General features: G+C 44.5%; 2 protein-coding genes and 3 long non-coding RNA genes across 6 annotated transcripts; 3 read left to right on the top strand and 2 right to left on the bottom strand.

Annotated features, from left to right (window-relative positions):
* The first annotated feature begins 27,092 nt into the window (after positions 1–27,092).
* LOC308473552 (cytosolic 5'-nucleotidase 1B-like) lies at positions 27,093–34,531 on the top strand. Its single transcript, XM_080999287.1, has 6 exons — positions 27,093–27,488; positions 28,051–28,218; positions 29,838–29,967; positions 31,237–31,359; positions 32,031–32,215; positions 33,353–34,531. Exons 1-6 carry the CDS (start codon positions 27,339–27,341, stop codon positions 33,713–33,715), a joined length of 1,119 nt encoding a protein of 372 aa, XP_080855413.1. The 5' UTR covers positions 27,093–27,338; the 3' UTR covers positions 33,716–34,531.
* A 4,328-nt stretch (positions 34,532–38,859) lies between these two features.
* Positions 38,860–44,178, top strand: LOC308473561 (retinol dehydrogenase 14-like). The gene is made up of 2 exons (XM_080999300.1): positions 38,860–39,279; positions 41,970–44,178. The coding sequence occupies exons 1-2, from the start codon at positions 38,875–38,877 to the stop codon at positions 42,585–42,587; spliced, it is 1,023 nt and encodes a 340-aa protein (XP_080855426.1). The 5' UTR covers positions 38,860–38,874; the 3' UTR covers positions 42,588–44,178.
* Positions 44,179–51,211: 7,033 nt separating this feature from the next.
* LOC308473672 lies at positions 51,212–114,870 on the top strand. The gene is made up of 3 exons (XR_013984175.1): positions 51,212–52,572; positions 109,654–110,533; positions 114,331–114,870. It is a non-coding gene; the product is annotated as an uncharacterized lncRNA (long non-coding RNA).
* Positions 114,871–124,218: 9,348 nt separating this feature from the next.
* Positions 124,219–128,161, bottom strand: LOC308473749. Its single transcript, XR_013984279.1, has 3 exons — positions 127,908–128,161; positions 125,956–126,120; positions 124,219–124,503 (listed from the first exon to the last, which is right to left on the bottom strand). It is a non-coding gene; the product is annotated as an uncharacterized lncRNA (long non-coding RNA).
* An 11-nt stretch (positions 128,162–128,172) lies between these two features.
* LOC308473718 lies at positions 128,173–143,947 on the bottom strand. 2 transcript variants are annotated; one of them, XR_013984240.1, is made up of 4 exons: positions 143,915–143,947; positions 135,108–135,196; positions 133,830–134,078; positions 128,173–128,478 (listed from the first exon to the last, which is right to left on the bottom strand). It is a non-coding gene; the product is annotated as an uncharacterized lncRNA (long non-coding RNA). The 2 variants fall into 2 exon arrangements; XR_013984241.1 differs by lacking the exon at positions 128,173–128,478 and having other exon boundaries at positions 133,300–134,078.
* Between the last annotated feature and the right edge of the window lie 232 nt (positions 143,948–144,179).

Here is a 144,179-nt window from a genome sequence, read left to right as displayed (position 1 = left end):
AAAGGAAGGGATGGAAAATAAGCACTAATGGATTAATGGTCCATGATAAATGCTTTATTATAAAAGCTAGTGAGTGATTAGATAATTCTTGCTTCCAAAAGTAGGATTTAAATATTTCTGTCTGGCATGCAACCAGAATAAATAAATCACTCGACTATCTAGTTTATAGGAACACATGTATGCGTATGTATATGAACAGGGTAGAAAGGTCCTTTTCTTCTTTTATACAGTAGGTGTTAGGAAAGCTGACAGCCACTGCGCTACAACAACTTGCTGTTGGGAGCTGCTCTGGTGTGCAGAAAAAGGAGAGAAGTGATTATACAAATTCTGCTCATCCAGACTGTCAGTTGGCCTGACTGATCCTGCCTGCTTTCTCTGCTAAACTGAAACAAGCAGCAACTTCGGAGTACTTAATATAGGGTTACCAGACATCCCTGGTTCCCGGGGACAGTCCCTGGATTTGCAAATCTTGTTGTTGTTTAGTCGTTTAGTCGTGTCTGACTCTTCGTGACCCCATGGACCAGAGCACGCCGGGCACTTCTGTCTTCCACTGCCTCCTACAGTTTGGTCAAAATCATGGGGGTAGCTTCGAGAACACTGTCCAACCATCTCGTCCTCTGTCGTCCCCTTCTCCTTATGCCCTCCATCTATCCCAACATCAGAGTCTTCTCTTCTCATGTGGTGGCCAAAGTATTAGAGTCTCCTCCAACACCATAATTCAAAAGCATCAATTCTTCGGCGATCAGCCTTCTTTATGGTCCAGCTCCCACTTCCATACATCACTACTGGGAAAACCATAGCTTTAACTATACGGACCTTTGTCATCAAGGTGATGTCTCTGCTCTTTAAGATGCTGTCTAGGTTTGCTAGCCCCATGTAATTTGATAGCATTCACACCAGCCAACCTTTTCTCCTCACGCTTCCACGAAAACTTGCAGATTCGAATGCAAATCCTCGTGCTGACGCGGACGTTGCATTTTCCGCTCGCGCCATCGCTCAACATTCCAAGCATGTCTTCCAAGCCTGCCCTCTGAAATGTAAGATGAAGAAATAAGATCATAGGGACTTCTTGGAAAGGAAACCCTTCATAGCATGGTGAGATGTTTTGTGTGGCTTTGGGGGTGGGGGGTTTAGTAGCAGTGGAACTTGGCATCCTCAGCAAATATATTCACCACCCACTATATATATGGGGGGCAGGGACCCAAAGTCCTTCGAATCAAAAGGGAAGAAACAGAGCGGTCTTGTACGAAGCAATTTCATCTAATGTTTCACCTCGCTTTTAACTGCAGTCAGAAAAAGCAACAACTTTACAACACCACCTGCTGCTCTGCTGGTTTTGACCTGACCCCTTTCTGCTTCTCTTGTTATTATAAACAGCCAGCCCTTTAAGTGAGAGCTGTTTAAAGGATAGGAGTCCCTAAGTGTTCCTTCCTGGATCCCAGATGCAGGGGGGAGACTGATAGGCTTTTTGATCTTTCTTTTTATGAGCGTCTGATGAATTGCCTCTGGCACCTGGCAACTGAAATTTCACTATCTGGAAACGTCCCCTTATGTCAAACAATGTGGCAAATCTCAGAGTATGAGTTACAAACCCCGAGCCAATTTTTTTTTTTTAAGCACAAAACAAAAGTAAGTGCAAGGTACTTTCCAACATTACGCAAGAATTTTTTTTAAAAGGGGGGGCAGCGTACTGCAAATTCAGCAAATTAGCAGAGGTCCTGATTCTGAGATTTGGGCTGGATCCAGACACGTCAAAGAAGCGATTCAGTTAAAGGCGTTGCAAACTCATACAGGGAAATCCGGTAGGGAAAGGTGGGACTCTACAGCGCCGCCTGGTGTCACAGTGTTATATCTTTACGCATCTAGCTGAGTCCCTAGTTCTCTTCCTCCATTTGTCATGCCCTTACTGATGCACATGAGGAACTCAAGGGTGATGTTTGCTTATAACGAATCTATGCTACAATCCTATGCCCATTTACCTGGCAATAAACCCCACTGAGCTCGGTGGACTTGAAAATCCATTATATAGGCTGGATGAATAGGATCAGGGCTCATTTAAGCCAGAGCTCACTGGAACTCAGTTCCAGCACCTCTCAGATGGGTGCCATTGCCATGATACGAGAACAAGTTCATAGCGAGTTCCAGCATCTCTTTTTCTAGAAAAACAGCACTGGAAACCCACATTCATACGAATCACATGTGCAATTTGCATTCCGCTCTGACAACACGAATATTCGCATGCAATCTAAGTTCAGTTCTGCTGCTACTTCCTTCTCTTCAGAATCATCTCAACCCAACAGCATAGAGTCTCATCCTTGCCTTATGTGCTGACACTTTTTAAAATGCTTGAGAAATTGGAATATTTGTGAGCATTCCATAATGTTCTCACAGCTGAGCCAATGGGCATTTTAATCAACTGATCTCTCACAGTCATTTGCTACAGAAGAGGTATCAAAGCTTGCCTTTAGCTCAGTTCCCCCCACCCTTTTTGGTTGGTTTTATCCGGAGGGAGGGGAGAGAGAGAGAGAGAGAGAGTTGGGAAATTCACTGTTTTTCTGCTAGCGTCTGTGTTCATTCACTGTTTTAATTTGATACCTCATTTATCACTCTGCAGTGCTAGCAAGCATTCTAAGATGCTTTTCAAGGCCAACTTTGACTCTGCAAATAGATATATTTATTTATTTATTACATTTTAATCCTGCCCCTTAGACATCGGCAACATCTGCCTATTGACATAACGATAGCAGAAAGCAATATTTTTAAGGCTGCTGAAATCCGTGTGATAATAGGCTTTGCCTTTGAATCATAGTGAACAATAAGGGGTAAACATTCTCTCATACACACACACACACACACACACACACACATATATATATATATATATATATATATATATATATATATATATATAATGTAGTGATGATACAATGTTATCCTTTTACTGTCACATCATTTGTTTTGCGAACGCTGAATAGCAACGATAATGTTCTGCAATTTTGTTTTGTTTTTTCTCTCAGTTGAACTATAGCCAAGAGCTATAACCATTATTTACAACAAAGTCAGTGCTTGTCAGCAGTTCCCACACTATGGTGTGGCCCGTGTAAAGGAATTAACTGCGGTTATCTTTGAAACCGTAATGGTTGGCCAGAGTTTGCTTTTTAATGGTGACCACAGTATTTTTATGAGATGCACATGTCTGGGTGGGTGTTTCATAAACACTTTAAATGGGCCATCGATCTCCGTCTGACCCAGATACTCTGTTTTCACCTTCCAGCATGACCTGGGCTATCCTAGCGACATTAACCACCCGTTTCCCTGATGCTTGGGAAAAGTCTGCAATACAGTGGTACCTCGGGTTACATACGCTTCAGGTTACAGACTCCGCTAACCCAGAAATATTACCTCAGGTTAAGAACTTTGCTTCAGGATGAGAACAGAAATTGTGCTCCAGCAGCACGGCGGCACCAGGAGGCCTCATTAGCTAAAGTGGTGCTTCAGGTTCAGAACAGTTTCAGGTTAAGAACCGACCTCCGGAATGAATTAAGTGCTTAACCCGAGGTACCACTCTACTGCATGCAGCAGGCATTGAGCACCACTGTGCCGATGGTTTTGAAATGCTGCCGTATTTTTGCATTACAACTTTTGACCCCATTGAGTTCTGTCTCGGTTGCATTTCCAGCAGTCATTTCTCAGGCTTAAGGCCCCATCCCTGCAAACCTTTTTCAAGCGTAATGAAGTGCTGTTATTTAAACTCCATTGACTTCCACAGGCCTGTTGCCTGATGAGAACAGGGCTGTGTTTTCTTTAAGAGCAAGGCCAGATTGCAATCAAGCGGGTTCCCTCCTGAGGATCCTTACACATTTATCACCCTCTTCCTTGGCCCGAGATAATGCTAAGATCTGGCACAAAACAAAAACAAAAAACTCCGTCTTCTTCCAAGTTTTAGGAAAGGCATATTTATTATTTTCACACAGCGTTGGCAATGGAGAGGACCACTGGGTTCCCCTGCGCTCCTCATTTTCGAGACATATTAAAAATTGCTGGGCTGAGGTGTACTTGGATCGCATTGCTTCAGTGTTTAACTAAAGCACATAGATAACACTCCGTGTCATAGCAGCGCTAGGCAGATGAGAAGGAGGCCCATCGGCCCAAGACCACACAACGGAGGACTCTAGATAGCCATCTCTGTAGGGAGAAGTACTGGGATCACAACTGAGAACCCCACCTGCCCGCTGACCCCAAACAAAACAAAACCTTTCCCAGAAACAACAGCGGCAATATTTTCCCACCCTTCCCTAATCTTCCAAGAAAAGGCAGGCTATGCTGAGGCACTAGAGAAATAGTTGGACATGATCGTATGACATGAGAAGGCAACATGTTGTTGTTGTTTAGTCATTTAGTCGTGTCCGACTCTTCGTGACCCCATGGACCAGAGCACGCCAGGCACTCCTGTTTTCCGCTGCCTCCTGCAGTTTGGTCAAACTCATGCTGGTAGCTTCGAGAACACTGTCCAACCATCTCGTCCTCTGTCATCCCCTTCTCCTTGTGCCCTCGATCTTTCCCAACATCAGGGTCTTTTCCAGGGAGTCTTCTCTTCTCATGTGGTGGCCAAAGTATTAGAGCCTCAGCTTCAGGATCTGTTCTTCCAGTGAGCACTCAGGGCTGATTTCCTTCAGAATGGAGAGGTTTGATCTTCTTGCAGTCCATGGGACTCTCAAGAGTCTCCTCCAACACCATAATTCAAAAGCATCAATTCTTTGGCGATCAGCCTTCTTTATGGTCCAGCTCTCACTTCCATACATCACTACTGGGAAAACCATAGCTTTAACTATACGGACCTTTGTTGGCAAGCTGATGTCTCTGCTTTTTAAGATGCTGCCTAGGTTTATCATTGCTTTTCTCCCAAGAAGCAGGCGTCTTTTAATTTCTTGACTGCTGTCACCATCTGCAGTGATCACGGAGCCCAAGAAAGTAAAATCTCTCACTGCCTCCATTTCTTCCCCTTCTATTTGCCAGGAGGTGATGGGCCCAGTGGCCATGATCTTCGTTTTTTTGATGTTGAGCTTCAGACCATATTTTGTGCTCTCCTCTTTCCCCCTCATTAAAAGGTTCTTTAATTCCTCCTCAGAAGGCAACATGGGATGAAGCAAATGGGATAAAGTATCAGGATGCTGTGGCAAAGAAGCCCAACATGTAAGAACATAAGGAGAGTTCTTCTGGATCAGGCCAAAGGTCCATCTAGTAGTCCAGTGTCTTGTTTTCTCAGTGGCCGACCAGTTGCCTATGGGAAGTTGGGACCAGAGGGCAACAGCACTCTCCCACTTTGTGATTCTCAGCAACTGCATACCCTCCAACATTTCTCTGGTGAAAATAGGCCCATCCTATTCCATAATAATAGTAATGATAGTTTTACCATTTATACCTCTGACTGGGTTGCCCAGCCACTTCCAACATATATGAAAACAGAATAAAACATTGAACATTAAAAAAAAAAACTGCCTTCAGACGGCTTGGGGGGGTCGCATAACTCCATACCCTCCAACATTTCTCTGAAGAAAATAGCGACATCCTACCATACCCTCCAACATTTCTCTGAGGAAAATAGGGACGCCCTAAAGAAAAGCGGTACATTCAGGGATCAAAACAAAAATCAGGAGAGCTTCTGTAAATCTGGGCCTGTACCTGGAAAATAGGAACACTTGAAGGCTCTGCAGGCTGTGTACACACAATACGTTTAAAGCACACACACCCCACACAAAGAATCCTGGGAAATGTAGTTTTCCTTAACAAACTACAGCTCCCAAGATTCTTGAGGGCAGAGAAAACATGCTTTATCTGTGCTTCAATTGTGTGTGTATTCAGCCTTGTGTTTCGCGCTATACTGCCTCTGACAGTGGCGATACAGAACATGTAGCCCCTGTCTTCTGACTTCTCCTCCAGGAATTTGTCTAATCCTTTTTTAAAGCCATCCAAGATGGTGTCTGTCAGTTCCATAGCTTATGTGCTGTGTGACAAAGTGCTACTTTTTATTTTATTTTTATTTTTTGGTCCTGAATCTTCTAACATCCAGCTATGTTGGAGGGCCACCCTGAGTTATCCTATTTTTATTTTTATAAGATATTTATTGAAATTTTCAAAGTGTTACAAAATAGAATAAAAGCGGTAGAAAATACAAAATAAAGATAATTAACAAAGTAGAAAAAGAAAAAAAACAAACCCCTTCCAACCGTATGAATACAAATTCAAAGATAAGAAAAAGTGACCAAAAAAAAAAATACAAAAATACATCACACACGATTAAAAAACATTTAAAAACAAATTCATTATTCTCAAATCCTCAACTGTGATTACCTTCTTTCTTTGACCTCCTCCTCCTCCCTTTCTTTGTATCCTAGTTATTAATTATCCCAGCAAATCCTTTCCATATTTCATAATATTCTGTCATTACATTACCCTAAACTGTTTTAATCTTATCTTTCTATAATAAAATAAACCTTAAAGCTTGAAACTTAAATCTTATCCTTACCAACTTCTCATAACCATAATATTCTTTCATAATTCTTTAAACATCTTTACTAAAGCCAAGTAATTTCATTCCAACATTTTTCTAACATTCATCAATTTTATAAAACAGTTCTAATGGTAGAAAAAAGAAATACAAACGAATCCAATCTTCATCCAACGTCCCTTCCTCCTGGTTCCGGGTTTTGTCAGTCCTTATTATCCCATCAATCTAGCCCATTAACCTGGCAGCCTTATATCCGAGGCCCTCAAGTCTCTTCCATGTCCCTTCCGCAGCTCTTCTTCATATTTGTAACTGTATTTTCCCTTGTCTCCTGCTCGTGGTAACTCCAGCTTGGCAATATTTTTAACCCTTCTTGATAGATCAGCCCCTTTTCCATATTCAACACTGAATTCCATATGGTATTTAAAAGCATGTTTCAAAGACCCTCCAAAATTAAGAGCCCCCACAATCCCAAACATCTCACGGCCCATTGCCAGATTTGAAAAGTCCAAACATCCCAGCATAGGGGGGTCAATCCAGCCCCCCATTTCCAAGCCAAACCAAACTTTTTCTTTCCAAATCTGGCTTTTTCCAAGTTCATTTGTCAAATCCGAAAACTCATATTCCTGTTGGGCCTGTTCTGTCAGGACACACTCCTGATTTAATTCCTGAGTGGGCTGCACATATTTTCCCACTGTCTGTTCAAAATTTCCCACTGCCTGTTCAAAATTTCTAGTCGAAGTCGCCATCCAATTCACCTTTTCATGTAATTGTTCCAGTAGGGCATTTGTTTTATAGAAAGCACACAACAAAGCTTCTGAATACATTGTCCTGCAAGGTCAAATGCCTGTTCCCACGATTGTTATCTGTAACAGCTGCCGGCTCCCTGGAGTTAGTTACAGTTACACAGTCTCCCACTAGGGGGAAAACTTCTATTTGTTCTTCCAACAAAGTTTCCCTTTTTGAGATACTTTGTCAATATTTGTTGCTTAAAGATGCGAAGGGAAGCAGTGGAATCGCTATGTTTCTCTTCTTTTAGCTATCTGTCAAAAACGCTTGTCTCTGGTCAATGAACTTCAAACGTCAGTCCTGACACCCTTCTCCAGGATCAGGATGGAGGAAAGTTACTTTACTTTAAACTCACTTTAAACAGTCCAGAAAAGATCCCCCTCCTTCTCCTGCTGTCGAAGGGGGGTTCCACAATTTTAAATGATGAAATCCAATCCTTTAAAGGCGATTTTCTAAGCTCTGGTTTACGTTTTCTTTGCTTTATTCTGTCTACAGAAGAACGGAAGGCTGACTTCCTGTTTAGACCTTCCCGTTCCGTACCAAATTAAAATAGGTTTTTAAAATCCAATTCCTTTCTGCTCGCAAGTCCTTATCTAATGTCCAGTTGTTCAAAGTCTAAGTACTCACGGGTGCTTATTTTAGAGTCCAAATTGTCCCAGAAAAAAGGCAGCGCTCTCCGGCAACGGCTGTGCGGCTTCGCTCCACGGAAATAGCAGTTGACTCACAGCACCGCGCCACTTCCCCCTCTTCACTTCGGAGCCCGTTAGTGGGTTCCTTAGAGAGTTGGGGGGCGCTAAAGGTGCCCGCCGAGTCCCATGGTCACAGGCTTCATCTGCCTGTGATTTTTAATTCCGTAGCGGAGAAGACCCGTTTCCCGCGGAGCTAGTCCCTCCTGTTCAGAGGGAGTCCGCCATTGCCAGTGGCGCCACCCCAGAAGTCCTCCCTGAGTTATCCTAAACTGTATTAACAGAAGCATCACATCCTAGACTTGGGCATGGGTCAGCCTGGTATTTGAGTTGTAACCGGGGGCAGCCTATCCCATTTCACCGCCTGAGGCGAAAGGGGAAGCTGCCTGCCCCACTGCCGTCGAAGCCTCACTCCCTGGGGGTCACACAAGGTCAGTGGCTCCTGGTGAGGTCTCAGAAGTCAGAAACTTATCCTCACTTGTTCGGCAACAGAAGGGCCAATCCATGGGATTATGCCACCCAAGGCGGCTGCCTCAGTCCACCTCATAGGTGGGCTGGCCCTGAGTTGTACATGATATGAGAAAGATGTTTTCTAACGTATACAACTCTTGCCCTTGGGCTTATTTTGAAAAATATCTACCATAAAGAACAGGAAAGGAGACAGGTGGGGAGAGCTTTACTTTTGATTTGAAGGAATACTAAAGGAGTTACACTAAGTGAATACAAATTAGGGAGTGAGTTTCAGATCCCTTAGAGCAGTAATCTTCAACCTATTCAGACCTGGGCTCTGCTGTTGCTCCATTTGTGGATTCAGCACTTACTGTTTTTAACTATATATTTGCACAGTGGGACTACTGTTGCCACAGCACACTTTTGGTCAAGCTACAATCCATCAGTAACATATACCGTATTTTTTGCTCTATAAGACTCACTTTTTCCCTCCTAGAAGGTAAGGGAAAATGTGTGTGCATCTTATGGAGCGAATGCAGGCTACACAGCTATCCCAGAAGCCAGAACAGCAAGAGGGATTGCTTTCACTGCAATCCCTCTTGCTGTTCTGGCTTCTGAGATTCAGAATATTTTTTTTCTTGTTTTCCTCCTCCAAAAACTAGGTGCGTCTTATAGAGCAAAAAATACGGTACTTTTTAAAAGCATAGTGTGTGGGGAGGCCATGTGAACTGAGAAGGAAGTCCCATCAGGTTGTATTCAACCCTGTCAATTATGCTTGCATAATGAAAGTTCCTCCATCTCTTTTCTCCTCTTCGGACCCCTCTGCACATCATTGGAGTAGATTTTTCTGGGAGGAGAGGGAGAAGAAGTCCCATTCAGTAGAGTTTACTCCCAGGTAAGTGGGTATAGATTGTACCCTAAATATACTCCAATTCTGAAGAGAAAGGGCACACATATGTTGAAATAGGTTGGGTTGAAAAGGCGAGTAAGATTTCAGTTTTTTGCGGGGAGTCTTTGTTCTCATACAATATGGAGAAGCTTCAGCCCATGTTATTCCTCTCTCTTCTGCTGTTCAGTACAAAAGCAGCGCACGGAAACAAACGCATTTAGATCAGAGTGCCAATAATGAATTCTTTGTGCAATAGTCTCTTTCAGGGTATTTTAAACATTAATAAATCCATCTGTAGAATTGCGGTTTAGGTCTTATCTACCATAAGCGATGCCCCAAATATACTGAACTCCTGAGAAAATATTTTCAGTCTGAATCTCACATAGCACATCCTCTGGAACTGTTAAGTCCCTCCTGGGATATCCTAATTATGGTCTTTAGGAGTTCCCAAAATGAACATTGCCTGGAACAAGACTTTTTGTTGAACTGGAATTCATCCAGAACATTTTTGGCACATGTATTTCTATATCTTATATTGTTTAACAAGTATTTTTCAGAAACTGGACATCAACAAAACACCAAATATTTAAGACGGTTATGCTACTGGTGGTAATTATTTCTATTTTGTTTATATGTTAGGATACAAGTTGAATGCACAACACCTGGTTTTTGTGGATATTCACCATTATCTCCCAGTCATGTCCCATATCACACAGTCTGTCCATGGACTCAGCTACTGTCTGGGTCTGGACTGAGGAGGAATGGTGGAGACCACCCTGCCCCCCTTCTCCTGAACCTTCCTGAGAACAGGAGGACAGTATAGATTTAGAAGAGTGGTTTGCAGAAGGACATAGTTCAAAGGCTGCAGAGGGGAGAAGCTTGGAAATATTGGGAGACCAGCAGGAAGAAGTACCAGGGGAGAAATAGCTGACAGACTCAAAGCCCTTGGAAGGCATTCCTGACCCACCCCTCTCTCCCAGGACCTGGCACGCATTGAGAGTAGTAGAACAGAAAGCTCAGAGGCAGAAGGCTCAGATCAGCCGACACAAGGATGAAGTAGAATAGGAAAGACGGAGGGCGTGGGACTTTACTTGGAGCAATGCCATTATTTAGAGAAGACTGCATTCCTTCGTCTCTCTCTGTGAATATTAAATAAATGACTTGGTAAAAATTCTTCTTGTTAATCTGCTCCTTGGCTGCTACTGTGAGAGAGATCAGATTCCCTGAAGCCTGACAGCTACAATAGTCAAAATATAGCATTATAAATGTGCTCTAACACCATGACACCAGATGGCGCTGTAGAGCTGAAATCGCAACTCAATGATATTTTCAATTGTGAGCAGTTTTTTTGCAGAATGTTTTCAGAGTGTTTTTTTTAAAAAAAACTGTGTAGAACTAGCCCATAAAGAGATACCGGGTGGTATTCAAATAAATCATGGCACTAGTTCAAGGATTTCCCCCTTCCACTTCCACTGTGTGCACCCAGCACCACCCACAAATCTGTTCTGGAGGGTTGGGAAAAACCCAGAGCAGTTTGGGAGGGGGGGGCGGACGCAGGGGAAGGATTGGGGCAGAAAATCCTGTTGTCGAAGGAGAAATCCGTGTGCTGACAGAACATTCGTTTTAGTGCTACAGTGACTACAACACAAGGTGTGTACATTTCCCAGTCAATATCCAAGATGTGTTAGGGAATGTGCACGTCTTGGCAGCATTCTGTAAATTCTCCAGGCAATTTGGCTATGGGGTGCTATTAGCAGAAGACAACACAAGACTCCTGTTAGTGCAATGGGTATTTTTAATCCATTCCCCCTCCCAAATCTGCTCTAGTGGGTTAGGGAAACATCAGAAGCATAGCTGTCAACTTTTACCTTTTTTAAAGGGAAATTCCCTTATTCCGAATAGGATTCCTCGCAAGAAAAGGGAAAAGTTGACAGCTATGATCAGAAGTGTGTGCAGAGAGAGGAAGGGGATATCATTCAATCGGGCAAGCAGAAATCCTTGATCTCCTTAGCTCAACACTGAATTCCACCCAATATGTACATGCAAGAGGTCTTAGGGAAAGAGCATCTCTCTATAGGGATTTTTATGTTTGGGGGGAAATACATGCATAATCTCAAACAGACATTGGGGTACGTGCATCCATTGGCAGAGCACATAGCACTTAGGACTTAGGTCCAGCCAATATTGAAATTTCTTCAAATCCAGAACTGATTAGTTTGTATCAATAATAATAATAATAACAATAATAATAATAATTTATTTATACCCCTGCCCATCTGACTGGGTTTCCCCAGCCACTCTGGGTGGCTTCCAACAGAATATTAAAAGGTAAAGGACCAGTCGTGAACGACTCTGTGGTTGCAGCGCTCATCTTGCTTTAATGGCCGAGAGAGCCGGCATTTGTCCGCAGACAGTTTTTCCGGGTCATGTGGCCAGCATGACTAAGCCACTTCTGGTGAACCAGAGCAGCACACGGAAACGCCGTTTACCTTCCCACTGGAGCGGTACCTATTTATCCACTTGCACTTTGACCTGCTTTCTAACTGCTAGGTTGGCAGGAGCAGGGACCGAGCAACGGGAGCTCACCCCATCACGGGGATTCGAACCGCCGACCTTCTGATCAGCAAGCCCTAGGCTGAGTGGTTATATTAAAAACACGATAAAACATCAGGCATTAAAAACTTCCCTAAACGGGGTTGCCTTCAGATGCCTTCTAAAAGTCAGATAGTTGTTTATTTCCTTAACATCCGATGGGAGGGAGTTCCACAGGGCGGGAGCCACTACCAAGAAGACCCTCTGCCTGGTTCCCTGTAACCTCACTTCTTGCATGGAGGGAACTGCCAGAAGGCCCTTGGGCCTGGACCTCAGTGTCCAGGCTGAACGATGGGAGTGGAGATGCTCCTTCAGGTATACTGGGCCAAGGCCGTTTAGGCCTTTAAGGTCAGCACCAATACTTTGAATTGTGCTTGGAAACATACTGGGAGCCAATGTAGGTCTTTCAGGACCGGTGCTATATGGTTTCGGTGGCCGCTCCCAGTCACCAGTCTAGCTGCCACATTCTGATGGTTTACTGACACATCCACCCAAACTGATGTTTAATGGTTTAATGACACAATGTGAAATCACAAGAAGTGTGCTGTATATTGATATAATACAAGCACCAATCATAGTTTCCCCTCCAATGCAAGCATGTATGGGGTTGCCATATGTCCAGAATTTCCCGGACATAGTGGGTATTCGCCCGTCAGAAACAGTGTCCATGCAAAAATCGCTGAAATGTCCAGGGAAATTTGGAGGTATGGCAACCCCTGTCAGAAGTGTAGATTTTGCTGAAATTCCTTAAAAGCTGCTCAACAACTTTTGTGTCTAGATTTTCACTTTTTGAAATACGGCAACCCTAATTATGTATTGATTATCTAGTGTTCCAGGCAGCTTTCACTAGCATTTAAAAAGCATTTAAAAACCTGTGGTAAAAAACAAAGCAAGAGTAAAAACCAATAGAGCAGCAGAGACAATTGGGACAAAATACCCCCCAGAACAACATACAGTTTTAAATTTAAATATATCAAATTAAAGTAACTACTGCCCTTTTAGCTTCAAAAATACATTTTCCCCAAGCCGAGGAGTAATAGGCAACAAAGTAAATCCTCATAATGTTTAAAGACTAGGGGGCCAAATAAAAAAAGGAATGCTCTTGCCTGATGTATGATTCTTAAGCTGTAATCCTATTGCAAACTTATTTGAGAGCGATTCTCCTTGAACTCAGGGATGCGGGTGGCGCTGTGGGTTAAACCACAGAGCCTAGGACTTGCCAATCAGAAGGTCGGCGATTCAAATCCCCGCGACGGGGTGAGCTCCAGCTGCTCGGTCCCTGCTCCTGCCAACCTAGCAGTTCGAAAGCACATCAAAGTGCAAGTAGAGAAATAGGTACCACTGTGGGAGGAAGGTAAACGGCATTTCTGTGTGCTGCTCTGGTTCGCCAGAAGCGGCTTAGTCATGCTGGCCACATGACCCGGAAACTGTACGCCGGCTCCCTCGGCCAATAAAACGAGATGAGCATTGCAACCCCAGTCGGCCACAACTGGACCTAATGGTCAGGAGTCCCTTTACCTTTACCTTTGCTCCTTGAACTCAGCTGGACAACCTTGATTCCATATATCAGTGTTTCTCAACCTTGCGTCTCCAGCTGTTGTTGTACTACAATTCCCTTCATCCCTGACTGCTGGTCCCGCTAGCTAGGGATGATGGGAATTGTGGTCCAACAACAGCTGGAGACCCAAGGTTGAAGCACACTGCCATATATGAATTTTAATGAGAGATTTGAGAGGCTCGCAGCCCATCCATGAAGTTCTTGCCTTATGGCCTTAATTGCGAGGGGGGTCTCTCCCTCCTCTTCAGCATTCTCTTCTCACAAAACCATACATATGTTTTTTCGGCTCATATGATCTTTTCTTACTTGAAGCTGCTCTGCTATCAAGGGCCTAGACACACAACAGGCACAAAAATGTACCTCGAGATATTTACCGCTTCTGTATTCTCGGATACTGCAGCATTCTTTCTGCCTTCTCTCTCGCTCCTCCTGCTTCAAGACAGATGTTGCACACCTGTGGCACAGCAGAACTCAGTGCAAGGCTTGCGTTCCCCTCTTTTTAAGACAGGCTAGTCGGAGGGACGCGGGTGGCGCTGTGGTCTAAACCACTGAGCCTCTTGGGCTTGCCAATCGGAAGGTCGGTGGTTCAAATCCCCACAATGGGGTGAGTTCCCTTTGCTCTGTCCCAGTTCCTGCCAACCTAGCAGTTCGAAACTAGGTAAAAGTGCAAGTAGATAAATAGGTACCGCTCTGGTGGGAAGGTAAACAGCATTTCCGTGCGCTGCTCTGGTTTCGCCAGAAGCGGCTTAGTCATGCTGGCCACATGACCCGGAACAACTGTCTGCAGACAAACGTTGGCTCCCTTGGCCAGGAAAGCGAGATGAGCGCCACAAGCCCAGAGTCATTCACAACTGGACTTAACTGTCAGGGGTCCTTTACTTTTACCTTTTAGTCTTAAAAACACCGAAAACTAGAACAAGTGCAAAGGGATCAGGGAAGAAGCAGTATCGCCCCGTGTCTTGAATCTACATGATCCCTAATAGGAAAAGAAGCTGCCAAGAATATTTTTAACCTCAGAGCCCCTATATTATTATGTGCTTTTCATGGTGACCACAGGCCTCACCCCCCAAAAAGTGCATGTGCTTGTGATAGAGAAAGAGCAAAATGTTTCGTGTTTCCTATTAGATTTCTGTGAATGGGACTATCCTTTTGGGTTGCCCTCAAGATATACCCGGGTCGATTCTTGAACCTGACTGTCAAAGAGTGAGCCAGCAGTAAATCACAGTGTACAAAGTTGGCGTTAACTCTTTGTTAGCTGTGCCTGGGACATGACTAAAGGAACTACAACTTGTAGAAACAAATGAACAATAAGATATTATATTATTAATGATTGTAAACCATTATTAGTAGCAGGATTCCTGTTGTTGTTGTTGTTGTTGTTGTTGTTGTTGTTGTGTGTAATGGCTGCTTGCTAAACACAATAAACCAACGTAACTGACAATCCTATTAGCAACAATCAGTGCTTTTTTTCTTTTAAAATGTTTAAGCGTACTCTCATTTTGACTTATGAAAATCACCATTTTATAGCTCAAATCGGGGGAAATAAATACAGTAAATGGACAAAAGGCCGCCATCGGGGGTAGCAATGGAACTGACAATTCACTGTGCTAGAGAAGAAACTTTTTGTTTGTTTGTTTCTTCTCCTGTTAGATTCACAAAATGTTTAGGGGCATGCGTACCCTTGCGTCCCCCCAGAAAAAAGCACTGACGACAATACTTTCATTTCACAATGCAAAGGATGAAAAAAGATGGCAGCCTTCTACACTGAGTTCCAAACCAGTATTCAGCATGAGCAAAGGACTCCATTGCTCCATTTCCATGACATGCAGCTTTCTAACACCCCTGAGGCAAATAAGGACTGCAGGATAATAAATCTCGCTGTGGCTTTCTTTAAAGTGACCTGAGGACTATTGGTGACTTGTCAAGGTTGAAAGAAGGCACATAGGTCGTGTCCAGTATCAAAGGACAATAAGCATGAAGGGAAAAGTGGCATTTTACAGGAAAAAGAAAAATAACATTAATGAATAAGCAGGCATTCTGAGGCCTTTTTTTGTCCAGTGATATTTAACAGGCTGACCATGTCTTCTGCGTGATTAATTAGCCGGCTAAACATGATGACCCTCATTATGTTTCTGACAAGTGAGATGATTAAATCCTATTTTCTTTTTTTGAGGGGTGTTAACAACTTTGTGCGTGCATGCACACACACACACAAAATCAAATTGCTGGTGTCAAATTATAAATGTATATTTTAGTTGGCTATTAACATATCTGGGGCCAGATCTCTGGGAACAAATCAGGCAGGGGGGTTGACTGAGCTTTTGCTGGTCTCACCTCCAAGCTGAACTTCTAATGAAAAGTTGCCACACACACACACACACACACACACACACACACATTGTGGATTTCTCTTCACATTTGTTTCAAGCCTTTGGCATGCATAAGTCGGTGGGAGCAAGGAAGGTTTCCTTGCATATGAAAGGTCCCATTTCAAATCCTTCACATGATCATGGGGAAGTGGCAAAATCAGTTCTCAACCCGATGTAATACTTCTGGGTTAGCGGAGTTTGTAACCCGAAGTGTTTGTAACCCAAAGTATTTGTAACCCAAAGTGTTTGTAACCCAAGGTACCACTGTATAGTAAATAAGTTAGGACAGTTGTTTTGAACAATTGTGTATGTTTTTCAGACTAGGCTGTAAGTTGCCTAGAGTCTGACCTGTGCTAGGCTAATAAATTAAGCAAACAAACAAACAAAAAAAGCATTTCGGTATCTTTCTTCTCTGAGTGGCCAAGTTTAAGCTATCACCAAAGTAGGCAGTAGCAAGATGAATAGATCAAAGTTAGAATTCGTTTTAAAACAAATTCTCTCTTTTGCTCCACTCATTCTGCAATTGCTTCCTCTGGGCAATACTTTACGCTCAGTTACCGAGAGAGGAAATTTTCTTGTAAAGTTCCAAAAAAGCTCCCCATTTTGTCTGTGTAAAGCACTTGATAATTTGCAATGCATTTAGCCATTAATCATTTTAAAGAGCTTTTAAATGAGCAGGGAGTCCTTTGAGCCCCTTTGCATGTACAGGCATTGGATCAGGGACCTTATTACAAATTGCTTTTGTCTGGCCTCATAATGCAAAATCAACTCGCGAATGGGAGAAATATATCACTGCTGAGTTTTATTACAAGGCAGAACTATTACAAACACATCATGGGAAATATTTTTGAGCCATTCTATTAATAACAGCGGGGCCTGATTTCTTGGTTTAAACTTACCCCCTTTTCACATTTTCTGTGATATTTTCCAGATATAAACTGTTATGATGAAGAGTCACTCAAAAGAGGGAGAAAGCTGCAATTATGCTCTTTTCCCCCACCCCAAAAGAAGGGAGAACAGAGAGATTGTTTTACATACATCAGTGAAGGACGTACTAATAAAGATTGGTCTGGAACATTTCTTTTTATGACGATTGACTTATCAGCAATAGCCATTGTAGCAAATCTGGAAATTACATAATTGCCAGAAACTGTAGATATTTTACTTGGCAAAGCCTCTAGGTGTCTCTGATTTATTATTGTAAGAATTTGCCTTTCCGGAGATGAAGACATGTTTAATGAAAGAACAGTAGAATGCATATGATAGAAGCAGAGAGTCCGGCTTTCAAAGGTGCTCTTCCATGACACTGTCACTATCCTGATAATGCAAATAAACTAACATGAAGTTGTTCAAGATGGCAAAGTATGCAGGGCTCACTTCCAAAGGAAAATAGTGACATCAACCACTGTCCTAGCACTAATCACTTCTTGATCATTGAGGAATCTGGCCAGGAGATATTTACTAAAGTATGTTGTGCACTAGTTTGGCACATTACATTCCGTTTCCTGACTTTTAAAATGGATTAAATCTCTTCCTTTTAACATTGTATACTAAAACGAATTTATAAATTGCCAAAACCTCAACATGGATGCCTTTTTGACATATTGAAATGGAGTTGGGTGATTTATGCTTTTCTAAACAAATACTAGCAGCCATTACTGGAAGGGAAAGTTGATTTTAATATTTTCTTTTTCATCCCCTGCTACAGTAACACACCAGAAGCAAAGCATGCTTAAAGAAATAAACGTGCAACTATAAATTGCAGCCCCAGCAATTAAAAACTTGCATTCACAAATTAAAATGGCCTTCCTCCCATTTAACAATGAATTCATTTGTTAAACCCATTAGGGCTTTCTTGGCAGTAACTGTGCCACTCAGAAATAAGTCCCATTGTGTTGTGTGGGACTTACTTTCTGGTAGAGAGGGTTGGTGGGAAACTGCTTCAACCCAAAAGATGAATTTCTTCATGGACCACCTTCATGGACCATAGCCAAAAGTGGGTGTGGCCAAAGCCAATGGATGTGTCTCTCACCTTTCTAAAGTAGGATACATTCCAGTCGCACAAAAGCCAGTGGTTTAAAAAAACAAAATAAAACGGTTATTCAAAAGTTACAATACAGCATTTTCAATGAATAGACCCCCTCCACAGACACCTCTGTGATGATGATGGATTAAAATATCCTGTACTTCTTCAATAAAAGAGAAAAAGGGAGACCAGATTGTATCAAAGGTATCTTTTTGGAAGATGCCCTTGATAAGTCGGTGATGGTATGTGAGGCGTTCCGACCGAGCAATACTCCAGATGTTATTATCCCAAGTCTCTATTGGTATATTAGAGGTTTGCTTCCATCGCTGGGCAATAACTAGTCTAGGTGCTGTGGAAAGGAAGGAAATTAATTCTTTAGATTTAAGGGTGGCGTTTATGGTCAAAACTAGTGATAATAAGGCAAGTGCTGAATTAGGAGGGATAGATTGTTTGGTGATTTTGGAGGTCAGGTGAGAAACATTTCCCCGAAATGCATGGACCAGCAGTTTCCACACACAAACGCATCTCCATCATCCACCCAGGCAAGCGAAAGGGACTGCCACATTTCAAGGACACATTCTAGCCACGCTAAAGTTCTTGAGGAGGGTGCCAAGTGGAGTCTGTGAGGGACGCGGCCAGGGGCAAGTCCCAGACAGAGAGGTCTGGAGGCCTGTATTTGGTTTGTAGGCTACAGGTCTTCCATCCAGTCTTGGCCAGAGGGGTGGGTCAGGGTTACTTACCTGGCTGTGCTAACATAAGTTGCTGTCGGTATCTGGTGGGCCAAGCAAGGCTCTGGGGAAATCGGTGAGAGAGCAGTGACCAAGGCAATTTAAATACTCTGCCTGCCCACCCGCACACCAACCTCAGCCCCTTCTCAGTTATGAGCAGCAACCTCAACTTTGGGAAGTCAAGTAAGCAAAATCGCCCCACAACACTGACTGCTACTATTCTCCCCTCCTGTTCATAGGCACTGACTCCTAGAGTCTGAGGCAGTTTTGCCCCCCCCCCAAATATATTTTTGGAGGAGCCACCTCAGTTTCAGAGGGTGCTTGGCTCCGCCCACTGGCTTCTCGTGACATCATGCACATGGCGTCAGGACATTGCGCAACGTTGTATCGGGACCCCCTTCCCTCTAGAGAAGCTGGTGCCTCTGCTCCTGCCCATTCTAGACTGGTCTACTCAGAGGAAGGTCCTATTGGTTGAGGGAATGCTTATTTTCAGATCAATGAGTATAGGATTGCAACCTTAGCCTCATCAAACTCAGTGGGAATTTTCCTAAGTAAAAATGCATATCATTGGACTGTAACTCTTACAGTCCTAGTTGCCATACATACAATAAAAATAATAAAATGAGAGATCAGGGTAGGATGTTATTAATGGCAGAGCAACTGGGACTAGAATTCCTTTCTTAGAAGACAGGGGATTTGCTGGTAGATTCCATGTGTCCCGTCTGAGGCAAACCATCCTTCTGAAAGTTGCAAAACGAAAGCAAAGGGTGTTAAAAGGTTAAAAATCAGAACTATTTACATGACTTAAAATGTGAGCGTGACAGCATCTGCAGACTGGGAATATTGTATAGACTCATGTTTGACATGGACCATATGAAACCCATAGAATCGAATAAAGATGCCTGGAATATTACATGAGCTGAACTGTGGGTTTTGACATATTTGAAGTACCAGGTTGTTGAGGAATTAAATGGAAAGGAATGCGTTTTGCAATTCGTTTTCATCAAAGGAGATTTGCTTTGGCAAATTGTTCACGAGAAGGTTCCCCTTTCTGATAAAGAGTTTTCCCCTTGGCTCAAGGCTGGAGAGAGTTTCCTGAAAATATAAGTACTATCTTCTCTTTAATACCTCCTTACATTTCCCATGCTTATCAGTTTCGAAGGTCAACTGGACTCAGCTGTTAGAATCCATGCAGCTGCTGCCTCCCACTTCAGCAGCCTTGGAGCAGTTAGAAAAGAAAGGAAGATATACACATTGGCCAACTAAGTGGGACCAGAGATTGGAGATTTGTTGGCACGTACCATCAGAATCAGGCCAAACACTGGCAGTTTGGCAGTTCTTGAACATCTTTACAGAGACATCATTATCCTGCTGGAACACACATACCACCAGATTAAAATGTGATGCAAGATGCAGTTTCCACAGTACAATAGGGTTTTCTCTTTAGTGATTGCAGTCTAACAGGGTTTCAATAGGTACCACAGTTGTGCATCCCCCCAGATGGTGGTGTTTTAAAGGCTGATTAGACAAATGAATGGAGGAAGATGGTTATCGTCATGGCTAACAACAGTTGATAGACTCTCTTTGCTGCCAAGAATAGTGAGAGAGGGCTGTTGCCTTCAAGGCTTGCTTGTGATCTTTCCACAGGCATCTTCTTGGCAACTGTAAAAAAAAAAAAAAAAGATAGTACCTAGATCAGGGATGAACCCTTCAGATGTTGTTGAGCTCCAGCTCTCATCAGCCCCCTGGCAGCATGGCCAGTGGTCAGGGATGATGGGAGTTATAGTCCAATACCATCTGGAGGACCGCAGATCCCTCATCCCTGATCTAGATGGATTGCTTGATGGTTCCATCCAGTAGGACCTGTCTTCTGCTCTTGTAATTATGCAGGAGTAAATCCCAGAGAACGCAACAAGGCTTGCTTCCAAGTCACTATGCCTAGGGTTGTACTTGCACAGCAGCCTTTTGCAAATTAGGACTCAACATTTACCAGAGTGCTAGGCTACACACCTGCATAGACCTAAGAAATTTAAGTTGGAGAAAGAGACAGCGCTGCCAAACTCCACACTTGGAAGGAATTGTGTATTCCCAAAGAGAGTCGGCAAATGGTTATCTAAAAGAATTGTTCAAAGTGTGACATGAGGAAACTAATCTATATTAAGTGGTCTGTGAGTAGTAACTGACCTTCAGAATATTAATGTCCCACACATTAGGAAAGAATTTCAGCATGGATTAAATGCATTTAGAACTGCAATAAATTCACATTTTTTGTACTGAGCAAAAAGTGTCCCCTGGTTTTATACACTGTGTAAAGCACTGAAATATGCACACATGTTTTTATATTTATTAACATAACTTCCTCCCCCTCTATTTTATAAAGTGCAGATATAATCCTGGCCTCCCCCAGTAATGGTTTTATTCTGTCATCTATTTACTCTTCAAAACAAATAATCACCCGCACTCAATCATAACCATTTTATTTGGCTGATGTCACTTACTTAAAATTATATATGTTTATGTTGGATAGTGAATGTCACATCTGTGTGTGCTAATTTCTTAAAGGATGTTTAGGTATGTGGATAATTCAGTGTCAATGAAAAGTTGGACCATGCAGTTCACACTGTAAGTGCTTGAAACCACTGAAGTGAGAGTTATTAAATGTTGAGAGGATATACTAGGAATAAAAACAGTAATGGTTAAACTAAAATGACAACTATCTATTTCTCGCTTCCTCGTCTCATTTGGCAGGAACAAAACTGGAAGCTCCATGGTATATATATCTCAAAGGTAAATTGAAAGAGAGAAATAACTCAAATGCCACCACATCCTATAGAATCTACCATGGAGTCATCATGGCAGCTACAGGCAAATGTGATAACAGAGGAATTGAGCTACCTGGCTACACCTCAGACTCAGCCATATTGCTCAAATAGGAGAAAGGGTGACATCGCAGTAGTGAAGTTCAAGTTTCAAACCACTGGGCAAAGATAATTTGCACGCACTCCTTCCCTGATCAGATGCTACTGTAAGTAGGGTTGTTACAGGACACGGGTGGCATTGTGGTCTAAACCACTGAGCCTCTTGGGCTTGCTGATCGGAAGGTCAGTGGTTCAAATCCCCATGACAGAGTCAGCTTCCGTTGCTCTGTCCCAGCTTCTGCCAATCTAGCAGTTAGAAAGCATGCCAATGCAAGTAGATAAAGAAGCGGGAAGGTAAACGGTGTTTCCATGTGCTCTCATTTCCATCAGTGTTCCGTTGCACCAGAAGCGGTTTACTCATGCTGGCCACAGGACATGGAAAGCTGTCTGTTGACAAACGCCGGTTCCCTCAGCCTGAAGCGAGATGAGCGCCGCAACCCCAGTTACCTTTGACTGGACTTAACCGTCCTGGGGTCTTTATAGGGCAAAAGGGATAGTCAAATTCCTTCTTTCCCTCCTTCCTTCCAACAGGATAATGTTGGCATCCAGCTCTCAGATTGCTTGGGATGGACCCAGGGTAAGAGGCAGCTGAGGGAAATGCAAGAAGGCAGGGACCTTCAGTTCTCGCAGATGCCTCATTGGGGCAAGATCTACCAGGATGAGTTGTTGTGCTCACTAGCCCTCAGCTGTTTTGTTTCTTTGAATTGTAGGCTCCAGTGTGGGAATGTTCAGGGATGCAGGAGAGGATACAGTGGTAGCTCGGGTTACATACACTTCAGGTTACAGACTCCGCTACCCCAGAAACAGTACCTCGGGTTAAGAAATTTGCTTCAGGATGAGAACAGAAATCATGCAGCAGCGGCGTAACGGGAGCAGGAGGCCCCATTAGCTAAAGTGGTGCTTCAGGTTAAGAACAGTTTCAGGTTAAGAACAGACCTCCAGAACGAATTAAGTTCTTAACCCGAGGTACCACTGTATATTGTTTGATTATATCCTTTCCAACTTGTGTTAACAAGTTCTACAATTTAGCAGAGTAACATTCCCCTTTTTAAACTTGCACAGTGGATGTGTTTGCTCAGGCTTGCTAAAGCCTCTATAATAAGTTTTGTTGATAATTTCCCCTTTAGTCCCTCATAAAAAGATAGACATGACACAGTCTTCTATAAAAGTATCAAAAGAGTTTACTCACTCACATTCTGTTCACAAATGGATCCCAGAAGGCAGACTTAAGTTAGAAAAGAAATATACCTGGAAACTATCCCATAAGGAGATAGTCCCTTTGTCCTCTCTTGGCTGGAAGCATCTTAGGCTAAGCAGATGTTGCTTCTTCAACAAATGTGGTCAGAGAGAGAGAGATGGCTGACCAGTCCTGCTCTATTGTTACCTGGGCAGGTGAGGTCAAGCCCACCTCTAGTCACATGCAGAGGAAGTCTGTCCCAGCCTATGAGAAACAGGAAGTTCTGACTGGCTGGTCCAGACATCCCCTTTTATGTCCACTCTAGGGATGTTGTACTTGACTGCTCTTGTGTTTCACATCCCACATCCGGTTTCCGCCCAACTTTGGGGGGGCCCATTGCGCATGTGACAACACACGCACGGAACACATGTGTGATGTCACATGCTGGGAGGAGGCCGTGAGGCCCATCACAGCCATAGGGATGCCCAATGGGGCCCACTGCAGCCATGGGGGTGCCACGTCACACCTACATGGAAACTAAAGTTTGCAAGTGACAAAACACCGTGGTTTAAATGTTCAGGAACATTATATCCCTGCAACAAATATGTAGGGAGGACGTGTAGACTGTCTGCAATAAATCAACAACAACTGTGGCCTCATTGCACTAATTATCTGGAAAGGCCTGTGCAGTGAATAAAAGGCTGCATACAACTAAAACGGTGGATTGATTTATCAAATCAGTTATTGTGGCCAGCCTGAAATCACTAACTGCATTAAGACTGAGAATAATGAGGGGAAATGAACCACTCTTGTAATCAGAGAAGGTAGCTGGATTGGAGAGAATACATCACGTTAAAAACACTCAGGAAATGCCCCTCTCCTGCTCATGAATTAGTCTGAAAAGGTTTGAAAGGCCAACATAAAAAATAAATCTTAATTTTCCACCACAGATGGTGGTACTAATCTTGCAGAAATCCTGCCCCAGTTTGAAAAAGACTGTGTGCTAAGACTATCAAGAGAGAATAAAATGAATAGAAAGTATTAAAGCCTATCCTGAGTGCAACACACTTTTCAAAAACCTACAGTACAATCCCTAAGCACATTTGTTTGGAAGTAAGTCCCACTGAATTCAATGGAACCTACCAAATAGTAAGTCTGCACACGATTACAGCATATATCATGACATTTCTCTGGTTATGCTCAGCATGGATGGGTCGGCATTGAAACTAAAACATGGGTGTGATTTTTCGGAAGCTCAAAATGCAAATTCATAATTTACAAGGAAAGAGATTTTGCCACTTACACACTGGTGCTCACCAGAGTTAATTTCTTAGAAGTGTAGCAGGTCTCCACTTCCATTGTCCAGCTTAGACACTGAGGTCCAGCTCCGAGGGCCTACTGGTGGTTCCCTCACTGTGAGAGTTGAAACTACAGAGAACTAGGCAGAGGGCCTTCTAGGTAGTGGCGCCATCCCTGTGGAACACCCTCTCATCAGATGTCAAACAGATAAACAACTACACTGGTGCCTTGCAAGACGAAATTAATTCGTTCCGCGAGTTTTTTCGTCTAGCGAATTTTTCGTCTTGCGAAGCATGAAATCCCATAGGAATGCATTGAAATTCAATTAATGCGTTCCTATGGTCAAAAAAAGTCCAAACAAAGCCAAATTTGGTACAACAAGAGTTTATTAAGTGCTCTTTAAAGTCACACATACTGTAAAGAGCATTTCAAAAATTGAAGGAACAATAAATTAAGTTTCTAAACATGACAGAAAAACATTTAAAAATCAACAAAGTGTACAGTACATTTTCTAAGACTCTGGGGGACAACTCGAAGAAGGTTCCCCTTCCACTCTTTGCTTCTTGCTGAAGAACCCCCTCCTCAACTGTTCCCCCAGCCACCCACCACACAGAAATTCAAATCCAGAATTTTTTTTAAAAAACAGCAGAGTGGCCCAATGGTCACAGAAAATCATAAAAATGCAGGGAAAAACCACACAAGCTTCCAGATTCTTGCAAACCCCTCCTCAACTGTTCCCCCAGCCACCCACCACACAGAAATTCAAATCCAGAATTTTTTTTAAAAAACAGCAGAGTGGCCCAATGGTCACAGAAAATCATAAAAATGCAGGGAAAAACCACACAAGCTTCCAGATTCTTGCAAACCCCTCCTCAACTGTTCCCCCAGCCACCCACCACACAGAAATTCAAATCCAGAATTTTTTTAAAAAAACAGCAGAGTGGCCCAATGGTCACAGAAAATCATAAAAATGCAGAAAAAAAACACACAAGCTTCCAGATTCTTGCAAACCCCTCCCCAACACCAAGTCCTTGAATTCCAAACACCCCAACCCAAAATCCAAAAACCCCCCAAAAAGTTTTAAGTTTAACTTACCAAATGGCTGCAAAAGAAGTTTTGGAAAAGCTTCAAAAATCACCAAAGTCTTCAAAAACCTCAAAAAAGGCTACCACACCGCGTTCTATGAGTTGCTCCTCGAAGTCAAGTCGCAACTGTATTAACGGTGTTAAGAAAAAGGAAACAAACTTGCAAGACGTTTTCGTTTTTCGTCTTGCGAAGCAAGCCCATAGGGAAATTCATCTTGCAAAGCAGCTCAAAAAACGCAAAACCCTTTCGTCTAGCGAGTTTTTCGTCTTGCGAGGCATTCGTCTTGCGGGGCACCACTGTATTTGACTTTTAGAAGACATCTGGAGGCAGCCCTGTTCAGGAAAGTTTTTAATGGCAGCATATAAATAACAAAATGATGATGACATATCGTTGTAAACATACTGTAGGCTTGTGCAAAGGAGCTGCAGCCATTCAGAGCCTACTGACAAATGCAGTTTCTACAAAGATTTGCCACCACTTCACATTTCATGACGTGTGCACAGCAAACATGTAAAAGTATGGATCAATTCTTAGGTCCAGTCAAAGGTTTCTTCTTTGAGTAAAGGTAAAGGGACCCCTGACCATTAGGTCCAGTCACGGATAACTCTGGGGTTGCGGCGCTCATCTCGCTTTATTGGCCGAGGGAGCCGGCCAGGTCATGTGGCCAAAATGACTTAGCCGCTTCTGGAGAACCATAGAATCATAGAATCATAGAGTTAGAAGAGACCACAAGGGCCATCGAGTCCAACCCCCTGCCAAGCAGGAAACACCATCAGAGCACTCCTGGCATATGGTTGTCAAGCCTCTGCTTAAAGACCTCCAAAGAAGGAGACTCCACCACACTCCTTGGCAGCAAATTCCACTGTCGAACAGCTCTTACTGTCAGGAAGTTCTTCCTAATGTTTAGGTGGAATCTTCTTTTTTGTAGTTTGGATCCATTGCTCCGTGTCCGCTTCTCTGGAGCAGCAGAAAACAACCTTTCTCCCTCCTCTATGTGACATCCTTTTATATATTTGAACATGGCTATCATATCACCCCTTAACCTCCTTTTCTCCAGGCTAAACATGCCCAGCTCCCTTAGCCGTTCCTCATAAGGCATTGTTTCCAGGCCTTTGACCATTTTGGTTGCCCTCCTCTGGACACCAGAGCAGCGCATAGAAACACCATGTCCCTCTTCTTCTTTGAGTCAAATTCACGAATCAGATAAGCCAAACTCTTTATTGATCATTAGCAAAAATCCCATAATTACGACAGATGATTATATGCATGGCAGGAGGTTTTGCATTCTGCAAGGTTTTGCTGTGGGGATGGTTAGTATGGGATGTGGATGGGTGTAGGCAGGGGATGAATGAATGAATGAATATGAGTGACAAGAGATTCCAATGAAACGTCAGGAAAAACTTTCTGACAGTAAGAGCTGTTCGGCAGTGGAACAGTCTCCCTCGGGAAGTGGTGGGCTCTTCTTCCTTGGAGGTTTTAAATCAGAGCTTGTATGGCCATCTGTCATGATGCTTTAGCTGAGTTTTTTGCATTTCATGGGGTTGGACTAGATGGCCCTTGGGGACCCCTTCCAACCCAACAATTCTACAATTCTAATATTGTCCCGCCCTCCCAGCAGATGTCATTTTGTGATTTTTAAAAGACACCCAAAGGCAGCCCTGTGTACAGGGAAGTTTTTAGTAGTGTGATGTTGCTTTGTGTTTTTACTATTTATTTTTTGTTGGGAGAAGCCCAGAGTGGCTGGGGCAAACCGGTCAGATGGGTGGCATATAAGCAATAAATTATTATTATATCATTATTATTACTGTGCGTGATCTCCAGCCGGATCCTAGTCGTGGGATGCGAGTCCCCCTTAACACAACCCTGAGGAGATAGGCGCGCCTAAACGTCCACTGCAACCCAGGAAAGGCGCGCCTCTTTGCGCGCACGATCGCCGCCCGACCGGTTCGACGGCGCTTCCTCCTCTCGCCTGAGCGAAAAGGCACCGGCGCTCCGAGGCGCAGCCCGGCTTCCTCCTCCCGTCTTCCCCGCCCTGTGCCTGGGGGCAAAGGGTGTGGCGGAGAGAGGCGCGGACGGGCGTGCCGAGAAGACGGGAAACGACGGGGCCTGAGGCAGGGCTGGGCATGCCCTTTCTTTCCCCCTCGAGCCGGAGCAGTTGCCGGCGCGTCCGAGGGGTGCCTGGCGCTCTGCGAAGCTTCCCTCCCTTTGCGGGTGCCCTTTCGGCCGGCTGCGCGCCGTCGAGCCCCAGCCAGCGACTCCAGGCCGAATGATGAGCGGCTGCAACCCGGACAAAGACGAGCAGCGCGGCTGCAAAATGGAGCTGCTCTCCGAGGAGGAAGTGGCCGTCGCCGAGCAAGACTGGGAAGCGGCCAAGGCTGCCTACGAAAGCCTCGCCTCCACTAAGAGACCCCGGCCCGTGAGTTGGAAAAAAAAAAGTGCAGTGCAAGGCCACGGGGTTTGTTGCTGGTTTTTTTACTCGGGAGTAAGAGATCCCGCCCTCTGCGGTCCAAGGAAGCGCACAAAGGGTAACAGCAGCTTCAACTTGCTTCCTAGGAGAGGCTGCGCAATGGCGCAAGCGAGTCCTTCCTTCCCCCAACCACTAAATGGCTGTCCCTTTCTTCCTTGTACCGCTGCTCCTCGCCCCAAGTGGTTACACGCCCCTCGCTGGTTTTCTCTGTAAAACAATTCAGACTGGCCTCCATCTCTCTTTCTCATGCGCCCCCCCGTACCCTTCCTGCGCTCCCCATCTCTCACACACATACGCACACACCATGGGCGTAGCGGGGGGGGGAGGGAACAGCTGCCCCCCTAAATCAAGTAAATATATAAAAATAACTAACGGAGGTTCTGCCTCCCCACTTAAAGCCTGCCCCCCTCCTAACTTAAATCCTAGCTGCATCCATGGCACACACACACTCTTCCCCCATAGGGCTATCTCCTCAATAATGTTATCATCATCATTATTTTCCCTCCTGCAGCCCAAACCCCAAAACGCCATCACCATCGCTGTTTCCTCCCGGGCTCTCTTTGATATGGTGGAAGAGAGGAAAATCTACGAAGAGCAAGGCGTGGAAAAGTATGTGGAGTATCAGCAGGCGAACGAGAACGTCACCCTGAAGCCCGGCCCAGCTTTTGCCTTGGTGAAGGTAAACCAGCTTCCTCTTAAGCAATCCAGTTCCGTAGGGGCTATATATATATATATATATTATCATTTTCTGCATCCCAGAGCTGCAATTCTCCCTCCCTGCCACCCGGTTTTCCTCTCCTTTCCCTGCCTCTGCCCAAAAGCAATAATCCGGCTGCATGTTACATAATCCTGCTGCCAGATAAACACACAGACTTTCAGAGTTAGAGCAAATAGAAAAGATGGCTTCCTGATTTCTCTGGTGTGGTTCCTTGAAAATACACTCACAAAAATGATGTTTGGGGGTTCCAGGCCATTTTTTACTGAGGGGCTGGGAGTGCAAAATGAGTGCACCAAAAACCGAGAGTGAAACTTGAGGGAGATAATTGATTCCCATTGTGCCTCATAATCCTAAGCGAGACCAAGTGAAAAGTAGAGATGATCCAGTTTACAATAGTTCATTCTGTTGAGACTGGGATAAAGATCTGTGTTTTCAAAGTAGCTTAGCGCGCAATGGGCAAAAGCAACATGGAAGATTTGGAGCTCTGCTAGAGCATCGGCTCTGCATGTAGCCAACGTCTGTCTCCAGCCTCTCAGAAGAGCTGGAAATGTCTCCCATCTGAAACACCTAAGAGCAGCTGCATGGCCCATGTAGACACTATGCAGCTAGAGGGACAAATGGTCTCATACCATTATCAGGCAACTTCCTATATTCTGAGACCCTACCTGCCCACAGACTGTCTCCCCAGAGTGGTGCATGCTCTGGCTATCTTCCGCTTGGTCTACTGCAATGCGCTCTACGTGGGGCTACCTTTGAAGGTGACCTGGAAACTACAACTAATCCAGAATGCGGCAGATAGACTGGTGACTGGGAGTGGCTGCCAAGACCATATAACACCAGTCCTGAAAGACCTACAGTACATTTCTGAGCACCATTCAGAGTGTTGGTTCTGACCTTTAAAGCCCTAAACGACCTGACCTCGGCCCAGTATACCTGAAGGAGCATCTCCACCCCCATCGTTCAGCCCGGACACTGAGGTCCAGCTTTTTAGGATTTAATGTTTTATCACTTTATTATTATTATTCTATTGGAAGCCACCCAGAATGGCTGGAAAAACCCAGCCTGATGCGTGGGGTATAAGTAATAAATCATCATCATCATTCCTAACTCTTTTGAAAGCAAGACTGGCAGCATTCTCTGCAGTGTGTAAACACTTCCGTTTTCTTCATTGCTTTCATTTTTGTATGCAGTGGTGTCTACTACATTCTGCTCAGTAGTTGGAAAGGATTTCCTTTCTCTTCTCCCCACCCACCCCTGAAAAAACGGATGCCAAGCTGAACAGCCTTGGGTATATACAGCTCTAGGATAGCTAACCTTACAATCAATCGATAATCGTAGGTACCCAAATTGAAAAATGTAAAATGCACTTTCTCCATAACTGTTAGAAGGTGGGGTTTGGGTTTGTTCCTTTTGCACCAAAATTTAGCAGGCCCGCTTATTAATAGAGCACATTATGGAAGTTCAGCTGGCAAGTGCATTCTTTTTCTAGACGGCTTCCCACATGTCCCGGTCAGAAGATCTGATGAAAACAGCTAAAATTGAGCCAACGCATGAACTCCTCTATGTTTGCCCATCCACAGGCAGTTGAGCTGGTGAACGCCCGACTCCGTGAGCTGTATCCAGATGATGAAGAGCTGTTTGATATTGTGCTTATGACTAATAACCACGCTCAAGTCGGGGTGAGACTTATCAACAGCATTAACCATTACGGTGAGTCTAGAGGTCTTAGTTCCTGCCCATCTGGCTGTGTTTCTGCTACTTCCCCATCACTGTGTCATGTGTCTCACTGTTGTGCCTCCTCAGCACAATTCGAGAGAAGGCTGGGTTTCCTCCTGCACCTCTGTGCAGAATCCTGTGGGATTTCTGGAACCCAACAGAGGCTAGGGTAGCCCTAGATTAAAGATATATCTGAAAGAATTACTTGAGTTATGCCTGGCAAGATTTACTTGCCAGATATAAGACGCTGTCATAACTGGCTCCAAATGTCCCACAGATTAATGTTGTTGGACATCTGGCAACCTGGCTGAAAAGTTTCACCCTCGCTCCATATCTCCTCCTCTCCAAGATGATTTGGTGCTTTCCCATCTTGTCACATCTGCTGTGTCCCCACCCCTGGCCTTGAAAAATGGGCTGGATTTGGGGAGCGATGCAACTGAAAGCTGCGAAGGAAGGACTGCGAAGCTAGGGGAGGAGCACAGAGGACATGGATGGAATTGAAAGTGGCAAGGAGGAATTGAGCGACATAAAAATCACAAGGGGGGGGGCTGTAGAGTTGGGACGAACTGGCTAGGGCTGGGTTGGGGGACCTGTGGCCCCTTCCAGATGTTAGTGGAATACAAGTCCCATCAACCCTGTCTATTGGCTGTGATTGCTGGGGCCAGTCCCTGCACTGGGGTGACTAGGTAATTGGATTTTGACTGGCCTTTCTGAGGGTTTTGTGTGCAGCATCTGATTTTCACTTACATGTGACTTTCACTAATCCAAAGTTTAGGGGGTGGTGGAATAGATCAGGCTAAGGAACATTGTGGTAGGAGTTGTTGTCAGGTAGGGTACCACAATCCCTGCCTGACCACCATAATGATGTAGCTGTCTGTTCCCAAATTTATTGTTTGGGGAGAAGCCAAATGTATTCAAATGTCCTCCGTGGCTGAGACCAAATCAAATACTTGTCCCGTGTAATTATTAAATTGTAAGTAACTATGTAGCAGGTTGCAACCAAATTCCAGGAGGCCAAGTCCATAACTGTGATGCTGCTCTCCTGTATGATGGTGTGGCAGATCTCTTTCAGATTCTCATGTAGAGACCAGAGAAATTAACATCGGATTGGAAGCATCTCTCACCTCTCCCATTTAAACCAGCTCCCTACACGCCTCCCAAAGGAGAACACAGCTGCCCACGTGATCGTATTGCAAGAAAACCTGTGTGTCTTGTGCATCAAATGATTCTTAAAAATAAAATAAAAATTCTTATCCATTCCAGGCCTGCTAATTGAAAGGTTCTGCATGACTGGAGGGAAGTCTCCCATCGGGTACCTAAAAGCATACCTTACGAATCTGTACCTTTCTGCTGACTCTGAAAAAGTTCAAGAAGCCATAGAAGAAGGTGTGGACAGTTTCTTTCCTTGCTTCAATCATACACTAGCCCAAGGGTCACCAGCCTTTTTGGACCAGCGGGAACATCCTGAATTTTGAGCCCCAGGATATGCAGCGTGGTAGAATGCAGTTGCCTTACACTTAGTACAGATTTCAAGTATATCAGTACAAGAATGTGCTTCTGGGGTGTCATCCAAAGTATTCTACAGACGTCTGTAGAAATGAAGAAACATAATAGTAAGATGGTCCATTTCATCGGGCCAATGCCATTGGGTTTAAGAAAATGGAAGTTTTCCAGTTACATATGAGTCCTAATTATAAATGATGAAAGTATGGCCTCCTAGTGAGCAAACTCAGTTGACATAAAAATGAATGCAGTCTGAATTTGTGTCCAGCCTGGGACTTGCTCCTAAGCAATTGTGCAAACGGTGATTGCAGCCTTGCAGCACAATTGGATGCATTTTTGCATTCAGTGGGGGTTATTTCCTAGTGTGTTTAGGACTGCAGCCTTAGTTACTCTAGAAAGGCAGTGGTTTAGCCAGAAAATGTTTACTACAACAAGCACATGAGCCCCTATGTTTACCACCAAGGTGTGATCCTTTATAATGCTCTTATAACAATGGCCTTTAACTTACACGAGATACAGATACAAACCTAACGACTTCTGAAATATTTCCACAGGAATTGCTGCAGCCACATTGTTCACTGGGAATAAAAACGTCCCTTACGATGACAAGCAACTCCGAGTAGCCTTTGATGGAGACGCCGTTCTGTTTTCTGACGAGTCTGAAATAATTGTGAAAGAACATGGCCTGGATAGGTTTTTTGAGCATGAGCAACTAAATGAGAACAAGCCTCTGGCACAGGTATGGTGGTCAGCGTTTGCTATAATTTTACCCCCTAAGTTATTGGAAGCCTTAACAAGCATTGGAAAGGTCTGTGGAAGAATCTTAGATTGGAAACAGATTCTGTTTTAGAAGAACAACAATAAATCTTTAACGTCCTGTCCTGATAAGGTTGGGTACCCTGGTAAGGTAAAGGTAAAGGGACCCCTGACTATTAGGTCCAGTCGTGACCGACTCTGGGGTTGCAGCGCTCATCTCGCTTTATTGGCTGAGGGAGCCGGTGTACAGCTTCCGGGTCATGTGGCCAGCATGACTAAGCCGCTTCTGGCGAACCAGAGCAGCGCACGGAAACGCTGTTTACCTTCCTGCTGGAGTGGTACCTATTTATCTACTTGCACTTTGATGTGCTTTCGAACTTCTAGGTTGGCAGGAGCAGGAACCGAGCAACGGGAGCTCACCCCGTTGCGGGGATTCGAACCGCTGACCTTCTGATCAGCAAGTCCTAGGCTCAGTGGTTTAACCCACAGCACCACCTGCATCCTGGGTACCCTGGTAGAACCATCCAAATGTTTAGTCTCCAAAAGAAAGACAAGGATGGCAGCCAACATTCTCTTACGTTTAATGGAAACTGCAGCTGGTAGTTTAAACCTACTGCTTCTTGAGCCCAGGTCCAGGGTTTCCCAAACTTCAGTCTCCAGCTGTTTTTGGACTACAATTTCCATCATCCCTGACCAGTGGTCCTGCTAGCTAGGGATGATGCGAGTTTTAGTCCACAAACAGCTGGAGACCCAAGTTTGGGAAACCTTGGTTTGGTCAATGCTGCACTAGATGATTGACATCCAGTGCCCTTTTAAAAAGTTGGGGGGGGGTTATTGGGTTGTTTTCGTTTTCATTTTCATTATATATTTTGTGTTTTTATATTGCGATTTTATCTTGTACGCCCGGAGACCTGCGGGTATAGGGCGGTATACAAATAATAATAATAATAATAATAATATATGGTACAGTGATCAAACTTAGCCTAAAGCAATGTCCTGTGCACCTTTTCTCTAGCTAAAACTTTTTTTCGTCCTTTACGCTTTTTATAACCCTCATAGTTCTCTTCTGAATCACCAGTCTCCATATGGTAAATGTGTTTCTGATATTTTTTGCCTTTAGGGTCCTTTGAAAGGTTTCCTGGAAGACCTTGGACGACTCCAGAAGAAGTTCTACACGAAGAACGAACGGCTAGATTCGCCAATCAGAACCTATCTGGTGACTGCCAGAAGCGCCGCCAGTTCTGGGGCCCGAGTGCTGAAGACTCTCCGCAGCTGGGGCGTGCAGATTGATGAAGCCCTCTTCCTCGCAGGGGCACCTAAGGGACCAGTCCTGGCAAAAATCAGACCTCATATTTTCTTTGATGATCAGATGTTTCACATAGAGGGAGCGCGGCAGCTGGGCACGATTGCTGCGCACGTGCCATATGGCATTGGGCAGAAGTACCACAAGTCCAAGCTGAAAGACAGCCCTGCCAAAAATTAAGTTGCTTTTGCAGCCTAGCCTTGAATGTGCTGTTGAGTCTGAAATTTCCATTCTTGGACTTTTATCAAGGTTTATATTTAAGTGTGACCTCCAGTTTCCTGATCTATTTTTAGAGGAGATATATATTTTTACTATAAATATGTATTTTGGGAAAAGTTGAAATACTTGCATATACACTCCTAAACAGATTGGGTTTTAGTCGACCTTTCTAACTTGGGCTCTTTGGCTATTGGGAAATATTAGCACTAGAATACTTAAATCATTCCCTCTGCTCTACAGAACCGTGAACGTAGCAGAAGACCATGCATTCATTGCTGTGTCTTGACGAATAACCAGTGCCTAGTGCATACTTTGCACACAAGCTATGGAAATATGGGATTTTGTATGTATTACTGCTTTATTAGACAGTCTGTGGCCCTGTGTGCACACCAGCTAGACTGCAGGATCCAAGTCAGTAGAATGCAATCAAAATGCAATCAGTAGTTTCCATTGATTGGAATGGGATGCAAATAGCACTCCTTTCATTTAGTAATTCTGAATATAGACCCAGTGCATTGCCTAGAACTTGAGCTGTGCTGCATTATCATGCACACAGACATCTGCTACCACAAACACCAAAGTGACAGTATATATAACTGTTAATGGCAGTCAGTAGACCGGGCCCTGCCTTCTATCTCGTGCTTCACATGGTTTGTGCTGTGTGAAAGTGGTATAAACCTATTAGTAAATGTCTTGTGATTTATAGGGATACACACGTACCCTTTTCTTTTTTAAACTACTTGTCTGGTTTAATAAAAGCGGCTTTTAGAGACTTAATCAGCATTTTTCTATTTATTCAAGCATCTTTTAAAGGCGTATTCATGAACGGTTGTCCTGTAGAAGTAAACAATATATTGTTTTAAGTTGCAATGTTGAAAGAATGCAGGAATCATTACATCCCTGCATAGATACTGTATTTTTGGCTAATATTTCTAAACACTTTTAAATGTCTCTTGCATAACCATTGCAATTAGATTGCCAAGTTTCATTCAACTGGGATTGTATGGCAAAATAATTCTTCAGATTGCTCCCTGGAATGAGAATAACCATTACTTTTGCCCTTGGTTTAATTATTTCCCTATCTGCGCCCTCTTTTAAGGACATAAGGCAGACGTCTGTGCTCAAAGTGTATTCAAGCATTTGTATTAAGGTCCCAGTCCAGCTCCCAAAACAGAAAGCACTACAGTTTTATTCTCTGGTATCATGCAGCTTGGTCAGAAACAAAGTTCTATGGGACTCAATTCCAAGTGCACAGCAGGACAGGGATAGAAGCCTATGAAACATGATACTGATGCACAAGAAAGAAGAGTGCACCTTTCAACATTATGTACCTATTTTCCCATTATGCGTCTACCCATGAATCATTATTTAACACTAGTGGAGTTAGATCTGTTTGACTGGCTATTTACTATATTGCCTTGTTGAGAACAGAATTCCTCAAGCACCAATTTTGACTGTGCTAAGAGATAATAGTTGGGGAGTGCCACCCAGGATGGCAATTATGATAAACGGAGCACCCAGATGACATCTTTCTTATAAAAAAAGAAACCAAATCTTGGATTGGACATGCCAGGGCCATAGCTAAGGGGTGGTGAGGAAGGCCCCCACCAGGGGTGCAGGCGAGGGGTGGGGCGCAAAATTGGCTATAATATATATATAAAAATAAATTAAATACTGGATTTTCTGTGAAAGAATTCATTACAAGGTAAAGTGCGTGAGGAATTGAATGGGTGGAGGGGGTTGGGGTTGAGGAGAGGTAGAAAGAAGAGCTAATTTGTCCATGGCTGGGGGCGCAATCCGGACGGTTCTGCCAGGGGTGCAAGATCACCTACATACGGCTTTGGGACATGCCATAATGACTCCATACTACATTATGGTTGGGTTAAACCACAGAGCCTAGGGCTTGCTGATCAGAAGGTCGGTGGTTTGAATCCCCGCGACGGGGTGAGCTCCCGTTGCTCAGTCCCTGCTCCTGCCAACCTAGCAGTTCGAAAGCACGTCAAAAGTGCAAGTAGATAAATAGGTACCACTCCGGCGGGAAGGTAAACGACGTTTCCGTGCGCTGCTCTGGTTCGCCAGAAGTGGCTTAGTCATGCTGGCTACATGACCCTGAAGCGGTACGTCGGCTCCCTCGGCAAATAAAGTGAGATGAGATGAGCGCTGCAACTCCAGAGTCATCCGCAACTGGACCTAATGGTCAGGGGTCCCTTTACCTTTACATTATGGTTGGCTTTTATCAGCCTCTAACCAGAAGCTGCAACGTGAACAATGGATCCTTCCCCACCTTGCAGTGTGGGGATAACATGAAGCTACAATGCAGGCCTCTCGTGGTACACTCTGTCTCAGCCGCAACACCACATGCAATATAGGGATAATAACACTGAACTGCATTTGCATTTGCAAAATAGACACACACAAAATGCCGTTAGAAAGAGCATGAAGCTCTCATCTTTTCTCATTATTTCCTGTGGGGAGCAGACATTCCTATCTTGCATCTAAAGAAAGGCCTTGTAAATCTAACCCTTTTAAAGTCTATTGCAGCAGGTGGGGAACCTGTGACTCTCGCAAGAGTTGGTCTGCAACTCCCATCACTAATAATATCATTGGACATGCTGGCTGGGTCAAAGTCCAACAGCAATCAGTTGTCCCGCCTTGTTCATCATTGGTTTCATTTGCAAATTGAAAATCTTTTCGCCTTTGGAACGCAGTCAACATTCTTGCTGGCATTGCTGCTTTGTATATATTTGTTTTTAATGTAAAATATTTATTCTCTGCTTAACACAAACCTAAGTGGCTTGCATAACAAATATAAAATACAGTGTTGCTAATGCTACTTTTTAGTGCAGTGCTGTAAGAGGGAAATAAACATCTGGAAAACCCTATTCTATTCATAAAAATAAAAATAGCTAGATATCGAAAGGCAGAGCATGTGACTTGTGACCCTCAACAACACAGATTCCTATTTTCATATCACTCTTGGTTTAAAATGGATTCATTAGGTTTGTAACCACACCCTTCTACAAGGAGCCCAGGGCAGCTAACAGTATTGCTGGCATCCATCTGCCTCAGGAGACAATGGAAGAGTGTGCTTTTCGAGGTGAAGTAAAACTTTTGGAAGGTCATAGCACCTGCTGTGGCTGTAGAGACCAATACAGGAGAGACATGTTTTGTTGCAACTGGAACAGCTGAAGGCGTCCAGTTGTGCTGTGCAACATAAAGCTGTGTAAAACACAAAGCAGAACCAAATTGTTAAAACTACGCAATTATTGTATATTATACATAAACAAAGTGTCCATCATAAACAATTCTAAAAATATGTCTTTCAAAACCAAAATTGCCTGAACAAACAAAAAAATCCTTAATTTGCTCTTCAAGACTTCTGATCCCCTGGAAGAGAGTTCTATAAGTGGGGTGCTGCCATTTATTTTACCATGCACTTAAATTTTCTCCAATGGCAATAAATGGGTATTTTTGAAACACTTAAGTCTGCTTATTTTTTACAGTTTAAAAGAAAGAAAGCAGCTGATGAACAGTAATGTAAAGCTTTGCTAAAATGCTCATTTCTCCCACCATCTTACAGATCAGTTATTAAAAAAATAATAAAAAACAAACATTTTCTTAGTTTAAATTTCTCACTTTTTGGTAGGGATGGCAATAACTAGATTCGGTTATTTACCTCACAGGACAGGTATATCCATCTGTAAGCAACTGCAACCATAGAGGTACACCCTTTTTTTAGTTGTTGGTTTATGGAAATCTAAGCTGAGGCTTCCCCACATGGCGCAGAAAGACTTATTTCCACCTCTGGGCTAATAATATTCATGCAGCTGTGGTAAAGAAGATAAAGCCCCTTCTAGAGAAGAATGGCAGATCAAGTTGATGGATTACGCCTAAATGGCCAAAATGAATCAGAAATCAGGAAGACCAAAATTTTAGTAAGGAATGGGAAAACCTTATAATTTATCTTAAAAACCATTGTAAACAGCTAAAATCGTTAGTAGGATTGGAATAACACTTGTGTTGATGGTGAATTTTGGACATAATGGAGATGTAAAAGATTTGGATTGTTATAAAAGATGCAGGAGGAAATGACTAACAATAGGGACCCACAAAGGGGAGGAGGGAAGTCCAGGAGATTCTTTGGAACCTTGTTTTTATGTTGCGTGTTGGATTGTTGTTTAGTCCTTTTTGTCGTGTCTGACCATGACCCCATGGACCAGAGCACGCCAGGCACTCCTGTCTTCCACTGCCTCCCACAGTTTGGTCAAACTCATGTTGGTAGCTTCGAGAACACTGTCCAACCATGTCGTCCTCTGTCATCCCCTTCTCCTTGTGCCCTCCATCTTTCCCAACATCAGGGTCTTTTCCAGGGAGTCTTCTCTTCTCATGAGGTGGCCAAAGTATTGGAGCCTCAGCTTCAGGAGCTGTCCTTCCACTCAGGGCTGATTTCCTTCAGAATGGATAGGTTTGATCTTCTTGCAGTCCATGGGACTCTCAAGAGTCTCCTCCAGCACCAGAATTCAAAAGCATCAATTCTTCGGCGATCAGCCATCTTTTTGGTCCAGCTCTCACTTCCATACATCACTACTGGGAAAACCATAGCTTTAACTATACCGACCTTTGTTGGCAAGGTGATGTCTCTGCTTTTTAAGATGCTGTCTAGGTTTGTCATTGTGCGTGTTGGATATGAGATTGTAAAACTTTAATCTGAATAACCAAATAAATAAATTTGACAAAAAAAGAAATGCGTCGCGCGGGCTTCCTAGAGCACCATGTGCTGCGGCTCCTCAGCGTCGCAAGGCATCCTGGGAGATGTAGTTCTCAAGCGCTCTGGAACTTGCAGCCTTTCTCAACCTTGGGTCCCCAGATGTTTTTTGGCCTACAACTCCCACGATCCCTAGCTCACAGGACCAGTGGTCAGGGATGATGGGAGTTGTAGGCCCCAAAACATCATGGGACCCAAGGTTGAGAAAGGCTGCAAGTTCCAGAGCGCTTGAGAACTACATCTCCCAGGATGCCTTGCGACGCTGAGGCGCCTGCGCCCGCCCGCGGGCGGCGCTCATTGGGCCGCGCCGCTCCGGGGTTGCGCCCTCACGCTCTGGGGCGGGGCTCCGAGGGCGATGGCCGCCACTGCCGCCGCGGTGGTTGTGGCCGCGGCTGTGGGCGGAGGGCTGCTGCTCCTCGCCCGGCGCCTCTGGCCGGCGGCGGCCGCGGGGAAGGGCAGCGCTACGGCCGCCGCCGCCGCTGCCTTGTGCTGGATGGAGGGCAAGACGGTGATCATCACGGGCGCCAACAGCGGCCTGGGCCGGGCGGCGGCGGCCGAGCTGCTGAGGCGCCGCGCGAGGGTCATCATGGCCTGCCGGGACCCGGCGCGCGCCGAGGAGGCGGCCCGGGAGCTGCGCGCCGAGATGGGCCTGAGCTCGAGGGAAAGAGGAGGAGGAGGAGGCCGAGGGGAGCTGGTGGTCCGCCAGCTGGACTTGGCCTCGCTGGGCTCCGTGCGCCGCTTCTGCCAGCAGGTGCTGCAGGTAAAGAGACAGGCCCGTCTGGCTGGGCTGCAGCTAAAGAGCTGCTATTATTATTATTATTATTATTATTAGCATTTATACATACATACCCGGCCCATCTGGCTGGGCTGTAGCTAAAGAGCAATTATTATTATTATTATTATTATTATTACCCTGCCCATTTGGCTGGGCCGCAGCTAAAGAGCTGCTATTGTTAATAATAATAATAATAATAATAATAATAATAACATCATTTATTTATACATACATACATACCCGGCCCATCTGGTAAAGAGCAATCATCATTAATATTATTATTAATAATACTATGCCCATCTGGCTGGGCTGCAGCTAAAGAGCTGCCATTATTATTACTGTTACTGTTACTATTATTATATACCCTGCCCATCTGACTGGGATACACCTAAAGAGCTACCACTATTATTATTAATAATAATACCCTGCCCATCTGGCTGGGTTCCAGGTAAAGAGCTATGATTATGATTTATACCATCTGGCTGGGCTGCAGCTAAAGAGCTGCCATTATTATTATTATTATTATTATTATTATTATTATCTCCCACCCATCTGGCTGGGCTGCTGCTAAAGACCCTTCACCTTTGATCCCAACTGACTGAGGTATAGAATTTCAGAATAAATAAGTGGGGCTTTCTTCTAAGTATGCATGTCTTGGGGTCCAGAGTTCAAGGGACCACAGAGTCAAAACAATTGTCGAGTCGGAAGGGACCGCAAGGGTCATCTAGCCCAACCCCCTGCAATGCAGGGATCTTTTGCCTAACTTGGGGCTCGAATCCACAACCCTGAGATTAAGAGCCCCATGCTCTACCAACTGAGCTGTCCGATGTATGCCTAAGATTTTATTGGTAGCTCCCTTCATCTGTAGTTGTTGCTGTTTAATGTAGCAGTCTACCCAAATGGCACAGCACAAAATGGTTTCCTCTTTGCGCCATAAGCATTAACAGTGAGAATATATCTTTGCTGAATCTGAAATGCAGACTAGCCAGTATGAGGGCGGTTACAGCCTGATCCTATTGATTTAAAGACAGACAACCGCAGGGTGGATAGAGAAGAGGAGCAGGTTGATCTGGTTTGGGCCTTGCTTGTATCAGATGCAAACTTGTTTTGTGAAGTACACACAGTATCCTTTTTCCAAGAAGAATGACATGTCAGTAATAAATCTTAGAATTTATTATCACAAAAGCGAGAGAAGAGTATGTTACATATATAGGAAAATAGAATCCAGTACATCTGAAGGGGACAGATACAGCAATATCATTCATAAAAGAGCATTTGACCTTCCAATGTCAAATCTTGCCATGCAACTATTAATAGCATCAAAAGAGAGTAAAACTGTGACAATTTAGCAGAAACAACAAAGCCATAAGCTGTATTTGTTTTGCATTCCTTGGAAAGTCACTGGAAGTCTCCTTTCACCCAGTAGTCAATAAGTGATCAATTAAATATGAGATTAAATATGAGAAGAGTGTCTGGTCACACCAAATGAGCCAGTTTAAGAGCTTGCACTCTTGTATGTTTTTGGAGATACGATATTTTGAAATAACAGACCTGACAATCCTGGTGCTTCTGTATAGGTAAATATTATTAGTGAACGAGACTGCAGTCCTGTCCCTGCTTACCTGGGAGTAATCCCCACTGAATTCATTAGGACTTAGTTCTGAGGAGACATGAATAGCGTTGCACTGTAAATGGCTTGTGTTTCAGCAGTTGGAGTGTTCTCCAATAACATTTAATTGCTATTAAAAGTGAGATGAGTTGCAGAACTTGTATGTGTTAGGCCATGCTGCTTGTGAAGTGTTTTTGATTGCATTTTTTCTTTCCCCCCTCACTTTCCCCAAAGATTATCAGAGAGGGGCAAAATGCCCCTCTTTTGTATCACAAACCTGTGACATCGGCTAAGCTGAGAGAATGATTGAAACATAGAAAGTCACCTAGGGAGAGTTTAATGACAGAGGAAATTTGAACCCAGTAACGGTCCAAGTCTACATTGAGGGTGGTCAACTAGTAGCCTTAGGCTCACGTGCTGCCCTCAGCCTAATTTCAAGCAGCCTTTGGTCTGCCTTTCATGAGGCAAAAAGGAGAGAAAAGGAGGTGGCTGAGAGGGGGGGAAGAGACAAAGGAGCGGCAGAAAGTGGGAGAAAAGAGCGTGGGCCTACCCACCGCTAGTACAGTGGTACCTCGGGTTACATACGCTTCAGGTTACATAGGCTTCAGGTTACAGACTCCGCTAACCCAGAAATAGTACCTTAGGTTAAGAACTTTGCTTCAGGATGAGAACAGAAATTGTGCTCCGGCGGCGCGGCAGCAGCAGGAGGCCCCATTAGCTAAAGTGGTGCTTCAGGTTAAGAACAGTTTCAGGTTAAGAACAGACCTCCGGAACGAATTAAGTACTTAACCTGAGGTACCACTGTATGTCCCATCCCAACAAATAACCCTAAGAGAAAAAACATTGACAGGAAAAAAAGGTCAATAGGTTCAGGTTGGAGTGAGCGGAAAATCAAAATGGTGTGTGGCCAAATCAATAAAGGTATTGGTAGCATTGGAAGTGGTCAACTGTAAAGGGCTTCACTTTTAAGGGATCAAACTTTTTAATCTTTATTTTTTTAAAAATGAATAATTTTAATATTATTGCATTAGTATGTCTGACTACTTTTCCTCTCTGTTGTGTAAAGGAAGAGTCTAGGCTGGATGTCCTGATCAACAACGCAGGGATATTCCAGTGTCCCTATATGAAGACGGAGGACGGCTTTGAGATGCAGTTTGGCGTCAACCACTTGGGGCACTTCTTGCTCACAAACCTCCTCCTTGGACTTCTGAAAAGCTCTGCTCCCAGCAGGATTGTGGTGGTTTCCTCCAAGCTTTACAAATACGGCGAGATCAACTTTGATGACTTGAACAGTGAGCTAAATTACAATAAAAGCTTTGCTTATAGTCGGAGTAAACTGGCCAACATACTGTTCACTAGGGAATTAGCCCGTCGCTTAGAGAACACAGGGGTCACGGTCAATGTGCTCCATCCCGGTATTGTCAGAACAAATCTAGGCAGACATATACATATCCCTTTGCTAGCCAAGCCCCTCTTCAATTTGGTATCTTGGGCTTTCTTCAAAACCCCTCTGGAAGGAGCCCAGACTTCAATTTATCTGGCCTCCTCCCCCGAAGTAGAGGGTGTATCTGGGAAATATTTTGGAAACTGCAAGGAGGAACAACTGTTGCCCAATGCCATGGATGATTTGGTTGCAAGGAAACTATGGGATATCAGTGAAGTGATGGTGGGGCTATTAAAATAAAGGTCAAGGAGAAGCACTGTATCAAAATAGTGTCAATAGATAGTCTTGCAGAATTTACAGTTTCTTGCTTCTGTTATCTTGCCTCATTGCAACAGATGGAGCCCAAGTTATTTTGCATCTCTGGCTGGGATTTATCACAATCAATGCAGACTGTGTTTGGTTTTTTTAAGAGAAAATATCAGAATAAATTAATATTTAAAGAAAATAATTAGAGGTGGAGGTTTTTGTATATTTTGGGCTGAAGGGAGTTTTTTGCTGTTCTGCAAACAAAACGGAAAGTTGTCTGCTTTCGTAGGTGTTTTCTGATAGTTCAGTGCTTCATATCCGAATTAGCTGTGCATGGTACTGTATATGAAATATGTGGCAGCTTCATTTTTGTGCTCCAAAAAGGAATTCCAAGAATATAAGACAGAGAAAATCACCTGTGAATCGCTCAAGACAATGAGTGTTTTTCTGCTTTGGTAAGAAAACCCAGCTGAAAACAGCTTGGTATGATGTAATAGCACCATTGTACACTGACTGTTCTCTAGACATCTCTAGGAACAGTATTCCGGATGCAGATGATAGCATATTTTAGTCAATAATTGATGTATGCGTAACAATGGATTGCATCTTTGATGTTGTCTGACTTTGCAAAGCAGTTATTGCATTATTGCAGTCCTCCACCACCTCAACTAGGACCTCTTACTTCAGGTATGCTTCTTTGGCTAGCAGCACTTCACAGATCACATTTAGTCAAAACCTTTTAGGTTTAGTGTATGGCACAGGTGCAAATTGCTGCTTTGCACTTGCTTACCAAGTCCCGATCCACAACTGGCTTTCTGTTTGTTACGTTTGCACACCTGAAGTGAGTACGTGGTTCTTCCAGAATCAGTAAGCCATGACGTGGCATTCCTACACTTCTTAGCTGAGACTGACCTTTAGCACAGTTGTGTGTTAAGAAAGTTTCACTTATATCCATGGAACATTATAATATAATACAGTGTTTTGCACGGATTCACATACATCGATTTTATGTCCTTGGAGTTATTTTGAGTGATTTATACTAACAAAATACGAATGGGGCATCGCATAGAATCACAAACTAGAATCTCAGAGCAAATCACAAGAGGTGGGAGTGACACACAAATCATTATGCATAAAGTACAATTCACAAACGACCAAATTCCCACCTGTGATTGCATTAATGGTGAATTGTGACCTAAGCTGCTGTAGCCCACTTGGCAATTTAATGCTTTTACAAACTACAGGCCAAACACAGTGATTCTGAGCTTGTTCCTTAGAAGTAAACGTATCTCAGATTGAAGTGTAAATTGGCTGGCGTGGGTTTTGAGTCATTGGACTAATAAGCTGCCATCTAAGTTTGCACTACAATACAAGAACACTGACCCAAATTTTATATACATATGCACGGATACAGAACACCCACCCTCACTATCGGTCTAAACTTGTCTTGAATTAACACCCACCATGAATTTTCATATAGATTCTCTGCTATGCAGAGTCACTTTTCACAGTATTTAGGATTGAGTTTAGTTACCTAAATGTGCCTCCTTTTGTTGTACATAAATAAAGGTATATCTTAAACAAACACATAGCAAAGTTATCTGTGTGCATCATTGTTGTGTTTCCTTATTTAAATTAAAAGCTTTGAAATGCTTAATCTACGTTTGTGAGGCTAGCAGGTAAGAGGGAGAGAGCACAAAGTGCCAGAATAAAAGAGGAGCAGTACAGTGGTACCTCGAGTTACGTACTTAATTCATTCCGGAGGTCCGTTCTTAACCTGAAACTGTTCTTAACCTGAAGCACCACTTCAGCTAATGGGGCCTCCTGCTGCCGCCGCGCCACCGGAGCACGATTTCTGTTCTTAACCTGAAGCAGAGTTCTTAACCTGAAGCACTATTTCTGGGTTAGCGGAGTCTGTAACCTGAAGCGTATGTAACCCAAGGTACCACTGTATTTAAGAAACAAACCAAAGGTTAGAAAACTTACAAGAGCCTGCAAGCCTCTTTCCAACGAAGGAATGCTTGGGATGCTACTTCTGAGCATGTTTGTAATGTCCATGAAGGCTAAATTGGAAAGACGACATTTGCCCTGTCTGAAACCCTAGACCACCTTCTATGAGAGCCAGCCTCAATGAGCTTAGTGGGACTTCTGTTTGAGGAGGCGTGTTCAGGATTGTATTGTCTTTAGCATACTTAACAAGAGAGGAGGCTGCAGTCCTAGGCATGCTTGGAGTAAGTCCCATTCAACACAATGGGGTTCACTGCTAAGCACAATATTGGTATTACTAACAGCACAATAGCTTTCAAAAATAAATCCCACAGTTCAGGGACCTTTGCTATGCAATCCTGTGGCACATCTACTCAGGAATGTGCAGAGGGTTCTGCTACAAGGGCCACTGAACTCGATGGGATTTGTTTTTGAAGAAGGATGTTTAGTATTGTGCAGCAATTATCCTTATATGCTGGATTCTAAATAGAATTATACCTGATACTTGCATCCTAGGATTGCACAAAGATGTTTGAAGGCAGCTCGTCCTGTGCTTGGGTATACACATTAAATCCAGTGTTATGCTTCTTGAAGGAGTATCTCTACCCCTTTGAGTGACAGTTGTAACAGGTCACTGGTTACGCACAAATGTAAAAAAAAGAAAAAAGAAGAATCACGCTCCAAAGCTTTTTTTCAGGGAACTCTTCAAGCCATTTAAAGAAGCAGTTACCAATAGACCATACAGTTGCTTCTGCAAAGTCCCCAGTTTGGGCAAGTTACTGCTGCAGCGTGGGTGGAGGGTGGCGTGACAAGATGCCACCATCTTCAAACACTGAGGCTGCCACTGGTACTATGAGCAGAAGGAGGGCTGTGATTATGTGGTGGGGCCTAGACAACCCAGAGATATGCAATGGAGAGCTAAGAACAACTGGAAAACTAGCTGTTGAAATGGTGTATTACATGAGGCTTATAGTGGGCTCCTATGAGTGCATATGCGTTATTTTTTATGCATTTAAGGTATTTTAAAGGTAAAGGGACCCCTGACAGTTAAGTCCAGCAGCGAATGACTCTGGGGTTGCGTCGCTCATCTTGCTTTACAGGCCGAGGGAGCCGACATTTGTCTGCTCTGCAGACAGTTTTTCTGGTTCATGTGGCCAGCATGTCAGCCGCTTCTGGTGCAATGGAACACCGACACCAGAGCTGTGCATGGAAACGCCGTTTACCTTCCCGCCGGAGCGATACCTATTTATCTACTTGCACTTTTTGGCGTGCTTTCAAACTGCTAGTTTGGCAGGAGCTGGGACCGAGCAATGGGAGCTCACCCCATCACGGGGATTTGAACTGCCAACCTTTTGATCGGCAAGCCCAAGGCTCAGTGGTTTAGACCACAGCGCCACCTGGAATATATTTTTAGCCTACTCTTTATTGCAACCGATTGTGGCGTGGGGGTGCAGTACCATGAATCAAAACCACAATACAGTATTGTAAAAAAGGCAGAAAAAAGCACCAGTGATAATAGGAAAACCTGACCTGGGCATTAATACCCTGCAATGGCCTGCTCCAAAAAATAGGTCTCCCATTGGCACCAGAAATTTACATGTCTCAGATGGGAGGGTATGGCATATTTGGAGCATCGCTGCTGGCATGCAGTCCCCAACCATATCCCTCTGAGATTATGTCTGCATTTTAGGAGGGAAGATTACCAACCCCTATAATAAACCTTTTTTTAGGTCATTTATGCCGGGATGCCATTGACTTCTGAATAATCTGGAGAAGTTTTAGTTCTAGAGGCAAATAGACTTGGTTCTTTTATATGTGCATTTGCCATTCGTAATGATGTATATGGGAATAAGTGTTGAAATAATGGGATTTGCTTCTAAGTATAATAGGCTTAGAACTAGGGTGTCGGGAAATGACTTGATTTCCCAGTTGAACAACCTTGATACTTTTCCCATTTAAGGTGATTGGAAGGGGAGGAGGTTTAAATTCCAAATGTATTTTAAAAAATACCTTGTTCTTTGCTTTTCACATAAGGCCCCCTTCCCCGGCCTAATCTTCCAGGCATTCTTCACCTGGCAAAACAGTCCAGGAGACCTAGACAGAATATTATTTTTGAGAATGGAGCTGTTGTTTTCTGTAGCAGAAAATGGCCCCATTCCATCTCCTCTCCCAGCAACCACCAGCACCCTCGTTTCTGCTGTGACTGGCTTAAGATCTAAGAACTTAAATGAATATTGACTCGATTCCAAGTATCCTAAACATCATCCAGGAAAAGAAAAAAGGGGGGGGGGACCCCTGTTACTGATCATTCTTCAAAAGGTAAGCATGGTAGGTGTGTTTTTTTCCTAAATTCAGCAAATGCCTTGCTCCATTTTGGAATTATTGCCTTTTTAAATATTTGAAAGTAATTAATGAATGTTTGTATGTGTGTAAGTACTAGGTGCTATGCTGGAAATAGTCTTGAAACCTGTGCAGGGAGAAAAAGCAGGAGTCTAATTAGCTGAGTCTCATACTGCATTTAGGTAGCACCCCCAGTACTAAGGGATGCGGGTGGCGCTGTGGGTTAAACCACAGAGCCTAGGACTTGCCGATCAGAAGGTCGGCGTTCGAATCCCCGTTGCTCGGTCCCTGCTCCTGCCAACCTAGCAGTTCGAAAGCACATCAAAGTGCAAGTAGATAAATAGGTACTGCTCCGGCGGGAAGGTAAACGGTGTTTCCATGCGCCGCTCTGGTTCGCCAGAAGCGGCTTAGTCATGCTGGCCACATGACCCGGAAGCTGAACGCCGGCTCCCTCAGCCAATAAAGCGAGATGAGCGCCGCAACCCCAGAGTCGGTCACGACTGGACCTAATGGTCAGGGGTCCCTTTACCTTTACCTTTTACCCAGTACTAAGTGGTACTACAGGTTGCCCTTTTTCAATTTTGCAGCTTGCTGAAAGATTACCAAGGGGATTCTAGATTGCACAAGCAGGTTTGGGGGTGATACTATCTGCTGTGTTTGCTTCTGCAGCCCTTTACTCAGCTGTACATCTGCAAACAAATAAGATACTACAAAATACCACAAGTTTGCAGCATGTGGGTTCTACTAACTTTCCAGCTCGTTTGGAGTCTTAATAAAAGAGCCAGGACAGCTTAAGAAAACCTTGATATCAGCCCTTGTTACTGATAGCCAGTGATACTGTTGCACAGATCAGTGATGGGGAACCTTTGATTCTCCAGATGTTGGATTGCAACTCCCATCATCTCTGGGGCAGATGGGAGCTGAGGCATATCTGGAAGGCCATAGGTTCCGTATTCCTGGCATAGATACTCCAGGCTAACTGTAACACCTGAAATGAGTGCAAGCTTTGGAAGATCTTTATTAAGGCCGCAAACACCTGTGGTTTATCTGGGCAAGTGTCCATATTCAGCATATCCTGAAAGCAAACTATGCAGTCTCTTTTGTCAGCTTGTATGGTATTTCTATGCAGGCATCGGGTCACACCCAGTCCATAATCTTAAAGAAGAAGCATTCTTAACACATGGAAAACTGATCAAACATCCACTTCTACAATGCAACAGGCCAACAAGAACCCTATGTGTTCTTAATGCTAGCACATTCACCGCTACTTGCTGTGATGCCTGCGAAAGGTTCCAGTAAATATCGTCTCAAAAATTCACAATGTCTAGTGGGGGATGGGGCGGTGCTCGTGCCATTTTTGGTTCCCAATTCTTTTTCTTCTCTTGGATGTGGCAGCCATTGGAAGTTATGCCACACAACTGATGGCAGCCATTTTGTGACGGGCGTTTCTCAAAATTCCAAATGTGCCCATTGGCCCAAAATGGTCGGTGACCTCTGCCTTACAGTGACCCGAGGCAGCAACATGTTTTCTTCCAGTTATCAATGGTTACTCACTGGAAGATTGGCAAAGGTTTTGGCGGCTCGTATTTCCTGGAATCTGAGCAAGGTCTAAGACAGGGGTCAGCCAACTTTTTCAGCAGGGGACCGGTCCACTGTCTCTCAGACCTTGTGGGGTGCCGGACTATATTTGGGGGGGGGTGGTGGTGAAATGAACGAATTCCTATGCCCCACAAATAACCCAGAGATGCATTTTAAATAAAAGGACACATTCTACTCATGTAAAAACATGCTGATTTCTGGACATCCGCGGGCCAGATTTAGAAGGCGATTGGGCCAGATCTGGCCCCCAGGCCTTAGTTTGCCTACCCATGACCTAAGAGATGGGAAATCAATGTTTAAGCATCAATTAACGGCTGGAGGGTTGGCAAACCTTCCTGTCTCCTTTTCATTGCTGTACTTTTCATATGGCAACAGGCCAATCTCAGGTACATCACGTCCTGCTTTCTCCTTCCAAAGAGAACGGACCCTGACATTCTCTGGAACTTCCCACCAGTTGGGAAAGTGAGAGAAAGTGACACTTGTCTCTCACACTGACATCATTGGGTCGTCCTTCCAAGTGAATGTACTTCGGAGCAGATTGTGTCAGTGAGTCGCCGGTGAGGGAGAACTCAATTGTCCGGCCACTTTCTGCCAGTGAGATTCGTTGCATCTGAGAAACTTTACTGTGCTTTCATGTCAGTTTTCATCACAGGTTCATTCTGAATCCACAAGAGCAGGGCCCTGGCTTTTACTGAACCGATTAACTTGAAAGGCAACACTTCCATTGTGCGTTTGGACCTTTCGTCAGATTAAAACAGCTTGCCAGTTCCCTGGGACCAGTGAGCAAACTGACTGCAAAGCATGTTGTTTGTTTTAAAACTGCAGTGGGGCATGCCTGTGTGTTTGTGCACGGGCTTAACAGAGAGCTCTGCTTTATATCCATGAATTACAGCATTGTTTCTCATTAACTTCCAATTTACTGATCTCCTGCTTTTTCATTTGTGCCACAGTCATTTGATTTCTGAGGAAGGATCGTAATTGTTTGCTCTCTCAGGCTTTTGCTTGTGTCCGCTTAACACATGGACAATGACAATTAGTGTCCCTACACACACACACACACACACACACATTTTAAAAGGCCATTTTGTAAGAAGTGGGTTTGTGCTCTGTGTTCTTCTGTATATTTTTCTGACTTAGCTTGTTCTGCTGGCTATAGGCTCAAGATTGTATATGGTGTCAAAGCCAGCTTTGATCTAGTCCAATAGCCTAATGTTTTTTGTAAAGATCTGGCCGAAGAGGAACAGTAAGGTTCTAGATTTAAAGGAGAGGAATTGCATGGTTCTAGATTTGAGGAGAGACACATAAAAGAAAAAGGAATGGAATGTCTCTGGAACATTTAGCTATTGGAATGAAACCTGGCCTGTACATTCAATACATCTGTTTTTCAAGTTCGAAGATGTCACAGCTCTCCACCCCCCCTTTTTTTTTTGAGGGAAGAGCTCATTTTGAACACGCCCAGTAATGTTGGACGTTTTGTTCTGTGTTACTTTTGCATGTTTTTACCCATAAATGCATTTTACCCATAAATGCAAGAGAGCCAGTGTGGTGTAGTGGTTAAGAGCAGTGGACTCATAATCTGGTGAACCGGGTTTGCGTTCCCGCTCCTCCACATGCAACTGCTGGGTGACCTTGGGCTAGTCACACTTCTCTGAAGTCTCTCAGCCTCACTCACCTCACAGAGTGTTTGTTGTGGGGGAGGAAGGGAAAGGAGAATGTTAGCTGCTTTGAGACTCCTTAGGGTAGTGATAAAGCGGGATATGAAATCTAAACTCTTCTTCTTAATTCTGCATTTCAGCACCAGGTGTTGAAATTTTGCATCTCCTAACAATTTTGCACCCAGGGCAACCACCCCTGGGGGTCCCCATGTTGTGATCCCCCATGCTATGATCCTGTACAGTATGCCTCTGAATGCCAGTTGCCAGAAGCACAAGGGGGGAGCATGCTTTTGTGCTCACATCCTGCTCGTGGGTTTCTCTCAGGCATCTGGCTGGTCACTATGAGTACAGTAAAAGGTAAAGGACCCCTGGATGGTTTAGTCCAGTCAAAGGCGACTGTGGGATGCAGCGCTCATCTTGCTTTCAGGCCGAGAGAGTCGGCGTTTGTCCACAGACACCTTTCCGGGTCATGTGGCCAGCATGACTAAACTGCTTCTGGTGCAATGGGACACCGTGACAGAAACCAGAGCGCATGGAAACGCCATTTACCTTCCCACCACAGCGGTACCTATTTATCTACTTGCACTGGTGTGCTTTCGAACTGCAAGTTGGCAGGAGCTGGGACAGAGCAATGGGAGCTCACCCCATCGCAGGGATTCGAACTGCCAACCTTCTGATCAGCAAGCCCAAGAGGCTCAGTGGTTTAGACCACAGCGCCACCTGAATCCCTACTGTGAGTGCAGAATGCTGGACCAGGTGGGCTTTCTTTGGTTTGATCCAGCAGAGCTCCTTTTATGTTCTTATGACTAGCAATGGCAGGGAGACGGGTTGTTCTGCTTTTCAGCCTTCTGCTTCAGCGTTCCTATAATAAGCAACACACTGTTCTCCAATAAATTCAATGAAAATCAGGCTTCACACTTTTGATTCCTTTGGCCTTTAATTTATTTTATTTCATTTCAAGGAGCATAAAACGCACGCTTTTATATATTTATTTCCAGAAATCCTATTTTCCCAGCACTTCTCATGTAACACAAAGTTAACCAGAAAAAGAGTAAAAATCCTTGGAGATCACCTTTAAGCTTTGTGGAAAAAACTTCATCGGCTCAGAGCAATCAAAGTGATGGGGACCAGATACGTTAAGGAGACACTCTATTAGGTTGTATTCCCATTGGGCTAAACTAACTATTATTAATTCAGTGCCTGAAGTATTACAAATGTGCCCCATTAGTGCAATCGACCATCTGGCTAGGCTCACTGCGTAGGAAGCCAGGCTGTTCCAAGTATTCAGATACAGCACACTATTTTGGAAGTACTGGAAGAATCTGTTGGCACATAAACCAATAAAATAGAAATAGAAACCCTATCAGTAATAATCAAAGCTACAACTCTGGAATGCATGCCGGCGTATGTGGCAAAGTACACTGGTACCTCGAGTTAAGTACTTAATTCGTTCCGGAGGTCCGTTATTAACCTGAAACTGTTCTTAACCTGAAGCACCACTTTAGCTAATGGGGCCTCCTGCTGCCGCCGTGCCGCCGGAGCACAATTTCTGTTCTCATCCTGAAGCAAAGTTCTTAACCCGAGGTAATATTTCTGGGTTAGTGGAGTCTGTAACCTGAAGCGTATGTAACCCGAGGTACCACTGTATATGGAATGGGGGCAGCACCCAGCAAGGATCCTGCCAATTCTCTATAAAATGTCTGAGGTGGGAGAAGACGGATTTAAAATGCCAACGTAAGTAAGTGGGGGGCTTGGTGCTCTTGCTCATATTGTTTCACCCTGTGAGAAAGGAGGAGCAGTCCCATTGGGAGTCAAATAGCTTTTTTTAAAAAACAACAACATCAGAGGGATGAATGTATGAGGGAGCAGGGCTGGTCCAAGACATTTTGGCGCCTGAGGGAAACCACAAAATGGCTCTCCTTTCTCTTGTGAGTGAAGATCTCCATCAGGAACCAGAGGGGAATGAAGATCTACATCAGGATCTGTGGCCCTGTGGATCCTGCCGCCTGAGGCAGTTACCTCACCTTGCCTCATGGTTGGGCTGGCCCCGGAAGGGAGGATTCTGCTCCCTTCTTCTACCTGCCCAGTCTGTGCTTTAATTCACCCACTCCACCACTGAGATACGGTGCGACCTCATCGTCACATGGACAAATAATACGTACGGTGAATTGGGAGCACAGTGCAGCCAGAATGTTCCATGTTTTAAGATTGCTTAATGTCCTTCAGTGTACCCGAAGGAGTGTCTCCACCCCCATCATTCAGCCCAGACACTGATATCCAGCTCTGAGGGTCTTCTGGCGGTTCCCTCATTGCGAGAAGTGAAGCTACAGGGAACCAGGCAGAGGGCCTTCTCGGTAGTGGCGCCCGTCCTGTGGAACGCCCTCCCATCAGATGTCAAGGTAATAAACAACTACCTGACTTTTAGACGACATCTGAAGGCAGCCCTGTTTAGGGAAGTTTTTAATGTTTGGTGTTTTATCATATTTTTAATATTCTGTTGGGAGCAGCCCAGAGTGGCTGGGGAAACCCAGCCAGATGGGCAGGGTATAAATTATAATTATTATAATTATTATTATTATTATTATTATTATTGATAACACTAGTACAGGGTTGCCAACCTTTGGGGGCTTGGGGGCACATTTACCCACTTTAGTCATGGGTATCACACACACACACACACGACAACCCATTCTTTGGGCTACAATAGATTGCTTCTTTCAAGCCTGATTTATTGGGGTGGGGGGAATCTCTGAAGATGCAAGGTAAGGCTTTCTGTGCAGCCATGTGCGCCACATTGGCAATCTCTGCACTAGCAAAATGTCTGCCGTTATGGCCTCTCACTTGGGTTATGCGTGACCTGTATCCCTTTGACTGCATGTGTTCTCAAAAGTTACAAAGCTGGAATGGAAACAGTGGAACGAGAAGAGCCATATGTAGACAGCTGGCCTTTCAGCAGAGATATTGAGCGACCTCGCTTTCCATCTCTCAGCTGCAGCCTGATGGAATGGCTGTTGCCAGGTCACTGTGAAGAAAGGATGGGCCTGATGAATCGGGTCTCTTGGGAGAACCCATTGGAGTGATTCTCTCCTTCCTTCTCTCCCTCTCTCAAATGAAGCCTGATGGAATTGAGAGAGTAGAGAATTACACCCTCAGTCACAACTGCAATGGAAGATTAAGGTGGAATCTAGACACATACAAAAAACCTTGTGAAAATGTGTGTGTTGTTAGCGTTTTGAAAAAATATATCAAATTTGCCACAAGCTTCCCATTGCCATTTAGTGTCACATTTATATAATGCACTTAAAACACACTTTAAACGTTATATTTGCAGCTGTATAGCTGAGTCCCGAATCTATTCTCCAAGTCTGCCGACTCCAGCCATTGAGAATAAAGCCAGCAGTTCTCTTCACAAAGCCACATCTTGGCTTCTGCTTCTTGGTGGCACTGATGTGACAGAACTTGACTGCTATGTAGATGCTACACCGGTCACCTTAACAACGAACATGCTGACATAGAAAACCAAACCTCAGGCATTAAAGTATAGCGGACACAGGCAGCTATACTGCTTCAGTATCATCCAGGAATGTATTGATGGATTTTGGAAAACTGTTGATTTGTTGTGGCATTCCACTTGGGAAAAAACAAAATAAAATCAATACAGGGTTGGATACAGACTAAGTTAGATATACAGTGGTACCTCGGTTTTTGAATGTAATCTGTTCTGGAAGACTGAGTTCTGAAACTTCTGAAAACCAAAAACTCAATAGCCAACAGCTAGGCCTCAGGTTCTTACACTCAGCGGAAGCCGCGTGGCATGTTCGACTTCCGAGGCTTGTTCGAAAACTGAAGCATTTACTTCTGGGTTTATGGCATTCAAAAACCAAATGTTCATCAACGAAGATGTTCGAAAACCAAGGTACTACTGTACTTAATTCCTGCTGAAATCAATGGGATGTGTCCTGAGCATGCCTGAAGGAGCATCTCCACTTCCATCGCTTCCATCCACTGAGGGTCTTCTGCTGGTTCCCTCACTGCGAGAAGCGAAGTTATAGGGAACCAGTAGAGGGCCTTCTCAGTAGTGGCGCCCTCCTTGTGGAACTCTCTCCCTTCAGCTGTCAAGTAGATAAAAAAACTACACAACTTTTAGAAGACATCTGAAAGCAACATCTGTATCAGGAAGTTTTTTGTATTTGTTGTTTTATTATGCTTTTATATGTGCTGTAAGCCACCCAGAGTGGCTGGGGAAACCCAGCCATATGGGCAGGGTATAAATAATAAAGCGTGTTCTCCCTCATGGAGAGCATGTGTTGCGGTGGGGGCTGACGAGACACCTCATTGTTGCTAGGCAAAAGGTTTGGCTATTTTTTTAAGCAGGGGCGGGGTGTTACTGGGGAAATTTATATGTTGCCATTTATTGACTGACAGCCCTATTTGCTAAATACATTGCAAGCAGCGACAAACTTCCTCTTTTCGCTGTGTGCTTCGGATCACCCCCCCCCCCCAAGGTTAGGCTGTTTGCTTGACCTTGCTATGCCTGTCATGGGGTCGTCTGCTTTGGGGCAGGGGCCCGGTAGGAATTTTGTCCATTTGGCTGATGGGCTGGTGCCATTTGGTTTTTGCCTACTGCGTAGCAAATCGTCACAATTTGTAAGGTTGCGGTTAGGCATTGGTTTGGGAATTGGTTGGTGGAGGGGTATGGATTTGGCTGTGCCTGCCCCCCCAAAATGCTGCTGCTGCTTCAAGGGTTTTCCGTTAAAGGAACCCAGGGGCTCCCCATGCTTTTGTCCGAACCCCCTGGCAAGGGGCTAGGGCCACGCAAGCCCCTGGGAGCATTCTGGGGAGAGGTGAGGCATGGCTCCCAGCCCCGTCTCTCTCCCCAGGTGACTTACCCTTTCTGACTTCGCGGGGGGTGCGAATGTCAGAGCTGTCCCCGTGCAGGGTCAGTTAGTGCTACCAATGCCTAAGCAACCACTCACATTGCTGTTATTTTAATAAAGTTGTGGCCAAAATTATGCCAAAACCCTTAAACAAAAATTAAGTGTCATTGTGTTTTTATTTGGGGTGTCTTGGGGACCTTGACGCACAAAAGCAGCAGCAGCAGCATACTGATTTCAGTGGGACCTACATGTATCTAACACATTTCCAATTCAACCCATAAAACTCACGGGCCCATGCAGGGCTTCAAACGAATGTCAGTTCTTCTTATCCAAGATGGTCGTCTGATCTTGGAGTCTTTGGTTATTCACCTCCTTCTGTTCTGTCCTCAGTTTCAGTTCCTCTTTTGCCCTCCATCCAGCTCCAGCTCCTTGTTTCCAAGGCTCTCATTTCTCCTGCTACTTCAATGACTACTGCTGAAGTTTCCCTCTAATTATCCGCTGCCCCCCCAAAAAACCTGATTTGCTTTCTAGACTAATTTGGCACTCAAATCCTGCCACTCCTAAACAGCCATGCTGGTTTCAAGCACCGCATAACATAGACCAGTGCCCCCAATACAGCCTTGTGGATCAAGGTCAGAATGACATCATCTGTCATCGGTGTTGGAGAAACAGCATGCGGACAATGGAAGACGTCTGAGTTATGTCACAATACTGGGATCAAAAGGAACATATTACAAATATTATAATAAGACCAGTGATTTCTTTTGAAAGGGAATGATCTGAAGTCACAAACATCTGCTTGAGAGTGCAAGGAGATTTTAAAAAGCCCAGTTATAAAAACATTCCAATTAAAGACTTGGAATGCATGGAATACTTTTCTAGCTATGTAAGTTGGTGCAACTGATAACGTAGCTTGACATGTTTTACATTATTTCAACTCCTTTTATTTGCATAAGGAATAGATAAACAGAAAGCACCTTTTAGATTTTCCAACTATTAACGTTATTGGTTAATAGTTAAATGATTGGTTAGCGTACAGTTCATCTGGTTTGATTAGCAGACTTTCTAAAAAAAACAACAGTTTTTAGTAACTTTTACCAACTGAATTGCAGGAAGAAATGTTATCATTATTTAACACACAATCCTTGATCAATAACCAATATCATTGTAGAACTGGGGGTGGGGGGCGGGCGGGGAGAGAGAGAGACTTGTTCCTTCATAAACCTTTTTAAATAAATATATCTATACCAGTCATTTACAATGAAACCAATAGTTTCATGGAATTATGGCTATTATCAACTCATTCAAATAGACATATTTAAGCATTCTATGCATATTTACATGGGAGTTAGGAGTCTTACTCCAACTGAGCTCAATTGTGATTTGCTTTTTGCATAGACATGCATAGGATCACACCACATAGCAGTTAATATATCCACCTTCTTTGTTGCTGTGCCACTAATAGTGTTTCCTTAGCCAACCACTCTGAAACTGATATGAATGTTGGCAGCTTCCAGTGTTTTGCAAATGCAATATTGGTAGCCACTAAAAGTTTCTCAGTAGACCTCATTAAATCTTTCAAAACCTTTATAAACCTTGGCCATGATCCAGCTATATCCAAACGCTACTTTTTTATGATATGTAATGTCCAGACTATATTCAAAATAAAACTTTACTTTAATAAATGTATAACTGAGAAAAACATATCTACGATCTCATGCTTATTCACTTTGTTTATTATAGAGAGCACAGGTTTCTCCCTATTAACATTTAGGGATCTTCCTCTGTCTGCTTCACCCCATACAGACCACACTGGCACACACCGTCCTCAGCAGCAGCCAGCGAAACTTCTCAGCAGCAATTCTCTTTCACAAACAGAGAGAGAGAAGAACAGAAAACAGTTAAAAATGACAGTTACTTGAATAACAGTCACAACAGAAGGGAATGCCTCGCTCATGTGACTCACAGTCAGCCAATCAGACGAGAGAGCTACTGCCAAAGGAAAAACCCGATGCTAAAAATACACAGCAATTCAACATAAGCACATTCTGTTCACAATTGGATCCCAGAAAGCAGACTTAGTTTAGAAAAGTAACATACACCTGGAAACTATCCCATAAAGAGACAGTCCTTTTGTCCTCTCTTGGCTGGAAGCCAAGAGAGCATCTTTGGCTAAGCAGATGTTGCTTCTTCGATGCACGTAGTCAAAAAGAGAGAGATGGCTGCCCTGCCCTGTGCTTTTGTCATTACCTGCACAGGTGAGGCCACGCCCACCGCTAGTCACATGCAGAGGAAGTCTGTCCCAGCCCAGAAGGAAACAGGAAGTTTACCTGCTGGCTGCACAAACATTCCTCCCCATGCGTAAACATGTTCACTCTAGGAACGTTGTACTTGACTGCTCTTGTGTTTCACATCCCACAACATACTAGTCACAAATAACACAACTTGTGGCACCAGATGATGCTGTGCATTGCCATCCATATTGAAAGATGACAGTTTAAGCAATTAAAGAACAATTACAGCATATCCACTCCCCATCTCAAAGTAGCTGCTTTCTGCAAACTACGGGATTTAACAGGGTAAGCAAAGATGTCTTTGGGACTACAGCACGGCTTTCCACTTGAGAATCTAATGACCCTCCTTGCCTCCATCGCCCCATAAGTCTTATTCCCACCCACCACTTGGTTACTGTTGTTTTTATATAAAGCAGCATGCTGTGCACTCCTTATATTAATACTGCATGCAATCATATAATGAGTTTTAGTAGCAGAAATGGAAAGGGAATAGCATCACATGTCTTCCATTAGAGGCCCTATGTTTTTGAACTAGGAAGGCATCCAGATATTGCTGTCAATAGAGCAACCCAAAGAGGACAACAGCAGAGAACCAAAGTTAAGTGCCAAGCCTATCTGAACAAGCATATTTTTATCTACACCTTAAGAGCCATTGTGCAAAGGAGATATTATCTCTGCTTTTTTAAAGAGGCTAATGAAAAACATAAGAAACACTTGTGGTCCTTCAGATGTTCTTCCAGCTCCGTTGAGCTCCCTCCACCATGGTTGGTGGTCAGGGATGATGGGAGTTGGGGGTCTAGCGACATTCAGAGGGCCACAGAGTCCCCATCTTTTGCATAAAGACATAAAAAACACATTCTTCTCACACCAAGTATGCTATTGTGAACTTGGTAAAGGTAAAGGGACCCCTGACCATTAGATCCAGTCTTGGCCCACTCTGGGGTTGCGGTGCTCATCTTGCTTTATTGGCCGAGGGAGCGGGTGTACAGCTTCCGAGTCATGTGGCCAGCATGACGAAGCTGCTTCTGGTGAACTAGAGCAGCGCAAGGAAATGCTGTTTACCTTCCCGCTGGAGCGGTACCTATTTATCTACTTGCACTTTGACGTGCTTTCGAACTGCTAGGTTGGCAGGAGCAGGGACCGAGCAATAGGAGCTCACCCCGTCGCGGGGATTCAAACCGCCAACCTTCTGATCGGCAAGTCCTAGGCTCTGTGGTTTAACCCACAGTGTCACCCGCGTCCCTGTTGAGGGACTGGAGATGACCATAAACATGCAAGGGCATCTTTGCCTTTGAGGTATGGGCAAAAAAGGTAAGGTAAAGGACCCCTGGATGGTTAAGTCCAGTCAAAGGCAACTATGGGGTGCAGCACTCATCTCGCTTTCAGGCCGAGGGAACTGAAGTTTGTCCACAGACAGCTTTCTGGGTCATGAGGCCAGCTGGACTAAATTGCTTCTGGCGCAATGGGACACTGTGCCAGAAACCAGAGCACACGGAAACGCTGTTTACCTTCCTACCTATTTATCTACTTGCACTGGTGTGCTTTCGAACTACTAGGTTGGCAGGAGCTGGGACAGAGCAACAGGAGCTCACCCCGTCGCGGGGATTTGAACCACTGACCTTCTGATCGCAAGGGACTGAACTACAAGGGACCTTCTCTGTACAGTGGTCTAGGAGTAGGTTAGCAGAGATCGCCACGTCTACCCTTATTCCAGAGGTATATTCTACTTCTTACACTAAAATTCAAATCTCTGCTAGTTAAACACCTATAAGAGTTTGGAAACTCATGTGTATATATTACTAAGAATTACTACTGTTTATAATTCACAGTATCCTGTGAGCAATTTGGATCCAGAGTATAAGCCTGGTCTTCTACCCTAATTGGAGCGCAAATGAAACACCTTATAATAGGTGAGCTTAGAAGAACCTACAAGTAATATGTTATAATTTATCAGGCACTGAAATAATACATTAAAAGTTCATTTTATTAAAATTGGATGGCAATATCTCTGCGTCCCGTTCTGTTTGAAGAGGAAAGTTTAAATATATTGCAGGGAGGAAAAGTGTAGACAATGTTTAGAAATCAAAGCAAGCTGATTGGCGGCCCAAAGCAAATCACTTAATAATAGATCAAAATATCACATGCCAAACAGCTGTAGAGGCTAATTCCTGTTTCCTTAGAAGATAGGGGGAACGTTTGAAGACAAAATCTGTGCCAAAATCACTGCAAAGTACGGGGAGACATTTTGCCCCATATTAATCACTGTCATATTGGATAAACTAGTAGACCAACATTTTGACATGAAGGAATGCAATGAAGATCACTGGATACTAAACAGCAACAGAAGACTGTGATGAATACAAGCATAGAGGAAGAAGGTGCCTATGGAATAGTATCAGACACATTATCTGAGGCAGGCTAGGCTTGGTTTGTCCTATATAATACCTACAACGTGTATGTGAAAGTCCAAAGAAGGATAATTTGGAAAATCCACATGACGTCTGAATAAAATATTCAAACGATATCTTGGGCCTGAAATACCTCTTCTAGCACTTACATTTTACAGGGCAGGTGTTAAAACTGTGACGTATATATTTAAATCGTACGGAAAGTTTGCGTTCTTAATATGAAATAATTTGCTTGCTTTCTCAGTTTTTCCAAATCCCACGAATCCAGTCAAAGCGAAGCAATTTGAAGTCCCATTAATTTCAAGTCCCCTTTTAAGCACCTGCTCAACTATTCTCATTGGAATCACTGGGATTTGGGGTAGATTGTACTCATAAAGCTGTACTCGAAAAATTGGTGAGGAACCCAACAGGAGTGAGTGGGGAAACCAGGGCACTCCCCCCCCCCCCAGCTGAAACTCACTGGAACTCAGTTCTGGCACTCCTTAGGCGAGTGCCATTGCCATCATAAGGGAACAAGGGAGGTGTTCATGGTGAGCTCTGGCACCTCTTTTCCTAGAAAAATAGCAATGGGGGTGGGATTAAACAGGTGCTTTGTAAGCACAGTGCTCAGCCCAGGGCTTTCCATTGCTATAGTTCCATGTTGTTAATCTTTCTTCAGCAAAACAAACAGCAGCAGCAGCAGATGAGCAAAGAAGGCTCAGGACTATAGAACAGCTGCAATCTTGGCTTTTCATAGGCCAAGAGACATCCCCATTGCACCTACTGTCACCGTCCCAACAATAAAGGTCACATAGTGATATTGCTGTTGGTCTCTATTTGGTCCCTCATTCCACCCATACCCCCTCCTTAAAACCACCACTTTATAAGAACACAAGAAGAGGATCAAACCATCAGTCCATGTAGGTCAGCATCCTACTTTGCACTGTGGCGAATTTGATGCCTCCTGGAAGCCCACCGGCTTGAAAATGAACCGCTCCGTCTCACTAATGCTCACCTGCAATTGGTACAGTGCCTCTAAACCTGGTGAATCTATTTAGCTATGAGTGCCAACAGCCACTGAAAGATCTCTCTTCCTCTATGAATACGACCGATCGTCTTTTAAAACCATCTGAGTTATGTAGCTATCTTGTGGTGGCTGCAAATTACATAAATTAACTATTCATTATGGGAAGAAGTCCAGTGAATATCAATGGTGACCCTGAGTTCTGGAATGAAAGAGCTGTGCGGGGTTTTGTTTTTGTTTTTTTAATCCTCTGTAACTCCTTCCTTCCCACTGTCCATAAATTTACATGCTTTGTTTTCCTGTCTCTAAACAAATAAAATGCAATTCTTTATTTTATTTATAACATTTCTCATCCTTCCTCCTAGGAAAGATTGGGAGGGTGCACAGTATAATGTAATTTTCAAAAAATCTATTATTATTATTATTAGCTTCTAGCAAAATATAAAAAAATAATAAAATGTCAGACAGATGTTACCTTCAGATGTTTTCTAAAAGTTGTGTAGTTTTTTATCTTCTTGACATCCGAAGGGAGGGCATTCCACTGCTGAGAAAGCCCTCTGCCTGGTTCCGTGTAACTTCACTTCCCGCAGTGAGGGAACCGCCAGAAGGCCCTCGGTGCTGGACCTCAGTGTCCAGGCAGAATGATGGAGGTGGAGACGCTCCTTCAGGTATACTGGGCCGAGGCCATTTAGGGCTTTAAAGGTCAGCACCAACATTTTGAATAGTGCTTGGAAACGTACCGGGAGCCAATGTAGGTCTTTCAGGACCGGTGTTATATGGTCTCGGCAGCCGCTCCCAGTCACCAGTCTAGCTGCCACATTCTGGATTAGTTGTAGTTTCTGGGTCACCTTCAAAGGTAGCCCCACGTAGAGCGCATTGCAGTAGTCCAAGTGGGAGATAACTAGAGCATGCACCACTCTGGCAAGAAAGTCCGCAGGCAGGTAGGGTCTCAGCCTGCATGCCAGATGGAGCTGGTAGACAGCTGCCCTGGGCACAGAATTGACCTGCGCCTCCATGGACAGCAGTGAGGCACACCTGGCCCTTCAGGGGCACAGTTACCGTATTCAGGACCAGGGAGTCGCCCACATATAGATGCCTGTAGTCATTTATCCTAAGAAAGATGCTACAGCCCCTTATCACCCCAACTGCCATTATCTGTACCTGTCCAGCAGTACATTATTATTTTTGAGAAGGCACAATCAGATTTCCTAGGCACAATCATTTTCCTAGTTAATCGCCACCAGTCAAACCTCATCACTTATATGCAAAGGGAGGGTCCCCCCCCCCCCACAACTGTACATCACTTTATACTTCATTAGCACTGAAAGGCATTTCCCATTTTTTCGACCATTCCTCCAGTTTGGTGGTAGCTTTTGGAGCTCTTAGTGATCCATTTGGGCTTTCACCATCCTGAATAAATTGATGCCCTTTCCCAACTTGTCCAGTTCATGTCCACTTTTGTTCATTCACCTAATGGCTAATTAGATTTCCCGCTTCAGATGCTAAAATAGCTTGGGCTGGGCTTAGCTATAATAATAATAATAATAAATTTTTATTTATCTCCTGCCCTCCCCAGCTGAAGCTGGGCTCACGGCGGCTAACAACAATAAAATAATACAACATTCTAAAATCATTTCATTATAAAATTAATTCAAATCAAATTGATGGCAACTATTGGGCTAGAGTTCTGTGAAGATTGCCAAAGGAGGGAGTCAGGCTGTGCCCTGGCCAAAGGCCTGGTGGAACAGCTCTGTCTTGCAGGCCCTGCGGAAAGATGTCAAGTCCCGCAGGGTCCTAGTCTCTTGTGGCAGAGCGTTCCACCAGATCGGAGCCACAGCCGAAAAAGCCCTGGCTCTAGTTGAGGCCAGCCTAACCTCTCTGTGGCCTGGGACCTCCAAGATGTTTTTGTTTGAAGATTGTAAGTTCCTCCGTGGGACATACCAGGAGAGGCGGTCCCGTAGGTACGAGGGTCCTAGGCCGTATAGGGCTTTGAAGGTTAAAACCAGCACCTTAAACCTGATCCTGTACTCCACCGGGAGCCAGTGCAGCTGGTAGAGCACCGGGTGAATGTGATCTCGCAGCGAGGACCCCGTAAGGAGGTCACTAACATTTATATTCCTAAATGCTACTGATGCTCCTGCCGCTACAGCTCCAAAACAGGTGAGAAACCCTCTGCTATCTGACATCCTAGGATGTGAGAACAACCTTTATTCCCCCATTAACTTCACGGAGTTTGGCATCAAAACAACTTTTTCTCCCCTGTCTCTTGCTGTTGTTTATTGACCACGCTCCCACGATCTTCGCCTTCTAATCAAGCGAAGCACACGAAAGAACAACGGGCAAGGATTTCGGAGAGCGCTCAGAAAACGATGGCAGATAAAGCACTGAAGCTTTAGCAAATTCCATTTTCTAATCCGGACTAAATTCTCTTGGAAGCCAGCCCTCCTGGGTGAGTTTGATTTCGGAGATAATAGAGCCTTTTGGAGTTGCTCATAACTTTTAAAATGATTATAAACATGTGTCCTGGGAACATAGGAAAGTTGAAGATCTTGGACTGCAAGAAGATCAAACCTATCCATTCTGAAGGAAATCAGCCCTGAGTGCTCACTGGAAGGACAGATCGTGAAGCTGAGGCTCCAATACTTTGGCCACCTCATGAGAAGAGAAGACTCCCTGGAAAAGACCCCGAAGTTGGGAAAGATGGAGGGCACAAGGAGAAGGGACAACAGAGGACGAGATGGTTGGACAGTGTTCTCAAAGCTACCAGCATGAGTTTGACCAAACTGCGGGAGGCAGTGGAAGACAGGAGTGCCTGGCGTGCTCTGGTCCATGGGGTCACGAAGAGTCGGACACGACTAAACGACTAAACAACAAAAGCAGTTCATATGCTTTTTTTGAGCAGAGAACTGTGTTGCAAAATTCAGGGAAGTGTAAAAACGGAACGCTAATTGTGTTCCGATCTATTTGCAAGTCCAGGAAGCATGACTCAGGCTGGCTGGCTTAAAAATGTGGGCCAGACAAAATCACTGAGCATCCCTACTGGTGATATATATGTACAGTTATAGCTGTTTGTTGGGTTTGTGTTTTGCAGCTGCAGCAATGGGCTGCTGCACCTGCGTTGCATCAGGGCCAATGAATTTAAAGGATTATTAGTGTTCCTGGGCCTCTTTACAATGTGTGATGACATGTTTAGTTGTAGTGGTGGTCAGCTCAGGTTCAATGCAGTAATGATGAAGCAATCATCTCAGCATATACTTTTTCTCGAGTGTTTACATGCTATGGGCTGCGGCCGGTGGATGGCTCAATAAGTCCCTTTACCACCTTAGATTCTTGTCTTGCAAAAGTCAGCCTTGTCAGTGCGAAGTGAAAAGTCTTTAAAAACAAAAAAACCAACAACCATCATTTAATTAATCTAGATTTCCAAGGTAGCCTACAAAAGAGAACCACAAAGCAAATCTAAAAGAGATCAAAAACATCAGAAACAAAAGCAGTTATCGTAGCAACACTAAAAATGCAAAAAGCAGTCAATATAAAATCAGCGCAAAGTCTAAGGACTGGCCGTTTAAAGAGCACGGACTATGTTTTGCTCCCTTAAAGAAATGCAGTGGTATATTCTAAGCTGCAGTCCCTTGAAATCCTGTAAAGAACCCATGCATCCTGCTCCTATGTAAACTTATCTGGAAGAAAAGCCCACTCTGTTGGCTGGGGTTTGCTTCAAATTAGGTGTGCATGGGCAACCCTCCCAGTGGCACACCAATAAAACCGCCAGCACATTTGCAAAAGCTAAGCAGGGTCCGGTATGGTTTCGAATTGGATGGGGTACTGTGTGTTGAGATTTCTGCATTGCAGGGTGTTAGACCTCGGGGTCCCTCCCAATGCTATGATTCTAAATGTAGACTACATTTGGTAAAAATGTGAACGTAAGCAAGAATTTGGGTTGTTTCTTCCTCCCCACTCCACCCACATCTTGTTTTCTACAAAGTGATTCAGTCAGTGCAGTATGGAACGCTGTTGAACAAAGCAACACATCTATAATAAAACACAAGACATTAACTTAAGTATATAGGCTCGGGCGTGGGAACTTTTTCCATTTATATTTTATTTCTTTAACCTAGCCAGTACGCTGGTAGTTTGCATGCTGCATACGTTATGGTGGCATTCGACCTAAGAGAGCCCTGAGCAGTTTCCACTGACACAACCATCTGGAAAATATATACATTTTGTGTATATATAAACCCTCCCTCTCTAAGGCATGCAGTACGTTGAAGAGGCAACTTCTGTGGGCTTTAGGTGCCCCCTGGTGGAAAAAACCTGCACCATAGATGCTAAGAACTGTGTCCAGAATCATCTCTGTCAAGAGAAATTCCACAATCTTCAAACTCACAATTGAGAAAGAACCTCTATTATGACCAACAAAAATGTCACAGAATAGCAAGTGAGCTTCTGGAGTTCTCCAGAACTTTCCGTCAGGCTGAATGTAAAGTAAAACTGGGAGGAAACTGAGATTGTAGTTTGCATTTGATCCCTGCCTTCAGATGAGGCTGCTGAATTTTATGTTTTCAAAAAGGGAGATCAGCCATTGTGTGCTTCTTTGCCTTGGCAGACCTGGGTGCAATCTAAAAACTTTATAGGATCTAGTTCAGCTTAATCCAATTAAATCTCCTCCAATCGACTGCAATGCAAGGCAAAAGAGATGCAACCTCATTGTCCTCTGCCCTCCCAGGCTTAAACAAGCAGTGCAGAATTGAGGGAAAAATAATGTCCTGCATCCCTCCATCCGTTTCTTGGTTCTGGAGAGTATATACAGTCGTGCCTCAGAAGTCGAACACCTTGAGAGTCGAATGTTTTGGCTCCCGAATGACACAAACCCGGGAGTGTTCCAGTTTGCAAACGTTCTTTGGAACTCAAACATCCGATGTGGATTCCACAGCTTCTGATTGGCTGTCTGTACCATCTGTACCATCCTTCAAGAAACCCAGTCTCCATGCCAAGGGCAACACAAGCAACGTAGGAAGCTGCCATATACCAAGTCAAAACCATTTGTCCATCTAGCTCAGTATTGTTTACAATGACTGACTGACTGACTGACCAACCGACCGACCGATTGACTGACCGACCAACCAACCAACTGACTGACTGACCGACCAACCGAGTGACCAACCAAGCAACCAAGCAACCGACCAACCAACCTACCAATCGAACAACCAACCAACCAACCAACCAACTGAATGACCAACCAACCGACTGACCGGCCGATCAACAAACCGACCAACCGGCCGACCGATCGACCCACCAACCGACCAACCAAGCAACCAACCAACCGACCAATCAACCAACCAACCAACTGAATGACCAACCAACTGACTGACTGGCCGATCGACCAACCAACCAATCGATCAACCAACCAAGCGATCAACCAAACAACCGATCAATCGACCGACCAACCAACCAACCGACCAACCTACCAACTGACCGACCAACCAACCAACCGGCTAACCGACCAACCAACCGATCGACCGAACAACCGACCAACCAACCGACCAACCAACCGACCAACCTATCACCTGACCGACTGATTGACCGACCAACCAACCAACTGACCGACCGAACAACTGATCAACCGACCAGCCAACCAACCAAGCAATCAACCAACCAACCAACCAACCAACCAAGCAACCAACTGACCAACCAACCTTTGATGGCCTGGGAATCTGATTCAGAGGCTGAACCGAAGGAATCCCAGCCTGCACAGGAGTCCCCGCCTCCAGGGCCGGCTCAGCCGGGTCAGGGCCTTGAATCTGAAGGGCCTGCACCTGTGCCGGACCCTCAGGAGCAGACACCAGATGAATCCACTCTGGCTCCCGAGGTGATTGAGGACCCATTGCCTGCAGGTGCTCCTCTCCCAGCTCTGTCAGGAGAAGGCGAGGCTGCCTCTGGGTCCAGTAACCCTCCAGCCTCTCCTGAGCTGCAGAGGCTCAGGGCAGAGAGGCGGAGGGAACTAGGTTCTCTCAGGAAGAGTGCTTGCCTTAAGGCCAGGAGAGGCGAGTCACCTGTGGGCCGGGACCGCCCTAGGCCCCAGAGGAGATAAAGGCCAGTCTTGAAAGAATGGTTAATGCAGCCTTTGAAAGAAGTTTGCAATGAAATACTACGGGGAGGAAAAGCACCCGAGTCGTGGAAAGAAGCATACATTACACTCATACCGAAAACAGAAGTGGAAAAGACACAGTTGAAGAACTACCGTCCCATATCCCTACTTAATGTGGATTACAAAATTTTTGGAAATTATGGCTAAAAGATTAAAAAATGTATTGGTGAAAGAAATTCATAAAGACCAAGCGGGCTTTCTCCTGGGGAGACATCTGTCAGATAATACGAGGAATATCATTAATATTTTAGAAAAATTGCAAGTTAATATTAATACCAAAGCGGTTTTAATATTTGTGGACGCGGAGAAAGCCTTTGACAATATTTCTTGGAATTTTATGAAGAAAAATCTGCAGGGGATGGGGGTAGGTCAAAGTTTTGAAAACGGTATAGGTGCAATTTATTCAGAACAAAAAGCTAAGCTGATTGTAAATAACGTAGTTACAGAGGAATTTAAGATAGAGAAAGGAACAAGACAGGGTTGCCCAATCTCCCCACTGCTTTTTATATCGGTCCTGGAGGTTTTGCTCAATAGGATTAGGAAAGACCAATTGGTTAAAGGTATACAACTCGGAGCTAAACAGTACAAATTGAAAGCTTTTGCTGATGATTTAGTTTTGACACTACAGGAGCCAGAATCCAGTACAAAAAGAGTATTGCAATTAATTCAAGAATTTGGTCATGTAGCAGGTTTTAAATTGAATAAGATGAAAACTAAGGTATTAGAGAAAAATCTTACAGAGATTGAGAAAGAGAGGTTTCAGAAGGAGACAGGATTAACATTAGTTAATAAAGTGAAATATTTAGGGGTTCATATGACTGCTAAAAATGTGAATTTGTTTAAAGATAACTACGAAAAATGTTGGTTAGAAGTAAAGAAGGATTTGGAAATATGGTCAAAATTGAAGCTATCATTGTTGGGCCGAATTGCTGCGATAAAGATGAATGTATTGCCTAGAATGTTGTTTTTGTTTCAAACATTGCAAATTGTGGACAAAATGGACTGTTTCAAGAGGTGGCAGAGAGATATCTCTAAATTTGTCTGGCAGGGCAAGAAGCCTAGAATAAAATTTAAAATATTAACAGATGCAAAGGAAAGAGGTGGATTTGCCCTGCCAGACCTTAAACTTTATTATGAATCAGCCGCATTTTGCTGGCTGAAAGATTGGCTGCTTCTTGAAAACACGGATATTTTGGACTTAGAAGGTTTTGATAATGTGTTTGGATGGCATGCATATTTATGGTATGACAAGGTCAAAGCGCATAAGGCCTTTAAGAACCATATTGTCAGGAAAGCACTGTTTAATGTTTGGGTGAGATATAAGGATTTGTTGGAAAGTAAAACACCAAGGTGGCTGTCACCAATGGAGGCTAAGGCTTTGAAAAAAACTAATATGGAGACAAACTGGCCAAAATACTGTGAAATTTTAGAACAAGTTGGAGATAAACTAAAGCTGCAGAGTTTCGACAAACTAAAAACCAAAGTTCGAGACTGGCTTCATTATTATCAAATAAGGGAGGCTTTTAACTCAGATAAAAAGATTGGTTTCCAGGAGGAAAAATCCAAATTGGAAACTGAATTGTTAGAGCCTAAAACTAAGAATTTGTCAAGAATGTATAATTTGTTGCTGAAATGGAATACACAGGATGAAACGGTTAAATCTGTTATGATTAAATGGGGACAAGATTTTGGACATAATATTATGTTTGCTGACTGGGAACGGTTATGGACCACAGGTATGAAATTTACGGCTTGTAATGCCTTAAGAGAAAATATAATGAAAATGATTTATAGGTGGTACTTAACCCCAGTCAAGCTAGCAAAAATCTATCATTTGCCTGATAATAAATGTTGGAAATGTAAAGAAAACGAAGGTACTTTCTTTCACCTTTGGTGGACGTGCCCAAAGATCAAGGCCTTCTGGGAAATGATATATAATGAATTAAAAAAGGTATTGAAATATACTTTTCTAAAGAAACCAGAGGCCTTCCTCTTGGGCATGGTCGGCCAATTGGTGCGAAGGGAAGATAGAACTTTTTTCATGTATGCGACAGCAGCAGCAAGAATACTCATTGGGAAATTCTGGAAGACACAAGAATTGCCTACCCGAGAAGAATGGCAGATGAAAGTGATGGACTATATGGAATTGGCTGAGATGACCGGCAGAATTCGAGACCAGGGAGAAGGGTCGATGGAAGAAGATTGGAAAAAATTTAAAATATATCTTCAAAAATATTGCAACATAAAAGAATGTTAGAAAGAGGTTGGAAAAAGAATATTAGGTCGTTTTGGCAGATATGATATAATGGATTAAGTAAAAATGAAGTATAGAAATTGATGAAATAGAGGAGGATTAATTATATTATTGAACGTTAAAATAAGTAAATGAAAAGAAGGTTAGAAGGATCTGCTGGAAATACGATTTGAACTAGAATACAAAGCTGGGAGGTGAGAGGAGGTCATGGAAATAAGTAAAAGGAAAAAAGGTTAGGTAAAGGTTTAATCTGTTTTTTGCTTTATCTTAATGTAATGTATTTTTATATTTTTTGTTAAGTTTTTCTTACTGTCTGTTTTTTGTTATATGTTTATTTTATTCTGTATGGCTTTTCTTTTCTTTTTTGTAATTTTAAATTTGGAATAAATATCATTTAAAAAAAAAAAGGGAGATAAAGGCCAGTCAGCCCAGTCCCAGGTTGCGGGAGCAACGACGTTGGAAACCTGTTTCTGCCAGCACCCAGACCTGTTTTTCCGGAATTCCCGACCACGCCCGGCTTCTTGCTTTGGACCCCGCTCTGCCCTTGGTGGACTGTCTCCAGACCCTCGGCCCAGGACCGGACTCTGACCACGCCTCATGGCAACTCCCCCCAGGACCAGCACACAACCAACCAACCAACCAACCAACCAACAAACCAACCAACCAACCAACCAACCAACTGACTAACTGACCAACCGACCAACTAACCGACCGCCCAACCAACCAACCAACCAACCAACCAACCAACCAACTAACCGACTGACCGAACAACCGATCAACCGACCAAACAACCTACCAACTGACCGGCCGACCGACTGACTGACCAACCAACCACCCAACCACCCAACCAACCAACTGACGAATCGACCAATCAACCGACTGACCAACCGACCAACCGATCAACCAACCAACTGACCGACCGACCAACCGACCAATCCACCAACCAACCGACCGACCGACTAATTGACCAAACAACCGACCGATCGACCGACTAATCAACCGATCAACTGACCGACCAACCGATCAACCCACCAACCAACCGACCGATTGACCGACCAACCAACCGACCAACCAACCAACCCAACAACCGATCGACCGACCTACCAACCGACTAATCGACCAATCAAACCGACCAACCGACTAATCGACCGATCAACCGACCGACCAACCGATCAACCAACCAACCGATTGACCGGCCGACCGATCGACTAATCGACTGACCAACCTACCAACCGACCGACTGACCGACCAACAGACTGACCAACAATTGACCGACCGACTAATCAACCGATCGACCGACCGACCGACCGACTAATCGACCGACCGACCATTCGACCGATTGACCGACCAACCAACTGACCGACCGACCGACTGATCGACTAACCGACTGACCAACCGACCGACCAACCAACCGACTGACTGACCGACCAACCAACCGACCGACCGTCCGACCGATCGACTGACTGACCAGCCGACTAACCGATTGACCGAACAACTGATCGACCAACCAACCGACTAATTGACCGATCAACCAACCGACCAACCAACCAACCAACTAACCGATCGAGCGAACAACCGATCAACCGACCGACAAACCAACCAAGCAACCGATGAACCGACCAATCAACCAACCAAGCAACCGACCAACGGACCAACCAACCAACCAACCAACCAACTGAATGAACAACCGATCAACCGACCGACAAACCGATCAACCGATCGACTAATCGACTGACCAACCAACCAATCAACCAGCTGACTGACCGACGGATTGACCGACCAACCAACCAACTGAATGACCAACTGACCGACCAACCAACTGATCGACCGACAGACTAATCGACCAACTGACCATCCAACCTACCAGCCGACTGACCGATCGACTGAACAATCGATCGATCGACCAACCAACTGATCGACCGATCAACCAACCGACCGATTGACCAACTAATTGACCGACCAAGCAACCGAACAACCGACCGACCAACTGAATGACCAACCTACCGACCGAACAACCGATCGACCGACCGACCGACTAATTGACCAACCAACCAAACGACTAATCGACCGACTAATTGATCGATCAACCAACCGATTGCCTGACCGACTAATCGACCGACCAACCGATCGACCGACTGACTAATCGACTGACTGACCAACCGACCTATCGACTAACCAACCAACCAACCAACTGAATGACCAACCAACCGACTGACTGACAGACCGACTGACCAACCAATCAACCGACCAACCGACTGACCGACCAAACAACCAACCGATCGACCGACCAACCAACCAACCTACCGACCGGCTAATTGACCGACCAACCAACCAACCAACCTACCAACCAACTGAATGACCAACCGACTGACCGACCAACCAACCAACCAACCGACTAATCGACCGATCAACCGACTGTTCAACCGACCGACTGACTGGCCGATTGACCAACGGACGAACCAAACAACCGATCAACCGACCAACCAACCAACCAACCAACCGACCTAACAACCGACTGACCGACCAACCAACCAACTGAACAACCGATCAACCAACCGACAAACCGATCGACTAATCGACTGATCGACTGACCGACCGACCGACCGACTAATCAACCAATCAACTGACCAACCAACCAACCGACTAACTGACTGACCAACCAACCAACCGACTGACCGACCGACTGACCAACCAACCAACCGACAGACCAACCAACCAACCAATCGACTGATCGACCGATCAACCGACCAACCAACCAATCGGCCGACCGACCAACCGACTAATCAACCGATCGACCAATCAACCGACCGACCGACCGACTAATCGACCAACTAATTGACCGATCAAATGACCGACCAAGCGATTGACCGACCGACGAATCGACCAACCAACCAATCGACCGACTGAATGACCAACCAACCAACCAACCAACCAACTGACTGATCGACCAACCGACCGACCGACCGACCGACTGACTGATCGACCAAACAACCGATCGACCAACCGACTAATCGACCAATCAACTGACCGTTCAACTGACCGACTGACTGGCCGATTGACCAACCAACCAATGAAACAACAGATCAACCGACTGACCAACCAACCAACCGACCAACCAACCAACCGACTAACCGACCAACCAACCAACCAACCAACCGATCGACCAACTAATTGACCGACCAACCAACCGAACAACCGACTGACCGACTGAATGACCAACCTACCGACTAATCAACTGATCGACCGACCAACCAACCAACCGATCGACCAACCGACTAATTGACCAACCAACCAACCAACCAACCAACCAACCAACCAACCGACTAATCGCCCGACTAATTGACCAATCAACCAACCGACCAACCGATTGACTGACCGACTAATTGACTGACCAACCGATCAACCGACTGACTAATCGACTGACTGACCGACCGACCTATCAACTAACCAACCAACCAACCAACCAACCAACCAACCGACTAACCGACTGACCAACCAACCAACCTACCGACCGGACGATTGACCAACCAACCAACCAACCAACCAACCTACCAACCAACTGAATGACCAACCGATTGACCAATCGACCGACCGACCGACCGATCGACCAACCGACTAATCGACCTATCAACTGACCATTCAACCGACTGACTGACTGGCCGATTGACCAACCAACCAACCAACTGAACAACCGATGAACCAACCGACAAACCGATCGACTAATCGACTGATCGACTGACCGACCGACTAATCAACCAATCAACCGACCAAGTGACCAACCGACCAACCAACTAACCGACTGACCAACCAACCAACTGACCGACCGACTGACCGACCAACCAACCAACCGACAGACCAACCAACCAATCGACTGATCGACTGATCAACCAACCGACCGAACAACCAATCGGCCGACCGAACAACCAACTAATCGACCGACTAATCAACCGATCGACCGACCAACCAACCGACTGACTAATCGACCAATTAATTGACCGATCAACCAACCGACCAAGCGATTGACCGACTGACTAATCGACCGACCAACCGATCGACCAAGTGACCAACCCACCAACCGACTAACCGACTGACCAACCAACCGACTGACCAACCAACCGACAGACCAACCAACCAACCAATCGACTGATCAACCGATCAACCGACCAACCGAACAACCAATCGGCCGACCGAACGACCAACTAATCGACCGACTAATCAACCAATCGATCGACCGACCAACCAACTGACCGACTAATCGACCAACTAATTGACCGATCAACCAACCGACCAAGCGATTGACCAACTGACTAATCGACCGACCAACCGATCGACCGACCGACTAATCGACTGACTAATCGACCGATCGATCGATCGACAGACCAACCTACCGACCAACTGATTGACCGACCGACCGACCGACCAACTGACCAAACAACCGATCAACCGACCAACCAATCGACCAACCAACCAACTGACCGACCGACCAACCGACTGACCGATTGACTGAACAACCGATCAACCGACCGACTGACTAATCAACCAACCAACCAACCAACCGACTGACCGACCGACCGAACAACTGATCAACCAACCGACCGACCAACTGATCGACCGATCGACTAAATGACTGATCAACCGACCGACCAACCGATTGACCGACCGACTAATCGACCAACCAACCTATTGACCCACCGACTAATCGACCGATCAACCGACCGACCAACCGACTGACCGACCAACCGATCTTTTGTGGCCTTTAAAAAAGAGTTTTCGTTTTGCTTTTAGTTCAAAGTAGTGAACCTTCAGGCTCAAAATTTGAACCCATTTGCAATATTATTATTATTATTTATTAAATTTATATACCGCCCTATACCTGGGGGGGGTTTCAGGGTAGTTCACAGAATAAAATCAAGATATAAAACCACAAAATATCTAATATAAATAAAAACAACAACCCAACAGCCCTCCCAAAAAAACACATTTTAAAGGGGCATTAGATGTAAATCAGATCAACCAAAGGTCTGGTTAAAAAGGAACATTTTTGCCTGGCACCTAAAGGTGTATAATGATGGCGCCAGGCAAACTTCCCTGGGGAGAGCATTCCACAGATAGGGAGCCACTGCAGAGAAGGCCTGTTCTCGTGTTGCCACCCTCCGGACCTCTCGAGGAGGAGGCACATGAAGAAGGGCCTCAGAATATGATCTCAGGTTCTACGTAGGTTCATGCGGAAAGAGACAGTCCTTGAGGTATTGCAGTCCTTAGCTGTTTAACACTTTATAGGTTAAAACCAGCACTTTGAATTGGACCCGAAAACTAATTACTAGCTAGTGCAGTCGGACCAGGATCGGTGTAATATGCCGGCCCCCAGTTCATGGATCTGTACCAAATCCAAGTCACACCTTGGATTCCAAATATTTTTGAAGTCGAATGGACTTCCAGAAGGATTTCGTTCAACGTTGCTCTGTCCCAGCTCCTGCCAACCTAGCAGTTTGAAAGCACGCCAAAAGTGCAAGTAGATAAATAGGTAGGGACCCCTGACTGTTAAGTCCAGTCACAGACGACTCTGGGGTGGTGACACTCATCTCGCTTTATTGGCTGAGGGAGCCGGCGTACAGCTTCCGGGTCATGTGGCCAGCATGACTAAGCTGCTTTTGGTGAACCAGAGCAGCACACGGAAACGCTATTTACCTTCCCCCCAGAGCGGTACCTATTTATCCACTTGCACTTTGATGTGTTTTTGAACTGCTAGGTTGGCAGGAGCAGGGACCGAGCAATGGGAGCTCACCCCATCGCGGGGATTTGAACCAACGACCTTCTGATTGGGAAGCCCTAGGCTCTGTGTTTTAGACTACAGTAGCGCTCTGGCAGGAAGGTACACGGCGTTGCTGTGCGCTGCTCCAGTTTCGGTGTTCCATTGCGCCAGAAGCGGCTTAGTCATGCTGGCCACATGACCTGGAAAAACTGTATGTGGACAAACACCAGCTCCTTTGGCCTGTAAAGCGAGATGAGTGCCACAACCCCAGAGTCATCTGCGACTGGACTTAACTGTCAGGGGTCCTTTACCTTTACCTTTCTGTTGAACAGTGTAATACAATGCCCTGTGCATCAAATGGTGCTTGGTTCCTGGTAAGTGCTGTAGGATTGCAACCCAGATAACTTAAGTAAGACAAGCAACCATCTCTTGCAGCCTTTCTAGTATTTGCAGATATGCACACGCAGAAACACACATACATCTGACAGCCTTGGCTAACGTTGCATCTTCCGCTTAGATTGCTTCAATATGTCATAGTCCTCTCCCACCAGTTTGTCCACCTTTCCAGTGCCAATTTCTTCTTGTCTCCTCCAACCTTTGCATCTGGAAGCAATCATCTTAATATTCTACTTCTACCCTGTATAAAAAAAGCAATGTCACAGAGAAAGTAGCAACCTTGCAAACTGCGCAATTCCCGGAAGGCAAATTTGAGATTGACATCGCCTCGCTAAGTTCGACTCAGATTCATGTGCAAACAAATTTTCCACCATAACCCCAGAGGACAGGCGGAACTGCGGAGGAAGCCGAGTGTGATTTGACAACCGCACGGGCTTGTATCAGTTTCTTGACTTTTAAAGGCAGCGGGCTTAACAGAATAATGGCAATATATGATCTGCTGCTTTTGGGCAGGACACAAAGCATGAAAATATTTGCTCTTACAAGACGCCTCCCCCCTCCCCTGCGAATCTTTTCCTTTCCTTCTTTTTTAGGAGTCTGGAGGTTCCTGGAAGAACAGGGAGCAGATGTTTATCGCAAACAGCAGCCTTCTGCTTGGAGCTAGATCTGCGTGCCTTACCTCGGAGGAACTGTGGAGGAACTGCGAAAAGCACTGTCAGACATTTGGGACATCTGTGGAGACTTCAAGACTACTGCAAGTTACCTCCCTTGTGAGCACTGCAACCACATGCATATGTGAATAGGCAGTCACAGATCACGCACCACGGGCAGTTATTTCATAAGACCACATAGAGAGAAATCTGATTCATTTAAGGGAAGAACTTTCCGAAAGTATAAGCAAACCAGAACACAGCCATTCTGAAAGTTCTTACCTCTCTGAATTCTGCAGTGCATATGCTAGGGTAATGTTCGCACACACATATATATAAGTTTATTGGCATAAATACATTGTTGTTGTTTAGTCGTTTAGTCGTGTCCGACTCTTCGTGACCCCATGGACCAGAGCACGCCAGGCACTCCTGTCTTCCACTGCCTCCCGCAGTTTGGTCAGACTCATGCTGGTAGCTTCGAGAACACTGTCACCATCTCGTCCTCTGTCTTCCCCTTCTCCTTGTGCCCTCCATCATTCCCAACATCAGGGTCTTTTCCAGGGAGTCTTCTCTTCTCATGAGGTGGCCAAAGTCTTGGAGCCTCAGCTTCAGGATCTGTCCTTCCAGTGAGCACTCAGGGCTGATTTCCTTAAGAATGGAGAGGTTTGATCTTCTTGCAGTCTTGCAGTCTTGCATCAATTCTTCGGCGATCAGCCTTCTTTATGCTCCAGCTCTCACTTCCATATATCACTACTGGGAAAACCATAGCTTTAACTATATGGACCTTTGTCGGCAAGGTGATGTCTCTGCTTTTTAAGATGATGTCTAGGTTTGTCATTGCTTTTCTCCCAAGAAGCAGGAGTCTTTTAATTTTGTGGCTGCTGTCACCATCTGCAGTGATCATGGAGCGATCCCCTTCATGGATCACTGCCTTGCCGTGGCGAAGGGGCTTGAATAACTCAGAGAAGCTATGAACTATGCCAAGCATAAATACATACAGGATACAATAAAAATGGGTACGGCAAATAAAATTTAATATGAAAGAAAAATGAAACACATGCAGAGGAGGGGCAAAACACCAGGAGACTACTGAAAATGCAACATCATGTTCAATTGTCACATATGAAGAGAAAAAAGTCGGTCAGGATTTGAAATACGAGCCCTGGAATGGAAATAATTATAAATGCTACGGAAGAAGCATGTATTAGATAAAAGTATGCTATGTAATGCAGTAGAAAAAGGGTGGGAACAAAAACATCATGGAAGTAAGCGTGGGAAGTCAGATCATTAAGGGAAATAAGTATTGAAGTTGAAGGTAATTTGTTAAAGTTTCTGAAAATTTAATCTATCTATCATCTGTCTATCTATCTATCTATCTATCATCATCTATCTATCTATCTATCTATCTATCTATCTATCTATCTATCTATATCTATCTATCTATCTATCTATCTATCTATCTATCTATCTATCTAATCTATCTATCTATCTATCTATCTATCTATCATCTATCTATCTATCTATCTATCTATCTATCTATCTATCTATCTATCATCTATCATCATCTATCATCTATCTATCTATCTATCTATCTATCTATCTATCTATCTATCGAGATAAGGGACAAGATAGGCCTTTGGCCTGATTCAGCAAGGCTCTTATGTTCTTCATATAGATGTATACTCAGAAGTAAGTTCCACTGATTTCAATGGGCCTTACTCCCATGTAAGTGGCTATAGGGTTGCAATCGGAATGAATGAAGACAGAGAGACAGAGGGAGGGAGGCAGAAGCAACAATGTAAATATGACACTTTTAAGAAATGTTATGAATGACTGGAAAATGTATTCTTTAAAACAGCTCCTTTGTGTGAAAGTGTGTGTGTGCTTGCAAGCAGAGATACATGTGTGCAGTGCATTACCATTAGCCAAAATGAGCTGGTAGCAGCCTAGCCATTATAGGTTTCCTGAAAGATGCTAATCTAAATGCAGCCTAGTGAGCTTATATATCAGCCCTGACCTTTATTTAACCTGTGTTCTTGGCACCAAACAGAGAATTTGACAATGCTGAATCTGAAAGCCCAAACATCCCAAGACATCAGATGGAATCACCAATTTATTTAAACCACAAGGGCTTTTTTAAAAATAATAATGATGCTGGGTTCGAGAGGCTTAGATCTGACACAGCTCGGAGTGTGGATTTGCGAGCCTGGAAAACCTGTCTCCGAAATGATGTCTCTGTGCACTGTGGTTAACCTCTTTCTGGCAAATTAGTTTGTGACCTGAGAACAGTTAAATAAAACTGTGAAGATATCATGACAAGGTTATGTTGAGTGGGCTCCCTCCCCCCACACCCCTGTTTTATAGCATCAAGGCCCTGATATATTTACAGGGGAACTTGTCACACGCCTGCTATCCTACTGGTTTCTTTTAACCGTATTGTTCAGAATCGTGGATTTCGTGCTTGTGTGATATATACGATTCTGATAGCGCAAGCAGAAATATTGTCAATCATTTATATCGCTGTCTGTGGAGAAAATGGAAGGTGAAACTTGAGTGGAGTTACTAAGTATAAAATATATGCTTCTGTTGGCATGAGAAACAGCTTGGCATGAGAAATAGAGTGTGATGGCATGTGGATCTGGCCCTGCCTAATACTGAAATGTGGTTTCCCCAGATAGCTTTCCACCAGGGCATGGGCACACGCAGGTCTTTTTTTCAGCCAGAACCCACCAGAACTCAGTTCCAGCACCTCTCAGGTGGGTGCCATTGCCTTTCTAAGAGAATGAAGTTCCTGGTGAGTTCTGGCACCTCTTTTTCTAGAAAAAACAGCACTGGGCATAGCCGGGGGGGGGGCAGCTGCCCCCTCCCCAAACCAAGTAAATAAGAAAAAAGAATACCTAAATAAAATTAGAAGTGATCAGAATATTTGAAATTGAAACTCTCGCTGATGTCACTTGGATGACGTTGTGGGCACATCCTGGCGAAGATTTTGGCAGGTTTTTCTGAGCCCTCGGGGTCAAAAGAAAGTAATTTAAAACAACTGTGGTTGAGACATTTCATTCCGAATCTGCTAGGCAGAGAGAGACAGAGGATGGTGACAAGTTGGTGTCCCGCTCCCTTGTAACATAAATCCTGGCTACATCCATGCATGAGGGTATCCTTACTTTTGAACAGAGAAAGCGTGTTCTCCTTCACGGAGAGCACGGGTTGCGGTGGGGGCTGACAAGACCCTCCAAAATTGTGGGGCGGGCTAATTGATCATTGGCCACTGTTGTGATTGGGCTTCCCTTTTGGTTGGGAAGAAGTTAATGTTGCCATTTTGTGATTGACAGCTTGAAACATTAAAACTCCCTGCACGAAGCATAGAGCTTCCTCTTTTCGCTCCGTGCATCAAATTGCCCATCCCACCTCCCTATATTTAGGGTTGTTCTCTTTGACCTTGCTATGCCTGTCATGGGGTCGTCTGCTTTGGGGCAGGGGCCCGGTAGGAATTTTGTCCATTTGGCTGATTGGCTGGTGCCATTTGGTTTTTGCCTACTGCGTAGCAATTCATCACAACTTGTAAGGTTGCGGTTAGGCATTGGTTTTTGGTTTGGTTTGTTGAGGAGCATGGATTGGCTGTGCCTGCCCCTCTAATGCTGCTGCTGCAAGGGTATTCCGTTAAAGGAATACAGGGGCTCACCATTGCTTTTGTCCGAACCCTGTCAAGGGGCTAGGGCCACGCAAGAGCCCCTGGTTGCTTTTGGGGAGGGCTGAGGGCAGGTTCCCTGCTCCATCACAATCCCCAAAATGTATTCCCCTTTTCTGGCTTTCGCAGGATTGCGAAATGTCAGTCTGTCCCCATCGGGGGCAGATAGTCGCAACCAATGCCTAAGCAACCACTCACATTTTGTATTTTAATAAAGTTGTGGCCAAAACTATGCCAAAAACCTTAAACAAAAATTCTGTGTGAGGTGTGAGTTATTTGGGGTGGCTTGGGGACCTCGACACGCAAAGAACAAAATTGATCCTACAGTGCTTCTCCCTCTATTTGCCTCCACCCCACCCCACCCCTACTGATCTGATAGACTATGTCCTGGCAGAATGGCTTCTATTTCTTCTCCTTCTCCTTCTCCTTCTCCTTCTCCTTCTCCTTCTCCTTCTCCTTCTCCTTCTCCTTCTCCTTCTCCTTCTCCTTCTCCTTCTCCTTCTCCTTCAATTTGTGTTGAATTTTACCTTGCTTCACATCCAGTTCACAAACCAGGAAATGGCCAGGACACAGACCCCGCAAGTGTGCTTTTGTGTGCAAGTGTTGTCGGCCAGAAACGTTTGCCCTTTTATGAGCCACATTTATTATGAGCTGCAACTGTGATGCCTCTACAAAGGGGCTGGGATGTCAGCAGAAGGCTTCTATAGGAGAAGACATCAGTATCTTATCACAAAGAGAGCCTTTTAAGTTAACCCGAAAGACAGTCCCACTCATGCTTCATGGAAGTAGCACTACTGAAATGTAAACAAAAAACCCTCCACCCCAGACATTTTTGGTTATGTTTACAGATTAAATCTCAGGATGTGTATATTAGATGTTCTTGTTTCAGGATATTAATGGCAAAATGAACCTGTTTTTGATGTTTAAGTCACATTAATGTCTGATGGACTGTTAAAATGTTAAAGGGTACATCAGCCTTACTGTAGTGTGTGACATATGTTAGCTATACCATACTAGCTTAGGAATTTAGAATTGTTTATAATGAACGTAAATTGGCTGAATTTAACTCCTTCCCCCTGTCCTTCCCCCTGCAACAGTTTAATCATGTTAAGTTCCACTTCCTCTGAAAGACAGCTTTAAAAAATTAAGTGAAACATGAAAAGCAGTTGCATTCTCACTTTAACAGTAGTATAAAACTGCTTTGCCTATTCCATGAAGATAAACACACACATACACACAATCAAGGGGCAGCTTAATTTCCTCCGTTCAAAGGCTACAGTCCTAGACTGTCATAGTGCACTGGGTGAATGGATGAAGGGGAAATATTCAAAACACCTCCAAGCTGTGCATACATATCCACCTGCCCTAATATTGTGGTGAATGCTCTTCAGTCCTTTCTGAAAGCTTTGGGTTATTAATAATATTGTGGACATATACAAATACTGTATAACTAAGTGTATGCAAATGTATGTGTGTCTCAAGGTCACTGCGAACATTGACAACAATTGGCTGCCAGTTAGATCCTGGGCTAAGTTCAAGGCGCTGTTTTTTGTGTATTAAGCCCTTCAGAGCTTGGGACCAAGATACCTGAAAGATTACCCAGCCCTTATAGGGTAAAATGTAAAGGTAAAGGACCCCTGGATGTTTAAGTCCAGTCAAAGGCGACCCTGGGGTTGCGGCGCTCATCTCGCTTTACTGGCCGAGGGAGCCGGCGTACAGCTTCTGGGTCATGTGGCCAGCATGACTAAGCCACTTCTGGCGAACCAGAGCAGCACACAGAAACACCATTTACCTTCCCACCGGAGTGGTACCTATTTATCTACTTGCACTTTGATGTGCTTTCAAACTGCTAGGTTGGCAGGAGCAGGGACCAAGCAACGGGAGCTCACCCCGTTGTGGGGATTCGAACTGCCGATCTTCCGATCAGCAAGCCCTAGACTCAATGGTTTAGACCACAGCGCCATCCGCGTAGGTACAGTGGTCACTTCCCAATGCTTTAAAAATGTTTATTGAGCACTCATCCGGAAAAGTTTGAGCTATGTTTGCAGGGATGGTGTGTAACCTAGTCTGCTTATTGAGCATTTTTACTGATTTGTCAAGCAATGGTTATCCCACACTTGCATTTTACAATAATAAATGAGAGGTTTATTGCTCACCAGAAGTGTAAGAATTTCCATTTTAATTGACCTGATGCTTTAAAAATACATTTTAGAGCTATTTTTTGTATGCTGCTAACATGTTTGTTGCACATCACTCTGGGCTTTCTTCTTCTTTTTTTGGAGGATGAGTGATTTATAAATGAATAAATGAACAAACAAACAAATAAATAAACACATCCCCTGCTGCTTTCCTTACCACAAAAGTCAGAATTTTCTTGCTGTATAAGACCAGCAAAATCACTTTGTGCAACTTCCATCTGCCAGTATTTGAGTGAAGCCTGCCACAAAATAGCAACAATTTAGAAGCAGCCAGTGACTGCAATTCACAGTGTTTCTAGATGGACGTTTATGGTAGTTTGGGTGCTTCTTATGCATACAAATTGTCTGGGGATATTTTTTGCAGAGATACACAACTTCATCAGCATCAAAATGACAGCCCATATCCCCACCTTCCCCAGAATAAATTGCCTTCTACAGCCAAGTTCACTGAAAACACCATGAACTTGGGGAAATTTGTAAAAGTGAGGAAAAGGAAAAACACACACCTGAAAAATCTGTTCTGGAAGCCATACAAGTGATAATAATTATCCCGCAATTTAAGTAGCAGACATTAATAGTAAAGTAACAGATTTGAATACTTTTCTAAATATATTTTTCTCAGGCTAAATGTGTACTAGAAGCCTTTGCATTTATTTTTAAAAGTATATGGTACCAATTAAAGCAATCAATTCTCAAGGCTATGGAAAGAATGTTAATAGTAATTTGTCTAGTAATGTCAAGAGCACTTCAGTTGACCTCCCAAGCCAAACATGAAAACTTAATCAGACAAGTGCAGCTCTGGGGAGATTGCGATGCCATTTTGCAACGTGGAAAGAGTTTAAATGAAGCCACTAGTTAAGATATCCCAGAGCCATTACACCAGCCTTTGCACTTTACTTTAAACCAAACATGAAGACTTGAATCAGCTCAAGCACGACTCCTCAGAAACCACTGAAATGAGTAGGGACTGAATAAGGGGGGATTTCTTGGAAGAATCCACCCTGTTCCCCACGGAAAAATAGCTCTTGTCCTTGCATGTTTTGCTCACAGGAATGACAATTATTTGGGGCAAAGGCGGATCAGATGGTTTGACGGAAAAGAATTTAGAACAGTGAGAGAACAGAAATATTGCAAGAATTCAAAAGGCTTCCTCGCGAAAGCATGTGTCATACGTGGATTCATCAAAAGCAAAGCAAATTCCAGAACGACTGCCAGAATTTTAAGATCTGGATTCAGAACTGGCAGAACCACAGTACTCAACCCAAATTCCACTTAAAAAACCCCAATATTGGCAGCAAGTCTAAAAAATGGTTAGATGCCGACTATAGTTCGGTAGCCTCCACCCTTAAAAACACGTCTTTAAAAGCATGCTTGAATCTTGGAGGACTTTATATGCCTGCATAGAATGGGTATGGGAATAAGGCTGAGACAAAATGGGGGCCATGCTTTAGTTAGGCTTTTGGCCAGTTGGAACAGGGCTGCGTTCAGGAGCAAAAGCATTTAGCCATTTAGATTAGGGTGGGGAGAATTATCTGCATTCTGAATTGGCCTTGTGATTTCACGTAGATAACTCTTATCAGCTACCTTATATCAGCCATCTTAAGGCATTACTTGTGGAAAATTTTCAGAATTCTCTGAGGGGATGCAACATACTTTAAATGTATAGCATGTATGCAAACTGAGAGCAAGTGGGAGCAGCTGGCAGTGAAGACAATTTCAACCAGTAGTTTTATATCAGCAGAAATAAGGGCTATCAGCAGAAATAAAGATTAAGGCAGAGTAGCTCCTGTGTGCAAACAAAGGCAACTTAGGTTAAGTTTGCCCACGTTAAAAAAAATGTGATCTGACTCACCTCTTTTCTCCTTCCTTGCAAACTGGGGTGTTGATATCTTTCAGGGCAGGGTGATTATATTACAATTTAAAAAGCGATTTCAGGGCTAAGCATGTTCTTATGGGGATTAACATCACTAAAAAGGGTGGAGGCTTTGGGGATCAGGTTCTGGTCTGGAAGCAGCATGGGAAGTGAGGTGTTTTAACAGGATGAGCTGAGGACACTCATGCGCATGGAAGCAGAGCCTGCCGCTGATAGGAAAACATGCACGATCAATAGAAGGGCTGCACATTCCTTCCTGGCTCCCCACACATGACCAAACTTGCTAGCTATGTGACTCTTGGCCTTAATCGCCTTCCTTTTTATGGGGCACCACACGCATAGCTTCAGTAAGAGGTGTGAATTCGTTTTAAGCCATGGCCATATGGCAGGGTGCACGGATGAGGGCCACATGGAAAATGAGTGGCTGAGGAATGCACAACATCAAGCAAGTCAAGGCATGTTTCTTAGCAACATCATCCCTCTGCCATATACTGGACTGGGCCAGGAAATGTGGCTGCCAAGGACAAGGTGGTTATTGCAGATGACAATGGCTCTCAAAGTGAACCTTTCACAGTGGGATCAGGTGTTAAACAGGGTTGTGTTATCGCCCCAACTATATTCATTATTTTCATTGTAATGCTCTTACACTTTGTTGAAAGGAAACTCCCCTTTGTGTATCAAGCAGATGGAAAGCTCTTTAATTTGAGTAGGCTGAAAGCAAAGAGTAAGGTTACCGTAACTTCTGTCATAGAGCTTCAATATGCTGAAGACAACGTAGTGTATGCACACTTAGAGGATGATATCCAAACCATCCTAAATATCTTCGTAGAAGCTTACAAAAAGCTTGGCCTGTCGCTCAACATCCAAAAAACCGAAGTGCTGCGCCAACAAGCACAAAACAACCCCTCTACAGTGCCACAAATCCAACTCAGTGGTGTAACATTGGAAAATGTCGATCACTTCTCCTACCCGGGCAGTTATCTTTCCACAAGGGCTGACATTGATGCCAAAATCCAGCATCGCCTGAGCTCTGCAAGTGCAGCTTTCTCCTGATTGAAGTGCAGTGTGTTTGAGGACCGGGACATTGGCAAAATGCTTGTTTACAAAGCCACTGTACTACCAACCTTACTTTATGCTTGTGAAACGTAGACCCCATCTCCAACTCCTCAAAAGATTCCATCAACAGTGTCTCCAAAATTTTTTGCACATTACTTGGGAAGACAGGTGAACTAATGCCAGTGTACTGGAAAAAGCAAAGATCACCAGTGTTGAAGCAATGATTCTTCAACATCAACTTTGTTGGACTGGTCATGTTGTGCGGATGTCTGATTATAGTCTTCCAAAGCAACTACTCTATTCCAAACTTAAAAATGGAAAGTGTAATGCTGGTGGTCAACAAAAGAGGTTTAAAGGCTCTCTCAAGGCAAATCTAAAAAAATGTAGGATAAACACCGACAACTGGGAAACACTGGCCTGCGAGCACTCTAATTGGAGAACAGCCTTTACCAAAGGTGTCATGAGCTTCGAAGACTTTCAAACTCAGGAAAAAAGGGAGAAATGTGCTAAGAGGAAAGCATGTTTGACAACGCCCTTGATCAATGCCCCCTGGTAACCTATATCCCCACTGTGGAAGGACTTGTGGATCCAGAATTCGCCTCCACAGTCACTTATGGACTCACTGTCAAGACCATGTTCATGGAAGACAATCTTACTTGGCTACGAGGGATCACCAAAGAAGAAGGCTCCCCTACTTGCCATTCCACATACAGAAGCCACCTGGACTAGCAGTTGGATCTAACTTACAGTGGAGATGAGATAATGTCCTCCACCAAACCTGAGGGCAGGAGGCTAGGGAATGCACGTACTTGGTGTGCGCCCACAGCTGTGTTGCCAGGCACCTCACTGCTGCTCCCCAGCATCTTCCACCTGAGGCAGCTGCTTCACTGTGCATAATGATAGGGCCATCTCTGGTTTTAAATATCCCTTTGAGAAGTGAATCAGATTAAGGATAATTCTCTCATTAGTATTTCAATACTTCTTTAATATTAAGATTTTATGGAAAGAATTTCAACTATAAATAAATAAAGTGGTACAGATGTAAAAGGGGGGAAATAGATGTGTGCAGATATACACAGACAAATGCAATGCAATATACTCCCATACATATTTATCCAAACAAAGTCTACATCTGTCAGCAGTCTGTTCATAAGCTGTGAGTGTTGTCATATTGTCAAGATTAAAGGGTGTCCTTTTTGGCAGCACACATACTAAAACTGGAACGATACAGATAATATTAGCATTATTATTTCAATACTTAAGGCCAGGCTTCCTCAAACTCGGCCCTCCAGATGTTTTTGGCCTACAACTCCCATGATCCCTAGCTAGCAAGACCAGTAGTCAGGGATGATGGGAATTGTAGTTTCAAAACATCTGGAGGGCCGAGGTTAAGGAAGCCTGCTTAAGACCAACCGCATGCCTGAAATTCAGTAAGCTGTGTAGACACTGCAGCAACCCACCTCACAGCAATTGCTGCACAAGTGCATCAAGTCCCAAACCAAGTGGTGAATCACATTTCTCCTCTTCGCTGAACTAGTTTCCTCTCCATTCTAACCTAACTTCCACAATTCACCAGCAGCCCCATACATTGACAGGTGGTTCATGTGAATAGCCAAACACAGAGACAACAATCAATGCAATTAATATTGAATTGTAAACTAGAGAAGTCTAGAGAATTGTAAACGTGAGGAGTGGGAACCTGTGGCCCTCCAGATGTTACAGGGATGGGGCTGTTGTTTGGGGCTGATGGGAGTTGGAGTCCAGCAACATCGGGGGCAGCGTGGAGCACAGGTTCCCCATCCCTGTAATATACAGTGGTACCTCGGGTTAAGTACTTAATTCATTCCGGAGGTCTGTACTTAACCTGAAAGTGTTCTTGAGAGCCAGTGTGGTATAGTGGTTAAGAGCGGTAGTCTCGTAATCTGGGGAACCAGGTTCGCGTCTCCGCTCCTCCACATGCAGCTGCTGGGTGACCTTGGGCTAGTCACACTTCTCTGAAGTCTCTCAGCCCCACTCACCTCACAGAGTGTTTGTTGTGGGGGAGGAAGGGAAAGGAGAATGTTAGCCGCTTTGAGACTCCTTTGGGTAGTGATAAAGTGGGATATCAATTCCAAACTCTTCTTCTTCTTCTTCTTCTTAACCTGAAGCGCCACTTTAGCTAATGGGGCCTCCCGCTGCTGCCGGGCCGCCGGAGCACGCTTTCTGTTCTCAACCTGAAGCAAAGTTCTTAACCTGAAGCACTATTTCTGGGTTAGCGGAGTCTGTAACCTGAAGCGTATGTAACCTGAAGTGTATGTAACCTGAAGCTTATGTAACCCAAGGTACCACTGTACCAAGTACCTCACCACAGGTCCCTTGAATAGAGGCAGCATTTCCCCAGAAGTTCTTGGATCAAACAAGCAAAGTGTTCAATAGGGCCTCTTGGCCTTTTATTCTACATCCAAATCCATCCACCTGCTTCTCCAATTAATGAGATTTCTGACACGCCTGGTGCAGATGTTTTGATGGCATGGCTTATGAGCTGGAGCAACAACCACTCACTAGAGCCCTCTTACACGTTGACTAATTCGAAATCCTTTGCTTCTTTTCTGTCGACAAATAGAAAACAGAATGGAATTCCATTGCCATCAAGCAATGCTGTAAAAAATGGAGCTGAGTTGTTCAAATTCCTGGGCTTTCTTAACGCAATGCAGAAGAGCTCATGTATTTTTATTTGCGGGTGTGGTGCGAGGAACAGAACAGAGCTTGGGAGTTTGGATGTGTGAGATCCTTAGGGGGAAACGCTAGAACTGATGGAAGCACAACATGTAATGTTTTCCAGAGCGGAGCGGTCACATCCAACTGCAAGACTTAAAACCTTTCAACAAGATTCCTTGTTAGGTGAGCCAAGCCTAGTGTGGGCAGCTCTGAAAGATTCTTTGCTATTTGCTGTAGCAGGAATTGGTACAATCCGGAGGGCCTACTCACACAGCTCCCTCAGCAGGAAGCTGTCATGATCGGTGCTGAGTCTCAACCCAGTGGTGCATAGGAAGTGGTGACTTGGCAAGAAGGGAGGGCTGCATGACTGCCTTTGGCATGCAGTCGGTACAACGTGTTGCAATCAAGTTGCAATTGCTTTTGGTGGCATTGATGATGAGCAAATGGCCAATTCATACGCTGGCTTCAGTCTATGCTAGTTGCAGTCACATGCTGCCAGGCTTAAACTCAGGGAGGGCTGATAATTTTCCAGTAACAGTTGCTGATTTTATATATATATATATATATATATATATATATATATATATATATATATATAACATACCATTTTCAACAGTGATTAAACATATTTTTTACATCTTATTCAATTTTTTGACTTCAATCAGTCCTGTCTGAAAATTTTCCAGTCTAATCTCTTAGTAGACATTTCTTATTTTCTCTGTTACATTTAAAACTCATAACCAGTATCTCTATTCTTTACCTACTTTGTAGCACTTCATATATTTCTCCTTACAAAACTTCTTGTAGTCCACCTAGCATAATTTGTTGGTTACAATTGCTCTTCAAATAGTTCATATACTTCTTCCCAATCTTCTGTAAATCTCTGGTCTCGCAGGTTTCCAACCCTTCCTGTCATTTTGTCCAATTCTGCATAGTCCTTTACTTTCGTCTGCCATTCTTCTTTCGTCGGAATTTCTTCTTGCTTCCATTTCTGGGCTAACAATACTCTTGCTGCTGTTGTTGCATATAAAAACAATTTAACATCTTGCCTATTAATATCCTGACCCATAATACCAAGTAGAAATGCTTCTGGTTTTTAAAAAAATGTATATTTCAACATATTTTTCAACTCATTATATATCATTTCACAGAAGTTCTTTACTAGCAGTTGTTGATTCTAAGGGTTCTGTGCCTTGGATTGAAACTATACAGTAGGGAGGGTCCTCCATATGTTGGTATGCTACAGTTCCCATCTTCCCAAACCTTTGGCCATGCTGACTGGGCTTGATGGGAGTTGTGGTCCAAAGAACATCAAGATGGTACCAGGCTCCCCCCATCCCTGCTGTACTTTAAAGCCCTAAATGGCCTTGGCCCAGTATACCTGAAGGAGCATCTCCACCACATCATTCTGCCCAGACCCTGAGGTCCAGGCCGAGGGCCTTTTGGCAGGCAGTTCCCTCGCTGCGAGAAGCCTAGTTACAGGGAACCAGGCAGAGGGCCTTCTTGGTAGTGGCACCCACCCTGTAGAACACCCTCCCACCAGATGTCAAAGAGAAAAACAACTACCAGACTTTTAGAAGACATCTGAAGGCAACCCTGTTTAGGGAAGCGTTTAATGTTTAATAGACTATTGTATTTTCATATTCTGTTGGAAGCCGCCCAGAGTGGCTGGGGAAACCCAGCCAAATGGGCGGGGTATAAATAATAAATAATAAATTGCTGTTGTTGTTTTTGTTATATACCGATTCTGATAAGTGGATTTAACATGGCAGTCAATGTTCTAGCCTATGTTTCTGTTAACTCCATTTATCGAAAGCAGGGATGGGGAGCCTGATGTCTTCCAGATGATGCTGAACTCCCCAAGTCCTGTCAGCCCCAGCCAGCATGACCAATAGCCAGGGATAACGGAAGCTGTATTCTGACTCAACTGGATAGCTCAGTTGATTAGAGCATGGTACTGATCATGCCAGGTTCAATGCTGTCCCATGCAGAGATCGAACCCACAACCTTGGCATTTTCAGCATCACGCTCCAACCAACAGAACTATCCAGGCTGACTGAATACTAGGCTGCCTTGTCTGCTGACACCACTAAAGGTCTCTCATTGCTTTCATACGAAGGGAGCCTTAAGGCTCTACTTACAACTGAGTACAAGCCGATGGGAGCTAGTCGAACCAGAGCCTATGCAACCACTCACTTTTCTGCAATCAATAAAGTCGTGGCCTAAATTCTGCCAAAAACCAAAACTAAAATTTGAGTCAAATGTGTCTTTATTTAGGAGGGAGGTCTCTGGGTCTGAACATGCAAAATTTGTATGAATTTCATGTGGATTTTTCTAGTTCAAAACAGCAAAGATGGGTTAGAATGGACTCTTGAATGAACACATGGGCCAGAAATAGACAGATATGTCTGAGCATTTCCTCAAGGTTCTTGCATTGCCTCCTAACCAAAAGTGTAGCAAACTTTAATACATGCATAAAGCTATATCCAAATTACCTCCTAATGTGTCTTAGCATTGCAAACAACAAGCACTGATGTTTTGATTCAGTTCCACCCCCCTTAAATATTTGATTTTAATAGTTACCTAAGGGATGGGATCTGTTTTCATGGAAAATTTTACTCATCTGAGATTGGTCTCTTTGGGAAAATGGGAAATGAAGGACTTTCTGGCAATCTGGCTCTTTTGTGACTTTGAGGATTCTCAAGATACATGTCTGGATATATGTATTCGATTTTGCGCTTTCTGTTTGTGCAGAGGGAACTGGTTGTTTCACATGTTACGCTACTGATTTTGTAACGAACAGTGTCTGAAACTGTTTTGGATTCCAAGACATTGTGGTTGATTATATGTTCCACTGGGGGAAAGGGAGTTCAAAAATGGTTGTGTTGTTGGAAAACTCCTACATGTGTCTTTATTTTACATCTTGAATTTTGAAATAATAATTCTTTCTTAAAAAGTGAAAAAGGATATTATACTAGTCATTGTTTAATGAGTAACAGTGCAATCCTAACTAAGTCTACTCAGAAGGAAGTCCTATGAAATTAAGGTAAGTGGTATTAAGATAAAAAAACAAGATGTACTAAGAAAATGGCTAAGCATCTAATTACACTTGTGTTCTCCTACTATGATAAATTAATGTGGTGCTAGAACACAAGTAGAGGTACACACAGAAGCATCAATATGTTCGACAATGTGCACCAATTCATTCTAACAGCCCATAGATTGGTAGCAATGAAATATATAGAAACAGAGATATAATTCCAATATATAATTTTGCACATGTGATGTGATAAATGGTTTCACTTTTAACATATAGACGGCAACAAAAGTTCTTCAGGCTCAAAATGTACCAGAAGTGGAGATTACTTAATAAACAAATTTTTGATACCCACCTACTGAACGTCGTGTCCACTTGTTCCTACCTTTCCAAAAGAAGGTACAAAGGTAGGAGGCCCTCTTGAAGCTTTGCATTTACTCTTCTCAACCAATGTTTGACTGAAGGGCTTCTGTAACCAAAAATAATTCAAGAAGGATGTTCCCAGCTGATTTGGAGTTCTACAAAATAGGGTGTCCTAAGCACATGTCCTTCAAGATCAGAATAGGCTAACATTCATTCAGTCTTCTGGGGCAATAGAGAACTGGGGTCCCGAGTGGCTTCTTCCAAGAGAGAATATCTACCCAGAATTCCCCAGCATGTAGACAAGGGAATTTTTCAGGAATTACAGAAGAGGGAAAAGTGTTAAAGGCAGTAATGGGGACTGTGGTGCTAGAACCAGAAATTTAGCCATGACGACATCCAACACTGGCATCCTAAAGACAGGTCCCTGGCATTTTGTACAACTGCATTTAAAAGAGAATAAACAGAAATCCCCCGACAACTGGATTACTGAACAGGAAGTCTAAAAGTAGTTTCCACACCATTCTGAAACGTGGGAAGACTTCACACAACAATGAGTGCATTTCAGCAACTAGGAGACACTATCCGGGCCTTTTGGGCACAGGTCTGAAAGTACAAGCTTTTTCAAGGAAGTGGAAACCTGCATGGCTGTGAACGTTGGAGCTTTCGAAGGAACAATCTTATAAATCTTATGGGAGCCAACGTTGGCCCTGTAAAAAGGGGAAGGATTGAACCTTTTCTCCCTTTCAACAGAGGGTACTCACTCAACTAAAGGTTAAAAAAGGTAAAGGACCCCTGGACGGTTAAGTCCAGTCCAAGGCGACTATGGAGTTGCAGCGCTCATCTCATTTTCAGACTGATGGATCCGGTGTTTGTCCACAGACAGCTTTCTGGGTCATGTGGCCAGCATGACTAAACCGCTTCTGGTGCAACAGGACACCGTGACGGAAACCAGGGTGCACAGAAACGCCGTTTACCTTCCTGCTACAGTGGTACCTATTTATCTACTTGCACTGGTGTGCTTTTGAACTGCTTGGTTGGCAGGAGCAACGGGAGCTCAATCCGTCATGGGGATTTGAACCGCCAACTTTCTGATCGGCAAGCCCAAGAGGCTCAGCTTTTAGACCACAGCACCACCCGCATCCCTACTCACTCAGCTATCCACTCTTTGATTAATCAACTGTCAGCAGCAATTTAGGTCTGTTCATCAAGAATAATAATAATAATAATAATAATAATAATAATAATAATAATTTATACCCAGCCACTCGGATGAAACTACACTTTTAACTAAATGACTCCTCAGGGTAGTTCCAACGGCCTAATACTTAATGGGATTTAAGGCCGCACTGCTTCGAATCTTTGGGTTTGTCATGAACTAGGTGAGTGCAACAGCACGTCAGATGTTAAAATAACACAGGGCATATGCACTGTAGACGGACTAACAACATGGAGTGACAATCATGTCAGTAGGTAGTAGGTACTGTAAATGGATCTTTGTCCGTGCTTGGTTGTTCCAACCTCATCACATCTCTTCAAATGCTCAGCTACAGAGACGTCCAAACTCCTGCTGTGAAGTTGTCAGTGCTTCCAAAGATGCTTATGGAGTGATAATAATTCACTGTGGTTTTATTTCTTCTTTCCAGTGGGTAGATGTTTTGCAAACATGATGAAGTCCATTTGTGTGTCCATCTGTGCGATGATGAGAAGGTGGTTGAGGATGGGAGAAGAGACGATTCTAGCCTCAAAGGAAGGAAATAAACAAAATGGATCCAACTGGCATGAAGGCTATGAGAAAGACAGAGCGATCAAAGCTTGCCAAATGGAAAGGGAGTAAATCATGGAGGGAGGTTTTGTTTACCACTCTAGAAAGAAATTCAAGTAAGGGAAAGCTTTTTAGGGGGTAAAGGGGGGGATTTACATTTTTACAAAATTGTGTAGGAGTATCCATTTACAGCATGTACAATTAATATTGGCTGGTTTTACATATTTTTTCACTTGTGAACAAAAGTGCAGAAGAGTAAATGATCCTCTCAGAATGTATCCACAGGGAAATTAAAACAAAAGAAAAGTTTAAGGGGATGGGGGAGATTCTCCTTCGTTTGCTGAACAGCCATTCTGTGATTAAAAGATGCATTTTGTGGAGATTTTAGAACATTCTTGGCAATGTCCTCCAGTTTCCCTTTTTCTTCTCAGCTGGGTCTTGTCACCATGTATATGGAGGATGGAAGGGGAGCAAAAAAAAGCAGAAGTGCAAGATTTTCTCTGACATGTAAAATATTAGCTGCTGCTGTATAGGGTCTGCGGGTGTTTATGGGAACTTGCTAAAGATCAGAGGATGGGATGTCCAGTAAAAGAGCTGCTAGCTGAGTAGCACTGGGGATATAAATGACCACAGGAACACAACACTGTCCAGGTTTTTGCATAAAGGCTGCCCTGGATTTAGTCAGGAATCTTTTGGAGTGGAAATGAACATGCCCAACTGTCCTTTTCTCACAAAATCTCCAGGACTGAGCTTGCAAAAATGAGACCTATGGAATTCACATTCATCTGACCAGCCACAGTTCTTGTTGCAAATGGAAACTTATAGATATAGGTTGTTTTAGTGAGTCAAATAATGAAATTGTTTGCTTATCCATCCATCCATCCGTCTGTCTGTCTGTCTGTCTGTCTGTCTGTCTATTCATCCATCCATCCATCCATCCATCCATCCATCCATCCATCCTCTATCATCTATCTATCTGTCTATCCATCCATCTATATCTATCATCTCTCTCTCTCTCTATCTATCTATCTATCAATCATCTATCTATCTATCTATCTATCTATCTATCTATCTATCTATCTATCACCTATCTATCTATCTATCTATCTATCTATCATCTATCTATCTATATCTATCTATCAATCATCTATCTATCCATCTGTCCGTCCATCCACCACCTATCCTCTATCATCTATCATCTATGTGCTGGGCCCGGAGGTAACCTGTGAAACATAGTCCAGGTCCAGTCCAGAATCCAAATGTTCCGCTCGGAGTTAGTCCGACAGGTCAAGGCAGGACACGAGGCAGGATAACAGGCAAGGACAGGTACAGGATCTCAGGCAGGATCTAGCATACAGCAATGTTGCTCCCGCAACCTGGGATGGGGTCCGACAGCCTTTTATCTTTGTTGGGGTAACGGCCAGTCCTGATCCCCCCCAGTGACTCACCTCCCTGTTTCGCCCGAAGGCGAACACTCCTCCTGCGAGTACCCAGGTCTCTCCTTCTCTCAGACCTTAGTCTCTGCAGCTCGGGAGACATCGGTGGGTTACTAGACCAAGAGGGCGCCTCAGCCTCTCCTGACCAAACCGGTAGTGGAGCATCTGTAAATGATGGCCCAGCTGAAGGCAACGAGGTAACCCCCACATCTGGAGCCAGGACAGACTCAGGCCCCTGACTCGGCCCAGCTGGTGTTTGTTGCAGGGGAACTCTGCAGACTGGGACACTTCAGGATCAGGCCCCAGACTTGGTTCAGGTGATGCCTGAGGCAAAGGATCTGGTGCAGAGTCTCTTCTGGTTCCGAGTCTGAGCCCGAGTCCCAGGCCATCACAATCTATCATCTATCCCACTTGATTGTAATGATACCTCAAAGCGGCTTACAAAAACAATACAGTTGTTCACCAAGGAGTTAAGGCATGCCACATCATGATGATGGTGATGATGGGATTTTTAGGACTGCTCTCAAGAAGGTTCTCATAAGTGATTACTTGTGGATATAGCTTGTGTGAATGAATCAATATTTTTTTAAATAAAAATAATTGTTTACCAAACAAGGTCCCCCAGTAGTAATTTGGATTTATTATTTTGCCCCAAAAATATTCACATCACACATCAGCTCACAGAAATCATTCCATGGTTGGAGGGTTACCAGTGTGTCTGTGCGCCCGCACATATATGTGTTGCATAATTTACAATGGGGTGAGGAACCATGAGTCTAACAACACACGGAGGACCACATTCCTGATTTATACAACAACTTAATTGTGTTATAAAATCATGTCTGTATACCAGCCCCTTAAAGAACACTGAAATATGTATATAATATCATCTAAGATGTGTCCTGAATGATTCATGAGCTGTTTTTTTTAAAAAGCAAATATTGAATAAATAGTAAGTGCTAAATATTTATTACGTTCATTTTATCTCCTATGGTTTACTACGAATAATATATTTATGAACAGCTAAGTGTGATGGGACGATGAGCTGCTTGTGTGTAAAATCCTAGTCCCTCAGAGTTTGGTCAAGTTTGCAAACCTCTGTCTGTAACGGAGCCCCTTAAACATGGCTCCGTCAGTCGCTGGCAGATTCCGACAGTGGTTGCTTTCGGAATCGCTTCCAACATAAAAGCTCCTTAACGGAAACACGTCTTCTGGACTCTCTGCGTGACAGTTTCCGGCGAGGAGTGGGTGTCCCTACAGGAGGTCCTGAAACCTCCCCACTGTTTTCGCTGGAAGTGTCTCTGAGCCATCCCTCCAGCTCACTTTCCCTCAGCTCAGCTCCTCTCCCCCTACTGGTTCCCTCTTCAGCTGCTGAGTCTCTCCCAACCTGTGTGAGCCCTTTCACTTCCCTTCCTTCCGATGGCAGTTCCCTGACATCCACCTCCCCTCCAGGGCCCCCTTCATCCCCTCTCGCCCCCTCCTCTACGGGCGGTGAGGAGGCAAAACCCCGGAATGAACTTCCTTCATCTTCCGATGTCCCGAACACTTCTCTCCACCTGTTGCGGTTCCTGGTCTCGAAGTACTCCTCCTCCTCAGAGTCCATCTCCCCTTCCCCTTCCGAGTCCGAGAATCCTTCCAACTCCTCCTCCTCATCGGTGGTCCCAAAGTATTCCCTCCGGAACCTCTCCACAGGCTGAGGTTTCCTTGGGAACCTTTGATGGAACGTTTCTATCAATACCTCGTCATTGATATCTTCTGCCATTACCCAAGTGTTTTCTGACTCCGGTTCTCCTTCCCACGCTACCAAATACTCCACCTGATCCCCCTTCCACCTGGCGTCGAGGATTTCTGCCACATGGCTGCTGCATTCCCTTTCTTCTATGACCGGTCCCCGAGTGGCCATCCCTTCTCGTCCCCCCTCATACGGTGACAGTAACGACCTGTGAAATACTGGGTGCAGTTTCATGTGGTTGGGTAACCGGAGCCTGAAAGCCACTGGGTTGACCTGTTGAATGACCTCAAAGGGACCCAATCTCCTGGGTCTTAATTTCTTACAACCTCCTTTGAACGGCAACCCTTGGGTTGACAGCCACACCCTATCTCCCACCCTTATGGTTTCACCTTCCCTTCGGTTCTTGTCTGCCTGCCTCTTGTATTCTTCCTTCGCCCTTTCTAAGTTGAGTTGGAGCTGACGATGGATTGCTTCCATTTCTTCTACAAAATGCTCGGCTGCCGGGACGCTCCATCTCTCCCCTTCTCCCCCTGGGAAACCCCTGGGATGACACCCATAATTAGCCAAGAAGGGGCTCATCCCTGTGGACACATTCTCGGCATTGTTGTAGGCAAATTCCGCCAGCGCCAACTTTTCTACCCAGTCATTCTCTCTGTCATTGACATAACACCTCAGGTATTGCTGGAGGACACCGTTTGCTCTTTCCGCCTGCCCGTTGGTTTCAGGGTGCCGGGCAGTCGAAAAGTTGACCTCCACCTGCAGTAAGCTCATGAGCTTCCTCCAGAACCTGGAAGTAAATTGTTTTCCTCGGTCTGAGACCACCCTCAATGGCACCCCGTGCAACCTAAAAATGTGTTCTACAAATAACTTCGCTGTCTCTTCCGCCGTGACTGCATGCGAGCAGGCTACAAAGTGGCACATCTTTGTTAGTAGGTCTACCACCACCATGATGGCTGTTTTCCCCTTGGACTTCGGCAGATCAGTCATAAAATCTATCGACACTGCCTCCCAAGGTCGTTCTGGGGTTGGTAAGGGTTCTAATAGCCCCGCCGGTGCCCGCCTCTCCCCTTTGGCTCGCTGGCATTGCTCACACCCTCTTACATACTCCCGTACATCTTCCCTCACCTTAGGCCACCAAAATTCCCTGGTGACCAACCACATGGTTTTGTGTTGTCCAAAATGCCCCGCCGTGGGGCTGTCGTGCAACTGCTTGAGTACCCTCCCCCTTAAGTCTCCTTCAGGGATATACAGTGCCCCTTTGTAATACAAAGCTCCATTTCTTTCCTCGAAACCCCCTGGTTCCTCTCCCTCACCCCTAAGACCTCTGAGCTTATTCTGGGCGTATTCATCATTCTCTGTTTCCTCTACCAGTTCTCTTTGTCCCACCAATGCCGCCCCACACACCCAGCGGTCCTCTGGAATGACATGTCTCTCTTCGGGTGCTCCCTCCCCCTCCAAATATTCAGGTTTGCGTGAGAGAGCGTCCGCCCTAATGTTCTCTGGGCCTGGCACGTAACAAATCTCAAAGTTAAATTTGGAGAACTCCTGGGCCCATCTCACTTGCCGTTGGTTGAGCACTCGTGCCGTCCTCCAATACTCTAGGTTCTTGTGGTCAGTGCACACTTGCACCTTATGTTGTGCGCCAATTAGCAGGTGCCTCCATCTCCGGAACGCCTCATGAATGGCTAGTAGTTCTCGGTCATACACCGTGTAGTTCCTCTCGGATTTGTTCAGCTTTCGCGAAAAAAAGGCACACGGTCTCCACTCTGACTCCTCCTTCCCTGGCTGCAGAAGCACCGCCCCAATCGCTCTGTCTGATGCGTCAGTTTCCACTCTCATCGGTTTTTGTAAATCCACATGCAGGAGTTGTTGTTCCGAGGCGAAGGCCCTTTTTAGTTCCTCAAATGCTCGCTCCGCCTCCTCAGTCCAAACGAACTTCTTCTTACTGCTGAGACAGTCCGTAATGGGCGCCGTCAGGTGGGCAAAGTTTCGGATGAACTTACGATAGAAGTTCCCAAATCCTAGGAACCTCTGCACATCCTTCCTTGTTTTGGGTGTTTTCCATTCCAGCACCGCCTGGACCTTGCCGGGATCCATGGCCAATCCCTTGTCTGACAGGCGATACCCCAGGAATTCCACCTCCTTGGTATGAAACTGACACTTCTCCAGTTTCACCCACAGCTGGTTGGCTTGCAGCCTGCTCAACACTTCTCTGACGTCTCTCACATGCTGCTCCTCATTCTCAGAATACACCAACACGTCGTCTAAGAAGGCCACACAATTCTTGTAAAGCAAAGGCCCCAGGACGTGGTTCATAAACGATTGAAAGCACGCGGAGCCTCCTTGTAGGCCGAAGGGCATAACTAAATATTCAAATGCCCCCAAAGGGGTGAACATGGTGGTTTTCCATTCATCCCCCTTCCTTATTCGTATCAGGTTGTACGCCCCCCTTAGGTCCAGTTTAGTAAAAATCTTTCCCTTCCTGACCCTTGTCAAAATGTCGTCAATCCTGGGCATAGGGAAAGCCACTGGTTCTGACACTGCATTTAAGGCCCTGAAGTCACACACAAGCCTCGGCTTGTTCGTGTTTTTTTTATCCACAAAAAACACTGGGCTGCCCCCCACCGCCCTGGACTCTCTGATGAACCCTCTCTTCAGGTTCTTGTCAATGAACTCTCTTAGCTCCTGCATCTCTCTGTCTGACATGGCGTACAGCTTGCCTACAGGGAGCTGTGCCCCAGGGAGTAAATTGATTTGACAGTCAAAGGGTCTATGCGGGGGTAGTTGGTCAGCTTCCCTTTCGCTGAAGACGTCGCGGAGATCTGCGTATTGTCGTGGTACCTTCACGTTCTCCGTTACTTCAGTCCCTGCTAGGGTGGCTTGGGCCCCTGCCAAACCCTTTCCCTCTTTGCAGTGTTCTAAGCAATGTGCTGAACCAAAAGAAACCACTCTCTGATGCCAGCCCACCAGCGGATCATGTAACGCTAGCCAGCTCATCCCCAATATAATGGGAGCTCCTCCCAAGGTGGCCACATTAAACGCTATCAGTTCGGTGTGCCTTGCCACCTTCATTATCATTGGGACGGTCTGCAAGCTGACTTCTCCTCCCAACAGCTCCCTGCCATCGATCGTGGTCATCTGCAGGGGGTTGCTTAAAGGGATCGTCTGTATCTGGTGTTCAGCTGCAAACTCTTTGCTCATGAAATTGCAGGAGCTGCCTGAGTCCAACAGCGCCTTTATCTTTAGAGGGTGTCCGTTTGGCAGCTCTAGCGCCACTTCTATCACTAGGGCGGGTTTAGGAGGTTCTGGCGTGGGCACTTTCACTGCTCTTTGGCCTGGCTGCTGTGCCCCGACGGTGGCAGCCAGGCGTTGGCTTTTACTTGCTTCGGTATTTCTTCCTCTCTTCCCTCCACAGCTCCTACCATCCCTTGCCATTCCTTCCTCTGGGGGCAGACTCTGGCAAAGTGACCTGGCTGTTGGCAGAGATAGCATTTCCGGGCGCCTTTTCCCTCCTTCTTTCCCCCCTCACTGGGCTTTGAAACTGCGCGCGCGCGCGCTGTTCCGATTTCCATCGGCTCTGCCGGCGGGAAAGTTGGCTCTGGAATGTCTGGAATGCGGAACTCCTTCCAACGTTCCCCCTTCCCTTCCCGCCTCTCCAATGCTCTCGCCTCCTGGCGCGCTCCTATGGTCAGCGCTGATTTGGTCAGCTGGTCCATAGACTCCGCCCTGGGCGCCCGGGAAAGTTCGTCTTTCACAGCCGAAGAAAGCCCTTCTTCAAAGAGCATTTGAATGGGTTCCGCCGATAGATCCCACCCCAATTTATGGATCAACATGGTGAACTCAGTCCAGTACTCACGGACAGATCGGCTCCCCTGTTTGCAAGCCATTAACTGTCTGCGGACCACTCCCTGTTCAATATCGCTGGAAAACATCAGATCCATGGCGCGAAAGAACTTCATCGTGTCCTTTAGGACGTCACTATTCGCTGCCATCAGGGGTCTAACCCAGTCTCTCGCCCCCTTTTCAAGATGCCCAATCACGAAAGCCACTCGTGATTCCTCGTCAGGGAATTCATCAAACTGCAGATTGAGGGCATATTGCATCTCTGTCCGAAAGCCATGATAGTCTTTGGGCTCCCCCCCAAACTTCTGCACCAATCCTGGTACCTTTCTGACGAGCTGGGTGTCTTTCCCCTTTTTGTCTGCATCCTGAGCCCTCCTCTCCTCAAGCCTCGCCGTCTGCAGCGCTAGCTGGACCTCCAACACCCGGTACCTTTCTTCCAGGCTTGGACCCGCTCCAGCTCCTGCTTCTCCGGTTCCGGCTGGGTTGCTCATGATGCCTTCTCCTGCACAAGCTGCTCACGGAGACTGTCAGAATGCTGTGATGGGACGATGAGCTGCTTGTGTGTAAAATCCTAGTCCCTCAGAGTTTGGTCAAGTTTGCAAACCTCTGTCTGTAACGGAGCCCCTTAAACATGGCTCCGTCAGTCGCTGGCAGATTCCGACAGTGGTTGCTTTCGGAATCGCTTCCAACATAAAAGCTCCTTAACGGAAACACGTCTTCTGGACTCTCTGCGTGACAGTTTCCGGCGAGGAGTGGGTGTCCCTACAGGAGGTCCTGAAACCTCCCCACTGTTTTCGCTGGAAGTGTCTCTGAGCCATCCCTCCAGCTCACTTTCCCTCAGCTCAGCTCCTCTCCCCCTACTGGTTCCCTCTTCAGCTGCTGAGTCTCTCCCAACCTGTGTGAGCCCTTTCACTTCCCTTCCTTCCGATGGCAGTTCCCTGACACTAAGCATTCCCAGTATGACCAGTACAGTAGAGCAAGTCTCCCTTTTTGATGTGCAAGGCAGTTATTTGATTATTTGATTTCTGTGCCCTTCTCCTCATGCAATGTTATCAGAAGGCCAAAACCACAACTTAAATTACATTGCTACTGTACTAAAAAAAATGTTGAGAGGAATAGCCTGTGCAAACAGCTGTCTACTGCTGTGTCGTGGTGACTCATGACTCTTCCTGTGCTACTTTGCCATTGCGAATCACTTCGAAATTACAATAAGCTGATGGGAGTTGGAGCCCAACAGCAACTTGTAGGGCTACCAAGTTAGCCACCACTTTTGCAAACATTTGTTTTCTTCTATGTATTTCTAGACGGGCAACTCATTGCATGACCAGGCGGCGACAGCCCCAGCCCCCAGGGATCATAAGGAAGGAATAAAGACTCTGACAACGTTATATGGAATTAAAATTAGGCCACAACTTTATTAAACTTCCAAATGTAGGAAGACCTTGGCTTAGGCCTTGGGCGTGTATCCCTCCCAGCCCCCCAGCCGGGGGGAACTGGGGCTCATCAGGGTAAATGGGATATGGGAGTGCTCTGCGAGACGTAAGTGTAACAGGTAGCAAGCCCATATCCCCGAACGCAGGGTAGTTCACTGATGACCTTTCAGCGTATGGCCAGTGACACCCATATATATATATACAACCCCTTTAAGAGGGGGACCCTGGAATCGCCGCCGCAGGGGGGTGAGTCACCACTTCATGCCACTCCCCCCACGCCCCAATATAGGGAAGAAAAGACTAAAGGATTCCACCCAAGGCCATAACCACCAAAGTTGTGAGAAATTGCTGCGTGGAAAACAAAACCTGCCAATGCAGGAAAATTTCTTTCTGATCCTTCAACAGCAACCAGTCAAAGACCGTAGCAGCGCCTGCTAAACAGGAAGAAAAAGTTAACTTGCAAAGCATGTTCTCCTTCATGGAGAGCACGTGTTGGGGTGGGGTCTAGCAAGTCATCCCTCTGTTGCTGGGCGGGTAAGTTTAGATGGCCACGTTTGTGATTGGGCTCCTCTATGTTGTTGGGGAGATTTTAATGTTTCTATTTCTGACTGACAGCCTAGTAGCTTTATATTCCCTGCGCGCAGCGTTGAGCTTCCTCTTTTCGCTGCGCGCATCGGATCACCCGCCCACCCTCCCTATATTTAGAGTTGTTCGCTTTGACCTTGCTATGCCTGTCATGGGGTCGTCTGCTTTGGGGCAGGGGCCCGGTAGTAATTTTGTCCATTTGGCTGATTGGCTGCTGCCATTTGGTTTTTGCCTACTGCGTAGCAAATCGTCACAACTTGTAAGGTTGCAGTTAGGCATTGGTTTTATGAATTGGTTGGTGGAGGGGCATGGATTGGCTGTGCCTGCTCCTCCAATGCTGCTGCTGCAAGGGTATTCCGTTAAGGGAATCCAGGGGCTCACCATGCTCTTGTCCAAACCCCTGTCAAGGGGTTAGGGCCACGCAAGAGCCCCTGGGAGCATTTGGGGAGAGGTGAGGTCCTAGCACCCAGCTCCATTTTTCTCCCCAAAATGTTTTCCCTTTCTGACTTTTGCAGGCTTGCGGATGTCACTCTGTCTCTGAGTGGGGACAGATAGTCAGAACCAATGCCTAAGCAACCACTCACATTTTCTGTATTTTAATAAAGTTGTGGCCAAAATTATGCCAAAAAACTTAAACAAAAATTCTGCGTGAATTGTGTTTATTTTGGGGTGGCTTGGGGAACAAAGGGAGGGCAAGGAGGGTGAATCTCCAGAGCTGACTGCCTGGCTATTGTTGGCTCCACCCCTATTTATAAACGGGGCTGGCCCCACCTCCCAGCAAGAAACTTGATTACTGAGGCTGGGTGTGAACCTCCAAAAATTAAAACTGAGAGGCAAGCCAGCCCCTGTTTTCCAGTAAGCTCCCTGGGAATTGTAGCACCAGGTACAATCCCGCAAAGGGCACCCACAATGTAAAGTGTGAGTGCTCATTAGCCGTAATCATGGAGGTGAAAGCAAACAGGTAAAAGATCAATACACAATATTTGGTGGTGTAAAATAAAGTAATTAAAGCACCACACAATGGTAACATCATAAAATGCCGAACAAATGACCATATAGTGACACACACTCTTGTGAATTAGTTCCGAATGGCATCCCTTACAGCACTCATTATCACCAGAACACTGGCCATCCCATCTCTTTCTTCGGATAACGATCAAGGGCTTTGGTGAGCCATATTGGGAAGTTCACATTTAAAGGAAAATAAACCGGGCAAAATAGTGGCTGAAACGCCAGATCTCTAACCTCCGCCCCCACCCTTCACCGCCTCGCTCCCCTCAGCTGAACAGGCTCAACAACTGGCAGCTCTTAAATTTAGACAGCCTTGGGGTAAACGTGCAAATAAGCTGCAAATTAAGCATCCCTTGACAGATGGAAGTTTGCGGAATGATAAAGACCAGACCCAGCCCACAGCACAGTGCTGACAAGCGAAGGATTACACCGTCTATGGGAGTGTGAGCCACGTGTTCGAAGTGCCTCATCGCAAAGGAAGGTACATGCGCTCAGATAATCCCTCAACTCCCCTCCCCCATTGCGGTGATTTATTACCAGCAACACTCACCGCAGTCAAAATATTGAGCCCCCCTAACACCTCAAAGTCTTAAGCCGGTACTCCTCTACGCAGGAAGTTGCTAGCTTTGCAACCCCACAGAAGGACTACAGGATTTCTTCGCAACAGCTTGAGTTAGAGATGTCCATTGCCATGGATGCAATCTAAGGATTTCAAGGGTCTCTAATAAATTCATCTGAATCTATGGATTTGGAACCAAGGCCACATGGGTCTTAGGTATTCAGAACCCTACATGGGCAGTTTAGACTGTGAAATATACTCGGAGTCGATAGCGGATTTCATGCTCTTTATTCAGCTCATAGTGGGGAGGAGGAATGGAAGTTCCCCCAGAATGTCTGCTTTATATACATTATTGTTATGTACTGAGTTGAATAGGATTCAAAATGCAGCAGTCTGGTCCTAGAACAATAGGATTCAGAATGCAGCAGTCTGATTGGTCCTAGAACAATGCAGCAGTATGATTGGTCCGGAGGAGCCACCCAATCCAGCTCCAGATGGAAGTGAATCCACAACCTGATTGGCCTACAGGAGAATCCCGGAATTAGCCAATCATGTGCAGCCCATTGTGTAAATAATGTATATAAAGCAGATACTTTGGGGGAACTTTCATTCCTCCTCACCACTATGAGCTGAATAAAGAGCATGAAATCCACTCTTGACTCTGAGTATATTTCAATTATTTACACAATGGGCCCCACGTGATTGGCTAATTCCGGAATTCTCCTGTAGGCCAATCAGGTTGCGGATTCACTTCCACCTGGAGCTGCACTGGGTGGCTCCTGTGGACCAATCAGACTGCTGCATTCTGAATCCTATTGTTCTAGGATCAATCAGACTGCTGCATTTTGGATCCTATTCAACTCAGTACATAACAGACTGCAAAACAAAAAGAGGCATTCTTGTAGGATAGTTCATGTGGTAGAGCATGAGATTCTTAATTTTGGGGTTGTGGGTTCAAGCCCCACGTTGGGCAAAATCATTCCTGCATTTCAGGGGGTCAAACTCGATGACCCTCATGGTCGCTTCCAACTCTACAATCCTACGATTCTATGATTAGTTTTTATCTGCACAGCAGCAACGGATTAATGACACATTGCAAGAAATGAGGTGCACCTTGGTGTTTGCATTTTAGTGTGGTTCGTGTTTTTAGCTCCTAACCACATTTGCCTCCTGACGCTATTGTAAGGAAGGGAGGCACACTTTGCAGGGGAGAATCTGTAAGCAGGAGGAAGCAGCTAACAGTTTTCAGGCATGCCAATCTCTTCACCACATTGCTTCCCACTGCCATTCCACCCACACGTACGGCCATTGGCCACAACACCAGAAATAATCCCAATAAAAGCTGGAGAAGGGGTAGCTGGGGAATGTGGGAAGAGTCAAGCACACACACACACACACTTGCTGTTTTGTGCAAACAAATCTCTTGTGCAAACAAGAGTCAGTGTGGTGTAGTGGTTAAGAGTGGTAGACTCGTAATCTGGTGAACCGGGTTCGCTTCCACGCTCCTCCACATGCAGCTGCTGGGTGACCTTGGGCTAGTCACACTTCTCTGAAGTCTCTCAGCCTCACTCACCTCACAGAGTGTTTGTTGTGGGTGAAGAAGGGAAAGGAAAATGTTAGCTGCTTTGAGACTCCTTCGGGTAGTGATAAAGCGGGATATCAAATCCAAACTCTTCTTCTTCTTCCATCTACACACTCATAAGAAGCATTTATTTACCAGTGTAATGTATAGATACTCCTTTATGCACGATAGAGCCGTTACACTTTTAAAAAATTATATAGCCGAGAAAGTTAATCTCTCTGTTTGCTCACATCACAGCACGCAGCCCAGCCATTCCCTAGTTCTTCCGATTGTAAAACCTGGGGTAGATTCTCTGGAAGACTGGCTAAGGTCAGGGAGTAGATCCGTCACAAACTCTCAGCTCTGTTCAGCTTCTGGACCACAAGGAAGACCGCCGCTGCCAAAAAGCCTCATGAGCTACAGAAGCCCTGACGTGTGCAAAATCAGGGCTGGCCGAGTTGCCGCTCGATGTCATTTTTATCGTTCTAATAAGCAACTCATTAGCAGGCCTGTTTTAATCTGCAAGATGTCTCTTGGTAGGTGCTCAGACTTGCTCAGAGGCCTTGAGATCCCAGCACTTGCTCCAAAGGCAGCGGCTGTTTTGGTTTGCTTAAGAAAGCATGTTCTCCATCATGGAGAGCACGTGTTGCGGTGGGGGCTGACAAGACACCTCACTGTTGCTGGGCAAAAGAGTTTTGGCCTTCTTCAAGCAGGGGTGGGCTCTTACTGGGGAGATTTCTATGTTGCCATTTATTGATTGACAGCCCTATTTGTTAAATACACTGCACACAGCAACGACCTTTTTCTTTTCGCTGCGTGCTTCGAATCACCCACCCTCCCTCCCTAATGTTAGGCTGCTTTGCTTGACCTTGCTATGCCTGTCATGGGGTCGTCTGCTTTTGGAGCAGGGGCCTGGTAGGAATTTTGTCCATTTGGCTGATTGGCTGGTGCCATTTGATTTTTGCCTACTGCGTAGTAAATCGTCACAACTTGTAAGGTTGCGGTTAGGCATTGGTTTGGGAATTGGTTGGTGGAGGGGTATGGATTTGGCTGTGCCTGCCCCTCCAAAATGCTGCTGCTGCTGCAAGGGCTTTCCGTTAAAGGAACCCAGGGGCTCCCCATGCTTTTGTCCGAACCCCCTGGCAAGGGGCTAGGGCCACGCAAGCCCCTGGGAGCATTCTGGGGAGAGGTGAGGCATGGTTCCCAATCCCGTCTCTCTCCCCAGGTGACTTACCCTTTCTGACTTCGCAGGGGTGCGAATGTCAGACTGTCCCCGTGCGGGGTCAGTTAGTGCTACCAATGCCTAAGCAACCACTCATGTTGCTGTAATTTAAGAAAGTTGTGGCCAAAATTATGCCAAAACCCTTAAACAAAATTTAAGTGTCATTGTGTTTTTATTTGGGGGTGTCTTGGGGACCTTGACGCACAACATGCCATAGCTGTTCCCATCAATGGGGAGTGAACACCAGGCTACTGAGACCTGAAGTCAATAATGCTACTACCATGCGCGGGAAAATGTAGCAAGCAACACCAGACTCGTGCTTCAAGTACCCTCTGCTCAGTAACTCTCATCCGGTAATCCTGCTATAATGGCAAACATCTTTTCATGTCTCCTCCAGCCTTGACCCACAGACTGGCACATTTCATATCTCTTCATCCAAGTGCGTTCGTATGCTCTGGTATGGGGCTGATAAGTAAGATTAGTAGGGGTGTTTCTCTGCCACAGCTATGACAAATTCCATTCTCAATTTAGAACTTACTCCAGCATTTGTGCAACAAGAGCGATGGGTGAGGTGTTATGACATGTTTATGGTGCTATACAGTTTGGGGGTGGGGGTCACTTTCAAGATTTGTAAGGAGAAATTCAAAAACAGAGGTTTGATGTTCACTTTTATGAATCTCTGTCTGGATTTACAGTGGTACCTCGGATTAAGAGCTTAATTTGTTCTGGAGGTCCGTTCTTAACCTGAAACTGTTCTTAACCTGAGGCACCACTTTAGCTAATGGGGCCTCCCGCTACACCGTTGCTGCGTGATTTCTGTTCTCATCCTGAGGTAAAGTTCTTAACCCGAGGTACTGTTTTTGGGTTAGTGGAATCTGTTACCTGAAGCATCTGTAACCTGAAGCGTCTGTAACCCGAGGTACCACTGTATATATAAAAATTGATTTCCTTCCACTTATTTATTTAATGTTTATACTGTCCTTCAACCGTAGGTTTCAGGTCGGCTCAAACATAAAATTACAATATAAAAATCACAAAACACTTAATGGAAATTCGATGAAGAGCAACAAATACCCCCCCCCCAACACATTTAAAACGGTATTGGATGTGAAGTCCTGTTTCAAGAGGAATTTTTTACCTGGCGCCTAAAGGTGGCAGCCGAGCTTCCCTGGGGAGAGCATTCCACAAACAGGGAGCCACCACAGAAAAGTCCCTTTCTTGTGTTGCCACCCTCCAGACCTCTCATGGAGGAAGCACATGAAGAAGGGCCTCAGGTGATGATCTCAGGGTGCGGATAGGAGGTAAACAGGGAAAGCTCTTACAATAGTAGTTACAATGTATATATTCGGATAGGTACTGAATAATAATAAAGCTGTTGTTCAAGATTCTTCCATTTCATGGTCATTGATGTATGCCACCAGTAAACCTTGTTTATTTTTCCTGTTGTTTTTCATCGTTTTACCACCTTCTTTTCTGAAAACTGCTTTGAGGGGTTTTCTTTGACAAATAACTTTTATTAAATTAAACAAACAAATAAATAAACCTTAGGATTTGGGACAGTAGGTGGGTGGGGGATCAGGGGCGCAAACCCATGGCCCCGAAGAAGATGGATTGCAAACTCCCATCATTCCTGGCCATTTGCCATGCTGGCTAATGCTGAAGTGAGTTGGCATCCCAAAAAATATGGAAGGCCAAAGATTGCCCATCCCTGAGATACATGGTGAGGACAGGTGAAGAATAAAGTCACAGTTGTACAAAAGAACACTACACCCATAACAACACTCTTGTTTACTACCCTCTCCAACAAGAGTTCACTATGGAAAATTTGCTCTCCCCAATGAACTGTTATGAGCAGTGACCTACTATGAACTTGTGTGATGTGACCATAAAATATGTTACAGCTCAGCAGAGTTTCATACAGTTCCAAAGAGCAGGGCAACACAGTCAACCACTTAAAAGAAATTGGTGCTGCCTGTCCCATTTATATACTAAATATGGGCATACGTGACTATGTAACTGCATCTTGTCCTATTTCAGATTGTTAAGCACTCGGCATTCTCTCCAGGAAATTAATAAGTTTATGATGCAGCTGTTCCATCTTCTAGGTTTAAAAAACAATACTGCTGTTGTAAACTACAGATTACAGTTTTTGAGCGGCGTAATCCCCTTAAAATTGGTCTTTCCCAGTTTTAATGGGAGAGCCTGTCATTCCAAGTTGGTGCATCTGAGCATCAAGGCTTAACAATATGTGCAATTTTGGACCATAGGAGGACATGTGAAATTGATAATTGTTTATGCTGTTAGTCGTTCATTTATTGAAGCGTGCTGCGCTGGGAATTCGGAGCGGATGGCATTCTCTGTAGTGTGCATTCTCAGCACTCAACGAAGACGGAATGAAAAAAAGCATACAAAGAAAGATCACAGTCTTTTAAATGTTCACAATTCTCACTGGGGATGGGGGGAAAATAACAGTCGATTACTTATGTCCTTGAAAAGCACACAACAGAGAAAAAGACTGAATTACTGAATATAAAGGCAATAGGGTCAGTTGATTCCTGCTGTTTCTGACTCGCTTGGATCTGTTCTTTATGCTGTATGAGCGCATACATAAATGGCAGTATAAAAGAGTTTACCTTACAGTGGGCGTGCAAAAAATAATGGGGAACTACAAACATTACTTATGGTGGATAAAGGAGGAAGACGCCCTTGTAGAAAAGCCCATGACCCATGTACGATATTCTCACATGTTCATCCTGTTCTCTTTAGGACTGGGCAATATATCAATATATCGTTCAAAACCGGTTTGAAGTCCGTATCGTGATATCAGTTTCATAATTTTTGACCTAGCAATATATTGTGAATCATGGGGGGTGGGGTGCGTGCGCTATGCAAAAATGACAATTGGGAAAAACTGTGAAGCCAGCCAGTGCCTCTACATAGCTCCATCCTTATTTCAGATATTGTGATATATCGGTATACCATGATGTTTAGCTGGTGATATATCACGATGTTGAAAACTAGGGTTGCTGTATTTCAAAAAGTGGAAATCCAGACACAAAACTAAACTTTTGCCTAAAATTGTTGCGCTTTCCTTGCAAAAAAATGAAATAGGGAACTACGGAATGAGCTGTTTTTAAGGAAATTCGCCAAAATCTAGATTTCTGCCATGGGATGCCATACGTCCAGATTTTCCCTGACATTTCAGCGATTTCTGCCTGGACACTGTTTCCAACTGCCATATTCAGGCTATGTCTGGGAAATTCTGGACGTATGGCAGCCCTATGAAAACCAGATATCGACTAGCCCTAATTTTCTTATTTCCTCATACTTACACATTCTCCCATACATTGGCACACGTACATTTCATGGACTTGCCCACACAAGGAACCTCAATCGCATGCTTGTATCCAAGCGCGCTCACATAACCACCCTAAACAAGTTTTACCTCAGAGTCTCTCGCCCCTATTATTCTCAGGCGCCGACTCTGTGGGAATGAAAAACTCATATTAACATGGCACAAATAATTACTTACCACAGCCCAAGAACGAAAGTTAAAGGGCCTGTCCAGAACAACACAAAAGCGAGGAGGGAAGGAGCCTATAGATTGTTTTCCCCAACTAGTTTCTGTTTCTTTTAAATCTACAGGAACTCCTGGATCCTGCCGAGGCACATAAAACCAAGTGAAAAATAGGCAGAGATTTCATCGGTAATGACTGAGGCACAGGGCATTTCCTGAGGATTAATGGCTGCCTGGGAATGGGTGAGGCCAGCACTGCAACTATCAGCCATTAGCTCCAGCTCCCCATTAATTCCCAAGGCATGTTCTGCACTGGCATAACCATTACTATTATAGGCTTAAGGCGAATAAGTGCATTATAATTATTTTTTTGTTGACCATGGGAGTTTTTAATGATGATTTGGGGACATTTCCGAATAATTAATGTCTTCTGCGTTGGTTACTGTTATTTGAATCCCCTTTCAGCAGCATGCTAACTATTTACATTTTATGCTGAAACTATTCATGGCTCCCATAGGCTGCATATATAAATGTAATGTTAAAACAGGAGTGGCAGCGGTTTTCTCTCCCCTAGGGTGCACCCAGCCTCCTCCTGCATTTGTCAAGTCAAAAACAGGCTTACATCCGAATGCCCTGAGCGTTGATTCAGGGCAGATCCAAATTCTACATTTAAAGCACAGCCAACGCACATTAAAAGTACACCAGTTCCCCCAAAGAATGCTGGGAACAGTAGTTGGATAATAAGAATGCTGGAAACTGATTTACATCCAATGCCCTTTTAAAATGTGTTGGGACTGAACCTGGATTAAAAGCCATATAAGGAAACTTGGTAGTGTCAGCTGAGAGTAGTGTCAGTTGAGTGCTGGTGGTTGCTAGGTTGCGGAGGTCCTTGTGACACGCCCTTCATTGTGACACCTCCCTCTGCTGGCTCCTTGGTCACTAGGGCTCTAGAGGCATAGCCATCTCCTTTGGTTTGATCATTCAGGGAGTGAGAAAGTGGATGGAGATGTAAGTAGACTTTCTCATCAGCATCAGCATTCTGTGCTGATAATGCTCCCTGACAGTGGCTCTTTTGGCGGGAAAGGGGGTTTATTGGCTTGTTGTTTATATTCTTATTATATATTTTGTAGTTTTTATGTTGATCTTTTCTGTGAACAGCCCTGAGACCTCCAGGTATATGGCGGTACAGTGAATTGGCTTCAGTACTACCAAATGAATGAATTACCGTATTTTTTGCTCCATAACACTCACTTTTTTCCTCCTAGAAAGTAAGGGGAAATGTCTGTGCGTGTTATGGAGCGAATGCCTGCAGATGGCGGGGGGATCTGCTGCAGTCGTGAGCAGAGGATCCATGGTTCCCCTTCCTTCCCTCCTCTGTGGCTCGCTTTGCTTGCTTTGAAACAGCAAAGCGGGAGAAGAGCCGCTGAGTGGGGAGAAGAGATGGACAGAGAGCCTGGTTACAAAGCATGGATCCACATGGATCCCCAGGATTTTTGCACTGGGTCACCCCAAATTCACCATCAGATCACATAGCATGTCCATGGCTACAGCTTGCACCAAAAAAATCACGCACCCACTGTTGCCTGGGGTCGCAGTGGTGCAAAAACGTGGTTACAAAGCATGGATCCACATGGATCCTCAGGATTTTTGCATTGGGCTACCCCAAACTCACCGTCAGATCACATGTCTGTGGCCACAGCATGAACCACAAAAATCATACATCCACTGTTTCATTTAGAATATTTTTTTTCTTGTTTTCCTCCTCTAAAAACCATGTGCGTGTTATGGTCGGGTGCGTGTTATAGAGCGAAAAATACGGTATTTAAGATTGATAAGAGAAATGGTTTTGCAACAGAAAAAACCAAATTGGAAACGGAGTTGTTAGACACTAATGGCAAGAATATGTCAAAAATGTATAATTTGTTGTTGGAGTGGCATACAAAGGATGATCAAGTTAAATCGGTTATGATTGATTGGGCACAAGATGTGGGACATAATATAATGATGGAAGATTGGGAGAGGTTATGGAAGAAAGGAATTAAGTTTACTGCATGTACGATGTAAAAGGCAAAATATAATGAAAATGATGTATAGGTGGTATTTGACCCCTGTTAAATTAGCTAAGATTTATCATAATTGTGATAATTTATGTTGGAAATGTAAAGAAAGGGAAGGTACTTTTTATCACATGTGGTGGACTTGTCCCAAGGTGAAAGACTTCTGGGAAAAGATTTATAATGAATTTTTAAAAAATGATGAAATATACATTTATAAAGAAACCAGAGGCCTTTCCCCTTGGAATAACAGGTCCTGAATTGCCCAAGAAAGATGTAAAGGTATTTTTGTATGCCACAACCGCTGTTCGAATTTTAATAGCCAATAAGTGGAAAATGCAAGAATTACCAACTGTGGAAGATTGGCAGATGAAGATGATGGACTTTATGAAGCTAGATGACCTTACCCGAAGGATCCGCAACCAGAAAGAAGAGGAATATCAAGAAGATTGGAAGAAATTTAAAGACTATTTGAATAAATATTGTAATATTAAAAATTTGAAGTTACTTGAAAGTACTAAACAGGCCTAGGATTAAATTAAGTTAGTTAAATAAATGAGACCTATAATCTTAAGAAAGTTAAGAAATCTGATTCTAAATGGAATATTGTTTTCGAATAATGATATTGGAAAGCTGTGACACTCAGATACAAGGAAATTCAGATGGGAGGGACTAGAGGAAGTTAAATAATACGTTTATGAGATTGGAATTTTAACTAATCAATTAATTTGTGTTGTCTATGTGTTTGCTGTTATATATATCTTTGTTGTTTTTATATTACTTTTGTTTTACAGTATATGTTTTATTTGTATGAAACTTAATTAAAAAAAAATTCTTGTGGGAGAAAAAAGAGAACTGACAAAATGCAGAACTGACAAAACTGACATATAAGCTATGGGACAAGGATAACTGTGACTTCAGAAGCTGAAGAGGGAACAGGGTTTAGTGAGCAGGAAGAGGCTGTGGCAGGGAGTAGTCCAGAACCAGAGGCAGAAGTGGAGGCTAGAGAGGAGGGGGGATAAGAGACAGAGATGAGGCGGGCTGCTGAAGAAGCCAGGTGGTCTCCCTCTCCTGTGGTGACCAGCTCCTCTCCCTGCTGGTCTCCTAGAACCAGAAGAGGTATGAAGAGGGCAGAACAAAGACAGATGCTTTGATGGAGTCTCAGATTGCTCGGGAAGGAACTAGAGGAGGAAACTTAGAGAGCAATGGGAAGGTGAGGACCTTCAGTCCTTGCAACTGCTTAATTGGGGCAAGACCTATTGGGAAGGGTTGCTGTGATCCCTAGGCCTGCACTGTTTCGGTTTCTTTGAATAAAGAGTTAACTTCACTGACACCTTGTGAGTTATTGCAGACCCACGCCCGACCCTCGCCTTGGTGGGACTCACGGTTGAGAAAGACTGGTCTAGAGCTGTCATCTAAAACAGGGCCTGTTCTGAAATGGCGGCTCCATAGAACCCCATCCCTTCCTTGTTGGCGTTTCATTACCAGATGAAGGCCACTCTTTTTCCAAAGGCTATTTGCGAACATTTGAGGAAATCTATTCTTGCTTTTCTCCTTGCTAGCTTTTCCACTGTCTAACTAATCAGTTATTATTTGCCAGCTGTTGCTTCAGCTGTTTGAACATGGTGTTTTATTTGTCTGTGGTTTTTTGTAATTGTTTAAATTTGTGTTCTGGCGTTTCAAATGGCTTACAACCACAAACCATCTTGTGAGACCTTATGAATTAGGTGTAGCAGCCATCTTATGCCCTGCGGATGTTGCTGAACTCTGACTCCCATCTGCTACATTGGCCAGTAGTCATGAATGGTGGGAGTTGTAGTCCGGTAACGTCTTGGGTGGGGGACACTTTGGCTACCCCTGTTTTAGATCAAAAGAGGGGATGTACAAGTAAAAACAGGAGGAGGGCTCATGGAGTCTGCTTTTTATAGCATCTATCTATTTCACTCAGTATTGTCTAGGTATTGATTGACAGGCGGTGGCTGTCTAGAGTTTCAGACAATAGGTGATGCTAGCTTGGGACTTAATTCCTGTGCTCCACCACCAAGCGATGGTCCTTCTCATAATGTAAAAGGCACCAGCTAATCAACGCAGCACTGCCTTCAGATCCTGGGAAATTGTATTAAGAGAATGTGATGGATGTGGTTCCTGAGAGGTCCCGCTGCTCAAATAATGTTGTGTTTGTACAGGGCTTCAAAGTCTGCAACTTTACGACACAGCCTCCAGGCAAAAAATACTCATCTGTGACCAAATACCAGCTTGATTGTTTAGAGATGAATATTGTCAATGGGTGTGCCAATTGTTGCACAGTTCCTTTCAAGCATGGACTTTGTCCAGTCACTATATACTTGGTAAAAGCAACAACATTGTTATCACTACCAGAGAGTTTTTCAAACTTTTTCACCCATGGCAAACACTCTCCCGTTTCCCAGATTCATTCAGTTTCTTGGCAGTCGAGTGAACTATTGACAGAGTTTAGCATGTTCTGTTTCGTATCAGCTTTACTTGTCCTATGCCATAAGACTACTGCTCACATTTCACTGATAGCAGGATGGGACTCTTATTTCCACATTACGCCATCCTGATATAGTTAAGAACTTAAGTTTCATGTAAACGAATAAGAATAAGGAGCAGAAGTATGCACAGATAATATTTAAGAAAAACCAATACTTTCAGACAACATGCGCACACATCTAACGAAGCCCGACACTTCAAATCATAAAGAACTCTCCCTTCTTTCTTTTACTAACTCAGTTTAGGCAACGGATGTCTATTCATCTTATCAGCATTTACAATCAACTGATTTGTAAGAGGAAACGTACGAGTCCAGTGATGAATGTAAATCTAGACAGCAATAGTAGCTCTGCGTTCTTACTCTAGACATTTTCTACTTTGACAACCTACGAGGGAGCATATAAAAGCGGTGAAGGAAATGCAAGACATCTGTAACAAACCCAGTGAACATGCTATTGATTTGTTTCCCTTGCTGGTGTGGTCCCAGTGTTGGACAGCTTTCTCCAGAGAAATGAGTTACATAAACAAGTCCGGTGGAGAACATGAAATTCCACTTCCATTCATCTTCTTGATTTTGCAAGCACCACATTCTGCAAACCCCATGCCAGCAAAGGCTCTTGGATCAGGCCTTGAATTCTTTCTGGATCCTTAAGGGAGGAGATATCGGAGCTGGCCAAGAATCTAAGTGGAAACTGATGACAGAAACTGACATTAATCAGCTCCACAGTATGTTCTGCCCAGCAGGTTTCTTCCAATAAATCAAAGCCCTTGAAATCTAAATGGCATTTAACTATTAGAGAGCAACTGTTCCTTGCGGTCTGGAGCTGATAGAAATGATTAATTTAATATTTAATTTTAAAATACAGCCGCTCTGTTTATACAGCGTCCTCATAACCTATTATGTACTTAAGGATGCACTCACAAACAGTCAGATTCCCTGCTTGCAAAACTAAGAGCCTAACTTGAAACGCAGGATGAGTTTATCCACATGCGTGTGGTTTGTTTTGTTTTCAAATCCTTCTATGGTTTGTCACCTTTGTTGGAGAGCACACATCTCCTTTTTAAATCAGATTCTTTTCTGGAAGTGAATAAACGTGAGTCCCTCCTTCCCTTGTTAGTATTGTAGTCTGCTAATGGGTTGTTGGGGTGTGCTGCAACGCAGCGCAGTCACCAGTTGCAAAATGTATGGGTCTTTGACCACAAAACCTCACCCTGAAATCCAATAAACGTGCATGGAAGGAAATGGATGCAGGATTGCAGACCTAGAGTAATTCTACACATACCATGTGTGGCTGATTTATTTTGGTGTGGTGCTCCCAACCAGGCAGAGTGAGGCGCATGACATTCATTTGTACACCACTTTCAGGTGCTCAATGCACACCCCACACATAATGTCGTTATTATAATCCTTAAAACTATGCTATAAATTCAGTATTATTATTATTATTATTATTATTATTATTATTATTATTATTGCTGGTGCTGCAATCCTCCCTCCAGTTTCCCCAACATTTAGGGGTGTGGTTTTGTGCACCATTGTCGTCCGGGGTAGGAATTATGTGAACTACCTTTTTTGATGGAGGACGTTCCATAACCTTATGAGATGATATGGGCCAGTTTAGGGATCCCTCCATGCATTAAAGTTCCTTTGTTTGTATCTAGCACCACACTGCACATGGTGTGTGGCACTTCCTCCTACTTCCTGCCAGCCATGCTTCTTCAGACACAATGCACATGATGCGACGTGATGTCACATCGCTCCCAAAGTGCTCCAGGGAATGTGGCCAACTACAGAGAGCTTGCCCTGCCTCCTGCTGCATTTCCTGAAATGCCTTGGGAGTGGCAGGGTATAATTCCCAAGGCACTCCCAGTGTCAGGAGTGCATGCAGGAGCCAGGCCCTGTGACTGGTAGGGCCTCGCAGGACTAGGGCCTTCCTGAGTTTGGCCTGGAAGGGCAAGGTGTGGCTGCACAGGTGAGGCTTGACAGAAGACTTGTAGCACTTTTTGGCAAGGGCCGGGAAGGATATATAAGACCAGCATTTCCTTCTGGCTCTTTGCCACAGCAACACACTACCAACCTAGCTGTGCTTCAGCTTCCTGACTCCTGGTATCCTGACTCTTGGACCCTTGGCTTCCTGACTCCTGGTATCCTGACTCTTGGACCCTTGGTTTCCTGACTCCTGGTTTCCTGACCCGCGGACGCTTGGCTTCCTGACTCCTGGTTTCCTGATTCGTGGACTCTTGGCTTCCTGACCCCTGGACTGCTGATCCTGGACTCCTGATTCCTGCTTCCCGACCTCTACCCCGGTCCCAGCGTACCAAGCCGGGACTCCAACTGCCCATAACCCGGGCCGTGACACCCATAGGTTCAGCTCATGGAAGCCTGCAGAAAGAGATGGCTTCTCACCATTATCTGCTGCACTTTCTGGAATGTCTTGGGAGCAGTGATGCAACACAACACTGCGCCATTTTTGAGGAAGTGCAGCCAGCAAGAAGCTACAAAGGGGGTTCTTTGTAATGTTAACACAACTTTTCAAAAACCCCAAAACAGCCCTTAGCTACTTCACTAAGATCATGGAAATAAGCATGGGGGAAGAAATCAGGGATATTTCTTCCCTGCCCTATATTTGCTTGCAGAGACATTATTTTGTCCTCACACCCCAAATGAATGATCAAAGAAGATGTGGATGAAAGTTTAAGCTAAAATCTTCTTATTCCCCACCATTCCATATTGCCAATGGCAATGATGGGGAGGGGGAGGCTGCAAAAATGGCACAGGTAAGATTCAAACCAGTGACTTCCAGTCTCTTAGTCACATTATTATACACCTGCATGTATCTTTCAGCCCAAAGCAGCCCATGCCATAAGTGGGAGATATGAAGAAATCTTCTCTAAATTTATCGGCCAAATTTATTTGGAAATGAATTTTGTAGAATCTCTGATGGACCCCAGGCAGGCATAAACAGATCCAATAGAATCTGGACATACTAGCATAAATTTTCTTAAGTTGGATCAGCTGACCAGTTTTTCTTCCATACCATCATTTTTCACAATCAGCCGCAAATGAGATAAGTATGATCCTATAAGTTATGAATATGGATCGTACTCAAGGTCCAACAGGTAATCAACCCCATGAGCCACAGACTTTCTTTTTGCCTCATTGCCTTGCTGTGTGAACTTGCAACTTGCCTGAGAAAATATGAGAATTAAAATACAAACAGAAGGCCAAAGTAATAAAAAGAAAATGGCGTTTAAATGCATAAAGTTTTCTGCTGGGAAATGTCATTAATATTTGCAGATGCTAGCTGGGAAAGTAAACAGCCTCCAGATTTTTGGGTGAATGTTTTTGGGTACAAGATCAAAAGCAACCTGTAGACTTGCATTTTTTTAAAAAACAACAACCATCTTTACGAGGACGTTTTTAAACATCTGATGCATATGAGCTGATTATGACACCAAATAGTTTGCTCTTGTTCAGATTTGGTGGGTTTCCATACTAATGAAAACAAACCTCAAATGTGCCAGAAGGGCAAAAAACACAAGATGGTGGGTACGCTAAAATATAAACCCGCACATGCAAATGCCTTTCATCACATCAGCGGTCCTCCGTCTAAAGTGGCATCTAATATAGGTAAAAAAGGTAGATAAAGGACCCCTGGATGGTTAAGTCCAGTCCAAGGAGACTATGGGGTTGCGGCGCTCATCTTGCTTTCTGGCCGAGGGAGCTGGCATTTATCCACAGACAGCTTTCTGGGTCATGTGGCCAGCATGACTAAACCGCTTCTGGTGCAACAGAACATTGTGGCAGAAACCAGAGTGCACGGAAATACCGTTTACCTTCCCTCCACAGCAGTACCTATTTATCAACTTGCACTGATGTGCTTTCGAACTGCTAGGTTGGCAGGAGCTGGGACAGAGCAACAGGAGCTCACTCCGTCACAGAGATCTGAACTGCCAACCTTCTGATCAGCAAGCCCAAGAGGCTCAATGGATTAGACCACAGCGCCACCCACCTCCTGCATCCAATATACTGTTACAGGCCACCCCAATCTTTGCTGAGCCATGCACAGGATTTCAGGGGGCTTGGACTTCAACCAGGGTCTGTTCTTCTTTGGTGAATTGAAGATGCAGCAGAGGCTGTCATAGCTTTAAGCAATATGATTTCTTCACATATTTACACCTGTGTTTGGATGGAGGGTGTTATGTACTAAAGTTCTCACCCTGGGCCAGCAGGGGGATACTGTAGATAGTTTTCACTCAGGTCCACATATGCAAATAAGGGATTGAAAGTGACGTTCAGTGATTGGATAGTTACAGAAAGTGTTACAGTTGCGTTGTAGTGGAGCTCTATGTAAGCAGGCTGGCTCAACCCTTCAGTTCTGTTCTGGCCTGTGAATAAACAAGAGCTGTTTGAAGAATCGCTGTGTCGTCTGATATGTTCACCCACAACTTAACAGAGGGGGGTCCAGATCTTACAGCATGGTCTTCTCAAGAGGGGCTTGTTCCCCCACAGCAGTGCAGCACTGGAGTCAAAGGCATCTCTCCCAGTCTCCCTTCAGCCATCCTGCCAAAAATGGATCTCTGTCTTTGTTCTTTTCCCCAGCACACCTTGCTAAGGACACTCTTTTCCTGCCACTTCACATACACACCCCATCACCTTGGCAACCTCTGTCTGCCCAGATCCAATGTTCCATCAACACTTCTTCTTTTTTGCCATGTTGTCATAGTGGGAACAGTGGCAGTGAAACACATCCGATTTTAAACGTAGCCAATATTTCTCGACATTGGTCGTAAGAGTAAGCATCCATTTTCAAAATTCCAGGCTTGCTGATGGATGCCTTTTTCATCCTATTTTGCAACATTATGTCGCTGGAATACGGAAGCTCCAGACCTATGCTGGGAGTAATGTACATACATTGCTCTCTGTAGCCCTCACAAAGAACTGCAGGCCCATATTTTTTTATACCTCTCCAGGCCGCAACAAAATGTGGATATTCCCAACTGGTGAAGAAGTAGCAGAATGAATCAGCGGAGTCCCCCCCCACCTCAAAGCCCTCCTTCTGCGTAAAGGGTTGCCTCCACGGAGCACAGAAACAGAGGAACAATCAGGTTTTCAGAGCCGAAACACTGTACATCTGGAAGAGATATTGGAATCTCTCCTCAACCTGCAACGGCAGAGCCAGCTTTTTGATATAATATTTCCTGTAGTGATGCAACAATACAGCAACCTTCTGCGGGCTTATGAACACCTAACAGATGTGTCCAGCGTTACAGAACTGTATCTTTCTATCGGCTTCACGCATGATTTACTGGCACGCACGCTAGGCGCTTTTCGGGCATGAACATTTGTTTCCAGAAGAAAGTATTTTATTTCGCTGGGATTGGGTGAAGGGAAGGGATATCTAAGAAAAGTCTGGACGACGACTCGGCTTCTCGTCGACTGCAGCCTGAGCCTTTTCCAGATCTCCTAATAAGATGGGATGGAGGAATGCCCCCTGCACATAGGGCTTCTAAATGTATAGGCTCTATGCCAACAACAGGCACTGCATTTTGGGAGATATAAGATGACAGCCACCTGGCACTGGTCCCCCGGCCAGTCAGTTCACACCAGAATTAGAAACTTCCCCGTTTTGTCCCCCCCCCCTTCATCCTCTTCTCTCCCTTCCCCACCCCCACCACAGCTTTGCGTTACATATTATGTGATGAAGAGTTCTGGAAAACTCAAAAGCTTGCAACAATGTTATGACATTTGGGTTGGTCCAGTTCTGAGGGCCTTCTGGTGGTTCCCTCACTGCAGGTGAGGTTACAGGGAACCAGGCAGAGGGCCTTCTCGGTGGTGGCACCCGCCCTGTGGAACGCCCTCCCATCAGATGTCAAGGAAATAAACAACTATCTGACTTTTAGAAGACATCTGAAGGCAGCCCTGTTCAGGGAAGTTTTTAATGTTTGATGTTTTATTCTGTTTTAATATTCTGTTGGGAGCCGCCCAGAGTGGCTGGGGAAACCCAGCCAGATGGGCGGGGTATTAATAATAGTAATAATAATAATAATAATAATAATAATTACTATTACTATTATTATGACATTAGACAGGTATTTCCCAACTGCAGACATAGGAACTTCACTTAAGTTTCCTTAAAGTGACAATCAAAGCCTTAGAATTAGTATCACATGTACAGTGGTACCTCGGGTTACATACGCTTCAGGTTACAGACTCCGCTAAGCCAGAAATATTACCTTGGGTTAAGAACTTTGCTTCAGGATAAGAACAGAAATCGTGCTCCGGCGGCACAGCGGCAGTGGGAGGCCCCATTAGCTAAAGTGGTGCTTCAGGTTAAGAACAGTTTCAGGTTAAGAACAGACCTCCAGAATGCATTAAGTACTTAACCCAAGGTACCTCTGTATAGTTCTAGAGATACCATGACAGAAACTTTGCCACTTTGGGGGAACACAGAGCACTCCAGATTCTTCATGAAAGATGGACCCGCAACTAATTTGCATGTTTAATTGCATGCAGCTTATAATTCACATCTCAGTCTCAAGACAGCCGCCAACGTCAAATTATAAGGTAAAGGTAAAGGTACCCCTGCCCGTTCGGGCCAGTCTTGCCAGACTCTAGGGTTGTGCGCTCATCTCACTCTATAGGCCAGGAGCCAGCGCTGTCCGCAGACACTTCCGGGTCACATGGCCAGCGTGACAAGCTGCATCTGGCGAGCCAGCGCAGCACACGGAACGCCGTTTACCTTCCCGCTGGTAAGCGGTCCCTATTTATCTACTTGCACCCGGAGGTGCTTTCGAACTGCTAGGTTGGCAGGCGCTGGGACCGAATGACGGGAGCGCACCCTGCCGCGGGGATTCGAACCGCCGACCATGCGATCGGCAAGTCCTAGGCGCTGAGGTTTTACCCACAGCACCACCCGTGACCCTCAACGTCAAATTATAGTTGCTATTAATTTGAAGAATTCTTATTCCAAAACTGTTGCTTTCAAATTGCAATATATTGTCACAACGAATTTCACTTTTTGCATTGCATGCTAATTTGGGAACTTTAAATCCCAAAAACAGCAGCCCAGTGTCCAGCATGGGATCCAGCAATGGCAACTCTCATGCCACTCTGACAGCACATGAACAAGCCCATCTTATGGCTTGGTGGTTTTTCGCTAGATGGTTCACAGCTGAATGTGCCAACTGCCTTTACTAAAAAGCGCATTTGAGATGATGTGTGATGGGGTGTGAGAAGCATTGTATGTGGTTTTGATCTGTGGACAACTCTTTCACACAGGCAAGTCATCACTGTCAGTCACCATTAAAAATCTATGCGTGAGCTCACCTTATGTCAGGGTGCCAACAGCTTTGGCATTCAATGCCTTTCTGTAGTCCAAGAGGACTTTCTACTTCAAGAGATCTTAATGAATGCAATATACGAGAATGATTCGTAAAATAGCATCCAGAGCATGGAGCTTCGTTTTCATGTGTATGCATTTATGCGCTTGGTTGCATGTATGTGTGCTATCTGCCCAGATTTATAATGAGGGGTGGGGAAGGAGAAAATGACATGCGCTTCCACAAGTTTATATACCTCAAGGACCACCTCTTTCCATACGAACCTATACAGACCCAGAGATCATCTTCTGAGGCCCTTCTTCATGTGCCTTCTCCACAAGGAGGTCTGGAGGGTGGCAACATGAAGACGGGGCCTTTTCTGCAGTGGCCCCATTTGTGGAAAGCTCTCCCCAGGGATGTTCATCTGACACCTTTAGTAGGCCCACCAACCTGCTGCCCGGGGTTCCTTTGGGAGGAATGAAGGAATCTAAATTCCACAAACAAACAAACCTGTTATTGCCATGAACATGATGCTCTTACACAGATCCAACAATATTTGGAGGGCCACAGTTTCCCCATGGAGGTATCTGTTGTCCCTGCTCCTGACAAGAAGCTCTCACAAAGTGCATGGCTAGCCCACATACACAGAAAAGGATGGCTTGTGCTTCCTGGATGTCTTTTTTTTCTTCATGGCTCTGGTGTAATAAAATGGATTATAAAATGGCCCATCTGCATCTCTACATCTTATAAAGTCAAAGTAAAACCCTGGGTGTATCAAACCATCTGCTCCGAAATCAAAGAAAATATTTGCACAAGCTCACGCTAAGCCAACCTGCTGTAATATAGAAAAGCTGTAATAAAAACCACACAGCCGTGATTCATTGGCTATTTTGGATTTGGATTTGCTGAATTTGTAAGTTCCACCTTTTCTCAAAGATTGTTTTCCACACTTATCCCGACTAAACCTCAAGTTCCTGAGAAGCAAGATTTACCAAAATCAGAAGGGATTTGCTTTGAAGAAACTGGGTCCAGAATCTAATCCTTTTCAGCCCTAGTTTAGCTGTACACATACAATGGTGGATCATTTGGGGTATGACAGACACATTTTTAAATTTAAAAAACCTGTAACACAATCTTGACCAAAGTTAGGAATATCAATTCAGAGAACTATCATACACTCACTTATTTGTGGACCAGCTGAAATACCTGGTGTTGCTTGATAATTTGAAGGAATCAGAAAATACCTCATTTGCAGCTGCCCCTCAAACTGACTCCTGAATCAGCTGTCACTATCGTCACATGGCAATGACTGTGAGTGACGAACTGGTAGTACTGGGGGTGGGAACTGAGGCTTGTTGTTTTTTGCGTCTTGTCCCCTTCCTGGTCTGATGTTAGGTCTCCTCTTGCGACCTCTGAGGTCTTGAGTTACCCCATTTTCAATTCCGTTAGAGTCTGCTTCTGTAGCTTGTTCCTCCTGCTCTTTGAAAAGGCTGCCTGCATCTCCTTCTTCCCACCCAATGCCCTGCCTACTGACACCCCCAGATTGCTCCAGGAGGCCTAATCCAGAACTGTCTCAACCTACCACAGTCAGAGCCTGGATCTTCCCAAATCAGCTTGATTTGGTTTTAGCTTTGACTGAATCTGGTGTATGTCTTAGACCATAGGTAGGCAAACTAAGGCCCGGGGGCCGGATCCAGCCCAATCGCCTTCTAAATCCGGCCTGCAGATGGTCCAGGAATCAGCATGTTTTTACATGAGTAGAATGTGTGCTTTTATTTAAAATGCATCTCTGGGTTATTTGTGGGGCCTGCCTGGTGTTTTTACATGAGTAGAATGTGTGCTTTTATTTAAAATGCATCTCTGGGTTATTTGTGGGACATAGGAATTTGTTCCCCCCCCCCAAAAAAAATAGTCTGGCCCCTCCACAAGGTCTGAGGGACAGTGGACCGGTCCCCTGCTGACCCCTGATAGACTCTCCAAGTGTCCCTATTTTCCAGGGACAGTCCTGGACTTACAGAAGCCATCTGTACTTCTTGCTTGTCTAGATGGAAGATAGGGAGAAATGTGAGCATGAAGAATCTAGCCACTTGCAGAAGGACAAAATTCACATCTATTGCTCTAGCCAGTTTTGCCTGCCCACACTTGGCATGATGCCCTTGCAAGGTTGACCAGAAGGGAATATGGACATCAGGCTAAAAAAGTTTCCTCACCCTGGTGTCGACAGTTGTGAGCTAGATGGACCAATGGTCTGGTTTGGTATATGACAACTTTTTATGTTATTTGGACTCGATGGACAATTGCCTGAACAAATACATGTGTCTGTCCACCAAACACAGTTGGATTCATTTATCGATAGATGGTTTGTGCTTATTTTGTACATCAACAACAATTCTTCAGGAAAGCATATCTCAAATCAACACAGATGTTTTCGGAAGAGTTTAATTCCTATATGATTTTTGATGGATTGTTAATTCTGCAAAGATCTGTGTTAATTCTGTGAAGACTCTCACTTTCTGTGTGTGTCTCTGTGTGTGTGTGTGCACATAAAATAGTTAATACATAAAAGTGTAACTACAAGCTTTTTTGCATTTTATAGGCAACAGCATTTTTCATCAGAAATATTAAGAGGGCTGAGTCACATCTGATAACGTAGTCTGTTGCCTACAAAACATTCACAACACAATTGATCTGTTTCTATGTTCCTGCTCCCATGAAAATCCATGGCCAAACTGTCTCTGATTTTTTCGATTAGCTTTTATTAGAGGTTTTCTTGTGTTACAAAACAAACAAATAAACGGGGGAAAGTACATATAGCATCTCCATTTTTTATTTATACAGTCTTTTTCATATTTCATTTACATTTTGTATGAGACATTGTCATTCTAGATATCATGTGGTGGTGGGGGGGAGAGAGAGATGGGAAGGGAAGGTAAAGGTAAAGGACCCCTGGACGGTTCAGTCTGGTCAAAGGCGACTAAGGGGTTGTGGAACTCATCTCGCTTTCAGGCCGAGGGAGCTGGTGTTTGTCCACAGACAGCTTTCCAGGTCATGTGGCCAGCATGAATAAACCACTTCTGGTGCAACGGGACACTGTGACAGAAACCAGAGCATACAAAAACGCCATTTACCTTCCCTCCACAGCAGTACCTATTTGTCTACTTGCACTGGTGTGCTTTTGAACTGCTAGGTTGGCAGGAGGTGGGACAGAGCAGCGGGAGCTCACCCCATCACAGCGATTCGAATTGCTGACCTTCTGATCGGCAAGCGCAAGAAGCTCAGTGGTTTAGACCACAGCGCCACCCACATCCCATGATGGGAGGGTACCATTCTTTCACTCTATTGCATAGCGTTTGTGTAGGGTATCGTGTCAGCATCACACAAGTAGGTCTTTTATTTGAATTTTTATTTAATGTTTATTGTCATTGTGAGAGGTGTAAAGGTTCCAGAGCCTAGTTGGTTGTGTTCAGTTCGTTGCAATGTGCTTTGTTTGTGTATGTGATTGGGGAGGATTGTGGGGCCAGGTTAGCCATAATGTTTCATATGCCATTGGGAGGGTAGGTCATTGTCTTGTTTTGTTGTCTATTTGATAAAGGGGAACCACACCGGGTGAAGGTGTCCTCTTTCACTTGTCCCTGTGATGGAGCTGGTTCGCTTAGTAAATGGAATGTCCAGTCCAGATGATTTCAGTGGGACTTATGTACAATTACTTGTGCAGCTACTTTTTCTAAAACACCCAAGCAGTTCTAATCCTAAATTGTCTATTTATTTATTAAATGGCCTCAGCCCAGTATACCTGAAGGAGCGTCTCCAGCCCCATTGTTCAGCCCAGACACTCTGGTCCAGCTCTGAGGGCCTTCTGGCTGTTCCCTCACTGCGAGAAGTGAGGTTACATGGAACCAGGCAGAGGGCCTTCTTGGTAGTGGCACCTGCCCTGTGGATGTCAAGGAGATAAAGAACTATACAACTTCTAGAATACATCTAAAGGCAGCCCTGTTTAGGGAAGTTTTTAATGTTTGATGTTTTATTGTGTTTTTAATATTCTGTTGGAAGCTGCCCAGAGTGGCTGGGGAAACCCAGCCAGATGGGCAGGGTATAAATATATTACTACTACTACTACTACTACTACAATGACAACAACAACAACAACAACAACATTTATACCCCATATTTTTCTCCAATGAGCTCAAGACAGTGTACATAACTCTCCCTCTCCTGATTAAATTTTCTGCAACAACCCTGTGGGATAGGTCAGGCTGGGAGGCAGTGACTGGCCCAAGGTCACCAGTGAACTTCATGGCTGGATAGATATTTGAATCCTGATCTCCCAAGTCCCGGTCCACTATACCAAACTGTACCAATATCTTCATTTTAACGGGCCCAGGAGTTAATTGTGAACCACCAGAATTGCTCGCGTAATCAGTTTTCAAAATTTAATAATGAGAAGTTATCAAGGAAACATGGAAAGTGCAAGGTAAAATAAATAACTTTGATGGGAAATAAATCACACACAAATGGCAGTAAATGCAAATCAAAGAGCCTCACCATTTGTCTGCCTCAGTGGTTACCCTTATAAGGGCTTTATCTGAAGACACTTGTCTATTAAGTTTGTTATGTAGCTGGAACAGGAGGCTGGAAGCAAATTGCAGCTGGCGCTTAGAGAATGCTTTGCTGACATCTAGTGGAAGGATGTTTCCACCCATGCATATTCTGGAAGATAGAAGGAGGAAACAAACCTTAAAATGTTGGGGGGGGGGGGGTTTCGTTCCCGTTCTTGTGTACTGTTTGAAATGCAACCTTACTTCCTGATCTTGCACCTTACTAAATGTGTCACCCAGGTCCCTCTGTACATGAGGTTACTACTCATATAGTATTTTATATTTTGCTACACATACTCAAGGGACGTGGGTGGCGCTGTGGGTTAAACCACAGAGCCTAGGACTTGTCGATCAGAAGGTCAACGGTTTGAATCCCCGCGACAGGGTGAGCTCCCATTGCTTGGTCCCTGCTCCTGCCAACCTAGCAGTTCAAAAGCACATCAAAGTGCAAGTAGATAAATAGGTACCGCTCTGGCGGGAAGGTAAACGGTATTTCCATGTGCTGCTCTGGTTTGCCAGAAGTGGCTTAGTCATGCTGGCCACATGACCCGGAAGCTGTATGCCAGCTCCCTCAGCCAATAAAGCGAGATGAGCGCCGCAACCCCAGAGTCGGTCACGAATGGACCTAAAAGTCAGCGGTCCCTTTACCTTTACACATACTCAAGTGCACAGTAGTACATTTTTTTTCTGGCTCCACAGCCAATCAGGTAGATTAAGCAAACTCTGTGCATGGGTGTCTCCTAAATATAACTCATATTTTATCAGCCCCCAGTTCCCCTCACCAACCCTCCAAGTATCCCTATTTTCCAGGGACGTCCCTGATTTAGAGAAGCCGTCCTGGTTTCTGATTTGATCCCGGAATGTCCTGCTTTTCCTTAGGATGTCCCCATTTGCATTGGAGAAATGTTGGAGGGTATGGAGTTACCCAACTCCCTAGCCGTCTGAAGGCAATCCTGTATAGGGAAGGTTTTTTTAAAAAAAAGTTTAATGTTTTATTATGTTTTTATATATGTTGGAAGCTGCCCCGAGTGCCAGGGCAACCCAATAAGATGTGTGGGGTATAAATAGTAAAATGATCATTATGGAATGGGACGTCCCTATTTTCATTGGAGGAACATGGGGGGGTATTCCCTCCCTCCAACTGAAATGTCACTCTGGTTATGGCCAACTTGTTTCTGAATATTTGTGTGGGGAAGGGTTCCCAAATCTTAAGAAAGAAAGCTGTTTTCTTTCCTGCAACCAGCAAGCAAGAATACTGTTACATTCGATTTTGGGTTGGGTATGCAGGAATTATTGTACAGGACCATTAATATATTTATCTACTTACATTTAACATGGAAGATTTGCATTTATTTATTTTTTAGTTAGTAGTTAATGTCCATGTAATTGAAAGAGCATACTTTGGGGTTTTTTAAAAAAACAAACAGTCAAAATTACATTGATGATTCCCTATGTAATACATTAAAAAAGAATTGTTTTGCAGCTATTGCAGCTATTACCATTTGGCAACTCTGGCTTCTTGCATGCAGTTGTTTAAAAGCTGTGCCTGGAGTCAAAATAAATGGCCTTTTGGCATAATAAAAGTGAGAAAACCCTTGTGGCAATGAGCATAGCACAACTATCAAACAATAAGGCATCTGAGTTATTTGTAGCACAGAGGTGGAAGTGAAAAGGCTACATTTATTTGCACAGCTCTTTTTAATTTAAAAAGCTCTATGTTGTGTCAATCATAAAATCAGATAGTGCCGCAGTAATTGTTACAAAGTCTGTAATTGAGAAACATCAGCTGAGATTAGGTCAAGACAAGCCGTGTTTGCAGACAAAAGTCTGACTCTTGTTTCAGTGACAAGTTAAATAACACTCCAGCCTGAGACAAATAAAAAACATAAGATTTCTTACCTGCGTTGGGAAAGGATTGTTGACAGTGAACAGCATTAGGGAACATTATAGGTGGCATTGTTCAAACAGCTGGAGAACTGTAAGGAAGCGGGTGATGGATAGATCAAGGCTATCGGAAGTGAAGATGGGGATTTGATAATGAATGATGGAAGCTAGCTCAGTGTTTGCAAAATAACAGAAACTCGCTGTGAGAGCTGAGAGGCAGAAAGCTATGTGAGTGGTTGTCAAAGAAGGCAAGACACGTTGGAAAAGGAGCCAGGAGAAACAATATTTTTAAAGGCTGTATTATTAACTACTAGAGTACGGTATTCGAGAGGCCTTGCTTCAGCTATTGCATTACCTGGCACCCATCAAAGAATGTACAGGGTTCAAAACCGAAATACAGAATGGTATCCGAAATGTACACACTTTTATTATGGGCATTTCAGTCATCAAAGCTGATACCATATTCAGCAGTCAGCTCTGCTCTGCTTGTTCTTTCTTATCTGGCTTTTGAACTTGAGACATAAAACAGTATCCTGGACTTATGTGCTTTCATTTTCATATTGTAAACTTCCAACCTGATGGAATCCTGAAGGAGTAAATTGGACAAAATATATTATTTAATCGCTCAACTAGGTAAGTTTTTTAATAAAACAAAAACAAGCAAACATTATTTCAGCCACTGGAAAAGAATACAGTGGTACCTCGGGTTAAGTACTCAATTCGTTCCAGAGGTCCGTTCTTAACCTGAAACTGTTCCTAACCTGAAGCACCACTTTAGCTAATGGGGCCTCCCGCTGCCACCGCATGATTTCTGTTCTCATCCTGAAGCAAAGTTCTTAACCCGAGGTACTATTTCTGGGTTAGTGGAATCTGTAACCTGAAGTGTATGCAACCTGAATCGTATTTAACCCGAGGTACCACTGTAAAGGTAAAAGGTAAAGGTAAAGGACCCCTGGATGGTTAAGTCCAGTCAAAGGCGACTATGGGGTTGCAGTGCTCATCTTGCTTTCAGGCCGAGGGAGCCAGTGTTTGTCCGTAGACAGTTTTTCCGTGTCATGTGGCCAGCATGACTAAACCACTTCTGGCACAACAGAACACTGTGACAGAAACCAGAGTGCACAGAAACGCCATTTACCTTCCCGCCGCAGCAGTACCTATTTATCTACTTGCACTGGCATGCTTTCGAACTGCTAAATTGGCAGAAGCTGGGATAGAGCAACAGGAGCTCACCCTGTCACATGGATTCAAAACACTGACCTTCTCATCTGCAAGCCCAAGAGCAGGCATAGGCAAACTCAGCCCTCCAGATGTTTTGGAACTACAATTCTCACCATCCCTAGCTAACAGGACCAGTGGTCAGGGATGATGGGAGTTGTAGTCCCAAAACATCTGGAGGGCCGAGTTTTCCTATGCCTGCCCAAGAGGCTCAGTGGTTTAGATCACAGTGCCACCTGCATCCCTGGAAAAGAAAACTCAATGTCCCACAGCATGGCTAAAAATGCTGCAACTTATTTCTGGAATTAACTCTGATGCTCTTGTCAGACGTGACGTATAAAATCCCTGGGACAGTTCAGTCAGTAGAGCATGAGACCCTTAATCTCAGGGTTGTGGGTTCAAGCCCCATGCTGGGTGAAAGATTGCTGAATTGTAGGGGCTTTGTCTAGTTGACCCTTGTGGTCCTGATCTAAGAATAGTTATAATAGGTCTTCATATACCTGTCTGATGACTGAGATCTTGAGGGAGTGTCTGTTAGTGGTCCCCAGCAGTTCAAAGATGCATGGCTTATAACTTCCAGAAGTCATGCACTCTGTATTGTGGTCACAATCCTGTTGAACTGAGATTAAACAGGCCCCCTCCCTGCTGAACTTCAAGTGCTTGGCAAAGACTTTCCTCCTTCAATAAACCTTTCTAGCTGGCTTCCTGGTTTGAGGATTAATTTTAATTGTTCTTATTCTTTGTAATGTGGTACCTCGGATTAAGAACTTAATTCATTCTGGAGGTCCATTCTTAACCTGAAACTATTCTTAACCTGAGGTACCACTTTAGCTAATGGGGCCTCCTGCTGCCGCTGCGCCACCCCGTGTTCTCATCCTGAAGCAAAGTTCTTAACCTGAGGTACTATTTCTGTGTTAGCGGGGTCTGTAACCTAAGCGTCTGTAACCTGGAGCGTCTGTAACCATTGTATAGGTTTTGGAAATGTCTGAATGCACAAAAAAGTGTACATTTCCTCCAAAACCAAACTTTTGATTCCTGAGTATGCTAAAGCTATACTGAAGCGCTGAGGAAAGCAGCAGTAAAAAAATTTAATCACAGGTTTTTATGGGCATTTCCTTTCTACATGTATGTACACACTGCCTAGAAATTCTGTATAACAAATGATTTATAAATACAATCAATCGATCAATCAATATGAAAAAACTTCCAGCTTTGAAGGATCTCAAATGACTAGATCCATTTGTTCTTGCTGATGCCTCTCGCCTCAAACTCCTTCCAAACACGTACAAGTCTCCATCTCTCTTTAAGTTAAAATCCTGCTTCATTTTCCATGAAGCCTTTGAGACTGTCTCTTAGTCCTCATGTCCAACTTAAAGAAAGAAAAACCTGTGGAATTTAAGGTACTGGTGAATGCCTGTCAATATACCTCACTTACTCTGTTCTTGTACTCTGTTTTAGTTATTTAAGCTCGTATCTAATTTATAGATGACTCAATCTGCGAAAAGCAATCTAATTTACATAGCACAAAAGAGCAATATTTACACACTATAAAAATAAAGATATCTCTCATAAGTATATAAAACTATAAAAATAAGGACCAACCACACAGTCTATGAATAGTAGTGAGGGGAAAACATGAATACTTGTGAGGTAATTCATTTATGAGAGAATTTCAGGAAATTTTTGATTATTTTACTGTGTTCTTTCTGAGTTAAAAAGTTGTGTTCTTCACAAATAATACACACACACACACACACACACACACACACCCTCTTATTGGTGTGAATCCTGGGGGTGCTTTAAATAAAATGCTCCTAGTTGTAAAACAGATGGGGAAGCATTTTAGAAGGTGCCAGGTTTATTTATGGAAGCATGAAATTGAATTTAGTAGGTGAATTTTGCCAGTATGAAATGCAAACTCTCAAAACAGGAAGTGGATTTTTATTGCTTATTTATTTTATTCCTGGATCAGCTGCCGAGGACCGTAGAATCCTTCCTCTCAGGAATTATTTGCTTTCCAACTCTGAACCACAACATCTCGACCATCGGTTGCACATCACATCTGCTGCCAGAACTTCAACTACAAGCATATGCTTTGCTGTCTATCTTAACTGATCTTCTACAGATTTATATGAAGAAGAAGAAATGCTTTGCATTTGAGATAGGTTTCTTGATTTAAAACAATGGGAACCGATCTGCCTGAGCCAAGGGAAAGAATGTTTCCTCCAACTTCCAGTCGCCGATAACAAATTGCATCTCGAACAGGGCAAAAATGTTGGCTCCAAAGACCTTACAGATACCAAAGATGGACTGAACTCTCAGTTCAGCTTTTTGCTTCTGCTACCACACATTCAAGCAGAACAGGTGTTGCTTGTTACAGGAAAAGGTGGAAGGCAGGAGAAAGGCAAGCAAGACTGCTTAACTCCACCCCACTCCTAGAAAAGCTGCAAGGCTGCTCTTAGAAATCAGAACGAGTTCAAGATGTAGGACTAGATCCAGGTTTTGGAAAAGGTTTTGCAATCCTGTGAAACACATACTTGGGAATAAGCCCCATTTGGAGTCAACTGACTTTCTTCTAAATAAACTTGTAGGTGACTTGGTCAACGGATGAAGCTTCCAGTGAGGAGGACCATAGCTGTCAAGTGTCCCTTATTTGAAGGGACAGTCCCTTATTCCAGCGCCATGTCCCGCTGCTGTCCCTTATTGATGGATGTCCCTTAAATGTCCCTTAAATGATGTCCCTTAAATTTCAAAGGAAGCAGCTCCTCTCCCTCCCTCCCTGCTGGCCAGGGAGGAGGGAGGCTCCAACTGTGTTGCTTGGCTGTGTTGCTCACCCAGTAAGAAGTCTAAGAACGACTGGGGGGTGGAGCTTGCATGCCTTGTGTGTGGCTAGTTAATGCAAGCTGAGGGTGGTTTTGAATGCTGGACGCCATTTTTTGCACGTGCTGCTGCAAACTTTGCAGTGCAAAGCCAGGCCAGGGAGCCATCTTAAGCTGAGGCTGCATAGGCCTTGTGGTGCATGTGATTCAGATTCTATTCAGTTGAACCTCTGGTTACAAAGTTGGTTGGACAGTGTTCTCGAAGCTACCAGCATGAGTTTGAGCAGACTGCAGGAGGACAGGAAGACTGGAGTGCCTGGAACAGGTGAGGCTGCAGGTCCCTTATTTTGGCTGCTGGTTCCTTATTTTCAAGGCTGCTGGTCCCTTATTTTCAAATCTGTAAGTTGACAGCTATGAGGAGGACCCATCCCTTCTCCCTCCCTCTCCCATTAGGTTTTACCAGAATTTCATATGGATCTTTCATGACTTGTGATGGTGCCAGCCCAAGATGTATAGCTACCTGATGACAAGATGGCACCCACCCCAGTCCATGTACAGATTGCCGGACAGTTAAGTCTTACTTCAACATTGGTGATAGGACAGCCTCCTCCACTACACCTCAGGGAAGTTTTCTTAGGGAATGCAGAGAACATATAGCTCTGTTCTCCAACAGAGGGGCTCAGCCAGACCGCTGGAGGCAGTCACCTCTCTCTGCTCAACAACAGGACGGGCCTGGACCTGTGAAAAGCAATGACCATCGTAGGATTTTGCGTACATGATGCCTAGTGGTGCCTCTTCCAGAAACCAAAACATGCTCCTTCCAAGAAACGCTCGTTTACTTTCCTCTAGATTTACAGGGTAGCTAAATGTGTCTATGTATTATTTCTCTTTCGGCAATTTGCTCGCCATTTCTACACTATAAACGTCAGTTCTGCTTGGGGATGATTTCTGCTTGTTGTGGCAAAAGCAGAATTAGGAAAAACTGGGAACTTGTCTCCTTCTCCAAACTTGCATTTTTATTGATCGTTGTATTACAGTGGTACCTCAAGTTACATACGCTTCAGGTTACATACGCTTCAGGTTACAAGTGCTTCAGGTTACAGACTCCGCTAACCCAGAAATAGTGCTTCAGGTTAAGAACTTTGCTTCAGGATGAGAACAGAAATCGGGCTCCGGCGGTGCGGCGGCAGCAGGAGGCCCCATTAGCTAAAGTGGTGCTTCAGGTTAAGAACAGTTTCAGGTTAAGAATGGACCTCCGGAACTAATTAAGTACTTAACCTGAAGTACCACTGTACAGCTTTCCTCCAAGGATCTGACAGCACCACAGATGCCCTTCTGTTACCTCACAACAACCTTGTGAGGTAGGATAGATGGCAATATCGCAACTGGTCCAAGGTCACCCAGTGAGCTTCATGAGTGCATGGAGGTGGAAATCTGGAGCTCCCCAGTCCAATTCCAGCATTCTAACCACTTGGACCATGCTGGTTCTCTCAGTGGTTCTGCTGTGTATATAAAACTTCTGTCTGAGGTAGTGACAGAGTCGACTCGCCAAATCTCAAGCAGCCGCATAGAAAACTTCCTCATACCAAGTCAGAACACCAGTCCATTTAGCTCATTATTGTTTCCATGGACAGGCAGTGATTTTCCAGAGATCCAGAGAGGAGCTCTTCTCAGTTCCACTAGGAGATGATAGGAATTAAACTGGGGAGGATTTTGTTTGCACAGCATTTACCCCTGAGCCACAACCCTTTGCTTGTGTCACAAGACAGAGTTATTGTACTAGATTACTCTTTCCTTTCTTGGTACCCACGCCTGACATTTGCCCACGATGATGAATCCCCTTGGGGTGGGAGGAGAGGGACAGAGCACAGCATTAATACAGAGACAATTTGTCTTCGTTAACCTTGGTGGGATGAACTGGCCTATCATTCAGTTATGCTCTCAGACTGGACAGCGTATTTGCAACTGATGACATGGTTATTAGATGAACCTTTGCTTTCCTGTTCCTGTTCCAGTTTCTTTCTTTCTTTCTCTTTCCAGCATTGCACCATCACAAGGATTTATTGCCTAGTTGTACCTTTACCAGTTTATATTTCACCTAAACTTGACTTCTCTGTTGGCGGTAGGAACTGGTGATGGGCAGTGGAAGGACCTGTAAAGAAACAAAACAAAACAAGAAGTAAAAGAAGATTTGTCAGCCATCAGAACTCAATCTTTTATGAACAGTTTATTGGATAGATTGGCGTACTATTGCCATCAAACCCCATTCAAACCATAGTTCAATGGTGGTGGGTTAATAGTTTTGTCCCTAGAAATACAAGAATGTGCTTCTAGGAGAGCTTAATGGAATTTGCTTTCAGTGGCCTGCAGCAAGGCTGTCAGATTCCAACTCCCCTGCTAGCGTGGCTAATGCTCAGGGATAATGGGATTTGTAGTCTAGCAGTGTCTGAAAAGCCACAAGTTCCTGACCCCTAGTCTCAAGTATGTCCCACGTTTCCCTCAATTATTGGGTTGGTTGTGTACAGAAAGACCCACCAGTACAAGCCACAACAGTGTATTTAACAGCCTTAGCATTACAATATGTCCCATCCTTACCCTTGCAGTACAACGAGGACTAGAATATTCACACAAAGCGCACAATTTTTGTGCTTGGGTTTATATAGATATTATTTTGTGCCGCTTCGATATTTCTCACGGTATAGAAGGATCAATATTAGGGACTGAAAAGGGACAAGGGTACCCATGAATACAGGGGAAATAGGTACAATCGCAGAGTATGATACTGATTTAAAGATTATGTAACTGTGCCGTTTGATAGAGGCAAGTGTTTGTGTAAGCTAATCATGACTGGCCTTATCATTAGACCAGTGTTTCCCAACACTGGGTCTTCAGCTGTTTTTGGACTACAACTCCCATCATCCCTAGCTAGCAAGACCAGTGTTCAGGGATGATGGGAATTGTAGTCCGAAAAGAGCTGGAGACCCAAGGTTGGGAAACACTGCATTAGACAGAGTGAGCCAATTGCCTCAGGCGGCAGATCCTGAAGGATGGGGAGTGGACACAGCTGCATGTGCCACGCCGGCTGCCGTTAGCCCTCTAAGCTAGCCTTCTGTTCAGGTGCTTCAGGGAATGCTAGGCCACAGCCTGAGTTGAAGTAATATTCAACTGCAAGTCTACTCACTTTTTCTACATGGAATGCAGAGTGGAGGAAAGCTCGGGTGCCATTTTGTCATTCACCTCAGACCACAAAATATATTGTTGGCCCAGCTTCTGTTTATGAAAGAGAGTGAAATGTATTTATTTAAATCTTACCAATGAAGTAATTGCCCAAGGAGCCATGATAGTGAGGAAGGAAGGCTTTATACCAGGATAACACAGTGCTGTGTTTTAGCTCACTGAGGAGCAAATACTACCCAACTCATTGGTCTCGTCTGTCATGAAAGAAAAAATAATATAAGCCAGGCTTATAAACCTGAACAATTCATCTTTGGAAGATACAGTCTACAAAACTTAGGCAAACAAAAAACAAAAAAACCCCACCTTTGGGAGGAATCATATTCATCTTGCAGTAACAAGCATAATGTCTGACACCTCAGGATCAATTAAAAAACATGCCGGGGTCATGTTTCTTTGCAGAATGAGAGCTTAGGCTTGATAAAACACAAAACATCTTGCAAATCTGGTATTTTGCTCCAAAGTTGAAGTAAGATACCCTTTTAGTTCCAGGCAAAAATATTATTCAGCAGCAAGTACTCATGGTCTTGAAGAGCTCTGTGCATTTAAAGAAAATCCTTTCAACTGGTTTCTGAAGCTTTATGTTTCTTTTCTCTTTGACCTTACTACAACAATGCAGAACAATGAAGTCAACTGTATAGAACACACACCCACAGACAGTTAATTTCCCTGGTATAAAGAAGTTTAAGAGTTGGAATAAAAAGAGTATAAGTTCATTGAATAAACATACACAAATTTATTGGTTGATAACATGATAGATAGATAGATAAGACAATGATAATTTTATAACATGCAGAGAATAATATGTGCAGAGAAATCAGAGAGAGGAGCTGAGGGAAGTCCCTGATGGGGGCAGGGAGGGAGGGATGGGGAGGGAAGGGGGGAAATAATGTATGTGATTATATGGTTTGTTAAGTTGTTAGGTTGAAATTGCTTAATTTTTTTTTTAAGAGTTTAAATTCAAATTTAGTGGATTAGAAAGTGGGCAACTAATAAAAATTAAATGTAAGCATAAATGCATAATATTTCATAATATATGTTGCAAAAGTTTGCATTTACAGTGGTGCCTCGAAAGACGAAATTAATCCGTTCCGCGAGTCTCTTCGTCTTGCAGTTTTTTCGTCTTGCGAAGCACGGCTATTAGCGGCTTAGCGGCTTAGCGGCTACAGGTATAAACTCGTTCCCGCAACCGCAAGCCTCGACCCCTAGGGAGCATCTGGCCATTGCATAAGCCTCGTCCGGCCTCTTAAGCAGTCCCTCCTGACGCGCTTACATAACACAAGCCCCGACCGCCGCCATCCCAGCAACCCCGGAAGATAAGATCTGCAGCAAGCACCCCGCACCTCCGATCCCGGGGCGCGCTCAGCCAAAGCGTCCCCGGACACCTGTCCTGCCACGCCTTTGCGCAGCGCTCTGCAGAGTGGGGCGATGAGCCCAGCCGATCACGGGCAGGGCAAGCGGCGGCGAAGGCGGAGAAAGCGAGGCCCAGAGGGAGGAGACTCCGGCAACGCCATCGACGGTCCCGCCGCAGCTCCGGGTCCTGGAGCCCTCCGGCTGCCGACTGCCTTTATTTTACTGCAGGAGCCTCCACTGCACCGGGATCCTCGCGCGCTCCCTCCGTCTCTCCATGCCTTTTAGGTGAGTGGCGTGCTCGGGCTGACTTTGGACGACCCACAGCGGGGCTTCCCTCGGCCGCGCGACCGGAGCTCGCCTTTGCGGTCACTTTGAGAAAAAGGAAAAAAAACTCGCAAGAAGTTTCGTCTTGCGAAGCAAGCCCATAGGGAAAATCGTCTTGCGAAGCGACGCAAAAACCGAAAAACCCTTTCGTCTTGCGCGTTTTTCGTTTTGCGAGGCATTCGTCTTGCGGGGCACCACTGTATTGGTGTAGAGGGGGCAGGATATATCTTTTATTGCAGTTGCCACCAACCATGAACAGCATCTGCCCAACAAACTGAGCAGAGGCACAAGTCACCTGGTGTCTTCCCCACAAGGGTGAGATCTGGTCCGCTCCCTAAACTGTGCCCCATAGCAAGTTGAACATGTTGCAGATATTAAATATTGCACAGTTTGAAGTGACTGGAAGCATAAGAAGTGACTCCTTTGGAAATGAAACATTGTCCAAGCCCATGGAAATAATATTCAAATGTTTACTGGTGGAACTTTCTTCAAAACAGAAGTAAAACATTAAAAATATCCATACACTATCTTGTGGTGTCCAGCACAGGCTCAGCATCTTACAAAATATGTAATAATCCAAAGAGACCTGTAAGCAAAAGTCTCTCTCTCTCTCTCTCTCTCTCTCTCTCTCTCTCTCTCTCTCTCCTGTTTTCCAGCCTCCAGGCTGTTTGTTCTCCCTTTATTGTTGTTGTTGTTGTTGTTGTTGTTGTTTAGTCGTTTAGTCGTGTCCGACTCTTCGTGACCCCATGGACCAGAGCATGCCAGGCACTCCTGTCTTCCACTGCCTCCCACAGTTTGGTCAAACTCATGCTGGTAGCTTCGAGAACACTGTCCAACCATCTCATCCTCTGTCATCCCCTTCTCCTTATGCCCTCCATCTTTCGCAACATCAAGGTCTTTTGCAGGGAGTCTTCTCTTCTCATGAGGTGGCCAAAGTATTGGAGCCTTCAGGATCTGTCCTTCCAGTGAGCACTCAGGGCTGATTTCCTTAAGAATGGAGAGGTTTGATCTTCTTGCAGTCCATGGGACTCTCAAGAGTCTCTTCCAGCACCATAATTCAAAAGCATCAATTCTTCGGCGATCAGCCTTCTTTATGGTCCAGCTCTCACTTCCATACATCACTACTGGGAAAACCATAGCTTTAGGAGGCCAAGACTCAAAGACAACTTTCAAAATGGAGATTGCAAACCAATACCTCTCATATGTTCTACATCTACAACCCTCACAGGTTAGCTACCACAGAACAATAATCAGTTAGTTGGTCATTAACTCAACAAGGAGCTCAGAGTCCTTTAGAAAAACTCTTGTGAAAAATCCTTAGCATTCGCAAGACACATTTAGCCATTTTCCATTTTAGACCCATATCAATACATAGACATTTTTCATTTCTACGTGAGTTAAACAATTATACTTAACAGAACATGGGCAGAATCTCCCTTGAGACCTTTGCATGTTTAGGAGGAGCTGAGATGCACATGCAGTTTTGGGGAGGAACTTGCATGCATCCCTCTTCCCCTTTATGCCCGGACACACTCCTTGAAATGCCTGAGGGGGTCTTCTGCCATCCAGTTCTCAGCACATTTCCCAAGCTCTTAATATAGAAGTGTCATTAATCAAAAAGTCTCATTTAGATGGAGCCTACTACGATAACTCACCAAACAAACTACACAACTATGTTGAATAATAGCAACACATCACCAAGTATGGACTACAGATATAACCCCTGTCCAACAAGAGGAAAGCACAAGGGGTCCTTTGGTTAAAATACATTTCCTAAGTTTGTAAATAAGCACGCATTTAGCAACTCTTTTATCTCTCCTTACACTCATCGGACTGAATCGGACACTAGCCATGCCCGTGATTTATGCTTCTCAGCTTTAAATACCAAAAATGATGTTATTTATAGACCCGTGCAATGTAACCTTTGGTGGTTTCGGCTGCCCAAACGAATGGAGTAAGCCTCTTTTTTCAGGGAGGGGTATGTGATGGATGAAGCCAAAATGCAACAGGACGGCCCTGGTTGCCTTGGGAGGTGGTGTAGGGAGAAGGGAAGGGGCAAGAGGAGGAGACCGTGGGGGGAGAGAAGGGGAGAGGAGACGTAACAACTGAGGGGGAGGCAGAGAAGAAGGGTAGGCGTAATGGTGTAGCTTCAGATTGTGCAGCCACTAGATAACAGTCATGCATTTCTTTTTTAAAAATATATTTTTATTAAGTTTTCCATAACAAGTTTCAGTTTATTTATTTATTTTCAAAAGAAATTATTAATTTTCCAATAATTTTTTTAGACAAACAAACAAATACACAAACAAACATAAATCCTGGCCTTATTTACATCAATCTTAGTAACATTGTTAAGTGACTTCCCCGTATCCCCCTGGTTGAATTTCAGTGTATATCATTTTAAGTTTTCCAAAACCAATGTTCTTATAAAATTAACTTAATCACTTAACATCTTTCTTTCTTTCAAATTTGGCATCAAACATTTTAATTAATCACAGTACATATTTAAATCCTAAGCCTATCTGATATTTGCAAGCTTTTCCAATTAAGTTAACTTAACATATTTAACTAAATAGTCTTTAAATTTTGTCCATTCCTCCTGGTAATCCTCCTCCTCCTGGTAGCGGACTCTTCCAGTCAGGTCGGCTAGCTCTGAAAAGTCCATCATCTTCATCTGCCAGTCTTCCACTGTTGGTATTTCTTGTGTTTTCCAATTCTTCGTTAACAAAATTCTTGCTGCAGTTGTGGCATACAAAAATAATTTAACATCTTTTGGGGGCAATTCCAAACCTGTTATTCAAAGAAGAAAGGCCTCTGGTTTCTTAATAAATGTATATTTCAACATTTTTTTCAATTCATTATAAATCTTCTCCCAGAAGTCTTTCACCTTGGAGCAGATCCACCACATATGAGAGAAGGTACCCTCTCTTTCTTTACATTTCCAACAAGTTTCAGTTTAAACATATCAATCACCTTTAGATTTAGGATTCTCAGAATCCCTCGACTTCCCCCTGCCCTTCTCTGGTTTCCATTGTCCATCCCTTCTTATTCAACTTATCCTTTTCCCCAATTTGTTATATCTATTATTAACTTTTCCATTATATTTTGTCTTTTACAAGTATTACTCTAATCCTGCCAAAGTTTTTAACTGTTTATAATGTTCTCTTAAATAGACTACAATAGACTTCCCATTCTTTCCTAAACTTCTTCTCGTCCTGGTCTCTGATTCTCCCGGTCAATTTCACCATTTCGGCAAAGTCCATCATCTCCATGTATTTCTTTCGTTCCGTTTCAGCTTCTGCTGAAATTTCCATCATTTCCCTTTCTTTCCTCCTGCAAAATTTTGTGATTTTTCTTTTTTTTTAAGGGAACGTGGAGTATCGATTTTGCTTTGCTAAAAGAACTACTTGTGGAGCCAAACCACTTATAATGGGCCTTGGGGACTCAATGCTAGTCTGAGTCCCCAGTATCTACATAAGCTAATGTCCTGTTGAAAAAGTGTTTGCATTTTCACTGTCCATAAGTTACTTAACTTCTGCTAACACTGGCTTGCTCCAACTTATGCACGGCTATTATTGTACATTTCCAACTGCACCTGGCTGCCCAAGGGACAAAACGCTGCGGATTTTGTTCAGAACAGGCTTTGAATGGATTTGAATACAAAGGGCAGTGACTGTGCGTGTTTGTGTGAGTGTGTCAGTTTGGAAACACAAAAGATATATCTTCTGGACTGTGTTGGCAGACCCGGCAAAAGGGGACATGGATTCAGTCATTTCTCATTTGTGGCAAACACAGCTTCAGTGTATCGTTCAAGATCGACATGACCTAGCCAACAAAAGTCCAAGGAAAAGCATTGCCTTGTGAGAGGCAGGCAAACAGATCCATCAGCCTAGCTCCATCCCTAAGTAGAGGTATGTGACCGATTAATTGGCTGATGATTTGATGGCTGCTCCATACTACATAGCTCAAAGCAATGTAGGCTTTTCCTGACGAAGAAGCTCATGGCCTGTTCTGCAGCCGGGTGGCACTCAGAGTGGCAAAGACTTGCCCTCAAGGGAAAAGCATGTGCTTGAACCTCTGGCTTGAAACCTCAGGTATTTGCTCTGAGCTGAAAGTAAGGCAATGTCAGGCTTCAGGGAATCCTATCCCTCCCACAATGGGATGCCAAGAAGCAGATAAACAAGAAGAGTTCTTACCAAGTAAGGTAATGGTAAAGGGGCCCCTGACCATTAGGTCCAGTCGTGACCCACTCTGTGGTTGCGGAGCTCATCTCGCTTTATTGGCCAAGGGAGCCGGCGTACAGCTTCCAGGTCATGTGGCCAGCACGACTAAGCGTTTCTGGTGAACCAGAGCAGCACACGGAAACACTGTTTACCTTCCCGCCGGAGCGGTACCTATTTATCTAATAGCACTTTGACTTGCTTTCGAACTGCTAGGTTGGTAGGAGCAGGGACCGAGCAACGGGAGCTCACCCCGTTGCGGGGATTCGAACCGCCAACCTTCTGATCGGCAAGTTCTAGGCTCTGTGGTTTAACCCACAGCACCACCCGCGTTCCTTCTTACCAAGTAGTTTATTCAATATTCATACAATACAATATTCATATTCATACAATATTCATACGAAGGAATGCGGTCTCCTTTAGATAATGGCATTGCTCCAAGTCCCACCTCCTCAGTCCCTCCTATTATACATCACCCCTGCGCCAGCTAATCTGTGCTTTCTGCCTCTGAGCTTTCTGTTCTACTACTCTCAAGGCACGCCTGGTCCGGGGAGGGGGGGTCAGGAATGCTTTCTAGAAACACCTAGTCTGTCAGCTCTCTCTCCCCTTCTGCTTTTTCTTCCTGCTGCTCTCCCAATATTCCCCAGCTTCTCCCCTCTGCAGCCTCTGAACTATGACCTTCTGCAAGTCACCGTTCTAAATCTATACTGTCCTCCTCTTCTCGGGAAGGTGCAGGAAGGGGGACGGCGGCGGTCCCCACTATTCCTCTACAGTCCAGCCCCTGACAGGCAATGGTGCACACATCCATGTACAGAGGCAGGGTGGTGTGATATTCAGACATGCCTCTTAAGAACAGCTCTTGACTATAACAGCAGATCTCAATCCTGTTTGAATCATAGAATCATAGAATCATAGAGTTGGAAGAGACCACAAGGGCCATCGAGTCCAACCCCCTGCCAAGCAGGAAACACCATCAGAGCACTCCTGACATATGGTTGTCAAGCCTCTGCTTAAAGACCTCCAAAGAAGGAGACTCCACCACACTCCTTGGCAGCAAATTCCACTGTCGAACAGCTCTTACTGTCAGGAAGTTCTTCCTAATGTTTAGGTGGAATCTTCTTTCTTGTAGTTTGGATCCATTGCTCCGTGTCCGCTTCTCTGGAGCAGCAGAAAACAACCTTTCTCCCTCCTCTATGTGACATCCTTTTATATATTTGAACATGGCTATCATATCACCCCTTAACCTCCTCTTCTCCAGGCTAAACATGCCCAGCTCCCTTAGCCGTTCCTCATAAGGCATCGTTTCCAGGCCTTTGACCATTTTGGTTGCCCTCCTCTGGACACGTTCCAGTTTGTCAGTGTCCTTCTTGAACTGTGGTGCCCAGAACTGGACACAGTACTCCAGGTGAGGTCTGACCAGAGCAGAATACAGTGGCACTATTACTTCCCTTGATCTAGATGCTATACTCCTATTGATGCAGCCCATTTGGGTAGATGTGGTTTTCTCCTTGGATAGACCAGTTAGCTCTGGTCAGGAAGTGGTAGCCAATGTGGGCACCATGGTCTCCCCCTAGTGCCCATGAACTCTCTGAGCCCCCTACCTGCCCCTGCCCTTTGAGTCATGAGATGGCAAGGTTGGTCATCTTTGCCTCCTTTGAAAAGCACATAGAGATGAAGGAGGAAGTTGGAAGGGTGATTCTCTGACTTTTACCCTCCAACAGTTCTCCAATGAAAATAGGGACATCCTATTCTTCTTCTAGTATTATTCTTGTTGTTAAATTTATACCCTGCCCACCCGACTGGGTTGCCTCAGCCAATCAGGGCAGCTCCCAACACATATAAAAACACAATAAAACATTAAATATTTTGTTTTTTAAAAACTTCCCTATACAGGGCTGGCTTCAGATGTCTTCTAAAGGTTGTATAGTTACTTATCTCCTTTCCTCGGGGGTTGCATAACTCGATACCCTCCAACATTTCTCCGATGAAAAGAGGGATGTCTTAAGGAAAAGCTGGACATTCCAGGATCAAATCAGAAACTGGGACAGCTTCTGTAGATCTGGGACTGTCCCTGGGAAATGGGGGCACTTGGTGGGTCTGTTACCTGGCCTTTGATACCAGAGAGTTGTATTTTCAAGACTTGCCCTGTTGACACCCAATGCCCTTTTGTGTTGGGGGGGGGGGTTATTGGGCTGCTTTTGTTTTTATTATGTACTTTGTATTTTGATATTGTGATCTTATCCTGTGAACTGCCCTGAAAGCTGTGGGTATACAAATTTAATTAATAACAACAGTAATAATAATGTTCCCCTCTTAAAGAGGTTATATTTTGGGTGTCACTGGCTATACACTGAAAGGTCATCAGTGAACTACCCAGTGTGCGGGGATATGGGCTTGGCTGCCTGCTACACTTACGTCTCACAGAGCACCCCCATATCCCATTTACCCTGATTAGCCCCAGTCCCCCCCAGCTGGGGGGCTGGGAGGGAATACACGCCCAAGGCCTAAGCCAAGGTCTTCCTACATTTGGAAGTTTAATAAAGTTGTGGCCTAATTTTAATTCCATATAATGTTGCCAGAGTCTTTATTCCTTCCTTATGATCTCTGGGGGCTGGGGCTGTCGCCGCCTGGTCACACAATAACAACAATAATTATAATTTAGATAGCTATAACTTGCCCTGGGACCTGCTAGTGAAGAAGGGTAATAAAATGAATTACACAAGGGGTGATTTCTGGTTTTCTGCTGTTCATCAATATAGGACAAAAGAGGCAGAGAGGTAGATTAGATAGCTAATGCTCAGTAGGTGCAGGAACAACGGAAGCTTGAATGCAAAGGGATAAATTCCATTTTATATACTTGTAAAAAGCTGAACATGGATTAAAAGCCAACTTAGTGCCAGTTGAGAGTAGTGTCAGTTGAGTGCTGGTGGTTGCTAAGTTGCGGAGGTCCTTGTGACACGCCCTTCATTGTGACACCTCCCTCTGCTGGGTCCTTGGTCACTGGGGCTCTAGAGGCATAGCCATCTCCTTTGGTTTGATCATTCAGCGAGTGAGAGAGAAAGTGGATGGAGATGTAAGTAGACTTTCTCATCAGCACCTGCATTCTGTGCTGGTAATGCTCC

Source organism: Podarcis pityusensis (genome assembly GCF_964106645.2).
Source record: "Podarcis pityusensis genome assembly, chromosome: 3".
NCBI classification, from domain to species: domain Eukaryota; kingdom Metazoa; phylum Chordata; class Lepidosauria; order Squamata; family Lacertidae; genus Podarcis; species Podarcis pityusensis.
This window is presented reverse-complemented; position numbering and strand designations above follow the sequence as displayed.

Coding starts and splice junctions, on each gene's coding strand:
- LOC308473552 (XM_080999287.1), top strand. CDS start 27,339: ATGATGAGCGGCTGCAACCCGGACAAAGACGAGCAGCGCGGCTGCAAA. Junction 29,968..31,236: donor CAACAGCATTAACCATTACG/GTGAGTCTAGAG, acceptor TATCCATTCCAG/GCCTGCTAATTGAAAGGTTC. Junction 31,360..32,030: donor TCAAGAAGCCATAGAAGAAG/GTGTGGACAGTT, acceptor ATATTTCCACAG/GAATTGCTGCAGCCACATTG.
- LOC308473561 (XM_080999300.1), top strand. CDS start 38,875: ATGGCCGCCACTGCCGCCGCGGTGGTTGTGGCCGCGGCTGTGGGCGGA. Junction 39,280..41,969: donor TCTGCCAGCAGGTGCTGCAG/GTAAAGAGACAG, acceptor TGTTGTGTAAAG/GAAGAGTCTAGGCTGGATGT.